At 41.9% G+C, this 138,783-nt stretch overlaps 6 protein-coding genes across 14 annotated transcripts; 2 read left to right on the top strand and 4 right to left on the bottom strand.

Annotated features, from left to right (window-relative positions):
* Nucleotides 1-3,323: 3,323 nt before the first annotated feature.
* Nucleotides 3,324-29,216, bottom strand: prkci (protein kinase C, iota). Its single transcript, XM_035633138.2, has 18 exons — nucleotides 28,654-29,216; nucleotides 21,717-21,838; nucleotides 19,048-19,137; nucleotides 16,964-17,014; nucleotides 16,405-16,490; nucleotides 15,901-16,038; nucleotides 15,690-15,741; nucleotides 14,177-14,232; nucleotides 13,034-13,210; nucleotides 11,900-11,997; nucleotides 10,858-10,944; nucleotides 10,637-10,772; nucleotides 10,406-10,493; nucleotides 8,104-8,229; nucleotides 7,559-7,638; nucleotides 7,071-7,160; nucleotides 5,269-5,384; nucleotides 3,324-5,175 (listed from the first exon to the last, which is right to left on the bottom strand). The coding sequence occupies exons 1-18, from the start codon at nucleotides 28,734-28,736 to the stop codon at nucleotides 5,088-5,090; spliced, it is 1,764 nt and encodes a 587-aa protein (XP_035489031.1). The 5' UTR covers nucleotides 28,737-29,216; the 3' UTR covers nucleotides 3,324-5,087.
* Nucleotides 29,217-30,866: 1,650 nt separating this feature from the next.
* Nucleotides 30,867-40,559, top strand: phc3 (polyhomeotic homolog 3 (Drosophila)). Of its 4 annotated transcripts, none has more exons than XM_035633136.2 (14): nucleotides 30,867-31,349; nucleotides 31,621-31,776; nucleotides 31,919-31,996; nucleotides 32,103-32,261; nucleotides 32,365-32,451; nucleotides 32,709-32,904; nucleotides 33,334-33,980; nucleotides 34,067-34,190; nucleotides 34,391-34,716; nucleotides 35,656-35,815; nucleotides 35,951-36,062; nucleotides 37,162-37,291; nucleotides 37,598-37,892; nucleotides 38,202-40,559. In XM_035633136.2, exons 1-14 carry the CDS (start codon nucleotides 30,990-30,992, stop codon nucleotides 38,354-38,356), a joined length of 2,985 nt encoding a protein of 994 aa, XP_035489029.2. In that variant the 5' UTR covers nucleotides 30,867-30,989; the 3' UTR covers nucleotides 38,357-40,559. The 4 variants fall into 4 exon arrangements, with proteins under 4 accessions (XP_035489029.2, XP_047187999.1, XP_047188000.1 ...); XM_047332043.1 differs by having other exon boundaries at nucleotides 34,394-34,716; XM_047332044.1 differs by having other exon boundaries at nucleotides 32,709-32,880.
* dapk3 (death-associated protein kinase 3) lies at nucleotides 39,961-45,661 on the bottom strand. Its single transcript, XM_035633141.2, has 9 exons — nucleotides 45,542-45,661; nucleotides 44,527-44,623; nucleotides 43,267-43,627; nucleotides 42,823-42,952; nucleotides 42,581-42,629; nucleotides 42,460-42,486; nucleotides 42,198-42,350; nucleotides 42,051-42,096; nucleotides 39,961-41,963 (listed from the first exon to the last, which is right to left on the bottom strand). The coding sequence occupies exons 1-9, from the start codon at nucleotides 45,621-45,623 to the stop codon at nucleotides 41,427-41,429; spliced, it is 1,482 nt and encodes a 493-aa protein (XP_035489034.1). The 5' UTR covers nucleotides 45,624-45,661; the 3' UTR covers nucleotides 39,961-41,426.
* Nucleotides 45,662-48,468: 2,807 nt separating this feature from the next.
* On the top strand, nucleotides 48,469-60,702 carry sppl2 (signal peptide peptidase-like 2). Of its 2 annotated transcripts, none has more exons than XM_035633139.2 (15): nucleotides 48,469-48,621; nucleotides 51,568-51,684; nucleotides 52,264-52,446; nucleotides 52,568-52,657; nucleotides 52,920-53,059; nucleotides 54,571-54,713; nucleotides 54,824-54,920; nucleotides 55,097-55,213; nucleotides 55,478-55,559; nucleotides 55,783-55,857; nucleotides 55,966-56,028; nucleotides 56,204-56,303; nucleotides 56,626-56,703; nucleotides 57,268-57,428; nucleotides 58,208-60,702. In XM_035633139.2, the coding sequence occupies exons 1-15, from the start codon at nucleotides 48,574-48,576 to the stop codon at nucleotides 58,391-58,393; spliced, it is 1,680 nt and encodes a 559-aa protein (XP_035489032.2). In that variant the 5' UTR covers nucleotides 48,469-48,573; the 3' UTR covers nucleotides 58,394-60,702. The 2 variants fall into 2 exon arrangements, with proteins under 2 accessions (XP_035489032.2, XP_035489033.2); XM_035633140.2 differs by lacking the exon at nucleotides 48,469-48,621 and adding an exon at nucleotides 48,726-48,982.
* Nucleotides 60,703-61,804: 1,102 nt separating this feature from the next.
* On the bottom strand, nucleotides 61,805-78,304 carry arhgef18a (rho/rac guanine nucleotide exchange factor (GEF) 18a). Of its 5 annotated transcripts, none has more exons than XM_035633132.2 (20): nucleotides 78,020-78,304; nucleotides 72,676-72,805; nucleotides 71,900-72,012; nucleotides 71,596-71,736; nucleotides 70,857-71,107; nucleotides 69,783-69,908; nucleotides 69,468-69,585; nucleotides 69,081-69,332; nucleotides 67,837-67,913; nucleotides 67,401-67,582; nucleotides 66,758-66,813; nucleotides 66,489-66,668; nucleotides 66,167-66,310; nucleotides 65,177-65,244; nucleotides 65,014-65,079; nucleotides 64,892-64,939; nucleotides 64,311-64,805; nucleotides 63,561-63,882; nucleotides 63,335-63,439; nucleotides 61,805-62,714 (listed from the first exon to the last, which is right to left on the bottom strand). In XM_035633132.2, exons 2-20 carry the CDS (start codon nucleotides 72,738-72,740, stop codon nucleotides 62,548-62,550), a joined length of 2,976 nt encoding a protein of 991 aa, XP_035489025.2. In that variant the 5' UTR covers nucleotides 72,741-72,805; nucleotides 78,020-78,304; the 3' UTR covers nucleotides 61,805-62,547. The 5 variants fall into 5 exon arrangements, with proteins under 5 accessions (XP_035489025.2, XP_035489023.2, XP_035489027.2 ...); XM_035633130.2 differs by having other exon boundaries at nucleotides 77,938-78,304; XM_035633134.2 differs by lacking the exon at nucleotides 78,020-78,304 and adding an exon at nucleotides 77,808-77,940.
* Nucleotides 78,305-80,640: 2,336 nt separating this feature from the next.
* Nucleotides 80,641-134,219, bottom strand: insra (insulin receptor a). The gene is made up of 21 exons (XM_035633129.2): nucleotides 132,536-134,219; nucleotides 122,688-123,236; nucleotides 104,551-104,887; nucleotides 100,356-100,495; nucleotides 99,689-99,833; nucleotides 99,233-99,447; nucleotides 97,393-97,519; nucleotides 95,788-96,041; nucleotides 92,000-92,167; nucleotides 90,468-90,666; nucleotides 89,706-89,992; nucleotides 88,861-89,000; nucleotides 88,065-88,224; nucleotides 87,176-87,275; nucleotides 87,009-87,076; nucleotides 85,915-86,144; nucleotides 85,491-85,601; nucleotides 84,299-84,458; nucleotides 83,389-83,518; nucleotides 82,814-82,948; nucleotides 80,641-82,220 (listed from the first exon to the last, which is right to left on the bottom strand). Exons 1-21 carry the CDS (start codon nucleotides 132,633-132,635, stop codon nucleotides 81,863-81,865), a joined length of 4,113 nt encoding a protein of 1,370 aa, XP_035489022.1. The 5' UTR covers nucleotides 132,636-134,219; the 3' UTR covers nucleotides 80,641-81,862.
* Between the last annotated feature and the right edge of the window lie 4,564 nt (nucleotides 134,220-138,783).

The following is a 138,783-nucleotide window of genomic DNA, read 5'->3' on the forward strand; positions in this document are numbered from 1 at the left end:
TGATGAATTGTGGAAAAACTATGTTGTTGATGTTATATAAATCAAGTGATCACTGGACATTTGGTAGCAACTCTTATGATGTCAACTGTTCTTTGTAGAGCTTTATCCGTCTGGAATATCCTCCCTACTAACATTAGACAAAGACGGCAATTAAACATTTGATTTTTGTCGAGCACATGGTGAAAAAAAAGACACAGCTGCACACAGGCGATCAGAGACCAGGATGAAATACTCTCTTGCTCACGTATACAGTATAGGGATATGAATACCATCTCCCTCAAACATCATATCTTGAATTAGATCAAAATAAGCACACAAAAGGAGAATCACCTGTCAGCTATATCAAGTGTAGTATAATGTAAATGTAATGTGAGCATCAAAGCAGGGAAAGACCAATCCCAATTTCCTCCTCGTATACAGTTTCCCGACACCTCAACTCCGTCTGCCGCTGAAACAATCTGACAGCAGAGCACTTCCCAAATTTACCAGTTGCGTGGCTTAATATGTCATTGGAATCTGTCTTATGCAACATGAAGCACAAGCTGCTGTGAGTCAGGGGCTGAGTGAACGTAACTGATAAGCAGACACGTTGGATTTTCATCTGTACAATGACACGGACAAAGAAACTGTATCCGATGTGGATCGGTCACATCCCAACGCACATACTGCAAAAGTGAACTGTCAAAAGAAAAGCAAAAAAAAAATGGGTTCATATATTTTCATGTCTGTGGTAATACAATATTCACCTGTCCCCCTTGGTATTTTAAAAGGTTAACTGATATCAGGGACAGGAGGGAACGCCGGAGGCAGTGTGGACTTAGCCTTACTTTTCTTCATAATAAGAAGAGATTAATGAAATTATTCTTCAATTGTCATGCACTGTGCACACCACCACCACCACCCCCCTTCTGCAGGACTCCTCCACCAGGTCCGCCCGCCTCCTTTTACGTCTCTCACTGGCCTCCTCCTCCCTCCTCCCCTCCTCTCCTCCTCCCGGGGCACCGTGAGCTCCATCGTGATGCTCCACCTGCTCGGATGTTTCTGAGGTCAGAGTACATTCACCCTACTTAGGTGTAAATTTAAGGTTGAGGATTCCAATTTGATGTCAATTCATATTCCACAACATTCCAGAGGGAAATATTGCGCTACTTTCCTTTGGTCCTTTAGTTTCTTGACGAAAAAAACCTGTGATAAACTTAAAATAAAATATTTTTATACTCTTTAAAAAAACAAGTGTGTTCAAGCAAAAGTTAAAGTAGCCAAAGCTGCAACTGCAAAATGCATTGGTGCATCAGTATTAAGAATCTAATGATGTCTTATATAATATGTATCAGTCACACTGCAGAATTAGCACTTTTGACGCTTTAAATGCATTTTGAAGATAATATTTTCACTAAAGAAAGTACGTTTTACTTATAAATAATGCAATAGAGTATTTTTACTTAAGGATGTGAGTTCTTACTTCTTCCGCTGACGTACTAGGGCTTTAATTTAGATTCTAAACTCCTGGTGTCAGATCTACCTCCCCCTCTTTTCTACTCAATGCAGTTTACTGGAGCAAGTCTCCACTATTACTCCACCCTTTCGTTTACTTAAGTATGTAGGTGTTTCTGGAGTGGCGGTCACGAAGCATCATCTCAAGTGTCTGCTAACGAGACAATATTAATGCAATCACTGGAGTGGCACACACCAATTTGCAGCTCCCTTGCTGTGAGGGTGGAACAAGTATATATGTAAGTACTGGCGCTGGAAAAATCACTCGCAGAACAACTCATTACCTCAGTCCTGCAGCCAAGAGCTCCGGTAAACGCGGTGCGATGGCGCGCAGACCGTGCCAAGTGGAGCACTAGATGATGCACCTTAAATTGCAGTGTGTTTTAATAAGGGATCGCATTTAGCACCAAGTATGATTCTGCTACTGGCTAATTAATCCCTTCAGGGACGGGGTGAAACACTCAACAAGATAACGGCATTTAAAAAGGGATGTTTCTTCAGATCTTCCACCGAATTTCACATCATTAATTATCCAAGGTTAGTCCTCCCCTTGTCTCTTCCACGGGGCAATGTGGAGCCACAGGGCCTGGGGAGACGTACTGTTACCCCCATTCTCTACCGGAGAGGGTACAGGAGGAACAGTGTCAAACATGCCACCATGGGAATACAGAATGAAAGGGAGGAAGGTATTTGTCCTCGTACCTGCATGCGGCAACGCTGTATTCCTCTCATGCAGTCGGACAAGGGGAGTGATTTTTGGCAATATCTAGCTCAACGGAGACAAAGCACAATGGTTTAGAGGAACAGGATGTGACGGGAGCCTCACACAATGGGTTTATATCCACCATTGTGCGAGTCACTGCAGCTCACAAATCAATCCTTTTTGATTATTTTTGATACATCATCATTTCCATGACCCCCCCCCCCCCCCACACACACACATCTCAACGCTCAGCACTGTGTGAGGGCAGAGTTGAGAGCTGCTGTCTCCGTGACCTTTTGACCCCTGGGCGATGCAGCGGGCCTCTTTCTAAAAGCCAGGCCAGAGTCACATGACCAGCGGAGACTAGGGCAGCTGGAGTGGAACAGCCCAAGCTTAACGACTTCCCTCCAGACAGACAGCATTGTGGGTCTGAGAGCTCAGGCCGCTGCAGTAAAACCATCACGGCCTGGAGTTATTACAGACAGGCATGTGGTGGGCTTTATATTTTTAGTAGCACGGACAGGTACAACAGTTCCACTGTGGCATGTGTCCACTTCACTCATGTCACCCCACATTACGTACACAATTTGGTTAGTAATCTTAAAATGTACGATTATTTTTAAATCCAGCTGAGTAGCGCGAGTATCACAGTGTCAGTCTGTAGATAAGTCCAGACAAAAATATCTCAACTACTGTTAGTTTGATTTGGCATTAAAATGTTTATATATATTCATGGTTAAAAAAAGTTTATTTAATCTTTAGTTAGCGGGGCACTCGAGTAACTTAGATTTCAAAGTTCTTTAAGTTTTGGTACTTGAGAGATTGGTAGGCTTTATTTTTACTCTTATAATTATGTTTGTCTATAAGTTTAATTAATATTCTATTTCCACTTTTTACTTTAATGTTTTATTGGCAGAGACATCATAACTTTAAGTTTGAGCTAAAAACAAAACAAAACACTGGATCCTACTCTTACCATAATGCAATTCAGTAACATCTTTCACTTGACACTAAAAACGCTCTTCTTTCAAACTCATCATAATTTTCGTCACATATTAAACGTCTGAAATGTGTTAAATTGGTGATTTCTCCTTTTAAATGAATGACAATCACTTATTACAACAAGGAGAGAAATAAAATGTTTATTTTACTGTCTGTTTTTTTTTCTTCTTATCTTTGCACACTAATAATAAAGTTCAGTTGAGTCCTGTGGGTAGTAAACACCTCCAAAAAACAACAAATACAACAAATTGTGTTTCCATTGGGTTCACCCAGTAACATATTGGAATCAATGTAGTGATACAAAATGAAAATAATAATCAAAATGAAAATCTGATTCACAAAAAAACCAAAACAAAAAATGCAGAAGTAACATGTGTAACAGATGAATGAGTTCCTCCGGTCAACACATGAGCCCAAAAATATTTTCCAAGTAGAGAGACGCTTCGACTGGAGGAGAGTCTGAGGGTTCACGCCCCATCGCTTAGTGTCGGGGGGCAGAGTTCGGCCCTCAAAGCTTTTATATGATTTAAGGTTTTACGCAATCTAATGAACCATGGGTTAGATATGGTAAAAAATTGGAGAACAGCAGACACAGATGACCACAACCGCACCGTGTCATGGCTTTTCTAACTGAGCTCCTTTCAACTATCACTTAGTGTTTTTGATTTACAATAAAAAGACATACATGGAATGGAGTACAAAAAAAGATAACAGACCATAACTTTTCAGAAAGGCATAGTATTAAAAATGAGCAAAAAAAAGAATATATAAATTCTATGACTTTAGGACAGCACATCTTTCATATATATACTGTACCTTCTAATATGTACCAGCAAGACATTTTTCAAAAAAAATTGCTTTTCTTTTGGTCCTGTGTGAATGTATATTTAACGTATGGTCTTGCGCAGGAAAAATTAAACCTGTTCTCCAGCGTTCAGGTATCGTGTGCTTCTCTTCCAGCCCATCTCCTGGTATCGTGAGCTCCGTCATTCACAGTTTTGAGAGTTAAAACTCATTTGTTAGTGTTAGTTGGATACTGCCGTTTAAGTTCCTTCATTCCGGGAGAAGGGGACTTAGAAGCAGACTCCCTCCATTTTTCCAGATGTCGAACATTCATCTATACAGCAAAGCCTGAACCCTTTCATTTTGGTTCTCCTAACACTCAGAACAACACATACAATGGCTGCTATGTTGTTGAATAAAACATGAAAAAAATATATAGATTTTTGTCTTTTTCTTCCTTTTTTTGTTTTTAAATGCTAGTGTTATGATTCTGTTTCCTCTGCAGAAGAGATGTTGGGACAAAGCTGAATCCAAAATGACAATTTTGTTGTCAGTTTTGTCCAACTGTGGCTTGAAGCTAAAAAAAAGAAGAAAAAAAAGGCCTTGTCTAACATTTTTCCTCAATAGTAGTTTTATATATATTTATATATGTACACAAATAAAATGTGCATTGACAACACCCCACCAGCTGGAAGGAGAGGATGCTCAGTTCATCCATCTGGGGCCGGGCCTCCTCCCTCCCGCCCCAGTGTGTACAGCAACCTCGGAAGATCTTTGAGCCTCGTCGGCTCCCGATTAAAGAGGCCCCCGATGAGAAAATGGATATCAGTGCAGATTTATATGATATAAAAAATAATAAAGATAAGAGGGTAGACTTAAGGGCAAGTGGTTACGAATGGCAGAGTGTGAGACTGGTTTTGGCAAATAAGCGTTCTAACTGTGCATGTGCGGCCCTCGAACAGAAGGTTGATGTCGTCCATTTGTCTTGTAACCATGCAGCTTTAAAGACACCGAGACACCACGTAACGTGTGCATGTGTGGGTGTGTGTGTGTGTGAGTGGGTGTGTGGGTGGGTGGGTACGAGCACAGGCGTCACACGTCCCCCTCACACACATTCCTCCGCCGACATCAGGAGCGGGTTGATGTACTCGAAGCCTTCAAATTCAGACTGGTCGATCTTCCGGACCACGTCGCTGCAAAAAGAACAAAAAATAGTAAAATCACAAAGTGTCACATTAAAACCATAATAGAATGAACGAGGGGAGACGATGAAACCGGGAACTCACTCGTCGTCGGGCGTGAGCTGGATGGGTTCGTTGGTGAACTGGGCGTCGAAGTTGTCCAGTCCGAATTCCCCTGAGATGTTGGGCTTGAACGGAGGAACAACCTGCTTCTGCTCCAGCTGAAATAACAACAAGGGCATCAGACGGGAACACAACAGGCTTTTCATTGAGAACATGTGATCCTCCTGAGTATTTACACTGAGAGCTAATAAAGACCTGTGACCATTATTTAGATAATCCAAAGAAAATTGGTCTGCAAGCCGATGGTAGAGGTTACAGTATTGCACACTATAAATTTCCTACATGTCTATGTAGAAGATAGATGTTTTATAAATCTCTATTAGAGCTGCAACAATTAGTAAATCAAATAGTTGATAATTGCTTTGATAAGAGATGAATCATTTCAGCTATTGCCAAAAAAAATTTATTAGGCCGGTCATTCTTTTAAAATGCATTGACACAAGCATAAAGACACTGTAACATTTCTTTGTCCACCCCTCCTTAGATTTATATTGTTTCCTTTTTAAAAAAAAATTTGCTGTAAAAGGATGAAAAATGAAGTGAAGATTTCACAGATATGACCAAACTAGACAATGATACAATCTACAAAGGCAAACGGAGGACAAGGACAAAACAGATACACAATCACTTGCAAACTCACAAAAGGAGACAGAAGGTGAGGTTGGGGGGGAGCAAATGTAGCAACAATAATATTCCATGTTTCCTGTTTGCATAAATAAATACTTGAGCTGAGAGACAGACTCCATCAACCTGTTTTTCTACCTCATACCTCTGAATTACATGTCCACACATTACTCCTCATGCAGGGCCAACATCTGCTCCCCCTGCAGGTCAACAGGTGCAATGCAGGGCAGACTTTTAGGCCAGTGTGTGTGTGTGTGTGTGTGTGTGTGTGTGTGTGGGTGTGTGTTTGGGGAGGGTGGGGGCTGGGGAGGTGTAAGCTGATTCCTCCAGACACTCTGACCTACTGCTGCGTCCCTGCACCAGACCAAACAGGGGAAAGAGTGGTCATGGTGATCCTTGGCAAGAGGCCCAGTCTGTCTTGTCTGTCTGTCTGTCTGTCATGTCACCATTTGTTAAGGTCATGTCTGTCTGCTGGAGATGAAACGTTCCCAGTCAATTAATACATAACTTTATAGGGATTCAACTGAATGTCTGGGTTTCTGCAGGTCCACAAAGTTACATTTAAGCCATGTTATTTATTATTTTCTGACATTAATGTACATTGATTCATTACTTGAATGAATAAATATTTTTCTCTAAACATACGTTACTCAAGCTTTGTGTCATCTACTCCTTTCACAAGGAACTTTAATTCCTTAAATAATGTCTTGGTGACTGTCAGTCAGTAATCTGTCTCCACTCAGTTCCTTTCCATCTCTGACTTCCTGTCTCAGATAGTCTGTTAGTCAGCCTGTCTGTTGCTGTCAGTTGTCAGTCAGTTTGTTTCTGTCCATCTGCTTTGCGCAACATCGCTAATAACCCTCATCTTCGACAGAGCGTCTACCAGCCTCGGGGCTGGAGAGAGAGATTGGGTGACCCCATGCATTTGGATTTGACCTTCTGCTGTCTGGTAGCATTTTTCTGTTTTTCTTTCTCTGCAGGATCGATTTTGCGGATCGATTTTGAACCTATTTGGCAACCGGCAGGCACTTGTTAATATTTCCTTCATTGGAAACCAGGAGGAAAATCATGAGGCAATTCAAGAAAAGGAGAAGGCGGAGAGAGAGAGAGAGAGAGAGAGAGAGAGAGAGAAAGAAAGAGAATCAAAATGAATCACTTACAAGGTCCCAATCGACGTTTCTGAAGAATGGATGGCCCATGATGTCGGCAAAGCCTGTCTGAGGGTGACAGCCTAGACGCTCCTTGGGATCCTGACATAGAGAGAGACGGAGAGAGAGGGTGAGAGGAGGGAGAGAGGTGGTGGGAATTAATGTTGGCGGAGACAGACGTCAGACGATGGGTAATAAAATGTGATGAAGGTGAGAAATTAGAGAATTTGCGAGATGGGTGGAAAAGAGGAGTTTGTTGAGTGGGAAAGTTACGAAAATGTATTAGGATAGGTGAAATGGTGGCAAGAGCCACATTGTGTGTGTGTGTGTGCGTGCGTGCGTGTGTGCGTGCGTGCGTGCGTGCGTGCGTGCGTGCGTGCGTGCGTGCGTGCGTGCGTGCGTGCGTGCGTGCGTGCTGACTCTGACTGAGGCCATAATTGAGGGCCAGCAGGAGCCAACACTGTTTAAGATTGATCCAGGCCCGTCTGACCCCTTCTTACCTTGTTGAGGAATCCCTTGAGGACGCTGGCGGCTTTGACTGACAACGAGCGGGGGATTCTGATCTGTTTTTCCAATATTACTGCAGGAGGAGAGAGGAAAAGGGGAAGAGGAGGGGGCGGCAGAAGAAGAAGAAGAGAGAGTGAGATAGATGGTCCCCTGAGGCTGAACTGACACTGCTGCAGTTATGAGCTCCATCCTGTGGGGTATCCTAACGCTGGACACAACACAGAGGAGCCTTTCAATGAAGTGTCAAAAGTTTTTGATAGGTGTTTTGAAATATGACTTGGTCTCAAAACGTGTCTGTTTTCCTGTATCTGCCTGCAAGTCTTGGATAAATGGCTATTAAGTGTTACCACTTGACAGACTATGTTGTCGACAGACAGAAACACATGTATTCACACATTTTCCCTGTCACAGATGGTACATGCCTGGTACTGAGAGAAGTCACCGTGAGAAAGGTGTCGATACAAAGGTGTCACATGCTTCCACAGAGCTGTTTTTTCCACCATCGGTTATAAATCTCAGCAGTGTATGTGTGCGTTACCTTGAAAGAGGTAGTCTTCTGTGTTCTGGTCCGGGTTGTCGGAGCTCCCAACGATGTCGAAGGGCGATCGGCCCGCCATCATCTCAAACATTAGCACGCCCAACGCCCACCAGTCCACGCTGAACCCTAAAGAGACACACACACAGACATTGTGTTTTAAATATTACATTTCTAAGAAGAAAGCAACACAGATAGACAAAGAAAGTTCAGCAGGATAAACAGCAGCGTTTTCGAAACGTAATTTATCCTGACAAGATGGGAGCGAGTGGTGGAGCGCGAAGTCTCGTGGGCCAAGCTCTGCACAGCCAAAGCAAATGAAATAAACTTGTTAACACAGTCTTGTCTGCTATGGTCTACCAAGCCCATCTAACTTGTTCTGCTGGCAGAGGAAGATGGAGTCACCAGCTCGCTCTGTGTGCCTGAAGAGAGGGACAATGGGGCACTTCCTCAGGGGCTATTCGGAAACCCTGTGAGAATCCGTGGCCAGGTGCATCACAAGAAGATAAATGTTAAATGCATGAAAATGCATCTGCAAACCAGATCCAAAATGAAACCCGTATCTGAACCCATTCTTAATAGCACAAAATATTTTCACTTTGGATGATGTAAAGAGTTTAATGTGATAATCGTCAACACTCAGCTTCAGCCTTCACCTTTCCAGTCAATTTATTGTTTTGTCGTCTTGTTGTTATTATTGAGTTTGTTTGAAATGGTAATCTATCTTAAAGAAATTCTGTAAATTGTGCAAATAAAAAATAAATTAACAATCAACCGGCTTGAATTTACCCAAAATAATTTCCTTTTATTAAAGTGTCTTTCGTGTCCTTCACTTTTTTTTTTAAAGTAAAGTCAAAAATCATAAATTTTGTTGTTGTACACTAAACAAATAAGTCTCAGAGTTAATTAAATCACCATCAGCTGGGCAGGAAGATCCAATGCAAAACTAAATTATGTCCTGTTAATCTTTATAGTAACCTTTAATTATGTGGCACTTTTTTAATGATGGTGACGAAATGTGCTGTACAGACATGATAGCAGATAAAAAGAAGGAAAATGAACACTGATGGCAGCACATAAGAAGAAAAAAAAATCTATAAACTAAAATAAACCCAAAAACTAATTAGAAACTGATCTATAGAAATAAGTCTTGAGTAAGGATTTTTTTTAAAGGGGACACTGAGGTCGATTGTCATTTATGAAATTAAGTGTCTCTTCAAGGTAAAAAAGAACAACTTTTTTTTAGTTTTTATTTTCTGTACAGGGACCATGGTGGCTCTAATTATTAGAGTGCATCAAAAAGGAATAAACGCCTATTGTGCCTTTTTCACGACAGTGAGCCAGCGTCTACAACAGTAGGACCCTGACACTGAAACAGCTGAAAGGAGTTCAGTCATTGTTACATTTTACTATTCACTCCTGTGCATTTTCTCCTGGGACAAGTCAAAATGTGTTGTTTTTTTGTGATGAAAGGCCTGTTGAACTCACATAAAAAAAAAAATGAGCTGAACATTGGTAAAAACACGATCCTTGAACAGTGGCACTGGTTGCTATGATACCAATTTTGGTAACCAGGGAGCTCTATTCTATTTTAATTGTCTTGTTTTTTTTATATGTCTGTGTATGTGCAGCACTCAGTTATGATATTTCAAAGAACATGTAACGACGCCTAAACTCTGAAAGATAAAGAGCTGTGAGATATTACACTGTGACACATACATGTTAGTCATTCAACATCAATTTCTTTGAGTATTATACTCTTTTAATGATAAATATATGAAATTATTTTATTACTTTTTATTGTACCAAGGACATAATGCGATTGGTTTGGTTTGGCTGTTTGTTAGAAGGATTACTTTATTGAGTTATGGATGGATTTGCATGAAATTTTCTCTGTCATAGTAACAGGTGATAACATTTTGGGAGGAGTTTTGGGAGGAGTCGGTCTGCCGCACTCCACCGTCACCAAAAAATGTAGGTCAGATGGAGATGGGAATACAAGATTTGGGTGAAACAGCACATAACAGGATTACTCAGTCTTTTTTTAAATCTTATTTTGGTGCATTTGCTCATTTTTAGCTTGTTTCTCATTTTTTATTCCTGTTTTCCTTTTAGGTTTCACACAATTTTACTCATTCTTTTATAGTATTTACATTTGTTTAAATATAACTTTAAAAAAAGAAAACCCAGGTAATGCCCCACCGTACAAACATAATTGCAAGCAGCGTCTCAGATATTATATTCTGTTTCACAGAAACTCATCAGATAGCATTTCTGGTAAGTGCTTGTGTGTTGCAACTCTCACCGTAATCCTCTCCTCGGAGTATTTCGGGGGCGATGTAATTAGGGGTACCGCAGAAAGTGCTCGTTGTATCGCCTGGTCTCAAGCCCTCCTGCAAAAAAACAAAAAAGATTATCAGATGTGAGTCTTCTCAGAGGACTGTAAACTGACACTTCTGCAGCTTTGCAGGTGCTTTTGTCTAAAGTGCATGATGATATCATGAGAGCCGCCAGTAAAACCCAAAGCAAACCACACCTTGCACATGCCATAGTCTGTAAGTTTGATGTGTCCCTCTGAGTCAAGCAGCACATTGTCCAGTTTCAGATCTCTGTAGATGATTCCCCGCTCGTGGAGGTAGTTGAGAGCAAGACTAATCTCTGCTGAGTAGAATCTGAAATGGAGAATGGAATTTTTTTTTTCATGCGTACAAAAAAGACACCACGATCCATCAGTCTTGTTCTTTTGAATGATTCTACCTGGCGTGTTCCTCTGGTAGTTTCCTTTGTCTCTGCATGTGGAACATGAGATCTCCACCATTCACATATTCAATAACAAAGAAGAGTCTGTGAAAGAAGAAAATGTAAGACTGAGTTCACCTTTTCACTTGAATGCATAATATTTTTTACAAACTCACACAAAACATCTTATGACAGAAGTGTTGATAGTGTAATTTGATTAAGGAGATATGTACAAAATGCTGTCAATCTAATTTCTTTATGTTCAGTTTGGGTTTTCCTTAATCTATATCACATCTTGTATTTTATGGATTCTCTTGAGTTCTTCTCATCAGTTTGAATTTGGAAAAAGGTGATGTCATGTACTTATATCTAGCATTTAGGATTCATCATCATAATCACAATGACAGTTGTGGTTGGTTGCTTTTGCTGCTTGGACTTCCATTTCCCTTAGTAAATCCTAAAAATTAGATCAAGTTTCCAGGGGCTTTCACCACGACTGGTATCTTCCTATAACCTCAAACAAACTCTTCCCCAGACCTCAACAAAATGTGCTGTTAATGTTAACCACCAGAGAAGTGGGTGAGAAACACATACGTCATTTTGTTTTTTTGATGCAGGGATAAACTGAAGTAGCTGTTTTGATATTTGGGAAGGACTTCTCTCAGCAATAAGGTATAGGTAAATGAAAAATACATTTTCTAAGTTTGCCCCTGAGTTAATTGTTCATTTATCTAATGTTACATGACAAATGTATCAAAACCATTCCCTTTAATCTTCCTGTAGAACATTAATTTATGATGGCTCGTCTTGAACTCTATGGTGGTTACATAAACGTATCCAGTCAAATGTGATTTGCGTTGAAGCGCCATCACCTAAAACCACAGCAGACCGATAGCTAGATAGCAGAGCAGTATTGAAGAGTGTAAAAACTTTGTTTACATTTCCAAAGAATTTAGTCGAGTTCTAATTGATTATCTGATTGTTTTCCCACATTCTTGCATTTTTTTTCCAAAGCCTTGTAATAAACCACGTGACTCTCACAGGGGGAAAATGCTATCACCTGCTTTCTGTCTGGAAGCAGGAGTGGAGGCCAACCAGGAAGGGATGATTAGAGGCCTGCTCAAAGACGTGCTTTTCCGTTTGGACCCAGTCGATGTCCTGGAAGAAAAACACACACAAAGACACATTCAAACGTCAATCAGAGACCATACTGACATAGTACCCTTGAAATTATAAAAGCTGAATTAGCACAGAGCTCGATCGACCGCGCCACAAAGCGTGAGGTTTGCTCGTGTACGACGTGTGGCGGCGGCAGCAGAAAAGGGCTGAGCCAGTAGAAGCAGCTGCGGGTCCCTATTGATGGCTGCATGACAAGATGTCTGGACACAGATGCCGCTAACGCTGATAGGGCAGGGACAGCGGCCATTCATCGACAGGCACTTTTGAATTTGTCAATCACGCTAAGTGCATCTAATCAAGGTTAACTACTCCCCATTTGCCGCAGGCTGTGCCTCTGCGGGTGTTCACCTAGATCAATTTTTTTGATGACATGATGGTTTATCTACACCTTCTCAGAAAGACTGACGGCCGCGGAGAGAAGCGACAGCTCAACTCAAAGTGTTTGAGACAAGACTCACAATCATTTGAGACCAATTTTCACCGTGCGATGAATAACAGCTTGCATCGATCGTGCTAACTGCATTAATTATTCAGGGGAGTGACATAAGACTGATGACTACACTGTTAACTAACCTCCTCACATCTCAACAGACGCATCTGTCGTGTTCTTTTCATACAGTAGACTTGCAGTTTCTTATGTGGATAAACATAAAGGAGATGGTTGATCAAACCAAATTATTAAACTGGTATGTACCCAGTCACTTATTTCACTGTACAAGCCGAAATAAGTAAGATAAAAAAATCTAAAGCTGAAGTGATTAGTCGATTTGTTGCTCAACATACATGTGAACTTACTTTAAAAGATAGTGATAATTGAAGCAAGATTTTTAAGAGAAGAGAAACTCATTTTCTTTTTTTCTACCATTATTTTTTATTTGTGTTCTATGTTTAAGACTTTACATTTTGTCTTTACTTGCACAGGGCACCTATGCAAAAGGGGCTGAACTGCTTCCACTGCATTGTTATTATTATTATTATTTTTTTTTTAAAGCTGTTTACTACTATTCTGGTTTACCTCGTCGTCGTTGACCAGCTCCTTCTTGACCACCTTCATGGCGTAGATGCGCTCGGTTTTCTTCAGCTGCACAAGCAGCACCTTGGCGTAGCTGCCTCGGCCGATCACCCTCAGCAGATCGAAATCCGCCAGGCCCAGGCTCGAGGGCGATTTCCCCGTGTCTCTACTGCTCCGCGCCTGGGGGGCAGTTACGGGAGGGAGTTGGCATCATACAAACGGTAAACAACGTAAGGTGATGAACACAAAGTGAACCCAGTGACAGTTTGTCACGCACCATTTAAGTCCGTCAATTTTTCTCGACATAATTTTTTCCGTCGAACAACCAATACAACTGGTGATTTGGTTTGGGCAAGAGGGTGATTTCCTTTGGGTTATTTTGTAAATGAGGTTTAAACTGCTCCCAGCAACACTTCTTGAAAAATAAATCTTCGTAATGACTTTCTTGTCTTTATAAAACACCATTATGCTGCCTCCATTAGACGAGGCACTCGCTGTATTACAATCCTACTTCTCTGTAAACTACCACCTTCACCATTTGCTCATCCATCCTCCGCTCTTACCACCTCTCTTGTAATCTGTTCTGTAGTGAACCGTCTTCTTCTAGCTATCCATCCAACCTCCCTCCACATGACAAACGCCTTCCCCAGAGTCAACCGTGGAACTGCAGATAAGATCATTTGGCCTGCTCTCTTTTATCTCTGTCTATCTGTGTCCGACTCGATCCATTCTTTATCCATCTCCAGCTCTCCTGCTCCGCTCAACAAACCCCCCACCCCAGCCCCCAAACTACATCCTGGGCCATTAATCAGTCTCTGGTGTTAAGAGCTTTGATAAAAGGCTACTTTATTAGCTCCACCAAAGGAAATCAATATCCACAGCACTGCAAAAGTGCCTGAGCCTGTGTGCTCTCTATATCACACGTCCACAGCAGGTGGAAGAACCATCACCCAAATGTACGTCAAAACAAAACAAGCAGACCAAAAAAAAAAATAAACTGCTTCCAATTACAGGTGTTGTTATTCACCTTCTCACACAAACAGCAACATTTCTATAACACACACACACACATGCATATCCATCTAGTCGACATGACAGGTTGACAGATTGTGAGTCATACATCAAGTTTGAAAAGATTTCTCTCACCTCTTTCTCCTCGCCGTCGTAAGTCAAGCTCTCTCTGGAGTCTTTATTAGGGGGGCCTGGGAGACGAAGGGAGAACGTGACAGACAGAGTGACAGACAGAAGGAGAGGGGGAGGCAGGAGAGAGGGGAAAAAAATAGAAGAGATGAGAGAGGAAGGAGAGAAAGTAGGTGAGAGACAGTCAGATGCTTTCTTCACAGCCTCGCAGTGCCAGAGTAATTGCTCTCTACTTGGTTAGACGAGAAAATATCCTTTTCGTATCCAGCCACATAACAAAACCAGAATATTTAAAAATAACAAAAACAACATTACAGTGACTTTTTTGTGATAGATGCAGAGCGGACATACAACTTTGTGGATTGTTATACACGATTAGTCTCCTCACACAACCACCAAATTAAGTTTATGCATTGTTTAAGTCGATTTTAGCCTAAATTCATTTAAAAACAAGCTTTTGCAAAAGATATTTGCACACCGGTGGTTCCATGATTGGATCTACGCAGGTGGCCCCTGAGCATCGAGAGGAAGCTTCACCCTCCTCAACAACAACAGCAACAATGATCCTAATCTCTCTCTTTCATTCCAGTCAGACTCTCGACCGCCTGACTGGACTTAAGTCTGTTGCAGCAGGTGAAACCAAACTCAGCTGACCAACGTGTAGTCTGGGCGGAACAAAGCTAACCCCAGAAGCCAACTTTCTTGGGCTTAAGTTGATTTATTTTTTAAAGATAAGAGGGATAATCTATTTTTCACTTCAAAAGGGGGAAATTAACAATAAATACGTTCGACTAACAAGTTTTATCTGTGTAGCAAAAGTCAGATATTTCTCTGTGCCCGTGCTCCATTGTTGTTAAAAAATGATTGAAAACACATCAGTGAGTAGAACCTTTGGGTGACATGATCCCTAATTGGGGCACTTATTTCCTTTCCCCCTGGCTTTCCCATAAATCATACCACTGCTGTAAATACTCTACTAGCACTCAACATCACCTGAAATATTTATTTCAGTTTGAATGACATCTGCTGCAAACTATTATGCCTGGCTGTTTTTTGTCCTTTTATTTAGAAAGTATGTTGGTTTCGTGTTTGTAAAAATTTAACAGTTTAAAAAAGGAACAAAGCAGCTTGATTGTTAGAGCAACAGACAAGCTGGAAAAGCTGAAAAGAACAGAGAGATGTAGATGTTGGTCTTTTCGTTGAATTTGTTTACAAAAAACAACATTGCAGGCTTGGTTTTTAGTATCGGTGGTTTAAAGCTGCAGGCAATAAATCAAATTAAAGTCTTCTAATCAAAAAGCATTTGAGAGATTAAAAAATGTGAGAGTAAATAAAAAGTAAAAAATGTGCACTGATGTTTCAGGAGTGCATACATTTGGTGTTTCCAACCCATCTTTACATTTCAATGTGTTTGAGTGATTTAAATTTTTAGAAATAATACTACCAAAGTGCGTGTGTGTGTGTGTGTGTGTGTGTGTGTGTGTGTGTGTGTGTGTGTGTGTGTGTGTGTGTGTGTAACCTGGCTGTTCAGATTGGTCTAACGATTGTTGGCCTCCTGGCATGATTGGCTCCTAGACAACAACAACAACAACAACAACAATCACCATTTAGCGTAATCAACACAGAAACTGAATATAATCTTGTTGAATATTTGTACGAGAGACGAATGGTAACAAGCCACTTTCGCCCCGTCGAGCTAATGAGTAAGACGTTAGTCACACAGGTCTCACCTGGATCATCGGTCTGCCACACTCCACCGTCACCAGTTTATGGCACTTCTTGTGCACCAGCAGTTTGCAATTGATGCATTTGTAGCCTTGTCTACCCAGACCCCAGATTCTGTCTGTGCAGATGGCACAATGTGCTCGCTGCTCAGGGGGAAAGAACGGAGAACAGTCATCATCCCAAACAGGAACATTCAAGGTGACGCTACAGAGACTATTGCCTCAGCAATATTCACTCCTGCTGGTTTACAATAAAAATTCACCACCAATCCATCTTATTCCATAAATCCATACAAGGATAAATTATTACAGGGCAGCGTTTGTCTCATTCTCCTTTGACACAGCAGATATTTTCACCATTACAATAATTCAGCAGTGAAAAATGTAACATATGAAAAATACATAACTTTAAATATAAAGAATTAAAAATATTTAAAGCTAAGAACGCACAAGTGAAGGACCTTTAAGTGCAAAAAAGACTGTGGAACAAAACTAAGAGTCACGTCTCACCCTGTTGAAGCGTTTGGCTTGAAAGGCGTGACCACTGGCATAGTAGAGCTTCCTCCAGCGCCGCGCTCCACGCCGATATATGGACTCTAAAGAGAGGAGAGAGGAAAACCAGAGCTTCACCTGTGTGTATGCATTTGTGTTATTGTTAAAAAATAAAAACTATGTTGGGTGATAAATTCTTTTACACCATCCATGACGTAAATTATTTCATTTAAAATTAAACATTTGACACCAGCACATTTAACACCATTTATTTTTTACTTGTTTCTGTACTTCACTGTTTATTTCTTTATACAACTATAAGTATTAAAAAAAAAAAATTCCCCGCAGGTTTTCAAAGGCTGATATTCAACCCTGGGCTTTGAAATTACTTCTTAAATCATTTCACAAACTCAAAAAAAATTCATTGATTTGAGCCCAAAGATTTCAACCATAGCCATTTTTTAAATTCCCCTGGATAAAGACATTTGTTGAATGGCTAATTATTTTAAAAAAAGTATATTAAATGTAGGTGCAGCTGTAAAAAAATAGGTAAAACTATACAGATAATTGAACTCACTGTCTTCTCCTGGACAGGGCATGCCAGGTTTCTCTGGTATACATGGGAACACTGAGGAAGGAGGAAAAAAAGAAAAGAAATGGGCACTGTGAGATTTAGAAAGTCTGCATTTCTTTAATTCATCTGAGGCCCGGCGAGTCTGACAGAAATCATGTGAGACTGTTTGTATGTAGCCTCTCGTCTTCCTCTCATGACGGCAGTCATGAGAGGAAGACAACATACATCAAAGACAACATACATCAAACCTGTGCCTGGAGGGCTTCATGACGACACGACGATGACACTCATGTTGGTTTTAGGACATTGCAAACATGTTTGCGTGCAAAATACAAATAAATGGGAAAAGAAGCCAGTCGATTATTTGTGTGTGTGTGTGTGTGTGTGTGTGTGTGTGTGTGTGTGTGTGTGCAGAAGAAAGAGACAGTGAGCTAGACTGGGGGCAGGGTGAGTCACAGACGAGGCATGTGCTCCAGCCGACAAGCTCGTTAACGAGCAGACCTAGCGACCCCCCCGCGGCACCATCACACCGTCACATCCTCTCCTCCACCCCCTCCTCCATTCCTCCTCTGCCATCTCCCTGGCATCCAGCATGCACTGTACTCTTGACCCCACAACCTCTGATGTGATTAAAACTTTACATTAACCACACAGCCTCCGTCCGGACAACCCCCAGGTTACACGCTCAGACACACACACACGGCCTGTCAATCAACTGCTTATACACAGCTCCAGATCCCCCCCACCATCAAAGTTCGCCTTGACCTGTAATTCGTGAAGTTGCACAACTATTTGTCAAATGAGCTATGCTCAGACAGGGAAGTGAACTCGCTCAAGGCCAAATTGACAAATGTCAACAGAGGAAATCATGTTGTTTTCACAGGTCAGTGCAGCATTAACCAAATGTTTTGATGCTTCCTCCTCGTTGTGCGCCGCATCTCGTCGTCCGAGTTCACATGTTCATGCAGACAGAGGTGAAAAGGGATAAGAACTTAGAAACAAACAGCAATAACTCATTATTACAAGCAGAGACTTTTTCACTGATGACGAACTGAATCGAAAAATGTAATTTGCATTTTTGTGGCCTGAGATAATGTCAGAAAAAGAGAAGAAAAAATAAGTAATAAACCAACAGACAGAAAACAGTTCCAGACAGAGTAAACAAAATCTAAATGTCTTTTACACTGTCTTGATCAGGCTTCTAGGAACTATACTAGAATTTGTTTATAATTACCAATACTCACTTTCTGCATTGAGGGTAATATAAGGTTTTTTAAATTATTCATAAGCTTAAACTGTTGCAGCCATTCCTTTAAATAAACTATTTCTCTGAGCATTATTAAACTTTTTTAACTAAAACTCAAGTTAAAGCTGGGAATAACTCACAAAATTGATTTTTTAAATCTTTTTTATATCTAAATGTACATTACAAAAAGGAAAAGAAAATTGTAGGTTTTTCACAGAGTCCAAGGAATATAAATCATTTTCCCAAACACTTTTCTAAATACTTGTATTTGTAAAACACATTTACAAAAAAAATATATTTACAAATAGTAAATGTATTTTAGACATTCATTTCTAGCACTGGCAGGCGGTTAACTGATCAGAAGTCAAGCTGTGTCCTAACTGTCTGGATGATCTGTGTTGGAACTGCTCCCAGTTGTGATCCTGGGCCTGAGGAGCACCAGACGAAATATATACGGGTAAAGCAGCAACCGAGCCAAAGTCCTTATAGGTAAGTCCAACATCGGTAGAAACTGTCATGTCATGTCATGTCATCAAATGTGCTATTGTGTCAGTGCAACAACACAACCAGCTCCCTATTTTCCCTGTTGGGCCATCTTTTGCATGGCAGACTTTTCTATACAGGACTCTTAAAGTAGTGTGTCTCCTCCCTCATAACGTCCGAGTAGAGCAAACAGTCACAGATAACAGGCTTCTCATATGGCTTCTCTTACCGTCTAAACACCTGGACTGAATCAACGTCTTACCGGCAACAGTGGGCAAGAACATCCTGTGAGTCACACCCTGAAACTGAACAATATCATGTTATAAATAAAGTCGGCGTGAAAAAGCAGCAGGCTCACCGTGTATAATGAGCTCAGAGTCTTTGTTGATTTCGTAGAGACGCAGCGCTTCCTCCAGCTCCAGCTGAGACGACACTGTACAGGGGTCACCTAGCAGTGGAGAGACAGACTGTGTGTTATTCACCACGTTTAGATAGAAGAAACCAGGTTCCTAGGAGAAATCTGGGAGTTTTTTGTTTTTTTACATTGTTTTTCAAAACCTTAAATCAATCAAATTAGATGTTGTTTTTATGGAGCCAAATCATAGTCATATTTGTACTAGTCATCTGTCAAGTGTACTAGTTAGATATGAGACTATAGCCATAAGACAGTATATTTATTTAGGTTAATCCTTTGCAGTACAATTAGCAACTATTTTGATAATGGTTTAATGTTTATTTATCTTTGTTTTATTAAACAAAAATGTCTGATAATTACTAGTTCAAGCTGCTTAAATGTATTTGATGCTTATATAATAAAATATAATAATCAACAAAATAATTCATAATGAAAAGATTTATCAGTAGTAGAATCCAAGAAGTTTTTTTATTTTGTTTTACCTTAATTTAATCAAGTTGTTTTCAGAATGGCTACTAAACCAAGCCTGTATAACAATATGTTAAAACCCCTGCTAAATGAAAGCAGGCTTCTCATTTACATGACATTTGAGAGATCAAGTTACTGTAGAAAGTTGTAGAAGGTTAATGAAAGCACAGAATGACAAGACTAGCAATAACAAAGGAAAGACAATTAAGAGGTTCCAAAAAACTGTAATTTCCAGCTACCAGGGCAAAAGGTTGCGGGTGTAAACAGTGAGTTATACAGTACGGCAGCATGACATTCAAAAACCCCTCTGTCTAACCACTGCAGGTATGGTATGAATTGCATAACGTGAACTTTAATTAAATACTGAAAGAAAGCGCGTGGGTGTGAGCGAACGCATAGGTGACTGCGGTAGAGGCTGCCATTTGAAACTGTTTTCTTTTAATTGCGCAGCTCTATATTTACATGGCGATCAATCTATAGCGGCATGGAAAGTGAACCTTGTGGAGTTACCCGACGTTTAGGTGGGACATTTTTCTTTTAATATGGTCAGTGGTGAGTTACAGCATGTCCTGACTCCTGCATGCTCTACCCTGATGCCACAGAAGGTTCTGTAATTGTTCTGGTTGGTGTGAATGTGTCTGACTTGGAAAATCTCCTACTGCTTTCATCAAATGTGAAAGGCAAACTCGGCTATTTTCATGTCTGAAAACAGCTTAAGGTAGCCTTGTCTTCTCAGACAAGGCTACCTTAAGAGAGCATCATGATCTGGGGCTGCTTTGCTGCGTCTGGGCCCGCGATCATCATAGGGAAAAAAAATTCCCATGTCAGCGTGGCTGCAGAGCTCAGAAGAAACTGGGTGATGCAGCAGCAGGACAATGAGATAATAAACATGTAGGTAACCGTACTACAGATTAAGCCGGTCAGAGCCCAGATCTTAACTCAGTAAGGATGAAGTTCCTGTGAGAATAATGGTCCAAAATTCTCCTGAATGTACAAAAAGGCTTCAACCAGTTTCAAATCAAAGAGTGCACTTAATTTCTCCACCAGCACCTTGAATGTTTGATGGGCGTGTTCCACAAAGACATGAAAGATTGTAATTGTTTGCGTGTTATCAGCATAGGCACATTGTGCTTGTCTACACTTGCGACTTAGATGAAGATCAGATTACATTTTAGGACCAGTTGGAGCAGAAAACCAAGTGATTGCAAAGTGTACACAAACACATTCTTGCCACTTAAGGGATATAATTTAAAGAAAAAAACAGATTGCAGAGCTGATTATTTCCTCATCATAAAGCGGCAGAAAAAGGTATAGAGTAACCCACGTGGAGAGGCATTGTGTAGATGATGTCGAGATCGAGAAATAGATTGAGAATAGAAACTATGACACAAAGTGAAAGTTTAACATTACGCTGCTGAAGGTTAACATTCTGTACAGATGTTCTATCATAGAAAACACAAACACTTGTTTCCAAAGATCAGTTTTAAACCCAAAGATACTTAGTTTACAATCATATAGAGTTACATTTCTATTCCAAGGCCTAAAACAAGCAAATTCTAGGGTTTTTTTCTTTGAAAGAAATACATTTTTAATTGATTATTAAAATCAATGCCGACAGATTTTCTTTTAATTAACCATCAATTATTCCATTAATTGATAGTCTAAGCTAAGGCTGGTTATTGGCTGGTCATCTGGCCGACAACAAGCACTGGAGTGGAAGCTGTCTCTCATACTCAGACAACTTCATTACACCCATCAAGCAGCTTTTCTTTCTCAGACAGGCTAATGACTACAGTGACTGTATGTGGGTGGCGACCAGTGCGAGCTGATCTGAGTCTAATGAGTTTGGGCAGAATGACCTTATCCTGAGCAGAGCGATGCGACGGCTCCATCTTTCCTATGACACTGTTTCTGCCGCCTGACGAACTGGCTGACAACAAGGAATTGGGTGGGGGGGGTGGGCTCAACAAAATTCAGCCCATGCCTTTAAGTGATGAAGTGGTGAAACTTGGTTTTCGGTTTACCATTTACGTTTTTTTCCTGTCGTCTGCATTTCGTAAGAACACCAGCTGCTCGGGCTGGTCTCTACTGCCTCCCTCTGAAGTACAGGTGGAAAGAAATAGTGAAGCATAAGGGAGTCATACCTTCCTCGTCGATCCACTTCATGGTGAAGAGCTGGTCGTTGTCCATGGAGCACATGTCCCGCACCTCCCCGTACAGACCCTCATATGAGATGGATGGTTCGAAATGGGTGATCATGATGTCCCTGCAAAAACAAACAAATAAGTGTATTTGACTTTCACATAGATATGATTAGTATGATCGATAAAAAACAAAAACTGCAAATATTCACAGTTTTCAGGCTAGAAGTGATTTTTGTTAAAAAAAATAAGGTGAATAACATTGTATCAGTTTTAAAAAATCCTTTTCTGTCATCTCACAAAATTAATGAACTCAAACAATTAAACAAAAATGCATTTTCCATATTTTATTTGAAAATTAAGTCACAATCTTAAAACACCCAAACATACCAATTAAATATTTTTTCTATGACTGAAACTGGTAATTAGAGAGAATAGTGAAAAATGCCCATTATTTTCCCAGATGGCGTCTTCAAAATTGCTCTTTTGTCCAAGCAACTGTCGAAACAAAAGATAGTCAAGTTACAATTTTTTTAACACGGAAAAAAAGCTGGAAAATCCTCACATTTGAGAAGTTGAAAGCTGAAAACAATTGGTATCATAATTTGATGACTGATTAATTTGCTGATTAATAATGCACTAATCATTACTTTTCCAAGTTAAAAAAAAAAACACTCCCTCCTTCCTTCCCTTTTATGGATGTCTTTTAAGAAAAACTCGCCACAATTTTGATTGGAGAGAAGAAAAGAGGTGAGAGAGCATAATTTTCTTTCCTCAAACACTGCTGTGTGAGAGTCACAGTCTCGCAAGTCTGTCACATTTGTGTGCATTCATCTGTACAGCGGGATTGCGGGTGTGAAAAAAAAGGATGGAAAAGAGGGACACACACACACACACACACACACACACACACACACACACACACACACACACACACACACACACACACACACACACACACACACACACACACACACACACACACACACACACACACACACACACACACACACACACACACACACACACACACACACACACACACACACACAAAAAGAGAATGAATCATGGGATATTGTGACCACTGTGGTTAAGGCCCACTGTCCACCACTGCACTCCATTACTTCCCTGAAAAATATAAAAAAAATTCTTAGCACTTGGCTCACCACCCTTAATCAACAGGTATATCACTCACTGCCTCATCAGCTCGCACAGACATGAACACAAACACACTCACATCACGGTGAGACATGGGGATAAGGAGCAAAACGAAGATCATCGAGCCCTGTGGAGGGGATCATCTGTCCTTTCATAGCAGCAGGATTGATGTCGCCTGCTTCCAGCCCTGTGGCCAGCCTTGATGGTGTTTACAACCCCAAGGTGGGGGGGATGGAGATTGTGGACTAGAGCTTTTACAGGTCTACAGGCGACAGGAGTCTGACCTCAGGCGTCAGGATCAAGTGCGGGGAGGCTAAAACGAGGAGAGCACGACAAACAGACAGGAGTTAAATGGAAATAAAGAGGGGGTGATGCATAGTAGCCGCCCCGCCAGCCGGGGATAGACCCACGCAAGGACAAACACCTCTTACTCCCTTTACTGCCATCATCGAAGGTGGACCCCGGTTTTCATCAACTTGAGAGCTTGATGGAAAGATGATAAAATGCCAACACATGGAGTAAACAATACACACCTTCGAGGCCACCTACTCCACAAGTCCAAGGACGGTGCATAGTGTGTAAGGTCACTGTGGGGTTAAGTCCTTGCCAAGGGCAAACACACATAAACATACACTAGGACTGTGATTTATGAATGTTGAGCATCTGAAGAGTGCAGCTTCCTCACGGCTACTTGACATTAAAGCTGTCGGCAACTCAAGAATGAAGAGGGCTTTCTGAGCCAGAATATACGGACACAAAGCTCAGACTGGTGCCTACTCCTCTGTCCCTCCCTCTATTTTCTCACCCCCCATCCTGCTGGTGTTAATCATTGGCTGTGAGAGGAGGAGGATGAGGAGGAGTGGGGGCTGGCAACAACACTCCTACAGTCTGAGCTCTCCTGTAGGACCAACATTGCAGCTCAACTTCCTCCTAAAGCCCTGATAACATCAGAAGTGCATGGCTTGAACACACACACAGACAGACGAACACACACAGTGACTGTCGATGAACCAGGAAGTATATTCATGCCAGCAGGTGACTTTAATGGTGTCACGTGTATCCCGAGCTGTGGGTTTTCATTACACACGGTTTCTATGCTGTAGTTAAAGTTAGGCCACGACTCAGCTGCCTCAAACAACCGTGACACAGATACGGCTCACAGATACAGATGCAGCTAAAATAGAAACAGAGGGAGACTATGTGATATCAACACAGTGAGAGCATGAATGAAAAATACCTTAAAACCATATTTTTTTTTACTGTCTGAAACTGTAGTTTAGAGATTTTTCAAATATAAGAAATTCAATAAAATAAAGATCTGTTAACTTCTGAAGTCACGGGTCATTGTACGGACTAAATTAGTTTGATATAAATCAAAAGAGACATAAAAACATAGTATTCTTAATATTGGCTGAGCTCAAGTGACCTTAAGTGAGTTGAAAACAGTATTTCCCCACCCGGCTTGGTTTGATTAGTCATTACTGCATTTTAAACCCATTTACCCACAATTTGCCAATAAATTCCTCTGAAACATAATTTTAAAAAAACAGTGGCCTGTAGTGACAAATGAAAGCCATCTTTGGGATTCCTCAGGGTGACTAAACCAAAAGGATTGTGCTGCTTATCAATGGTGAGTAACAGGGAGGAAGCGGCATTCCTCACAGACCTGGCATTCCTCCGCTCTGCACCGTCCTACAGTACAGCTAAATTAAAGGAGGAGGAGGAGGAAATGGAGGGGGGTGTAGGCCTGTGCCCCTGGCGTCTTAACTGCTGTGAGTACAACTCTCAAGCCCCATCTGCCCAGCATGAAACCATTCGTCACTGGCGAGCACTCGAGCAGAAAGAAGGGTCAGGGTGCCTCTCTAGGCTTCCATGAGCACCGAGGACCATCCATCTCTCTGACAGTGCTGCCTCGGCTGTGCCCCACGCAAACACCTTCACGCAACCTACGTGCACACACTGAGAGAAGAATCACACGTTAACACAGATGCACACCGATATAAAATCAGAAATGCATATGCTGAAGTTTAAAAAAAGGAAGAAATAAAAACACCCGCAGCTCTACTGGTCCAGACTGCAGGATGCTGCGGTCTCATGCAACTCAGTCCACCTGTCGTGCCGAACAGGAGGGAGCCTCGAGCACAATACGACCAATCAAGCACACCCCCGCTGAGTGTGGGGACAAGGTCACTCATTCAACAACAGACAGACACGTGTGTGTGCACAAACATTTGTGCCGTGTTACACACAATGATGTGTAAAGGCTGCAACGCAGACAATCCAATACATTACATGCATGTTAGCAGCTGCCGAGAGTGAGTGACACGTTAACTATATAATCATGAGTGGAGATGTGTGCTGTTGGACTACGGGCAGAGGGTGTATCACACTGTGGTTCAGTGCCTGAGGGGCTTTCAGAGCAAAAGTAAACTGTAAGAGAAGGAATGCTTCCCGTGCTATAAACAAAGCAAAGCCTTCCAGTCCTGATGTAAATGGCAAAGTCTTTGAAAAAAGCAGAGCAGCTCCTTTTCAAAAAAGACCAAAATAACTGAACTGCTCCATCGAGCCGGTGTAATCCCATTTTCCTGCCAAACAACATGCCTTTACACAGGAATCCTGAAGTCGATCTGGCACACAAGAAGCCCTGTGTTAGTCGGCGTTGGCAAATATGAAAACTTATTTATCTTTTCTAGCCTGACATGGTGACACTCTGGCAGTGACAAACAGAAATGTGTCAGGGGTGTGGGGGGGGGTCCAAGACAAGCTCCAGTGTACACAGCTCAGTTTTGTGTAAGATATAATTTGGGCTGGTAAAGTCGTCTTTAGAAATAGGCTTGCAAAAAAAAAGTTCTACATTTGCATGACAACACTGACAGCAAGGGGCTGCGATAAGCCAAGTGGCAGAAGATTCTTCATAGTGGAAAGATACTTGGTTCAACTCATCAGCAAACACAGAAGATGCACTTAAGGATTAAGCCTCTTGTCCAAGGACACATCGCCCTGTGGACTGGGAGAGGGGGTCGAACCACGGTCGGCGACGTCTCTACCTCCTGACCCACAGCCGCCCTAAACTTCTGTCCAAAGCTGACAGAAACGCTTCATTACGAATATTTCTTAGGTTTTTAAACTATTCATTGGCAAAAATATGTTATCTCAACACATCTTCTGGATCTCTGGGATGGACAACTGTTACTGTGTACTGACATTTTCTAGACTAATTGATTAAATGATAAAATAAAAAAATCTCTCAAAGTGATTGTTAGTTTCAGTCCTACTACACTTTGCTACACACATTACGCTCTACTTTTACGTTTCAGTCCATCTCCTGCCACGGAAAAGTGAGTCAGCATCAAGGTCAAGTGGTCAGTGCATTTTGCAGTCTTCTCTATTGAACGGCAGTCTGAATGAGAACAACGTGAAGACGAGCTAGTGACAGACTGGGGACTGCTACAGGCTGACACCAGTGTGCTGACGCTGGCACAAACTCACAACAGACATGCAAATTGAAGTCTCAATAAGAGTGAACAGAGTGAAGTCATGATTGAAGTCAGTCAAGTCTGATTCAATCTGATATCTGCAGATTGTTCAGGTTGAAATTATGTTGTAAGACACCCAAATAGTTCTCTCACGTCTTGCATCAAGAATCTAAACAACCAAACAAATAATTCCATCAAGTTATTTAACTGATAACCACATTGAAACCCACATGAATGACATGTTAATTAGGGCTGCATTTAACATTTTGTATAATTAAAATTAATTGTGTGATTGAATTGTTAAGCCTGTCAAAACAAATATCCCCCCCAAAAAAATAACAATCACAACTTTGCAGAGCTTAGAGTGACATCTGTGAATGTTTTGTTTCACTTGACGTATTACTTAAACGAATAATCAATTATCAGAATGGTTTCAAATTAGTTTCTGATGATCAACATATTAAATTGGTTAAATTGTTTCAGCTCTAACAATACATTAGTTAGTCACTGTTTGTGGACATGTCTGACGTGCTTTTGAGGCTTTAGAGCGTTGTGAGTGTTTTAGGTTTATTAAAAACATGTATTGTTAAATTATGTAATAACAGTAAGGAAACAAGAGATGACATGAGGCTTCTATCTATTCCTTTAGTACCATACTAATATATTGATTCAGTGCATCACTAACCCATCTTACTCCCACTCCCAAGACGACATTGACGAGATCCGGTCTTGATGCAACACAATAGCCATACGATCGAGACCATTCTTTTCCTTTCACTTTTTTGCCAACATGGCTGAGATTCCTCAGCAGCCACCTCATAAATACTTCACATGCTTTGTTTAGTAGGATGACATCTAACGATCAACACACATTACCCAGTTCCTGAGGTGTGTCACAGAGCCAGTGAGAAATGCAACAGGTATGGGCCGAGGTGACTAGTTGCACTACATGTTTTTCAAGTTGGCTGAGCTCCAATCGCTGGCTCCATCAAACAGAGACAGTGGGACAGGGTGTGCCATTTAGAAACAAGTGGGTGAACAATGATTTCCATCGCCACGTCCAAGTGTGGAACTAAAATAACTCAACTGGCTCTGCCAGGCTGGATGGTAATCGCTGACTCTTATTAGGCACAACAAAGAACTTAAAGCACTGGCAGTTCCATAACAAGTGCCGGGATGGATAGTACCCTGTAATTTATCGTTTATAATAGTCATTGTTTATGATCTCATACAGGTAGTGTGACAAAGTCATTTTCCCCTTCAAATGTGAATGTACACATTACGTCATGGTTATGTGCCGGAGACATTTCAGCTGGAGCTGAAACTACTACTTAATTAATGGATTAGTTGCTCAACAGAAACTAAATCAGAGGCAGCAATTCATTAAACTGATAATTGATTGAAGTGTTTGATGGGGTAAAACCATAAAAAGCCAAATATTTCCAAGATCAAGCTTCTCAAATGTGCTAATTTGATTTCCTCTATTCTATACTGTAGTCGTTTCTGTATGTTTACATTTTGGATTGTTGGTTGAACAAAAAAACGCCGTTTGGACACTTTGAGACTTAGAGAACATGAACATTCTCACACGTACTTTTGAATGCGTTTATCATAGTCATTTCTGTAGATGTAGCATGTGAGATACTTCAGAAAGTAACTGGAAGATTAATAGATAATGAAAAGTAAGGGTTGGTTGCTGCAGTCAAATGTGGTGCACGGGTTTGTTGTGCTAAAGTTAACACTTCAGAATGCTACATTACAATTTCACGTCTTCAGTCACTGAGAAGTTATTGACAACAAGGCTCTGATTGATACTCTTATCTGCCCATCCCCTTTATGACATAACAGCAATCTTTCAGCAAATGTTTACTTGCCAAAACTGGCAGCCTGCAAATCAGTGGTAGTCTTAACGATAAGAGCAGTTGGTCGCATCATCAAACTGAGCTAGTTGTTGACAGATACCCACCATGCTAGCCGCCGCTAGCAACACTGCTAGCTCGCCCAACAACTGCTGTTGACTTGAGTTGAATCCACCTCACGAGTTCGCCAACAAGCTGGCGCGTTTTTTGAAAAAGTAACAAAGATAGTTTGGCTTTAAACTGACCATGTGTGCAGGTGAGTTCCACCTGTCCGACAGTCTGCCTGGTCAAGTTTACCCCAAACATGGTACCCAATGTTAGCATGCCGCTAGCTGACTTTGCTAATGTTAGCCAACTGCTCTGCCACATTCACGAGTGTAAAAAACCGCCACGAACCGGTTCACTAACAGCGCCGACTGGACACCGGACGGGGCGGTGGCTTCTTACCCCTTGTAATAGGCTTTCACCCGGACTTGGTGGGAATTCTCGCCGGGGTGGGACATGGTGCTGTCCCGCAACGTCGGCATCATAAGCTCGGTCGCGGTCGGTCCGACTCGCCGATGCCTTCCTTCCTTCCTCCCCCTTCACTCTTCAGGCAGTGTGCTTGTTGTAACAACGCCCAGATACTTCGGTTTTTATAGTCCGTCGACACCGCGAGCAAACGACGAGGAGAGCGACGCCGAAAACGAAGAGTTTGCCCTTTTTTTTGACAAACAAAAATGACATGTAAAGTAAAGGAAAACTTGCGGGCTCCGCCAAACAACTCCCTACTGCAGAGGCCTAACGACAGACGAGTCCATTGTCGGAATGTCCGGGGTGGCGCATAACTTGCTGTACATATACAAACATGTACACACGTCAAATAAGCATTACTTTAAAACGTTCACATGCGCAGCCTCACATAATTAATAGTTGACAAAGTGCTACAAACCAATATGACACGATTAACGTGTCATTAAAGTTAAATGTTCCCCTCGCCCAGCTTCCCCCGGCCGTACCAACGCAACATTTTAGCGTGTGTAAGTGATGCATTCACGTCCAAACATCTGAGCTCGGACATCCCTAAACCCCCCTGGAGATACGACGCGCATTCAAGTCCTCTGGTTCGTGAATAACAACAACTTTGGCCAGCAACAAAGCAGAACGCATTATTTAATTAATTGCATCATAGCCCTTCAAATTTTTTAATGAGCAGAGAGAGAGAGAGAGAGAGGGAGATTGAAAAAAATACAATATTATTATAGCTAAATGACAAAGTAGTTACAATTCGACCACATCCTCCCCCTAAGCCAGCCTTGATATTAAAATGCTGCTTATGTTAAAGCATCAATAATAATAATAATAATAATAATATTAATCCTACAATATAATATAGACCCAAAAAAGTCGATTGTCTTTTCATTCTCATTTTGGCGCAATCACTATTGCACATGACCAATATTTTGAATGAAAGTCTACCAGTATATTTTGACTGGTATGGCTTCTTTTTTTTCTTAAGCGAACGACTTCCTCCGCCACGTCTTCTTATTTACAGTTGACGTCGATTCCTTTTTCAGAGAAAACAGCCACTGGAATAAATACTATATGGTTGCTGCTGCATTTCAGAGTCGCCAGTGGTTTGAATCTTAACGTTTAAGTCCCCTGTCGCATCCTTTTTGTTTTTGGCAGCCCGACGACTCCCTCTCGACGCGTATCCTTCGAGATTAACATTGACAACCTTACACTTTAATGCACATTGGAAAACACTGTAGAAAAACACATTGTAAGCCGCCAGACCTCTGCGGGACTGTCCGCGCAGCGCATGTGGAAGGTCCTCCCGCACTGCGAGCGGTGCTGTGTCCGGGCTTTTTTTTTCTCTCCATTCATCGTCTGCTGTGCACGATCTGATTTTTTAAATATATATATATATATATATATTTTTTTTTTAAATCTCCATTTTAGACAGCATTGACGCATCAGTGGGCTTCTTGACTGGGACAATGTGCCGGCGTATGGTCAGTTCCTGATGGCCCGAGTCTCTCACCACCAGGCAGGTACCGCCGACAAGAGGTGAATGGTTGTGCATGCATTGAAACGCGACAATTTATTATATCCTAAATAATGGGACAGTCAAGTGAACACCAGGCTGATTTTGTGGTCGTTCGGGGTTTATCGAGGTTGTCACGTCTGCGTTCGATTTGACAGAAAAAGGCTCTGCAGCAAAAAAAAAATGAATCAATATTCAACGTGAGCCATCAGCGTCCATCCTGAAATACGGCGAATATATACATATATATTGTTTCTGTTTTAAGGCTATGGTTCTTGAGGATTATTTGATTATTCTCTTGAAAATATTTCACCCATAATTGGCCGTTGGAAAATAAAACTTCCAGCATTGTAGCATCTTTGTCTCTTAACAGATGAGGCACAAAATAACACAATTATTTGAATTATTTTTCCTATTCATTGTGTCCCACAGCATGATTATCATTTACACGCAACAAATCCGTCTTTGTTTTCTTGTCGTTTGTTTTTCTAATTTGTGTATAGACTCATAATTTGAGTGACCAAGGTAAAAAAAAAAAAAAAAGACGCACAGAAAACCTCTCAGTTTAGTGTTTATATTTGTTTTTTTTTAACTTTCACACTGGTATAAAACCAATGGGGAGAGACTGGGTAAAATTCATATTATAATCATCATATTCAGGTTGTAGCACTGTGCAGCACAGTGTGGATTATCTTGTACGATTTGAACTGAACTGAAATTACATGTAGTATGTCTCCATTTAAAATCAACCAATGAAATGATGAATCAGTTTGATGAAAGTGAGAGAGAAGTGTCACTAAAACATGTCAACCTTTTTCAAAAGTTGCTATTCAACCACCTCCTGTTAATTAATGTTAGTTTCCTTTCCACAGTTTTCCCGTCACTGAATCTGTGTGTGTGTGTGTGTGTGTGTGTGTGTGTGTGTGTGTGTGTGACCTGGGAGATGGAGAGGCAGAGCCCAGGAGAGAGGCAGGCAGACACTGTTAGAGCTGTGGCCACCATCACCACCGCATCAGCTGCCGTAACCATGGCAACAGTCAGCTCCAGCAGCACCACGTGCACCCAGGCGCCCTCAGCTTCCCTCAGCCTCATCCCATCAGACAGACAGGCAGTCCAGGTAATAGACAGCACCTGCATTGAAGCTTTCACTCATCACACGCACACACACACACACACACACACACACAAACACACACACACACACACACACAAACAAACATAAACCCTACTAATTAAAAACCCCTTGTCCATCAAAGTAAGTGTTTTAAGTACTTTTCTACCAATACTACATTCCCAACATCAGATAGGGGTAAAGAAATAATGTGTTCTAAATAAGGGAAAACAATACATTTGAAATTACATGATATTTTTATGATGTCATCCGTCAGGTGATCCAGCATGCCATCCACAGACCTCAGAGCATGGCGGCCCGGTACCTGCATCAGATGTACGCAGCCCAGCAGCAGCACCTCATGCTGCGGACAGCGGCCCTGCAGCAGCACCAGCACACGCCCCAGCTGCAGAGTCTGGCCACCATACAGCAGGTCAGTGTGTAATGCAGTGGTTGTGTGTGTGTGTGTGTGTGTGTGTGTGTCATGTGTTAGTGCAAACATGAAGAGTCATTTCAATGTGAATGAAAGAGTGTGAGAGAAAAGGAAGGTATGATGCGTTCCCAATTCTTTCCAGGCTTCAATCTGTCAAAGGCAGCCTCCGCCTCCGTCCACTGGCTGTTTGGTTCAACCTCCTGTTGTTTCCCAAAGCTCAGTAAGTATCTGTGTTACCGCTATCGTCAACCTGACCACATGTATTAACCCCAGTCTCTGTTTGTTTTTGTTTTTTTACATTCCTCATCATTCCTCCCTGAATCCAGATCACTTTACCAGCATCTCCTGTGACAGCCCAGCTGGTTGGCCGCACACAAGCATCCAACTCCACTTCTGCTGCAGGTACCGTATCTCAGCAGGCCATGCTCCTGGGAAACAGACCGGCCAACTGTAACCAAGCTCAGATGTACCTCCGAACTCAGATGGTACAAAGCCTTTTCAAAAATACCTCCAGCTCCTGGTCGTACTGAAACTGCGTGACTCATCTGCCCTATTTCTATTTTTACTGAATGCGTTTTCTTCTCGCAGCTAATTCTAACTCCTGCTGCTCCAGTGGCTACCGTTCAATCAGACCTCCCAGCTGTCACCTGCTCCTCCTTACCTACCTCCTCTCAGGTACACAAAACTTTGCTAGGCACAGAATTAGAATAAGCCATGCTACAAGACTCTATATCATAGACTTCAGTATGTTACAAACCTTGAGCACAAGGCGTGTTGAAAAATTACAGGCTATCTAGTAAACACATAAGAAAAGGTAAAGTGCAGCTTGGGATTTAAATGAAGTTGCATGAAAGACGAAGGAAACAGGGCCGTCGGCGACACAGCCACTGACTTTGATAAGTGTTAAAGTGACTCTCTTTGCATATGTTCAGGTGCAGAATCTGGCTCTGCGTGCGCACTTGCCTGGAGCTCTGGCATCAGCACACAGTGTCATCCTAAAGCCATCAGCCCAGTCCCCAGCCCCGTCTCCAGCCGCCTCCTTGTCCAAGGCGTCAATCTGCGCTCTGAAGACCAACCAGCTGACTGACGCCTCGACTGAAACAGGTTCGCCCCAGATTATAACCCCGGGTGAGCCATTAATGAGGCTGAAACGAAGGTTTACTTGAGAGACCATGAGTTTCAGATGTCAGATGACAAAAACGCACAGCTAAACTGGAGATTAACCATCCCTAAACATAAGACAGGGGTTAGAGGAAATATTTAATAACACCGTTGAAGGTGAAACCTTTTCTACAGATTTGAACAAATGTAGATATTTACACGATGTAATGCAACTTATTTGATACAAAAAAAGAAAACAGGTTCTCTTTTAAGAAATATCCTCATCTATTTCTTGGCAAAGAAGTGCACTGAAAGAAGTCAGTGTTTCTTGTGACCTGTTAACCAATATGTTGCCTTTGTTAGTACATGTTATGCATCAACAGGTCAATATATTGACCCTTGGTTAGACTGTAACAGGTGCAGTTTTTTTTCTTCTATTCATCACTTTTCCTGCAGCCTTTTCTCCAGTGCAGACCCACGCTCTGGTCAAGCAGCAGCTGTCCTGTCCGTCAGGCCAGCGGGTGGCGCACCACCAGCTCATCCTCCAGCAGGCCACCGCAGGCGCCCTCAACCACAGACAGCTCCAGCCCATCGCCCTCAGAGTAGCCCCCCAGGAAACAAACTCCCACCCTCTTTCTCTGTCAGTTCAAAGACTGACTACTCCCAGCACCCAGTCACAAACCAACAGCGACCACCAAGCCCCCTCCTCCTCCTCTTCCCCTTCTTCCTCCTCTGTCACCAGCGTGTTTGCGTCATCGGCTCAGACCTCGATCCCGGCAGCCACCGTTCAGCCTCAGCCTCCTCCTCTGGTGGCGGCGCCGCAGCGTCGCACCTCGTTCCCACAAGTGCAGAATCAGCCTCCGCCTCCTCCTCCACCGCTGGTTCTCCCCAGGCTGCCCCAGAACCCGCCGGCCTCCCTCCAGAGGCTGTCCCTGCACTCGGTCCGACCTCTGTCCGTCCAGTCGGGGAAGGTGCTGCTGAGGGAGCAGGAGCTGCCTGTAGGGGAGGCCCTCGTCCAGATGCCCTACCAGAACCTTCCTCCTCCGCAGACAGTGGCCGTTGATCTGAAAGTGCATGTGGTGAGACGCAATGAAGCTCCACCGGTGAGCCTCCAATGTCCTATTTGCAGATCTGGTGTTCTCAGTGTGTTTTGGATTTGACTGAGGTTTTGTTGTGGTTTGAATTTCAGTCGGGGCAAACGTGCAAAGTGAACAGACTGAGCTCAGAGGACAGGAAAGATGAATGTTCTCCAAGTCGACAGAGAGACAGGACCCCTAGACCTCTCGTTGTGTCTCCTAAGCAAAATGGTGCAGGTAAAATACGATAATGAAAAATGAAACGAGCAAAATACAATACAACACAATCGCCACAAACTCCACTCACTAGCCAGAGGGAAAATACAGGTTTAAATAATTTTCCCCCACTAAGGAAAGTTATTTAAACCTGAATTAAACTTGAATTATTGAAATAAATCTGGTTTAACTGTCTGAGAAACGCTCTTTTATGCCTCCAGCAGTGATGGGTTCATCCCCCGTCACATCCGGTCACTCAGTGATCAGGTCACCACAGGTGGAGGATCCTTCCCAGCTCACCACCACCATCAGCATCAGCACCACCATCAGCAGCAGCAACCCTCCTCCTCCTCCTCCTCCTCCTCCTCCTCCTCCTCCACCTTCTCCTCTACCTCCTGCCATCCTCCCTGTTGCAGTAAGCGTCCCCAGCCATCCTCCCTCTGCCCCAGCCAGCCTCCCAGGAAGCCCCGACAGGATACACACAACCCACGTCCTCACACACCTCATAGAGGGCTTCGTCATCAGAGAGGGCCTGGAGCCGTTCCCAGTAAGTCCACTGCAAAAAAAAAGGCAGTCACTCAGGCCGCCAGTGAGCCTCAGTCGGTGATGGATGTTGCAGTTAAAGTTAAAACTTGTGCTTGAATCTTATAAAGTGAAAAATAGCTTTCATTTCTGGGGCCGATTTGTGTTTTGCACTTTTCGAGTGTAGGTATGATGAAGAGTGAGTCATAAAACATTTCCAGATATTTAATAGATCAGTAAATCTGGCAGGATTAAAATTGTCGTGTCAGAAGAGAAGAGTAGGGGTTTTCTCTGCATAAACACTCAATCATGACGGAGACATATCTTGCAGATGTGGCTGAGATACTGTTCCAATTCTGCCAGTGGCAACAGCTTCAGTGCAACCACACCACAACTCGACTGGAAAATATAACATGTCTTGTCAAGCGTTTTTTGTTGTTGTCTGGAAAACCAAAAGGAAAATTCAAACACAATCTGCATTTTTCCCACTGTGAAATAATCCTATGACCACAACCAGCCATGTGGCCGTTCATCTCACAGCCCCAGAACCCATTTGTTTTTCTACTGAACACGTCAAGTCGTTGATCGCGGTGGAACAGTGGTCAGCGCCGTCGCCTCACAGCAAGAAGGCTCTGGGTTTGAACCTGACAGGCAGCCAGGTCGGCATGTTCTCCATGAGTCTTTGAGGGGTTCTGTCCCCGGGTTTCCTCCCGCAGTCCGAAAAACATGCGACTTTGGTGAATTGGAAACTCTAAAAATTAGCATTTTTGTCTTCATATGTCGGCCCTGCAAAAACGCTGGCAACCTGTCCAGGGTGATTCACCTTTTCCCCAATGTCAACTGGATATTCAAAAAATACTGAATATCACCAACTACTATTTTCGTATATTCGAGATCAAGACTGTGCCACAGTGTCTAATGTCTTTCCGTATCAGTGTGTAAGGTTTTACTCCCCGCGATGCAGGTGGGTCCTTCCACGCTCTTCGGAGACCAGCAGGCTTCACTTCCAGAGTCACAGGAGATGCACGCCAACGGGAACGCAGCAGCCGAGGACAGTCCTCCGGACGCTGACCAGTCAGATTCAACAGACTCCGAGATGGAAGACGACGGCCCTGCAGCAGATGGTGAGTGGAGAGTGTGTGTGTGTGTGTGTGTGTGTGTGTGTGTGTGTGTGTGTGTGTGTGTGTGTGTGTGTGCGTGCGTGTGTGTGTGTGTGTGTGTGTGCGTGACTAACAGCTGGCCCGCTCTGAATGTTGCAGAGCTGGGGGAGAGTGTGGCAGCGGTGCTGCAGTGTGAATACTGCGGGAGCAGAGGTTATGCTCAGACGTTCCTGCGCTCCAAGCGCTTCTGCTCCATGACGTGTGTCCGAAGGTAAATACATCACAACACACACACATCCAGATGTGAATTATAACATCTCCCTGGCTCTCAGATCGTGCACTTACAACACGCCAACGAGTACAGGTAACATCAAGGACTAGTCTTTTTCTCTGTAATAATGTCAGTCTAGTGCAGAAAATGTACAACTGTGTTAATGATACAGTAAAATTCAACTGACGCCAAATTAAGTAAGGCAAAACTTTATTTCCGTGTCTTGGGCTAGTGTTAGGGTGAGGGGGTTACCTTCTGTACTGTTTCAAAGGATACAACAAATCCCATGAGAACAACAAAACAAACAACTCTTTATTATATATACTATTTAAGTGTAGAGCAGATATATATAGTCTAAAAACCAATAAAAACACACAAATGAGCCACTGTTGCACTCGGTAAAACGCAGAGTTAATGCCACAAACATAATCTTCCTGTCAGAAATAATCACCAAATGTGTATTAGTCCTCTGCTGAAAACAGTTCCCAACAAAGAGACCTTCTGTTTGACTAAAGTCTACTTCAAACGACAGTGCCCGGGTGTGTAGGATATTAAGAAAAGAAATAACTGTATTTATGACACACGCTTTAAAGATTTATGTCCTAAGCAGCGACTAATAGGCTTGAGGCTGAAGGTAAGACACAGAAAAACACAATTTTTGTATCCTTTAAAGTGGTTTATATCAGCCATGATTCAGTGTTATTGTGTTGCCTCAAGTTCACCACACCGTCTGAAGAAAGAATGAGCACCGCCCTCATCCAGCTGCTCCGAGGCAAACATCAAACGTACAACGCAGGGTGTTGCTGTCCTTGTATAAGTAAAGATTGCAAAAAAGATAAGAAGATGTATAAGGTATAAAGTCAAAATGCAGCCTGTTGCTGTGGCGGAGAGATACATGACATCTGGAGTCCATTGAGCTCGGTTGAGCTCATAAGAACAAAGTCTCAAGTGCAAAATCACTCCCAGGTTTTCCCTCCGATTCTCCGTCCAGTCATCAAAGAGAGGACAGCTCCCAGCCCAGACGTAAACCATCAGCTCAGCATCACCCAATAGCTAGTATCTAATGTCTCATACTTCGTGGCTGACTCTCTGTGTTTAGGTTCAGCGTGAGCTGCACCAAGCGCATCACCATGCTGAGAGCAGGCCGCTGGGGTCACAGGCCAATGGGCAGGAGAGGACGACCCCCCGGCAGAGTCAACGGAGCCTCCAGGGAATATTTCCAGACACGGGTCAGTTCGTATCGTCTACCTGTTGTTCCTGCATACAGGAAGAGTACAGAAGTGCTGCAGGGATCACTGGTGCTAAAGGCCGGCTGCTGTCTGAGGAACAGCCACATCTGATGGGTTTTTTAGTTTATTTTTTCCAGGCACCGTGGTCCACCATGCAACATTAAAAACCCCTTCCATGCATTACTTCTTTTAAATGACACATTTATTTTCGAAAAAAAATATCATGAAATCATCGCATCAAATGTGGAAGAACAATTGAAGTAGTCGAACCCTAAAACACACGGATATTGTCTTTGCGCTCCGCAGACTCGTGGGCCATGTGCCTCGGAGCACGACCAGCGGTGCTCACCGAGAGAGGCGGAAGAGGAGGATGAGGAAGAGGAGGCGCAGGAGGCGGAGGAGGACGAGGAGATGGAGGAAGATGAGCCTCCCGTTCCCATGAAGACCAGGCTCAGGAAGCAGGCCGAGAGGCAGAGAGACAGGGAGCGAGAGGAGCAGAGGACGCCGGAGACAATCAGTGTCTCTGACGGAGAGGAAGACGCCGGCCGGCCGGCCCAGTGGAACGTGGAGCAAGTGTTTTCTTTCATCAGCTCCCTGCCAGGTACGCCGGGGTTTTTTTTTTTTCCACAAATTCTGTCCAGCTTCACTATTGAAAAAAAATAAAAGGCATGAATCTAATAATCTAATAATATAAATTATTCTACTAGAGCTGTGGGAAATAATATTGGTTATTTATTCATTTATTTGATACCCCTCAAATTAATTTTTGATCTTGATAATGAAAACAATCAATAGTTGCAGCCCTTCATAAATAGTCACATAAAGGTCAGAGCAAGTCTACAAATATCATCAAAATGACCAGGGGACACTCACTCTGTTCATTCCAGTCTCTGTCTTCTCTCCTCTCCAGGCGGTCAGGGCGTAGCGGGGGAGTTTCGCTCCCAGGAGATCGACGGACAGGCTCTGATGCTGCTCACGGAGGATCACCTGCTGAGCACCATGAACCTCAAACTGGGACCTGCCCTGAAACTCTGTGCCCACATCAACTCTCTGAAGGACGCATGAGCTTTTGACATGAAAAACAACAATAATGTGTTGTTTGTTTTTAAAGTCTCCATTACTCCAGCTTAAACACAGAGCAGATCATGAACTAGACTGAAATCATGAACTCACAGACGTCGTTTTCCTGAGATCACTGCCAAGGACTTCACCCCTGACACCTCCAGCTGTTCCCAGCTGTCAGACTGTCACACTGAAGTCCACTGGATCGTCGCAGCTTTATTTGAACACACAGATGAGCAGTTTTACTCTTTTACCTCTGGTTATTCCATCGTAGTGATTGTAGCAGTTTGGCTCCAGTTATCCATTTGTTTCAAAATGGTTTTTAAAAGTACTTTCTATCATTTTTTTTTTATCAAACAAAGAGGATAACTTAAAATGTTACATTATTACACAAAGGATGCTGTACAATTTCAAGGTTTACAAAGCAGATGGTAGAATTTGATACATTTATCATCAGCATTCAGTTGTTAAAAACTTATGAAAACTAACTGATGAAAAGGTTATTTATTGTTGTTATTATTGTATTATTGCTATAATTAAAATATAAATAAAACTAATTGTAAAAAAAAATGATTAAAGAAACTTTTATGTTGTCAAAAAATGACACTTTGATATGATAATAACTCTTTTGTGAGAAAGATTTAAAAGGCAGAACTTTGACTGGTGAAGAAAAAAAACAACACAGAAATGATCCGAAAGCATTTTCTGCTCTAAGTGGAAACTCATTTCAGGAGCGTTCTGTAAATATATAATAATAATGATTACATTTTACATGGTTTTATTCATTTTAATCAATTAAAGGATCTGATTACTTTCCTCCAGCACTGCAGCTGCAGAGAAATAAAAGAAAAGAAAAACACCTTGTGAGTTTAAGGGGGGAAAAAATTCTCTCACCTCAGTTTTTACATTTATGAGATAAACAGCGATTCTTCCTGCTCTTCATGATGCAGTATTATTGTTATATCACCACCAGAGGGCCTTCTTGATGCTTTTTCTTGGGGGGGGGGGGACTACACACAACGAGAGGTCTAGGGGTCCTGTCTCTCTGTCGACTTGGAGAGCATTCATCTTTCCTGTCCTCTGAGCTCAGTCTGTTCACACATTTTTAGCTAAAAGTCAACTGTGGATGTGACAGTTTGTTGTTACACTTAAATATCTTAACTGGAAAAAAAACAGAACAGTAATAACTTTGGCAGACAATCTCCATAGACCATATGTTGTTGTTTTTTCTAGTGTACAAAAATGTGTCTGACAAATATTACCAACTCTCTGTTAAGCCTGTCACATTTCTCCCCCTTTTTCATATCTTCATATGAAAGATATAAAGACAAATACATAAAAAAATTGTATGGAAAATAATACAGAACAGGAGAAATAAATAAACTACCACCACATAAGTTTACCATTCTGATTACTGAGGACAATATGGGCTGTCAGTAAAAAAACCCTGCAATTTAAATATAATTTTGATTCCTAATCTGTGTAGGTATTTGCATATTTCTATTTTTTGCCCGAATAATAATCTCACTATTCCATAAGTGCAGACATAATTCAGTTCAAGTGATTAGTGCCCATTCACACAATAACAACACATAAGTAAGACATGGTTACAGTTATAGCTTTTTTTTTATTTGACACAAACTGTGACATTTAATTTTCACGCCTTGGAGACAGATTAAAATATATATTTTTGGAACATTGCTATAATTATTTTAAGTGCAAAGGAGTACAGTTCTCTACAAAAAATACTATGGACTATATCATATACGTTCTATCTATGCTATACACACACTGGGGAATGTGTTGTCTGGATGTGAAACTTATCGCTGGAATGTTTCAAAAGTGTGCAGGGATGGGACCTGAATGGAAAACAGTAAGAAAAAAAACTAACATACAGTTTACAGAGAGTTTAAAATTTCCATGCACACTATTTGGTTTACAAGGCTACTGTGCAAAAAGTCGTTGCATTTAAGACATTGAGCGATATCAACGTGATAGAAATGTCATTAACTCAGCCACGGATGAGAGCTCGCTAGAAGCAATGAGGTCGATAAGTTTTACAGGCACCGCTAAGAGGAGTTGGTACATTCTCAAATCTGGTAACGCTTCATTTTACAGGTCCGCGAGTTCTGATTCATTCTCGGATAATTTCCTCAAAGGGTTTCCAGGAAGTAACCATGTAGTCTGGTAATAATTACAGGTGAAATAGACTAAATAAAAATAAAACGTGTCTGCAAACAAACACAATTACGCGAATATAAAAAGGATAACGTTACCAACAATAAAGGAATGATTAATAAAGAGGTTTAAATAGAGCAAAACATTTCATGTTAACACATGACATGACATTCTCGATAATTATTACCACACTGCGCGTTAGTTTCCAGGAAACTTTTTAAGAAATTCATAAATAACGGGACCTGTAAAACAAAGCACTGCCCTAAGACGTTATGTTTATTGCATTTTTTTACAGTCGACACTCTGTCCCGACACACAAGAGAAATTTAATATCAGCTGCAATTCAAATCTGAAATGTATGTAACCGGATAAATAAATACCCCTGAATTCTGTGCAGACTTGACACTATATCAGCTGAATGTTGTGAAGCTTTCTCACATGACAAATAAGCATGTGTCTATGATTTATAAAGCTGGAGAAAATTCAGGTGTAATTTAGTTTCTAGAATGATAACGAGGGGTAATAAACAAAAGAAAAAAAAAGCCTTCTGCATAAGCAAAACCAACAAAGGCAGAAAAAGCAACGGTAGTTTGCAAAATGATTCTGTTAACTGTAATGCAAGACAGCGGAATTACAGTACATGAAACCCCCCAAATAATAAATTATAATATTAATAAAACACAGGAATGAGCCTCTTCGTGTGGGAATGGGTTCAGTTTACTGCCTGTCTGCTTCTTGCTGGTTTTTCTCAAGCGTGACACATAAAGGAGGTGGAACATCTTTCCTGACGGGAAGCAGCAGCGTAGCTTATGGTGACGACTGACCCGAGAAGACGACGGGCAGGAGGATGCTTGAGAATAAAAACGTCATTGTCGGGACACCAGCTCAGCCCAGCTCAGGCCAAGCTGACGGAGCTGAGCCCGTCCTTCTCCGCAGATATGGACTTGACCAGCTCTTCCACCCAGCGGACCTCTGAGGCCACCTGCTCAGCTAGGACCTCGTAGCGGTTCTCCAGGCGGCCAAACTTGCGCTTCAGGATGTTGGCGGTCTGCATGGTGACACGGGTGTCCTCCTGGCACTTCTTGCGCTGCGACTGGGAGCGCTGCAGCTCCTGGCGGATGTGGCTCAGGTCGCTGGAGATGCTCTGGTTCTCCTCCTTGTACCAGCCCTCTTTCTCCTCGTAGATGGACAGCAGCGCTGCCACGTCCTCCTGGCACGAGCGCTGGTTGCGCTCCAGGTCTCTGAGGCCCTCCTCCGCTGCCGCAATCTCCTCCAGCACCTGGGAGAAGCGCTCAAAGTTGACATAGGTGTTGTTTGGCGGCATGCTGGAGTGGGACTTGATGGTGTACTCCTTCAGACGAGTGGTCTTCAGGCGCCGGCGCTCGGGCTTGTGGTCCCTCTCCTCCGGACGCACGTTCCGCCTCTTAATCACCTGGAGAGGAAAAAAATCCAAGGGGTGGAAATAAGAATTGTAATTCTGATAAGATACCCTGACTGATACTGATAATAAACCACCCACCTTAATCCAGGGGTGTTCGAGACTGTCATCAATTGTCATTCTCTTCCTGCAGAGGAGAAAATGTGAGAGTTTAGACTTTCATGCGTTTACAGAGCAGAGATTTCTCTGTCCATTTTCTTTGTGACATCGATGTTAAAATCTTCTCACTTTGGATCCTTGACTAACAGGCGGCGTATGAAGTCTTTGGCCAGCTCGCTGGTGTTGCTGAAATACTCCTCGTCGAAGTCGTAGTTGACCCCTGAGATGTTGGTCAGGGTCTCTTGCTTGGTCTCGCCCAGAAACGGCGACGCTCCACTCAACCTGACGGATATGAGAGAGACTTTGCTTTTGGGCCGCGACCATACGGAGGAGTGAAGTGATTTCTGATTTACACAAATGACAACGAGCCGGTCGTGATTTTACTACTCACAGGATGTACGTGATCACTCCGATGCTCCTGTGGAGAAGAGAGGAAACCACACATGAGTGGAAACTGTGTAGCGTATACAGCTTCAGAGAGAGAAAAAAACAAATACATGTTGACATCTTACCACATGTCCGCCTCCAGTCCAAGTGGCTCATAGTTGACTATTTCTGGCGCTGTGAAGCACAGAGGAATGAACGCTTTAATTCAAACCAGATGTGGAGATCTGAACAACACACTAATCCCACTTGCCAGCGTGGGCACGAACGAGCACAAAGAGCTGCTGATTTGGGATTTTTTTTCCAAAGAGGAACATTTTTTGCGTGTGTGTAAAATGGATATACGCAGGAGGGGGAAACGGGATCTCACCAACAAACTCTGGTGTTCCAAAAATGTTCTTGAACTCGTTTCCTGCTTTGATCTGATGAGCGATCCCGAAGTCGATCAGTTTGATCCTGGGGTTGGGGACATTCTTGTCCAGCAGCATGATGTTCTCGGGCTTAGAAATAAAACCAAGGGGAGGAGGAAATATTCGAAATAAGTACACATGTATAGAGAGTATTACAGTATTAAAGTAGCAGCTGATTAATTTTCTTTTCAGTTTCCGGTTGTACGCGGCCCGTATACTGTGTATATACTTCTTTCCCACAGGCAGCAGGGGAAGCCTCGTGTGTCCTATGCTACCGATGGAAAAACCCTGTCAGAAGTGCCAGACACTGAGAGTACAACAGAAACTTCCTCTAACACCTCAACTGAACTTCTCTCCAACATGCCAATGACGACCGGAGAGTCTTAACCACACAGAGTGCTGACCTTGAGGTCAAAGTGAGCGATTCGCTTGGAGTGAAGATACTGAACGCCGTCCAGAATCTGTTTGAGGAACTGGGTAGCCTCCTCCTCCGTCAGAGACTCCTTCTCGGCCAGGAAGTCGAACAGCTCTCCCCCAGACACCAGCTCCAGGATCAGGATCACGTCCGTCTTGTTCTCGTAGATGTCGTGCAGGGTGATGATGTTGCTGTGCTGGATCTCCCGTAGGATATTGACCTCCCGCTCAATCTCCTCGCGGCTCACCCCCCGCCGGCTGGACGACAGCCTCCGCTTCTTGATGAACTTGGCAGCGTACTCGATGGCCGTGCTCTTCTCCTTGCACTTGCGAACAATTGCAAACTGTCCGCTGTGGCAAGACAAGAACAGAGAGATGTGAAAAGATGTGAGATGACTTGGTGGTAATGACATTTTTGCAGTGATCTTGTGACCCCACAGAAATTAGCGAGGGGTCACAACGTAAGGTCCCGGACCCTGGGTAACACTACACTAAGTGCTGGATTTATGAGACATAATGACTAATAGAATCGTTGGTGATAAAAAATAGTTAGATGTGATGGTAAGGAGAAACAACTATTACTGTAATTAGAAATAATGGAAATAGTGACTTAATAGCAACCAACAAAATGTGGTTTTAAAAGGTAAAGAATAGAAAACACTGCTAACACAAACAATAAACACACACACACACACACACACGCATACACACACGCAAACACACAAACAAAGGCACACACAGACACACACTATGTGTCCTGTCCTTTCCTTTAAAGACACAACACCACAGCAGAGGTGGAAAAGCGCACCGAGAGACAGTGATGTCATTTTCTTTGCTGCATTACTGCAGAAAATAGCCAAGGTACAAGGTTGAGTTCAAGCTACTCACACACAGTGTAAACAGATGATTAAATATGATGCTGACTCAGAAGTTTGGGATGGACTGCAGCTCACATCTGGCATCAACAGAGTACACCTCACGTAACCATGTGTCATTCGATTACACTTTACACCTTTGTTTTTATTCATAGAAAAACTATTTAGATCGTTTTTTTCCCAATTCACAAAACCCTACAGACATCATGTGGGACATATGACTCTCTAATGACCTTCAAACATACAGTACACACTAATGAACAGAACATATAGCATCATTGCTGTCATCCAGCAGTTAAGCACACGTTAAGGCCAAGTATGAGTGTTTCAGACACAAACACGATGAAAGAAGAAGAAGAAGTCAGCACAACATACCTGCCCAGCTCCTCTCCCATCTCATAATGCAACTCGACATCCTCTTGCCTGAAGCCAGCCATGGTGCGACGGGACGGGAGCGATGCCTCCAGATTCACTGGAGGAGAAGAAGAAGCAGAAAAAGATATTAAAATGTTGAACAGGCATCACACAGTGACCAAAAATAAAAGCACGTAACAGGGTCTGGACTGAGTTAAAAGTCTCTGTCAAAAGGTCAGAATAACCATCAGTTCACTTCTTATTACCTGCGATTCTTTTTCCTCCTTATTTGGCCTGAATCAAAACAGCTGGAGTTTTCACAGACTCTCTGGCTGATGTCAGACTTCTTACATACCAGACCTACTGACATCATCACCACCTCCTCCTCCTCCTCCTCCTCCCTGGACCATCCGTCTCTGACTCAGTTAAAGGGACTGGGGGGGGGGGGGGGGGGGTTCAGCTACAGCTCTCATGAATGTGCTTATTCTCTTGTTTAAATCTTTATTTTTGTGACTGAACTAGTTTTTTTTTTATAATTAAAACAAAACAAATCAGCACACGTTTTAAACAGGTCACTTTCTGATCCTGGCTGCTCACACACCGGTGAGCGCTGATAAAGGTTCCGAGCAAGAGTCGCGAATCTGCCGCTTGTGTTACAGGAAGTGAGCCGCGGCAGAGACGTTTCCCCAGTGGAGACGCGTAAGTAAAAGAGCAACATAAGGTTGGAGCTTATTGACACAAACACAATAGGACATGGGAAGTTATAACATGTGAACTTTTCCCCAAAATTAAAAGAAATCGTGGTATTTTCAAGGGGGAGGAAATATGAAGGGACACCCAGCGGCGGAAGACGGCTAACGCTAGCTTCGCTGCCGTAACTAGCAAACGTACAGTAAAAAAAACAACCTCACCGGTTATCGCTTGCTTGACACTTCAGTTGGGGAATATAAACGATTAATAGCCCTGAAATATTGTCAGCGACGTTTATGCTTAATCAAATACAACTTTAAAAAACAAGACCACAGCGGACACTCACCGTTCAGCTCGGCTACGAGAGCTGCATTCCTCTGCCGACTGGTGTGAAGGCTGAGCGGCGTCAAGCAGCCGTTGTGAAACATCGGACTTCCGGTTCTGTGGTTCAAAATAAAAGCATCGTCGGTTAATGGATAATCCTTGCTAGCCTTCCAAGTGACATTGAGCTGTTTAAGGTGAGACCACGTATCTTTGGTGTGCTTCTTCTTCTTTCCTTTTACTTCATACAATCGCGAATAAATGCAGTTTTGTCCACAATCTGTTTTTTGTTTTCTGAAGTAACACAGAAAACATACCTAGATTATTTAAAGTCTCTTCACTCAACATTTGTCTTGCTTAACCTGGATGTTTGCAGAATACTGTATTTATGGGCACCAGATGGTTGTTTTGTTTTCAATTTCATCCTGCTGAATTTATACATTACATGCGTTGGGCAGTGATGCTTAAAGAAAGTTGTGAAAAGTTATAAAAATGTTGTTTTTTTAACATACAATTTAAGCAAAAAATGTGTCTTTTTATTTGGTTAATCTGTTCATTTCAGTGTATGTGTCATGCACAGTTAAAATCAAATATACATACACACATGTGCAGAGTAGCAATCAGATGTAATGTAGGTTCTAATGTAGGTTTATCTGCGTTTCTACGTTGCTTGCTTTTGGGTTTTCATAATCCTGGGATTTTCACCACATTAGATGCCGTGATGCAGAGCACCCAATCACAGTCTTCTTCCAGCAATTGTTCAGTAAGAACAGAAATTTATGATTTTATTTCTTCCCCTAACAAAACCAAAGTACAGCAGGCTAACTGTGAGCCCACACAGGAACCGGCGTTAGTGTTGTGAAGGCAGAAATTGTTCTAGTTCCGGTGCTGCTGTGTCGCTTGCCTGCAGGTAAATGTGCAGCAGAAGGACGGACATATGGAATGACATCATGCCGAGTGAATCATCCCGCTGCAGTACGTCAACGAAAAACAAGATCCAGCATGCTCCAGCCAAGATTACTGAGTTACTGAGGTCATGCAGACATCACTAATCACGAAACACTGGTTGCCCCTGGAGACAAATATTTGATTAAAGAGAATATGCCATGTCGTCTGAGTTTGTTTAAAAAAGTTAGATAAAAGTTAGTCTTGGCAGTGTTGCTGATAAGTGGCTATAAGCTGCTAATAAACAGAATTGCTGTGGTCGTCGTAGTAGTAGTAGTATGTGTGTGTGTGTGTGTGAGAGAGAGAGAGAGAGAGAGAGAGAGAGAGAGAGAGAGAGAGAGAGAACTGGAGGGGAGATAACGTGTCAGAGATATTGAGTTGGGGAGAAAAACTGAGATTAAAGACAGAAGTTTTATTCATATGCTCCAATAAGAATAGGCCTCAGGCAAGCACACACATACTCAAATCAATTGTAATTTATACACATATACCAAGAAATAATTATAATATTATCAAAACCACATCAAGTAGGGTTATGGATCATATATTGTATATGGGTAAATAGCAGCTACAGACAATTGTGCTAAATTATAATATATAAATGTGCCAAAACAGTAGGCCTATACCAGATTTACTGCACAGAATTGTGTATAATGCTCACTGTCTATTAAGATTATTCAATGCCCATCTATTGATTTTTATTTGTTTTGTTTTGGGGTTGTTGTTTTTTTGGTCTGGCTGGCAGCATATCCATATCCATATTTCTATTCATTTTTTAAAATTTGTGTGTACAAACCTTTTGATGTGTACAATGGACTGTTTTAATTATCCTTATATTAATAAAATAATTAAATTATAAAGTACATGACACCAGTAGATCCATGCACGATATAAAATGATTTATCCTGTGCGCACAAGTTTGCTGTTGAAAAAAGCCAAAGGCTGCATCGATTAGAGGTTACACTGGAGTCTGTAGGCTGCAATTACAGTGGAAATAGAGGGTTGTGGATGGAAAGCAGAGCTGTGGCCTTTCTTATTTCCTGGTTGCAGTGATTGAGTATGCTGGGAATAACCTACCACCCTGTGAATTATTGCAAGCAGATATGCAGCACACAGGAGGTTTTATTCAATGAGGAATCTCTTGTCACCTGAAACAAAAATCTGGATCTGTAAAGAGCTTTGACAGAAGTTTATCACTGAAAAAAACACGGAAAGACTGAAATCAACTCAGTGAATAGCAAAAAAAACTAAAAGAAACTAAATGACAGAAAGTAGAATAGATCAAATAAAATAAAAGGCAAAACATATTTATATCCAGTTTACACATCTCTCCATAATTGAATTAGCAATTTTATGTTTTTGTTGTGTTTTGGTACACAACTGTGATTTCCAACAAATTCAATCAAATATGATACAAATCCATTTCCTTTTTGGATCCTATACTTCAGTTAAGTTATTAGTAATACAGTCATGAAATACAACTCAGAATACCAAAACTAATGTCCAAGTTTAGAATGAGTAATTATTATTATTATTATTATTTTGTATTGAATCAGAACATGAAATCAGTCAATCAGTTGAGGAAAGTAACAAAGTATATTGACCCAAGTACTGTACTTAGGTACAGTTTGGCGACTCTTGTAATTTACAGTACTTGAGTGTTTCTAACTTATATTACCGTGTATTTCTACTTCACTAGGTTTCAGTAGCAAATATTTACATTTTGATTGATCTGATTCAGATTTGATCAGTTTATACAAGATCTTAGCTATAGATTAAACTTTCGAACAGTATAGAACATTTACAGTAACTAACTTCCATCTCTAGCAACATTAAACTGCTGGTGGAACTTCTTCACTTTTGTTTTAAAGGGTCAACAACACGCTGTGGCTCAATACCCAGACTTTATTTTGTCGCTGCATTTGACCGACGGTGACTCTAACGAATCAGAGACGCGCTCGCGGCCTCGTCACAATGACAAGCCAATCAAAACACCCCATACACCACAAAAGTGGGCGTCTCCCGTAGGAACAGCTGACGGGTTTTCGTTAGCCTGGGGGATTTTTTTTCTGCTCGGTGGTTGATGGGGGAAACAACAGCGAGCTCGACATCATGAGGGTCCCAGAAACTCTGGTGTGGGCCGCGTTCCTCGTCCACAAGGTGAGAGAGACCGCCCCCGTTTCACCGGAAACGCTTCATCTGTGTGCCTATTGTTGCGTCGCGTGGCTGTTTCTTTTCTTTTTTTCACCCGCTAACCGTTTTCTAACCGTGTTCCGGGGGACTAGTAGCTTGGATGCTAATAGGACCGTGAGCTCGCGGTGATCACACCGCGGGCCCCCGGAAGCCCACACACACACACACACACACATCACTCACCTTCAGATGCGACATACACATGTATCACTGATTCACCTTCATCATCATCATCACCGGTGTCAACAACAACAACAACAACAGACCGTGTCGGTCGACGGGACACGGTGGAGAGATGTTAGCCCGCAGCTACAGTTGGGAAGAAACGGTAACCGGGTCTGAAATGCTGACTGCTGATTATTAATGTCTCTGCCTATAGATATTCAAACCAGCTCTACTTTGATCCGCGGAGAGGACACTGCCAACGTTTCGACTGGTGGTCATTCTTCTTCTTCTTCTTCTTCTTCTTCTTCTTCTGTGGTCTGTTTAATGGTAGAATTAGACTGTTATGAATAGAAAAGGTGTTATTTATTATTCCCTATAACTCCCTAAGATCCCAGTATATGTGTGTAAACGTCTACAAAGCGCAACAAGTAAATTCATCACCTGTAACAGAAAATTAAATTAAAATAGGCCTTTCTTCAATTTTTGGTGGACTGCTCTCCTTTTAGTTCATGAACTTAAAGTACAGAAAGAAAGTCAATAGTAACTGTGCCAACATGTTACCAAGAGTTGGGGTGTACATAAACATATCAGCAGAATCTGGATGCAAAAGTCCTGCAGTCAGTCAGGAAAGTAAAAAACTGAGAAGAGGCCGGCTTCTACAACAGGGCAGTGATCCAAAACATAACTCATAATCCACCATGAACTACATGAAGAACCACAAGCTGCAGCTTTCTTTGCGGCGGCGATCACAGTTCCCCGTGAGATGGAGACTTTAAATCACTTTTTTTTTTAAGTTCATAAAATAAAAAGGTAAAAAGTGTATTAACATTTGATAGAAGGTTGGTTATATTTGTGGGAACCAGAACAAAAGTATGAAGGTGTTTATGGCGTCGTTTTTTAATCAAATACTACTTGAGTCATCAATCTGTTTTTTGTTTTTATTCAAGTTTATTTTTGTGGATATTTATTCTTTGGTATAAACTGATGTAATGTGATTCTTTCCCAAGATTCACGTGTTTAATTAGACATCACATGTTTGTCCGTCTAGTATCTTGAGACTGAAACTATTATCTGATAAATCAATCAGTGGAGCAAGAGACAGAAAAATTAATGAGAAACATTTTTTTGAATCGATTAAATGAATTAAGTAAGTTTTCAAGAAAAAAATGCCAAATGTTTCCGTGATCCAGCTTCTAAAGCTATTGTTTTTTTTCTATCCTTGTTATATCATATAAAAACTTTGAATGTCTTTGGGCCTTGAAGTGTTTGTCAGACAAAACAAGACATTTGAAGACATCACCCTGGACTCAGGTTGAGGAACTGGGGCGGAGAGTTTGGAATGAATTGTTAATCTATAAAATGTGAAAATAAGCATCGGGGGAATTGGTAATGAAAATCATTTTTTGTCTCAGCCACTATGGATAATTTTTCGGTTCTTACTTTGAAATCTTATCCCCTGGTTTGAGGTGTTTTTAAGATTTATTATCAAATGAAAATCAGTCAAATATAAATGTCGTGAAACTCAACTGAACAGTGTTTTTACTCCCACACGTCAGTATTGTTGTCTGTCTGACGTTCCTTTTTCCGCACATTACCTTGTTACCAGACATAAGTTTAAGCAACAACGACAGTTCTAGTGCTTTTGGGAATAATGCGTTATTTCATCCACATGCATCAAGTCAAGTGCAAGAGAAGTCCACGAAGGAAATACAAGAGGATGAAATAGAATATGATAAAATAAAAGGATGAAAAGAGAATAAAAAATAAAATAAAGGGCAGCTGAAAGTGTTTAACCCTACATACGTCTATGGAGAGAAATAACTAAATTGTTCCAAGGCTTTGCAGCAGCTTCATCAAAAGCACAATCCCCTTTAGCCTCGACCAGGGGACGGCCAGGAGCAGCTGGTCAGAGGATCTGAGACAGGAGAGGGGGCAGAGAAGCTCAGATATGTATTCGCGGGGGGTTGCAGGACATTTAAAGCTTGAAAGACAAATAAAAGAATCTTAAACTGAATCCTATACTTGAGCGAGGCCAATGCAAAGATGCGCGAGAGGCTGTCTCTCTCTTCGCGGTACCAGTTTGCAGCCGCATTCTGCACCAGCTGCAAACAAGACAGGGACAACTCGCTAATGCCCCAAATAGAGGGAGCGTTGCGATAATCCTATCCCAGTGAGATTAGCACAGAGAGGAAGGGTTTAATTTTTGCAATATTTCCGAGATGACAGTTTGTCAGAAAAATATGTATTATAACTAGATAAAGAGAACATGCTGATCTTAGGGAGAACGGCCTGCACTTGTATCTCGTATACAGCCGTGATCTTTGTATTTCCTGTTTTCTACTGTGGAGGCAGAAGTACCTCAGGGAATACATGACACTGCAATGTGACTCAGGAAACTCATGATCCTGCAATGTGACTGTCTTTATAGACAACTGTTGTTAGTATGACTTTATCTGTAATCAAGTACCACCCAGATATACGCTGTAAAGGGGAGCCGCCCATCATGCTTCAATATCATTGCATCTCCTGTATTCGAAGTACAACCTCTGTACTCACACACTGGGCTGTTGGATTGACTTGTCCCCTTGCAGCAAGAATATATTAAATATTACTACTTGCCTAAAAGAACGAATTCAACTTTCTGTGTTAATTTTTTCAGCAGATTATTCCAGCACAGTTACAACCTTACACCAACACACCCGCGGTGTGTTTGTCTGAGTGACACTAACGTTGTTTTCTTGTCGGCAGGTGGTGGGAGAGTACGGCATGGCCCATTTCAGTGACAAGGGCGGTAGCAAAGGAAAGGACTACTGCATATTCTTCAACTCGCAGTGGGCTCGTCTACCTCAGGACCTCAACAAGGCGGTAAGTCAACGGTGAACAACGAGAGGGGCAACTTCATTAGCCCATATAAAAAAAAAAAGAACCTTGAAAGTACTTTGCAGTCACACACACAACGATGGAGATAAACAACAGTATATCCACTGATATCCAGGTGATCAATGACATCTTTCTTTAGGAAGCCTCGCACTCGATGCAGCTGCTAGAGATCTTTATGACTCATTAATATGTGATGAGGCACAGAAATCCACTCAAGAGGAAATAAATGCATGAATCACAGGGTCTAGGTCTTTAGAACATATAGTGGGTTTTTATTTTTGGATATCATTTTGTCATTAGGAGGAAAAAAAACCTCCAACAGTCTTGTGCAAGTCTTTAACACAAGGCAGAAACTATTTGTATATTGATTAATATGATTATCCAGCATTTTTCCTACTGATTCAAGAAGCATTTTTCCCTTTTTTAAAGAATAGTTGCATCCATTCTGTTGTAGAAATCAACATCAAACAAGCAGGAATGTTTTGGTTCATACTAAGAGTTGAACCGTAACAGAATGTTCCTCCAGCTCCGTTTAATGCCACAAACCTTTTGTTTGTCCCATAGTCACGTCTCCCGACCTACGACCTGACTCCGTCGGTCCTGTGCTCGCCCTCTGATGTCCCGGAGGGCGGCTTCCCGAATCGCATCCCCATGGTGATGCGGGGCAACTGCACTTTCTACGAAAAGGTCCGACTGGCCCAGATTAACGGCGCCAAGGGTCTGCTCATCGTCAGCAAGGACCGGCTGGTAACCCCAAATATCATTTCTAACATGTTTTCAAAGCTGTCGGCTCTTTCAATTTTAAATTGAGTTGAACGCTCAGAAAACAAAAATCCCATGTTTTTGATTTTTTTTTTTTTTTTTGCAGACACCACCAGCAGGAAACAAGACGCAGTATGAGGAGATTGACATTCCGGTAGCATTGCTCAGCTACTCTGACATGCTGGACATAAGCAAGGTGAGAGGTCGGGTAGTTGACACACTCCTCATGTATTACTTTCTATCTTCCTGCTTTCTTTTTCTTTAACTCCAACCTTTTTACAATCTGTCAAGAGAGACGGGCGGGTTTATATCTTGGTTTATAATGTAGCAGACACACTAAAAAATACAAAACGGATCATTACCAGCAGCTGAGTAATTCCTACTTGATGGCTTATGTTCTGATTTAACAGAATCTGTAGACTCGGCCCGACCTATAGCTGTTTTTCTAACTCCTGCAGACTTTCGGTAAAGGGAGACAGGTCGCCATGTATGCGCCCAACGAGCCGGTGCTGGACTACAACATGGTGATCATCTTCCTGATGGCCGTCGGGACGGTCGCCATCGGAGGCTACTGGGCCGGCAGCAAAGACCGCAAGAAGTAAGTGGACTGGGCACGATGTGGGGGACAAAGTTGGGATCTGACAACCCATGTATTCACAACGTGATTTTGAAGGCTCAGTTCTCTTTAAGTGTTTCACATGTACAGAAATGACTGAACCCAATCTGCACAGAATAATTAGTGATGTCGTAGGAGTTAAACTCAATACATTATCTTTCATATAGTTTATTGTCAAAAAAAGAATTTACAAGCTTTATATGTATACACAAGTTTTTTTAATTTGGATCCATCCAAGTACATAGTAAGTGGTATAAATGTCGTGTTATATAAATAAATCTTAAGGGACAAAAACCACGATAAGTTTGACAAATTAGTTTGCTCATTTTTGATCATCATGTTTACTGGTTTGCCCTTTATATACGTTTTGTTTTCCAATTTGAGCTCATTATTTTCTACTACATAACCAACCAGCCAAGGCCCAACAGTCCCCTTAAACATAATTGAGCTGCGCCACATTGCACACATTCATCGATATCTGTCTCCTAAATATGCCTGATTGTTTTTTGTCATATCTCCCGATGTTGAAGAAAGTAAAAAAATATATATATATCCTGGATCTGCCCCACTGTCCAGATCCACGACAAAATGTAATGGGTTCTTTCTTGTCCCTTCCTTCGACCAAATCTTGGACATCTGTTCTGTTCAGTAGTTTTTGCATAATCCTGCTGACAAAACAGCCAACAAACAAAACAAATTGGACGGACCGGGCAAAAACATAACCTCCTTGGGCGGAGGTAATAAAAATAATTTTTGACATGACAAAGAGTTCCCTCAGCCGGTGCTTTAAGTCCTCAGTGCTGAATTTAAATCACAGTTAATCTTTCAGGGGAGTCAACTCCGGGGAGAATTAGTCAGAGTTTTCTTGGCAAAGTGTATTATTACTCATTGTTTCTCTTAGAGTGTGTGTGTGTGTGTGTGTGTGTGTGTGTGTGTGTGTGTGTGTGTGTGTGTGTGTGTGTGTGTGTGTGTGTGTGTGTGTGTGTGTGTGTGTGTGTGTGTGTGTGTGTGTGTGTGTGTGTGTGTGTGTGTGTGTGTGTGTGTGTGTGTGTGTCTCAAGCAGTATTCATTGTAAAGGGCAGTGTTATGAGTGACTCACTGGCTTAAGCCAATCCGGGTCCTTCCTTCCTGATGGCCATGCCCAGGTGACTAAGGGCACAGTCGGATGGGGTCTCTGACGCACACGACCCGCAGGTAGAAAACATTTAGGAATACGAGAGTGTGTTTTGAACTCGGGAGCAAAGTGAACACAAGCCGGTCGACTTAATGATATTATTATTATATTATTAATGAAATATTGACTGTGGGTAGTTGGATGGTCATCTTCGTCACCAGTCATCAGATAATACTGTTTAATAAAACAAATGAAAGATAAAACCCAATCGGCGAACTGCAAACCCCCCTGGACTATTTGCTTAATAGGTTTGGCACAACAGGTTGAGCGCGACATGCTCCAGACGCACAAACCCCGACTCTCCTTTCCCCCCCTGCAGACGCTACATGAAGCACAAGCGCGACGACGGCGCAGAGAAGCAGGACGAAGAGACGGTCGACGTCACCCCCATCATGATCTGCGTGTTCGTGGTCATGTGCTGCAGCATGCTGGTGCTTCTCTACTTCTTCTACGACTACCTGGGTACGACACAGACACAGTGCATATATCGCTATCACTCATTATTGAGTGGATGTCATGTGATGATGCATGCCAGTCGTCTCATCTCTCTCCCCTGCTTCCTTGCCGTTCAGCCATTTGGGTTATCGCCATCTTCTGTCTGGCGTCCTCTGTCGGCCTCTACAGCTGCCTGTGGCCTTTTGTCAGGAGACTTCCTTTCTCCAAGTGCAGGTGAGACTGTTCACTTCAACTCGGAAATCGAAACAAACCGACCTTTACGATCGGCCCCGTTTAATTAAAAAAAAACCCGTGGACTGTTGGTGGGATTTACGGACAGAGTTTTATTTAAAGAAAATGACTTTTGTTATGATTACATTAATTGATCTGTGGACATCTTGTGACGGCAGGGTCCCAGAAAACAACCTCCCGTACTTGCACAAGCGGCCACAGATCCGCATGCTGCTGCTGTCGGCCTTCTGCATCGGAGTCAGCATCACCTGGGTGGTGTTTCGCAACGAAGACCAGTAAGTGCGAGAGTGCAAATGCACATATTTAGTCACATGCCTAGGGAAAAAAAATTAAACAGCTGGTGGCCGCGTTTAACGAAAGACCCTAGATGGATTTGAATCCAGTCAATGACAAATGTGATGCGTCTGTCCTTGTTTCAAGATGCATCTGTAATCTTAACCACGTCCAGCAGCTAACGTTTCTCTAAACTGACCCGGCAACCAGCCTGTGTCCTGTCTCATGCTCTGCTCACACACTGCTGCTGCGTGTCCGTCCTCCAGGTGGGCGTGGGTGTTGCAGGACGCCCTGGGGATCGCCTTCTGTCTCTACATGCTCAAAACAGTCCGACTGCCCACGTTCAAGGTGGGCTGGTTTCTCTCATACACATAAAACATCATATGTGTAAAAAAAAAAAACAGAACCGACAGCTAACAGACCGTGAGGAAATATTTGCAGATTTTTTTAACAAAACGTGTATTGCTTTAGAATAGCTTACTGCCCCTCTAATGGTGTTGTACTGAACAATAGATGTTTGACTCATGTTCTATGTTTGTTGTAAACTAATTTCCTGTCCTTTTCCCCGCAGGCTTGCACTTTACTACTGTCGGTCCTTTTTGTCTACGACGTTTTCTTCGTATTTATTACGCCCTTATTGACAAAGGTACGTCTGGCCACTTCTCTCTCAAATCTTCAAACCTATTCAGACGTTTTCATTTCTCTGTGTGGCCGTGTCGTGCTTTACGCTACCACTGGCCGTCTCTCTCCACAGAGTGGGGAAAGTATAATGGTGGAGGTAGCGGCTGGTCCCTCGGACTCCTCCACGCATGAAAAGGTGAGCTTGTTTTTTTCTTCTTTTCAAATTCCACAAATCCCCTTTGAGGCGGGATGGGGTTTATAGTGTGTGTGTACAGAAATATAACCACCGCTCCTTCAGCTCTGAAAGCCCCCGTCTCAGCTCCAGAGCAGAAGTGGCCGATGGTAACACTGACGGTTTTGTTTCCCTCCAGCTCCCCATGGTGCTCAAAGTGCCACGGTTGAACTTCTCTCCCCTGGCTCTCTGCGACCGGCCCTTCTCCCTCCTGGGCTTCGGTGACGTCTTGGTACCAGGTAGGCAAACGCATTGTTAAATCACAAGCTTCTCGAACGTCTGAAAAGCTCATCGCGTTGTTTCTTTTGTCACCATAATGAACCACAGTCGCCCTATTTGGTCTTTTCTTTGAGGACAACACATTACAAAACACCAGTTGACACCTATGACTGGTGCAAATGTTAGCCCCCGTAAATAACTGCACAATTATTTTTCACGTAGTTAACTGGTATATTAGGAAATATCCCGTGTTAATATCAGATAATACGATATGCAGCGAGAGACCTGATGTGTTGAGTGTGATGAGATGGACCTATGGTTTTTTTTCCCTCCCCCCGTCAGGTCTGCTGGTGGCTTACTGCCACAGGTTTGACATTCTAACACAGTCCTCCAGGATCTACTTTGTGGCCTGTACGATCGGTACGTAGATGGTGGTGGTGGTGTGCATGGCACGATGAGCGCTGTTCACATGGGATTAACATTTAAGGGGGCGGACGTAGGGAAAAAAATATTCACTGTACTCCTTGTTTAATTCAACTTATTATGCCTGATGACATTTGCAACTGCAGTCGTGATGTTGGTAACTATGTAGAGCTGTACGATGGTCTATCACATTGGGCCATTGTTGGAAAAAAATTAATACGGACCCGAGGGAGGGGGGTAATATTTAGAGAAAAATATGCCGTCCTACATTTTTCACTGAGATGATCAAAATAAAATAAGTGATGAATTCTTCTTTCGGAAAATAAAAAACCGCAGAGATTCACTTTAAAATTCAAGGCAGTACTTTGTGCTGAAGACGATGTGTAATTGCAGCTGAAATTGTATAACGGCGGGCGCGACATTTCTCCTTGAAAGACGCTCTGAACAGGATTCAAATCACTGACCAGCACAGGTAACGTAACACTTTGTCTGCACACGATATGACTATTGGAAATATTGACATGGCAATATTTCTGCCCCCCCCCCTCTTCTCCCGTTCAGCTTACGGCGTCGGCCTGCTCATCACCTTCGTGGCCCTCGCCGTGATGCAGATGGGTCAGCCGGCCCTGCTCTACCTGGTGCCTTGCACGCTGCTCACCAGCCTCGCCGTAGCGCTGTGGCGCAGGGAGTTGCCCCAGTTCTGGACTGGAAGTGGATTTGTGGTGAATACCAGTTTGATATGACCGCCTACTGCCGGAGAACAAAAAGACTTTAAAAAACAAAAAAAGACAACAACCCCCCCGCCCCCCCCCCCCAAACAAAAAAAATCTAGTGTAAAATAACAAGCCGAGTAAAGTGAATTTCAAGTTGAGTAACTCCTTTTAAATAATTCCATTTGTTCCCACTTGCCTCTTTCTGTTTGTGCTGTCGCCTCCTTCCCTCCCATCGCTGCTCGCTGCCCGTCATGTTCCTGTGGGTGTGTGATCGTCTGCTGCTGAGGGCTCAGCCGTCTGTGAATGTCACTGCTGCTTCACACTTCACCATCAGAACTGTCTGATCCCACCTGGGCTTCATTTGTCTTGTTTTATTTTTTCCCCCTTGGAGAGTAGACATGTTTTCTTGTGTGTGTGTGTGTGTGTGTGTGTGTGTGTTTGCACATCTGTGATAGAGCAATCATTCGTGGTGCTGATGGTGATGTAGACGGGTTTGTTCTTTAATAGTATTGGTTAGCAGGTGGTTTCCTGTGGGTGTATCTATATAAAGTTTCCTTCCATGATGCATATCTCAACAATATTAGGCACATGAAATGATTTAATTTGTTAAAGAAAGTGTTGGAAACAAAAATCTACTTGTGGACAGAGGGATGACTGTCTTGATTTCTGGATGTGTGTCTGATCTTCTGCTCCTCTCTCTGTTATTGTCATGACATTTAATAATTTCAGCCTGACTCTTTTCATTCCTCTCACACGGGCTCTGGGTTTTTTTTGTTTGTCCCTTGCAGCCTGCCATAGTGCTCGCACCAATCAATTGCACACAAACTGCAGGGCCGCAGAAAGAAGAAGGGCCCTCGGCTAAATCGGAGCCGCAGACGGCAGAAACCGCCGATCGGAGCGAAGACGCGTCCCCTCGCCCGCCTCAGGAAACGGCCCCGGCCGAGAAGGACGAAGACAAAGACAAATCCAACTGAAAAGGACTTTCTAATGAGGCATTTTCCATTTCATTTCATGTTCTATTTGTTTGTTTTTTTTTTTTTTTTTCTTCTCTGCATTGTGTTTTCAGTCAATGGACATTTTGGGTACGGACGTTTTATTTGAACTTGGTGTGAAGGGAAGAGCGGATAAGAGGAGGTCAGGGGGTGATGGACACACACACACACACACACACACACACACACACACACACACACACACACACACACACACACACACACACACACACACACACACACACACACACACACACACACACACACACACACACACACACACACACACACACACACACACACACGAGGCATTGAAACTGACAAACCAACCAAGTATAAAAACCTGCACCGCAGCACCAACACCTCCCTCTACTCTACATATTGTACAGTCTACACCACTGGAAAGTACATCTACTCAAGTACAGTTGTAATGTTCTCTACTTGAATATTTCCATTTTGTGACGCTTCCTACTTCTACTCTTCTACATTCAAGAGACAGACGCTCAACTTTTGACTCCACCACATTAATTCAGCTGCAGTAGTTTTTGGATTAAGAGATTGTAAAAAGCGTATAAAATCATAAAATGCGAGAAAACACAGAAATGTTCCCTCTAAACGTCAACTTCCTTCAAATAACTGTTTCAAAATGGTTAAACTATATTTAATAGTTGATTAATTCTGTTTTATAGTAAAGGCGTCCATCATTCCCCCAGTTCAATATTGTCATTTGTCACACTGACATTAAATACAGCATTTTTGGGGGGTATTTTGGACAAAATATTGGTTGAACAAAATGTTCAAATTAATGACGTCTCCTTGATCTTCAGGAAACTCCTACAGACAAACACTAAAGGATTCATGTAGAAAATAAGCAGCAGATGAATCGATGGTGGTAACGACCGTCAGCAGCAGCCCGAAAAAACAATCTCCTCAGCAGCAACGACGGTAAAATGGTGTTTACAGATTCACGCATCAGGGAGGGACGTACTTTTTTTTAACTTTCAATAAAGTACAGTTTACTGATAATACCTCTTTTAGTTAAGGATACAAACGAAGGTACGTAGGATTTTGAATGCAGGAGTATCTATATCTATATTTTTGTTTTTACATCGTTATACACTGGAACAGCCTCAGGAATCCGAGTGCTTCTTCCTGGTCACTGGTCTGTTCCACCTAAAAGGGAAAAGAAAAGCCAAATGTGGAACAAGCTACAAGCGTCTGAACACTAAATATTCCCATGACACTCTGCTGAGGCTCCCGACCACGGTACAAGTTATAAAACAACCGTTGGATGCGGCGTGTGGAGAAGCTTTCAAGCACTTCATTAGAAACGTACAAAAGTTTCTAACACCCTTATCTTCTAAATGATTTCATAACCCACAATAGTTGTATTTGTCCTTATTCCTCCGATACAATGACTCCAGTGTCAGAACACAAAGTGCAGCAGCGATGACTGAAGAGTTTCATCACCTTTTTAGACGCGGTGCTATCAAGGTTGTTGACTGAGCCAACGCTTATTATAATTTTTAAACGGAATAATTTCCGTTAATGTTTTCTCATTTTTGCTTTTGGTATATTTTTTTAGTTTTGCATGCTATGATTTTGACCGTTATATTCAAAGACATGGACAACAGACCCATGCATAATCGATAGTTTAGGCTTTGTATATCCATCATTGGTGGCGCAAAAAAGTTAGGCCATCGCTATTTTGTTCCCCTGGTAGTTATTCATATTGTCTTAAGAACTGGTTCTGGCCTTATGGTTTTTTCCATGTGGGGAGATAGTGTGAAAGTTGCTTTATGAAATATTCAAAATGATGACGTGCTGCAGTTTGATGTGCGAACTGAGGATCGAGCGACGGGTCGTGTTACCAATTGTCCCTAGATCAGTTTTAAATGAAGCATTTGCACAATATAACTTTTTCTAATTTGTGTGCTGACATGAGTTGTTGCTAAATGTCTGTATATGATAACGTATATTCATAAAGGTTCAGAGCGATGTAAACCAAGGTATCAGTGTGTACAGTGTCCAGCCTGAGCCCAGCAGTCACCTCACTGTGCACCAGTGGAGACGTGTTTCAGACGCGCGAACAAAGTTCTGTGTAAAAGTTGAGGGTTAAATAAAACATCTGGGTCAGAGGTCAGACGAGAGCGGCTCCGTGGTCTGATTCAACAGAGCAGAACAGTGTTTTTCCAGGACGAGATTATTCATTCACTGGTATAGTTTGTTGTCACCAAGTGGTTTTTATTGCCTCTGTTGAGGAATACATATAATAAACATTGTATTTGAGATTTGGTGTGTTTTTGTTTTTGTTTTGCGCAATATTACACTGAAGAGTGGCAGGTTTTTAAGATGGATCTGATCTGTGTGAAGGGCTAAGAAAGATTTTCAACAGCTTCACCCAGGATGCCGCTCTGCAGCGATTCCCCCCAGAGTCTGAATGAGTCTTTTCATCGTGGCCCTCCGGCTGTGAAAAGGTCCAGTGCTGTTCAGGCTCGGCAGAGCTGAACAGCCGTCTGACAAAGAGCCTCTCGGCTGCTTCGACTCAGTCACTCAAAGTGAAGGGTCGAGTTTCTTTCACTCTGGATCACTTGTGTGATCAACTAACAAGACTGTTTGTTGGATCCGTTTGCACAATCTCCTCTTCTCTATCAAACCTCCTCCTGGTGCCAAGTTGTACCTTGTACAGAGTCCTGCTTGGCTTTCCTGACCTGAAGTCCAGTGGTGCTTAAAGAAGTCCGACCTAAAGGGATTTTCTGCATCATTCACATCGGATCAGCAGCCAGGAGGCGGACTTGTGAAAAAAAACAAACATTGTTATGTCGAAAGCATTTCTGTCCTCATGCAACATCTGTAAATTTAATTTATTTTAAATTCACTATTATTTGTATTTTGCAGATGTCTTCTTCCCCACATTTGCTGCTGCACTTACAGCAAATCTCAGCATCTTCCTTCAACCTTTTGATCAGTGGGATATTGCAGCACAAATGGAGAAAGACCATCAAGAATATTTTCACGCGCATGCTTCACTCAGGAAACCAGTTCCATAGAGCAACTAGAATCCCAACAAATCCACAGGGATCTTCCAAAGTTGTGGCCCTCCTTTTTTGCCCTCTGCAGTGCGGAGGCAGCATCAAAGAGATTTCTTTTTTCTTTCCATACATGATTTGTCACACGAGGGCTGACAAAAACTCACTTTAGAATATGTTTTACACAGTATGTGGGCTGCAGGCCATGATCACATGGGCACCACCGGACTTTTGATTTAATCCAGACTAGAAAACATTGTAAACTGTAAAAGTCCTGAATCTGTGAAAAATAAATTATCTCATCACATTTTTCAGGTTTTCAGCCACACAAAGTCAGTCCCAAGAAAACATACACTCAAGGCCGTTAAGTCAACCATCTTTTTATTCTGTGACCCATTAGTTGGGCTGTGGAATATATTACACATGAAACCATGAAGCGACTGCGTCTCAGTGTCTCGACCAGAGAAAATAATCAACATAAAGTTAATATATTAAATGAGATCGGCACATTTAAGAATTTTCATCACATGAACAAACTATTTCTTTACAGCTCAACTCCAGTTTCTTATACAAGCCCTGATAATTCACCACTGGAACAGGTCCTGATACAAGTGCTTGGCACTTATATCTAAACAGATATGTTCTGATATGTACTTCTTAAGTCTGTAGCTTCCTCACAACGCGTGCAAATTTCGACGAGTGCTAAAAAGGTCACAGACAGCCTGCTTTCATTTAAAATTAAAAAAAGATAAAAAGTTACTTCTAGGGAAAAGGCTTTGGGCCTCACGATTATAGCAACGTCTTAAAAAAAATATCTGAAAATATTATCTTTTCCAAATGTACAAATAGGCCTAGTTTTTTTTTTCTTCTTATAAAATATGCCCATCATTTATCTCTTTTCCAAGTTCAGCTGATTCCAACAGCTGGCGTCCTGTGATAAAGTACTATAATAGTGACTGGCCTGTTAATACTGGACACACACGGACGCTGGGTCCTGGAGCCTTGTGCAGTCTCTTTTCAAAGCTCCATCGGGTTTTTTTGGCTCCATGTGTTCCAAGTCTTTATGCTGCACGAGGCCTTGCTCAAACTCCAGTCTTTGGTTTATGATTAAAGGAACGTCTCCCCCCCTTTGCCCCGTTTGAGAACTTCTTTGGGGAAAGGAGGTGGTGCTGGTGGAGGACCCATGCTGCTGCTGGGGCTGCCGCTCTTCTTTTGTGTGCTGAAGGACTGAGACGTCTTCACATTGTGGACAGATCTGGGTGATCTGAAGGTCTCTGGAGGGAGAATGACAAAAAAAAGTAAATTAATAAATAAAAGGAGCCACACAGTATGTGCCGTGAAATAACTGAAATAACCGATCATGTAAGACTATTCTCTCCTCCGGTCTTTGTCCTGCATGAACAGAATTTAAACTGATCACACTCAGAGTCGTGTGATCAGTTTAGTTTTGGTGCATTAAAAAAAATAAATAATGAAAAACCAAGTACTGTAAGTTAAAGGACAAGAGCAATATGTGAAATAGTATTAAATAAAATGTAAAAAAACTAAACAAAAGGAAAGATATATAACAACATGTACAATATGGGAATATGTGCAATCTGTCGGAGTTACGGCTGTACAGGTAGTGTCAGAGGAAATGTTTTACAGGTATTATAGTGTTCCTTTAAAAATTGTGTTGTATTTCATCAGCAAGGACAGAAAAAGTTGTATAAAGGCTGTAGACCTGTTAGTGTCGCCACCTACTGGCAGAGAAAGTCATAGCTGCTGCAGAATCAATCTCTGTGCCACCTGCAGGGAATGTGTCTTACAGCTGCTGATGTTCCTTGTGGTTTCTTTGCTCGTGTTTGCAAATTATGAAATCTGATTATTTGAATGTGTCAAGTCCTTACTGTACCTGACTGGTAGATCCTTTGAGGGCTGCCGTTCCTCGTGGCTCGCAGACTGCCTCCCTCCTTCCCCGTCACTCGGATGGGCAGCACCTGGTTCACGTCTATAGAGGCTGAATGTAGATAGACAATACTTGGAATCCTGATTTTATATTATTATAATTATATTTTTGAAGTAGTTGGTCTGTGGATGGAGCCAAAGAGAGGTTTAACAGGCCTGTGTCGTGTCCTGACCTGCACTGTGGGTCCTCTGGTGGGACCCTTTGGTCTTGAAGCCTTTGTCCTTGCCCTTGGACAGCGACGCAAGCTTGGTGGGGATCTGCTGCTGCACGACGGGAGGCTTGTGCACCTGGTTGGTGGTGCTGATCAGGTGCATGGGCAGCTCAGGTTTGACTGGCTGGGGGCTGATGCTCTCTTTACGCAGCGGAACCTTGGGTGGAACCTCCATGGAATTGGAGGGGGTGGGCAAGACGTTGGGCCTTGGAGTCGGGGGCAGAGTCCCGCCTCCGTTCACGACGCTCCCCCTGAACGACGGGGAACTGAAAAAATTCTGGCTCTAGGGAGAAAGAGGAAAATGCAAAAGTCACATCTGTTATTTTAAGAAGTTAAACAAACTAATATCACATTTGGCTTCTACTTGTGAAGAGTATCTACTGATTCTGTCTGACTGTGTATTTCATGTCATTCCCAAAATTGAATTGAATTATTCTTAAATGGAATGTCAGTCAACACCGTGGTCAAGTGCCAACGTTTTACCAAGACTTAAGTTAGTTCTGATTATCTTGTTTTAAACCCATTACTGTTACATAGACTTTGCTGACCTGCTGTTCTGACTTATTCTTCTAGATTATATACTAAAAAATAAATGTTGTGGTAAAATGATCAAGGCATTTCCAGTGTTAGAAAGCATAGAAACATAGAAACATGAGGGAAAGATAAATACACAGTAATATTGATAAATATTCAGTGTATCAGATTCCTTACTTGTGCGGGATCATCATAGTTGGAGTGTCCTGGGTTTGGGACGCCCATTAATTTCAACTTCAACTTCTCTTGCAGCTGCTCCAGACGCTCCTTCTCCTGCGTCATACGCTCGCGCTCCTTCTCCACCGACTTCGTCGACTCCCGCAGCCTCTCCAGGTCGTGCTGGTAGTTCTCCCACTGCCTCTCCAGCTCGGCATTCTCCCCGCCGAGCCTCTCCTCCCACTTGCTGCACTCCTCCTCCCTCTGCTGCAGCTGAGCCTCCAGGGTCTCCACCTGGATCCTCTGCCGCTCCCGCTCCTTCTCCCAGCGCTGCTGCTCGTCGCGCTGCTGCGCCTGCAGCTTGTGCAGGTTGGCCAGTTCCTCCTTCTGCTTCTCCAGGTTGCGCTGCTTCTCCCGCTCCAGCAGTACGTTGGTGTAGTGACGAGCGGGCTGCTGAGCGTTCGACTGGAAAGCGCGCTGCAGCTCAATCTGGCTGGTCTGCTGAGCGATTATCGCCTGCATATTGAATATACAAAAAGCATAAGCTTTATGTTTTGTCGTAGAACACTTACAAAAAAACAAGATATTGGCAGTGTATTTACCTGTAAGGTGTGGAGCATCCGTGCGAGTATTATGACCCTGTCACACACCTACAGAGAAAGGTGGCAGATATAAGTATGAATACAGATGGAATAAGAAGAAAACGATAAACAAAATAGGTTACCGCTGCCTGAGGGACTTGACTAGAGGCTGAATCGCAGTTTGGCACTGGGAGTGTGTCGTCATCGGCCTCGATGCAAAATAATACCAAAAAAATTTGAATACTTCATATTTTCTAATCCCCAAATAGAAGTACAGCTGAGATGATTTACAGACGTCACACTCACAGACTGTTCCAGGCCTTCAGAGTAGATTTCCTGGAGCTGAGGATTGTGATTGACGCACACATCTCCACCTGAGGACAGTGAATCACACACACAACCAAAGTCTGTCAACACAATCACAATATCAGTATGATTCCTTTTAATTCTGCTGATAATGGTTTACACCATAATGTATAGATTTCAGCACTGTTATATGGAACAGATACACAACAACAAGATGGCTTGTGTTTCAGCTCAGAGTTATTCAGTGTTTAGGTTGGCCAAATAAGTGAATGAATCGCCTTATTATTCTTCTATCACTATTGGAATACATGTCTAAATAATACACATTACAATACATTCCAGAACGATTTAAAACCAATGGGGGACACTCGTACTGTAAATAGACAAAACATTTTATTGGTCTGTTTCGTTTTAACTGTTATCAGAAAATGATTTCCAAAATCATGACCGGACATTTTGACGTTCGCACATGACAAAGTCAGCTGGGGATTGTCCGAGTCAGACGGTTTCACACCAACAGGAACATTTTCGTGGCTTCTGGGTAGAGCAGCAGGAGGCAGGACATGATGACAATTCCACTGTGTTTTTGTTTACAGTCATCAACACGCCCACACTTTGGGAATTTTACAGAGATTTTTTCCTCCTGTATTCTCACATGGGCTCACCCTGAGCTCATTTTCTGGAAATTTTCCAAGGGGACTGGCAGGAGAAGTTACGGGCAATGTCTGGAGCAACATTTGCTTTTCTCACATACAGCCCCTCTGGAAAATGCCTGGACTTCAGTGTATGTCTGAAATCAGCTTTAGATTCAATTTTTGCTGTCTACACAAGTACACAGTCAATGTACCAGAAAAAGTATGAGCACGATAATGTTATAGTGTTAAGAAGCAAAGCAAAGAGGTTGTCATTACAACCATGTTATCTACAGGACAAGTTTTAGCCTTGTGGCCTGTGTGCAGATGAAAAACAACAGAACACAACGCAACTTACTTTTCATGGTGTTTACATCGGAGTCACTGTCGCCCTCTTCCAAGGTGTCGGCCTGCGCCAGCAAACCCCCGGGCCTCTCGCCCTCGTCCACTGGAAGGTTTGGGTCTTTAATCCTTGAGAAGATCAGGTTCTGCAGGTTCTCCACTGCAAGACAAAAGAAAAAAAGCTCCTTAATCTCCTTCTCAAAAGAAACCATCAGTAATCTCTGAGTCATGACGTGGGAAAACAGACACTTTTGCTTCAGGACAACATTTGTGTTTTTCCCCGCAGCTAGACAATGCCATAATAACCTGATGCTTATTCTTCCAGTCTCTGCTCTTACCCTCATCGATGGCTCCTCTGAGCAGCGCCTCCCCCTGCTGGAGGTCGGTGGCATCGCCTCGGAGCAGCAGCCCTTTGTGCGGCGTCTCCTGCTGCGTCACACTCTCGTACAGAGCTGCAAAGATCTGCTGCTTCTCTGCCAGACTCTGTGTTATCTGCTCATCCCTGTCCTTTAGTGCATCTACAGAGCAACAGCGAATATGTTGAGTTAAGTATAGGTTTTGCACGTTGGCGGAATGTTCTGTGTGACGTAGTGAGTGACTATCTTACCTTGACAATGCTGCAGCTTAGCAATCAGTTCACGGTGCAGCTCCTCTTGTGGATAGCTGGACACAAACATTTGACTCAGAGAAACATATTCATATATTCACAAAATACTGTATCAATTTCCCATACATACATAAACAGTATGGACAAGATCGTCATGAAATGTGGTACAAACTCTCATGTCTGTATTGTCATATGGTGCCAGTGTCAGGCCAAGACTGTTTATCTTTTACCAGGACCTCGGTCATTAGTCAGTGAAATACTTTTCACGGACAAGATTTTTTCTCCGAAAATTTGTAGAAGAAAATGTAAATGTAATTGGAAAAGTGAGTCCTTTTTATTTTGGCAACTCAATGACATTTCAATTTGAACCACTTTCAAGCTAAAACATCAAGTTTTCATACAAGTTATCTCATAATCTAATTTACAGAGAAATTATGATTTTCCTTTTAATGAGCACATGACCATTACTCATAAGGCCAGAGGAATCTCGCTATTTGAAGAGTAAGTGTTGCACCTACTTTATTCTTCTATTATTAAATGTCAGAGGTATCAACTACGACTGCAACTGTTCTATCAAACATTCACAGAGGTGTGATACCCAACTCTGCTCTCCTCCTCCTCCTCCTAGAATCTCTCAGCTTACTGTTCCACAGCTTCGCGTATGAGCGCAATCCAGAAAATGCGTTCGTCTCTGGAGCCCGTGTGGATCTCGTACATCTCCGGCAGACTGGAGGTGCAGGCACATATCAGGAACATGGCTTTGTCATCGTGGGCCACTTCCCGAACTATCAGCCCTTGAAGGGAGATCACCGATGGTTTGTTGTCCTGCATGAGTCACGATGTCAGAGCGGAGAGGTTATTATTCAAACAATTTTGATCTGCCCCCGGGATAGGCCGAGATAATAATATTATCAACAACGAACAATAAGTATCTATCTTTGGAGTATCCTGGTACGTCAGGGATCCTGAAACATTATTAAGTAGCAGAAGCACCTTGCGGTTTAACACCTACGCCAACCAATCAAGTTGCAGGAAAAATAGATTGTCTCTACGCAGAGTACTGTTTCAGCAGAACTCACCACAGCAGCAAAGATGAACTTCTGATCTTTCTCTTGCAGGAGGAGGAGCACGTCTGACAGCAGCACCGCGTGGATTTCTGCAGGGGGAAGATGAATGCTGCTCAGTATCACAACAACACGACCGCTTCATGTTTTGACTCCGGCTGCAGAGAAAGAGCAACTTGAGTGAGTGATGTCGACCTTTTTGCAATTTGTGCGACTGTTGTTCGTCTTCGACACTTAAGTAATTATAATGACATAGAAATATGCTGCTATACTGGTTCTCTGAATCTTTTTCGACTTTCACAAAAGCCATTCACCACATTTAAACACCCCCCCCCCCCCCCACAACAACAAAGGACTTAATTACACCTGACACCTATTATACTGCAGTAATCCAGTCAGTCTCATCAAAACACAGACACACACTCACTTCAGTTATTAGTTTGATCTTTTGTGACCCCATTAGAGTCATTCCTGAAATTAAATTCAAAGAAATTGTAAAGAAATTTTGTGTGATGTAGAAACAGGTGAAAAATGTATGTATAGACTCTCATGAGGAGGTAAAAAATAATGACCGCAGATCTCAGATCGCGTTAACATCAATGGGAGATTTCATATTGAGTTTCTTTAAAGGTTCTAAGTATATTTAATATATAATTTTTGTGCTTTGGCAAGTAAGTTTAAATTTCTAATCACAACTTCTCCAACTTGAACTAATCAAAGTTTTGCAGAAGAGAGAGAGCGACAGACATCCATGAAAGTGGTGGCAATTTTAAAATGTCGCTCTCACAATTGGCACTATGACATAGTTCAAGTTTGAACTGCATGATGTCACATTAACAAGAAGAAACAGAAGCACAAGTTAATCATACAATCAGAGTTAATATTTCTTTGTTTTGCACTTTTGCCTTTACTGGACGGACAGACGTGAAGAGGCAGGTAGGAAACACAGGGAGAGAGAGAGAAGGGTACGGCATAAAGCTCCCTGGTTATCAACTGTGTCTGTGTACGCAACTGTTTCATTTTATCATCTCATGTAGGATGAGAGTTTAAAGAACAAAAAACAGCTTTGAAGGAGATATGTTGCTTGAAAAATTCCAATTACCCTATAAAAACATTTTTGTATTGCTAAATGTTGTCTTTGCAGTCCAGGGGGATAACGTAATAAAACCCCTCAGAATCTTCAGCGACAAAATATTCAACCTACATGAAAGCAATGTCATCCCTGATTGAGCCACGTTGTCAATAAAGTCGTCACAGACCTTTCTGTCTTCCGGAGGACTTCCAGGTGACGGTGCCCTCGTGCAGCAGCGTCCTGTCTCCCTGGAGCAGATCCTCCCTGCGGAACAGCTGGCCGTCCTTCAGCCGCACCTGAGACTTTGTCTCCAGGCGCAGGATGATTTCTCGCAGGCGAGCAGCTTTCTCGTATTCGCTGACCTGCATGTCCACCTGGGAGATGGTGTCTTTGATCCGCACCAAGCCCTGCACCAGAGACTTGTGCTCCTCTGTGTCAGCTGTATGAAATACATGAAATCAACCGGTCATTATTTAAAACAACTAATGTGCAGGATCATTTAAACACGGAGAGGCTGAGCAAAGGCTGTAACAACTACACTGGCTTTTAGAGAGGCAGGAAGGCGATGTTTTACCTTCAGTGTTCTGGATGATTCGCTCCAACAGGACGGGATACTTTGTGATGCGTTGCGTCACCAAGAGAAAACATTCAGGGATTCCCAACCTTCGCACGAGAGGAAGCTGACCTAATTTCTGTTTTTAAAAGAATAAGAAATGTTACTGATGTAGCAGCTAGGACTCTACCTTCTGAGATTGAACACTTTGTATAATCACTGTTTTCTGTGATGAGTCCAGTCTCTGTTGCACAAGACATTCACAGGCCTTACTGTGTCTTGGAGAGAAAAATGTCAATGCACAGACACAGACCAGTGTCAAGGGAAGATTCTTACCCTATTAAGAATCTGCAGCTTCTTGTTGTTCTGCAGCTGCTCTTTGTAGAAGCTGATGGCCTCGTTCTGATGGCTGCAGAAAATACTGTAGCACTCCATCATTCCATCTCCCAGTGTATCTGAAAACTATCAAAAACAAAACAGACTTATATTAATAAAAATGATACAGTTTAATAGTAATTTGGAAGAAAGGGGAGAGGGTCAACAAGATCCAGGGCAGGTTTGGAGACAGGTCGCAGAGCATCAGATCATTTGACGCTCAGCAACTAATGCCCAAACCACACACCTGAAATGAAGTACAGACGGTATCAGTGCTTCAACCAAATGTATTTTACATCCATGTCCGTTCAGATTCATAAAACACAGTCAGGACCAGAAGTACTTGAACACTTTCACATGTTCTTTGAGCTCTGAGCTTCAGTACATAAAAACAAAGGGAAACTACATGTACAAGTCTCAGCTTCTGTCAGATGAAATTAAAATGTTCTCAATGCGTTAACTTCCTCTATTAGGCGATATTGTGTTGATGAGAATGGGACGAACAGACGATCGAAAACATGATGCCTCCAGACACCGCTGTCGCATAAAAAACTGAATCCTCTTCTCACGTGCGGAGTTGAACACAAGACTATAACTCACAAGGGGAAAGCTCTGCTGACTCTGTGCATTCAGGATATTGAACAGAGGTTTAAAAAAAAAAAAAATGTCTCTAGGAATGTGATGCGAGTGACACAGCATCATTCCTGGGCTTATGGACCCAACACACCCACCTGATGTCTCCTAAAGAGTTTAGACATACCCGCCATTCCTTTGGACGCGAAGTCAGAGCATTACAAAGTGAGTGACAAAGCAAATATCTTAAGATAATAATTGGGAAAATTGTCAAACTTGTTCTTTCTATTTGTGCCTGTCACAAAATTAACATTGCTTGTACTGCTGGGTACAAAGCATCGGGTGGCGTTGCTTGTCCCCTCGCCATTGCAACCCATCGATTTAAGAAGATCAACTGAATGTACAGTAATGGTTTACGTGACAATCTTGTCTGGCATGTCGTCGAAAAGAATCCAAACCCACCTGAGAGATGAGGATCTCCCCCAGCTGTGTGATTTGGTAGTTGTGTGAGCCGCCTTCCTCCCGACTTTGGTGTTGCTGTGCTTTGAGGCAATTGAGGAAATGCTGATGGAGGGCGAGGAGGGAGTCCACTCCGGGGAAGAGCCACTCCAGTCTGGCCTCCTCGATCAGGTGAGACTGCCTCAACTCGTGCATGTAGACATGGAGGAGGATTTTTAAGGTGCGAACGTGGTGCATCTCCGTCTGCATCAACTCTAAGGGAATTGATAAAGAAAGGAAACTTTACTATATAACTATTTGCCTGAAAGAGGTCTGAGTTGAGTGCCCGACACAACGACAGGTAAAGAATGGAAAATACACCATCATCCATCTTCTCAGGTGAACTTGTCGTGTTAGACGAGGCAAAATTGCTGTTGCCATTGCGTGTTATCATAGCATAGTTGTTTCCCATCAAACGGCCTGCTGAGGTTGAGAAAACATCCATCATCATGATAATAACAGACACTGTCACATTCGCTTAAATAGGGCAATTACTGTGAACTCTGCAATCAGAGATCAGGGATTCATCCTCTTTAGTGGTTGACTGTCACGAGAAAGTTCCATCTGCCTATTGGCTCATGTTCTGACATGATTACCCAATATTAAATTTCTCTTTTGGATTTGGGAGAGGTATTTTTTTCATACATCATCATCCAGAAAGTTATTTATAGATTTAAGCCGAGACTGAGCTGCTTCATCCTACCATAGATGACGTCCTGTCTTCTGACGGCCTCTTTGCTCAGGGCCTTCATGTAGTTCTGATCCACTGCCACACTCCAGGACTCCGCCTCCAGGTTCTGGGCGTCGATCTCGAGCTCATCTCGCAGCCGAGCATAGTGAATATCTGAATGACACACAGGACGGTCACACAGGGATTAGAATCCCCCAAGGTTTGTGCTTTGTGGTCTACTTACAAAAATTGAAAAAGTTTCAAGTGAACAAGAAGAAAATATAGAGAGTCTAACTATTTTAGCTGCTGTAGATTTAAAATATTAAAAACAGCTGACCTTCTAGGTTGATGGGCTCCGCCAGGGAGGAAGCCAGTGACAGCGAGTCCTCAGAGGAGGTTAAAGGCTTCAAGCGCGGACCGTCGACGTCATCCATCTGCACCGGATCAGATCTGGTTGGTATGTGATGAGATAAGACTCGACAGGTAAATTAACATTTGATGTCAGCGGCAAAACATTTGCACACACACACACTAATGCCTTCAGTATTATTTGTCAATTCAAGATGGGGAGCTCCAATTAGACATGGATGAATTAATGAAGACTATCTGATGCCAAGTGTAAAGGGTTGTCACCGTCACACCAGATTATCAATCATCAGCCTTGTTGATACACGAGTAACATCTTTCTCTGTGCTTTTATAGGTTATCTGATTTTTTCTTTTCTTCTGTTTAATGTCAAACCATCAGACACATTTGTGGTGCAGACTGTAGAATTGACAAAGTTAATGACCAATACAATTTTCACAACTACCAGATTTCACACTATATAACAAGTATTTTTTTTTAAAAAAGCATAAAAAAATATTTTAGCAAAAGTAAAATTAACAGCAAAAACGTCAAACAACAACAAAAAAAAGACATCACATGACTCTGCATCAGATTTCCATCAGGCCCAGAATGAGCCTGGAAAAATATGTGACTATCTTTGAACTTCAGATTCATGTACGAGGAAAGGCTAAATTAAGACGCTTGGCGGCCGTAGTGTTAATGTGGCCTGGACACAAAACGGTGATAATGATGGGAAAAAAAATCCTAAAATACACGTTCACCAACCTGGGTCTTGTGTTGTGAGAAGAGGAAGCAGGCTGAGGACTGGATCTTTTGGGGGTGATAGTCATGCCTGGACTAACGAAGTCGGCAGCGTGGCCATCGGAGGCCGAAGGAGAAATCCCTTTCCCCGGCACTGAGCGAGAGACAGAACAAACGGTGAAGCAAGAAAGAGAGAAATGGTCTGTGAGGGACAGAGGCAGGAATATTAATACTTTGTGAGAGGGTTAGGGGGTTAGGGTTAGGGCTAACCCCTAACCCTAACTGTTGTTACTGGAGAAGCCCCCGATTTGCAGACACACAGGCTCTCAAACAGAGAGGCTTCCTAACAAGAGACAAGGGAGTACAGGTCAACAGTGCGTTGAAGTGGTGCTGAATGCAAACAACAAACTGAACTGGCCCCGTGGAGCCGGGAACTGGTTTGGCAAAGTGCGGCGGGACAGCTCAGATCAGACCAGCTCTCAGGCAAAGACGCAACAAAACAAAAAAAAAGTGCTCGAGCTGCTCCATGGCAACAGCAACAACATGATTCTTTCAGGTTTTTTTTTTTTTTTACAGTTATACAGGTTAAGTAGCTCTTTGCACACATATGGATCAGCATTTTTTTTGTTATCAAAGATATGTCACATTGGATGCATGTTACCAAACTCTACTCAGTATTCTTCCCCTCCGCTCTTGAGATACTCATCTCTGCAGGGTGGTGTGAAAACGTCAACATGCTCCATAATAATCCCATTACTGACAACACCACATCAAATCGAGCAGTTAATTCACAGCATTGCTCATATTCTCTGCTCTTACAATGACTTTAAGCGGCAATCATCTCCTCCGTCGTGACTATAAATGAGTCACCTTGTGTTGACTTCTGCCTTTTTGTTTTTCCATCTTCCACCGTTTCCTCCTGACACATGCAGAGGGGGAAAAAAAGCCTATAGAACCAGCGTATGAAAACAAAAGAGGAAATTGCAGTAATGACAGTGGATGCTCTCCGGTCACAGTCTGATTGATTCCGTTGCCAACTCCGACGGAGAGAAGAGCCTGTCCCAGTTCTAGTGCAGTGGTCCACACTGACGTTTGGTGACTCTGTTTGTTAGTGCCTGTGTGCTGCACATGCTAATGGTCCCTCAAGGGTCAATGAGACTGATCAGCGGTTGTGTACAAAGGCCTCAGCCTGATTCGGCAGCGGCAACAGCTCTGTTATTGTTGGTGGTTACATAAAATCACCCTGAACAAATAAACTTCAAGACAGAAAATAGTCACAACAACAGCTAGAAAAATAGCTGACCGTTTGCACACAGATGGAGGTTGAGAAGAAAGTTGCTTGTTGCTCAAAGTTGGACGGACACGCCTAAAACACACACGACTGTTTGACTACAGAAGAGGTTGTGACACAAACTCTCCCACAGGAGCTCGGCTGCTCGCCTCTGGCTCACCTGTCCGACTCATGACACTCCTGCACAACAACAGAAACATCAGCGTCCGCAACACTTAAGCCTGTGCACCGTTGGCGTTTGTATCCTGAACAATTAAACATGCATTTAGAAAAAAACATTAATAAATACTGTGGTGCACCTGAAAAAAAGGCCTCCAGACTAAATAAAATAAAAATCTGTACACAATGGATGTCATTTGCACGACGCCCTTAACAAGGTTTTCATTGTCAGTGCTTGAAGGACACCTGGGCACCGACTGTTGGAGAACTGACTGTAATCTCTTTTTTTTTATTTTGGACACATTATAAACTTGTGCTCAATAATGTGGGTGTCTGGTCAGGGATCACCAAAGTTGAAACGATTGCTGCTGAGGGGGACATGAACCAAATTCTATGGTAATTATTGCATAGATTCTTTTTCTAGATTCAAAAAAAGTCACCAAAGATTCATCCTCTGGGAGCCACGGAGGTCTGACACTAAAATCTGGTGCCAGTCCGTCCAGTCGACATGATAGTCCACAGGAAAAGTGGAAAAATTGGACCAACTAATGGTGCTGCAAGAAAGTTAAGGGGATCACTACAGTCAGAGGGTTTCATCCTCTGGGGACCATGAATGTCTGTGCAAAAGGTCCGGGCAGTCCATCTATCAGCTGTTGCTGATATTTACAATGATTAAAGTTATTTGTAAAAAAAAAATATTGCTGTTCAAAACTGTCCGGAACACAAAAATTATAGGAGGATATTGTCCCAGTTTGTATGGCAATACTCATTAAAATCATAATAACATTATGTTTTGGAGTTAAATGATCAAATAAAATGATTATCTTTATACATGATTGTTTCTGAGTGAACCATATGCTACATGTAAGACCTACAAGCTTCCCCAGCATGTAGACAAACAACAAAAACCCTTTGGAGTAGCACGTTTCTCCAGGCCTTGGTATCACATTACTCTCTTTAAAGACCCCATGGTATGTTATTAGCCACAGTGCAGTCGTACGGCCCACCGGCTCCTTGTGAGTGGCGGCCACACCCCAAATGATTCACGCTGGGTGGAAAGGGAACTCGGCAGCACGAAATACGGGTCATTCCATGAAGAGACAAAACAAGACCAGCAAGTCTTCCAAGTCTCCTGCGGACGACCGCGAGGTGAGGAGGGGAAAACACACTGCAAAATGCTGCGTTTGTGGAAAGACGCTTCGCTGTCAAAAGACACCAGCCCTCATCACTTTGACGGCAAAACTATTACGCTGATGTCCTGTCATGACGAGACACAGTGAAAAGGGCCCTTCGAAGGTTAACGACCGTGAAACTATACCCATTAGCACTAGGAAGGGCCATGAAAACTGAGACAAAGACACCAGTGATCTGCATTTGTATCTTGTTCCTCATGAACCCCGAGGACTGTTTTCATTTCACGTCATCGCAGATGTATAATCTATCAATAACAGAAAAAATGAGATGACTAACATCAGTCTCTCCTTACTGCAACATGTTGTGCATGGGAACTTCCTACATTGAGGTGACATGCACACACAGGGTTAATAGTGTTATTATAGATTCAAATACTTATTAGCTTCAAGACACTGGATGTGTTCTTATCTCTAATGCCCTGAACGCATGCCAACTCGTCACCAAGTCCTCAGTCTGAAAAATAAAAGTTAAACACCTCAATAGTTCAGTTTATACTTGAAGCCCTGTGAGGCCTCACACCATCCACTGTTCAAACACAACCCACACAACTTTCTTTATCAAATTTCACTCCCGGTTCCACACTTGACCCCAACATTCATTACTTCCAGGACGTCCAACTCCTACTGACACTTCCAGCTCAAATCATCGTTTACACTTCAACTATTTCAATCCCCGTCAGTGTGCTGCACTGAAACTCGCCTCAGAACTGCAACTTCTGCTGTCACATTAACTTCACCCACGGGCAGACGATTAGAAAACGGGTCCCCCGGGCACAGACAGGTTAACGCCCCCTCACCCCTCCTGCTGTATGAACAGTAGGACCCCCCCCCCCCATACATGGGGGTCGTTCAATGTCTCCTCGTGGGTCAAATGTGCAGGTCAGAGGGAGATGGGAATGGAAGTTTTGGGTGAAACAACATACAGGTGGGTGGTGCTGTGGTGTATTCCGTTGTTTTAGGCTACGACAGTAATAAAATAGGTTTGACTACAGCGACATAGAGTCGTTTTTTGTTTTTTTTAATGGGAATGTGAAGAATGTCCTGGTGAGAGTTGACTGACCTGGATTCATTCCCACTGAAATAAGAGACTCTGTAAACCAACAGAGAGAGAGACAGAAAGACACAGAGAGAGAGAGAGAGAGAGACAGACAGACAAAGAGAGAGACAGAGAGAGAGAGACAGTCAGACAGAGAGAGAAAGACAGACAGACAGACAGACAGAGACAGACAGAGAGACAGACAGACAGACAGACAGACAGAGAGAGAGACACAGACAGACACAGAGAGAGACAGAGAGAGAGAGACAGTCAGACAGAGAAAGACAGACAGACAAACAGAGAGAGAGAGAGAGAGAGAGACAGAGACAGACAGAGAGAGACAGTCAGACAGAGAGAGAGCGAGACAGACAGACAAACAGAGAGAGAGAGAGAGAGAGAGACAGACAGACAGACAGACAGATAGAGAGAGAGACAGACAGACAGACAGACAGACAGAGAGAGACAGACAGACAGACAGATAGAGAGAGACAGACAGATAGAGAGAGAGACAGACAGACAGCCAGAGAGACAGACAGACAGACAGCCAGAGAGACAGACAGACAGACAGACAGAGACAGACAGATAGAGAGAGACAGACAGATAGAGAGAGAGAGAGACAGACAGACAGAGAGAGACAGACAGACAGACAGCCAGAGAGACAGACAGACAGACAGCCAGAGAGACAGACAGAGACAGACAGACAGACAGACAGATAGAGGGAGACAGACATAGAGAGAGAGACAGGTGCTGGAGTATCAGTGAATAAACAAACAGGTGTGGAGGAAACAGGAGCGGCTGCAGGTAACAAGCTAAAAGAACAACGACGAAGCGAACTGACGAACTAACTGACGAACTAACTGACTAATTACCTCAATGGACACTGACTAACTGACAAACTAACTGACGAACTGACGAACTAACTGACGAACTGACGAACTGACGAACTAACTGACGAACTGACGAACTAACTGACGAACTGACGAACTAACTGACGAACTAACTGACTAATTACCTCAATGGACACTGACTAACTGACAAACTAACTGACGAACTGACGAACTAACTGACGAACTGACGAACTGACGAACTAACTGACGAACTGACGAACTAACTGACGAACTGACGAACTAACTGACGAACTACCTCAACAGACACTGACTAACTGACGAACTAACTGACTAACTGACGAACTACCTCAACGGACACTGACTAACTGACGAACTAACTGACTAACTGACGAACTACCTCAACGGACACTGACTAACTGACGAACTAACTGACGAACTGACGAACTAACTGACGAACTGACGAACTACCTCAACGGACACTGACTAACTGACGAACTAACTGACGAACTACCTCAACGGACACTGACTAACTGACGAACTAACTGACGAACTACCTCAACGGACACTGACTAACTGACGAACTAACTGACGAACTACCTCAACGGACACTGACTAACTGACGAACTGACCGACGACTGCTTCACCCCCGCAGCTCGAAGAAGAGTCTGTCTCATGTCGAGTTCATACATGATCCAGTATTAGCCGCTGTGGAAACAGCTGTTGTCACAGTCTCTCCATTAGCGAACGCGACACACGTACCAGACATTGTTTGTCACCGCCCTCCTGCGAATGTCCCAACAGGTGAAATTCAACGAGCCAACGGTCGCTTCTTTCCTCTCACCTGTGGTGTTGGAATGACAACGAGCGGCCGGAAACACGCAGCTTCGCCTCCGTGGTGAGGTCCAGGTCCAGGTCCGAGGCCCTCTCTCTTCCTCTGACAGACACTGACGATGCCCCGGCGGGAGGAACAAGTGCACCGAGCGGGTGGAAATGGAGCCGAGGGGAGGGAGAAGTTAAAGACATCCCAGCCTCCTCGGGACGAGCCCTCCTTCCCTCTCCGTGGGAAGCGCTCGATTCGGTGCAACACATTCCGCGAGTACATCCGGCAACACGCGCGCGCGCACACACACACACACACACAGGCGCACGAGGCAGCTGCTGCTGCTGCGAGCTGATGACGTCAAAATCGATATGATTGATTTTTAAAAGGCCCTTCTTTTCTATATGACACAATGAGCCATATATATATATATATATATTTGTATACGGGAGAGTGGTAAAGAGTTTGAGTTGGTGTTAAAACTTGTTGAGTACCTGAGTTGCAGGTAATATTTATTATAGAGCTTTTTTTTTTCTTTTCTTGACATTTATTTTCACCAGGCACGTGTTGCTGTAATATTCCGTTTTATAGCAACTATTTAACAACCGCGTGAGTCCCATGTGAAAATAAAAGTGGTGACAAAAGTTATAAATATACTAATATAAGAGCGTAGAAATACTCTGTAACAAGTAAAAGTCTTGGATTTGAATTTATTCTTTGAGCATTTAAAGGAAAAATTTACTTCAAAAGCAAAAAAGGAAAAATGCTCATCATACACAATAATTCACTAAAGGATCAATGTACTGTATATAATATGATTATTGATGCATGGATTTAAGAATCACTTTCATGTCGCGGCTGGTTAATATGGAAATGATTGCATTTACTTTTTATGATGCTGGGTTTCTTCATTAACAATGTATCATAATCTATCTATGGATCATGTTTTGTGTTAATAATCTGAATCTGTCCTGATATGTTCATATTTATATTTTTGAACAAATTTGACTTTTTTTCCTTCTAATATTGGATAATTTTACCTCCTTGAGCCTCAAACAGTTATTAAACAAAACAATGTGAGAAGTTTACAGAGGAAATAAGACTTTAGTGGAACTGCTTACAACTTATAAACATCTAATATATGTCAACGGGCCGTAAAGTTTGGAAAATGCTGGGTTAATCTGTAAACACATTGTATTTTTGTATGATGATCATTCTTTTAATTTAGTAAGAAACAGTAACAGGTAACTATGTCTATGTGTGAAATAAAAGTTTTAAATAGCACCGAGTACAAGAGATGTAAGTATAACATAGAGCAAAATGGTCAGTTACTCCTTCAAGTGCTCAGAAAAGTGCAAATGAATTCCATAATGGGTGTCTCCATCTGCTGGGCGAGGTTGTGTGATGCAGCCAGAAGCTCCAGAACAGAGTGGACACTGTTTTGTCCAAAACACTCACTATACTTAGAAGATTTAGATTTGTTGGTTCACTTTGGTTTTCTGCAAAAATGACTGGTGTGAATATGAAGTGGTATCGTGGATCAGCAGAATCTATAATGAACAAACTGTTCCATGACCGAGGCTGGTAAATAAGTGAGTTTGTGCTTTTGCAAGATAAAACTCAAGATGTACATGTTTACAAAGGCCTTTGGTTGCTCTTAATATTATAGTATCTTATATTCCTTTTATTTTATAATTTAATTTTACAGGTTTTATTCCGTTATTACATCCTTGAATCTTATTGTTGCTATTCATTTTTTGTCTGTGCCTTTACTCCTGATGTCGTTTTACCTGCTATGCACCACAAAACTACATCCTCCAAAGTTCTCATTAACTTGAATCCACACCTCAAAAACAGTTACGACAAACACTAAACATCATAACCTTCATGAAGGGAGGATTTACTGTCAGACTGTTGTACTAGACTGCAGTGAGTTCCAGCTCGGTGAACCCAGTAAACTGCCATCACAGTGTGATCACGTTCAGGGTGGTTTTCATTCCATTGCTCTACAGTGCCTCTCTTCAGGTTCCAGTAATGAGTCAAACTGAATCCACTTGAGTCTGATCCACGAGGTACATAATCACAATCGATACCCTCATGACCGCAACTTGCATTTAAAATATGTCATGTGACTGCTTTTGATTTCTAACCTGTTATAAATCAGAGGAATGATTTACCACAGATACTGCATATCACTCATCAGTGTATATATTGACAGACATATGTATGGAAAATGGCTGCACATAAACATTTTATAGCCTGAATTCTTTCTTTTGATAGTACTTATTCATAATTTAATTGACTGTCATTATCATAATGGGCAGCTGCAGTGAAGACCCGGCAGAGTATCTGAAGGGAGGAAACTCCGTGGGCTGCAGACTTTTCCGCCACACATTAAAAATAATCCTTGTATATATATATATATATATATATGTTAGATTTCCCAATTACTTTTGAGCCTCTGAAAACAGAGGGACTATGTATAAATATGGCAGTAATTGCTAAACAATTGAAGCAAAATTACAAAAGTCATGTCACCGACCAAATACTTAACAGCATGAACCCGACTTGCGTACACAGAAATCTGAGAAACATCACCATCCAGAAAACAACAACAACAACAGAAGCACAGCCGGAGCCTCTTCATGAATGCACCTTGCTGCATTATTTACAGCACTATTTTTATTTGATCTTGATATGATGGGCAGACATCTTAAGCTGAAGTCCCCAAAAAAACGCCTCTTCTCCCGGGCATCGCATAGCAAGAAGACCAAGTGCTGTTGGTTGATCATGAGTCCAAAAAAAAGAGAAGCTAATTAGTATGATTTTCTGGATTAGAAAAAATAAACATAAGAGACTAACATGTAAAAACATAATCTATGACCGGAAACACCTCAAGAATGACAACATATCAGCTATGTACAAAAACATCAATAATATATTTATATATATATATATATATATATATATATATATATATATATATTTCATCTTCTATACCCACTAAAATATACCAAAGAAGCAGCTATTGGTCAATCTGAGGAACTCGTTCGCCAACATGTTTTTGAAAACAGTTTAAATATCCTTCAGCTGTAAATGTGAAAACTCAAAAAAAAAAAAAAAAAAAAAGGAAAAAAGAAAAATAAAGACAGGTGAATAAATAAAAATAAGTCCTGTGTTTATCCTGTGAGCCATTTTGGAATACTGCAGAGTGTGAGGAGGTAAGCCACTTCAACCAGCTTCTCCAGTGGATGGGAGTTTGTTCGAAGATGTACCCGCCTTCGACCATCCAACATAGAGTTACCAAAGTATTTCATTTTCAGTTCGTCATCCACTCGTGTACAAAGATTCACATACAGTTCCAAGACAACTGATGTAGGCCACAGACAAAAATAGAAGGGCACTTTTTTTCTTTTTTTCCAAGACTTAGCAACCGGGGGTTGAACCCTTTTGTTGAATTCAGAGGGGGAGGGAGGGGAACAGTCTGGTCTGGGGGAGGGACAGTGGGTTTAGCAGCCTTCTTGTTTGTCAAGAGTTTGTTTCACAGTTGAATCCATTTTCCGCCCAGTCTAGCACAAACTTGGCAATATATTTACAGTATATAAACTACAATCATTAACAAGAAAGACAAGGGAGGTTCATCCTTAAATACAAAAAAGTGTCTTCTGTCGTCCGTGCTCGAACTTTTACTGTAGTGTGGGTTTGTGGCATCTGAGGAGAAAAATAAGGTCCTGAGATTTGCACTGAGCGGCTTCTGGATTGAGTGTGATAAAAGTGAGATCTATATAAAAATGACAACAAAAGACAAAAATATATTTAAATCTATAGCATCGATGTGTTTCTGCGTGGGATGTGTAGAGTATGTTAGGAGGGGCTGGACCGCGGTAGGGCCAGTATTCGACCGTTGGTCTTTCCCCCGTTCATGTGTGTGAACGGGATGTGGTGCTCCTCGTAACTGCCCCTCAGGCCCATGGAGGAGGCCTCGTCCCTGTCCAAACACTGCTCCCTCTGGGAGTAGGACGACGGGTCCAGCGGGATGCTCTCCATGTTTTCTATGTCCAGGTCAAAGTCCTCGCTCTCCGGCGGCTTGTTCTCCTCACTGTAGAAGAAGGAGACGTCCTGGAAGGAGGGATGCAGGTCCTCGCGTAGCATCTCGATGATCTCCTGGAAGGTGGGGCGCATCTTGGGGTTGTACTGCCAACTCATCTGCATCAGGTTGTGTCTGGGTGAAGATACGGGGAGAGTGAGATCTCAGTGAAATGTCCAAACCTTGTTCACCGTAGCGTTTTTCCCCCATTATAATGCACTTATTTCTTAAAAACAACAATGGTCTGATCCGACTGATATGTAATGTGTGTAGCAGACAGAGTGATGAGGCTTATTCCTCTGTGTCATAGAGATGAATGATCCCCATCGTTATGGTCATCGTAGTTTATGTCGAGTCAAAAATAGTCCCGGACAACAGCACTTTAAATTTCGACCTATAACAAACATATAATTGAATTTACTTATTTCCAAATATGCTAAATACTACTAAGCTGGAATTCATGGCAGAGCTGTTCGATATAATTACAACAGATTGTACAGATATACCTAACGAAGTTGCCACTGAGCATACGTTTGTACTCTATTTGACAGATATTGTCATATTATTTCCTAATATTATGATTTTATCATTGTTGCGGCTCCTTTTGCAGCTTGTAATTCCCTAATTTTGGTCTAAGTAAAACAAACTGAACTGACACAGGTATTAAGAAATATTACAAATTGTTCTTTCCAGTCGATATCTACTGCAGCCTCATCTCTTGCACTTACAATCTGTCAGCGCAGTTGTCCGGTCGGTCCAGGTAGCCTCCGTCCATGACGAACTTGAGGACCTGCTCGTTGGACAGGCCCTGGTACGGCTGCTCGGCCAGCGTGCTGATCTCCCACAGCACGACCCCAAACGACCTGGCACACAGGCAGAGGAGAGAGAACAACATCGACACAGGGAGAATGAGGACAAGCCAATTAGACACCTGTCAATTAGACAAGAGACGATCTATCGGTAAACACTTGGCGCTGTGAACTATGGGTAGACTGAGGTTGGCTACAACACAAGTGTTCTGCTCTCACAATTAATATTGGTAATGTGTTTACGGTTTGTTCATTAAAGGAAAGTAAAACATGTCTATTTTTAAAGTATGAAGAATGGTATTGTATTAAAAAGAAGAATTGTAACAATGATCTAGGATACGTCATTTAAATTCTGGGCTGCTCCATGCTCACTTTTGCTATAATTTACTTGACACCACCTTAACATTACTCAAAACTATATATATAGATTGTGTGATATGTACAATATCTGTGCCAACACATACAGTAAAGCTAACGTAAGAAGTGCCACTGACCAGCAGTCTGAATGTGCAGTGAAGACTCCGTCCTTCAGGGACTCGGGGGCCATCCACCTGACGGGCAGGAGGCCCTTCCCTCCTTTGCGGTAGTAGTCGGTCTCGTAGATGTCTCTCGTCATCCCAAAGTCTGGGAAGAAAAGATGATGTTTATAAATGATGTTAGTTACAGTCAAACCTAAACAGATTTGTTGTCTTTCTCTTTGAATGTGATTATCAAAGAAACCACGTCCCGGCAGCTTTAGGTGTCAGCTCTATCTAAATATGAAATATCTTCTGTCTTTTTTAATTCTGATTATCTGATGTATAACCTTCTTCTTCTTATTACCTTACCTAGGGACACACTTCACAGCAAAGTGTGTAATGTTAAAGATACTGACAAAAACTCTGATTTCACAGGACAGGAATAAGGATTTGAACCATCAACACTGTGATGGCGGACAACCTGTTTATGTTTTATGTATGACAGCAGCTACATCCAAACCTAAAGCGACCAGTTACATAATTATATAAATCAATACCACATTAATAATTCTTTACCCAAATGTCCAAGGAAATTAATATAAACTAATCCGGAAAACAGATCCATTATAGCAGTGCACAAATTTAACCAAAATGTTTTTTTCCTGACTGCAAATTCAACAACTTTTTTCCCCCATATATCTAAAATCACAACATTAACAAAAATAATTTCACCTCCATCTCAAAAATGGCCTCTTCATGGGTGAATACTTTGAATTCAATCTGCTGTCACGGTGTGTGTGTGTGTGTGTGTGTGTGTGTGTGTGTGTTTTTTTTTAAGTAATACCACTGGAGGGCTCCAAGTCTTTAAAATGTTAAATTCTTCTCACAGTGTTTTTAACCCAATCAAGTCTCGATTGTCGTCTGTTGTGCATGATGGAAGCTTCACCTCCTATTTTGACGGTGAGATCGTGAGCGACCATGCAGTTCCTGGCTGCCAGGTCCCTGTGGACAAACTTCTTGGCGTTGAGGTAAGCCATGCCGTCTGCGATCTCGGCAGCCATTTGGATCATCTCCTTCAGAGTGGGCGGTGGACGCCCGGGGTTGTTCTGAGGGGACACAAGAAGAAACGTGTAAATTTATGACCTGTTAACAGAGCGATTGACGTGTCTTTTCATACCGTGTTTTGATGATTGTTATTTCTTAGATTCCACAGCATAAAGAAAAATAATTAGGTATAATGATACCAAAAGAGTTTTAATAGGAAAGCTTAGCAACAACACTGGCTTACTGGTATTCTGCTCCACACAGGCCTTTGGGAGGCCACTGACTTGTTTTGAGTTGACTTTAGTGCTGACTAAAAAATCCACTGTTAACATCCCACAGCTCAATCTTCCTCCTATTCCAGTCAAAGTGAAATCTGTATATATTATATTTACACACACCAAAAGGTGACAATTAAATAGAACATCACCTTGTCCATACAAGTGTTCTCTACACATATCAACAGCAATCTGTGGTAAATTTTATTAAGAATTCACATTTTGTACATTTGATGCAGTTCAAAGTCCACAACAATCTGGCTGGAGGAAACATCGCTGAAGTCCAGACGTTTTCCCCAACTTTACTGAATTGGCTGTATGTGAGAATGCAAATGTCTGCAAATTTTGTCCACACATTTTCGAAAACTTTTCCTACCAGCCCCCTGGAAAAAATTTCTGGGAAATGTTGAAGTGAGCCCATGTGAGAATACAGAATGGAAATAATCTGGAAAATTCACAGCAAGCAAAATGGGCCCTCTACCCAGACGCCAACCCTCGCCTGAATGTTCTGGAAATGTTCTCGCCGTTGTGAACGCGTCTGACTCGGACAATCTCCTGCTGCCTTCTTCATATGGGAACGGCAAACTCCGGAAAACTTCTTGACCCCATTTTCGGGACATTTTGCGGAGTTCATATGTGAAAACAGCTTTTTGCGTGTGTACCATGTATATGTACACCACCCTGTTCTAAACAGTTTATTGTAAAAATCGTTTCTGATGCAGAGATTAAAAATACAATATTTCCGCTTGCACTGTGAAATGTATAATGTATGTAAACTTCAGATTTCCCTTTGTCATGCATGGTGTTTAAGCTCATTACTTCAGCGTCCGGTCGCAGAGAGCGCAGGAAGCTCTTCAGGTCTCCGTGGGTCATCAGCTCCATTACCACCAGGGATGGCTGGCCCTTGGACACGACACCCAGCAGACGCACCTGGGAAGACAAGGAACGAGGGGTCGTCTATTTCAGTATGGTCTGGTTGTGATCACGTCATGCAACCATGTGAACTGCCACAAGGTGAAGCAGCTGCGCTCAACACTCAGTTGAATGCAGGAGAGGTGTGGTGTTTGCACATGATGTTACATTTTGTACATACTGTTCTAGATCAGGAACGTTGTCTACTTATTGACAGAGGGTTAAAAACATACAGGGGGCGACATTTCTTTTACTGACACTTTCACGCACTGTCCTTAATCAAAATGTCAGATTGCTTTGTGTTTATGCAAAACATGTCGTCTGTCCTCACCACATGGTGGCAGTTGAAGGCCTTCATGACCGAGGCCTCGTTCAGGAACTCAATCCTCTCCCTCAGGCTGGCCGACTCGTTCACCGTCTTCACGGCCACGTGTGTGTCCGATTCGCCCTTTATGATGTCCTTGGCGATGCCCTCGTAGACCATGCCGAAAGTGCCCTGACCCAGCTCCCTCAAAATGTTGATCTTGTCTCTGGCCACCTCCCACTCGTCCTCCTCGTACACTGCAAACACACGGGAATATGTTACAGTTCATGAAGACTGGGTTTACATGCACGAGAAAGCAGGTTAAATAGGAGAAACAGGTCGAGGCGAGAAATTGGATAATCTGTTCATGCAGACAGTCGTCATTCAGGTTTATCACAATTCATCTACATCTTTAAATGTTGAATCATAAGAAACTTTGTCGATGATGTGTTTTTGTATCATCTGAACTGACTGAATGAGCAAGAACAGAGGCGCTGAATCTTTATTTCCAACCAGAACGCCCTCATGTACACATCATGTGCCAAATAAAGTTTCTTTCATGACAAATCTGTCCATCTCAACAACAGTGTATATCTGATTCACTCGACGTCCAAAGAAGAATCTGCCCAAGGTGAAATCCAGGAATAATCTGATTCCTTTAGATTCTAAAGCAGAAAAGTGATAACCCTAACCCCTAAATTAAATTACCAAAATAAAAAATAAAAGTTTTACCAATAAAAATTGTCCAAAAAAATCACTCAAGACAAATGATAAACATTTGAACTAGAGCCCTAACGATATATTGGTGGGCCGATAATATTGGCCGACATATCGGTATTGTCAACATTAACTGTGTTCACGCTCCAATAATCACTTTGTGATATCGATCGACGGTGGAAAGGTTTGCCTCGTCTACTAGTGTGAAATTACATCTCAACGGTGTTTCATTCAATGTGACAGAAAGCGGAGGGAAAAGGCAGCTGGTAACTGATCGTGAAAAGAGGCCGTAATCCCTTAAACAACAACTATAAATCCATTTAAGAAGACAACCCCCCCCCCCCCCCCCCCACACACACATTGTTTACATATTTTTTATCAAAATGCTTAAAAACTTTGCTTACTGTCATTAGCGCTGAGATATTCCGGGTTTGAAGAAGCATAGATGGGACCACTTGGCCCTTGCGTTTGACTAAAAAGGAAAAAGAGAAAAAGCATTTAACAAAAACGTTGACAAAATATGAAATGATAAGAAAAAACAGCTTTTGACAGGATGCGTAAAACTGCTCACTTCTTCTTGAACATGACGAATCCTGCCACGGCGACAAACAGCAGCAGCACAAGGCAGATGATTGGCCCGATGACGATCTTCACGATGTAGAGAGGATCGCCTGTTCAACACATCCGGCCGGACAGTGAGTAACATTTCAGATAAAACACGCGCGTTGAAATCTACAGCTCAGATCAATGTGCAGCTCTGTGAATATGATCTGCTTTAAATAGAGTCAACAGCATCTTTTGATTGTGTGATAGTGGTTAAAAGGACTGAGCCATTCGAGGCGTCTGCATGTTTTTCATGTTAATGTTCTGCTTTTACATGCACTTCCCTGGCCGGATTTAAAGATGTGAAAGCTGATCATCGCATAGGTAAGAAACCTTTTTAAATATTAAGCTTATATATTGGCAGCTATCAGCTTGAGTTTATGTGTTATTATTTCTTGGCTGAAAATATAATATGGTGCATCAGTTCTAGCAGACCCTGCAGGTAGGGCTTTGGTACATGTAATAGATTTAGATATTAGGATTAGTGTTATTCTACATTTTTACATTTGATTTACTGCTCTGGATTAAGTTTGTTTCAATTTGTACATTATGTACAATAATGTACAAATTGAGACAAGGTCTCCAATTTTTAGAGAAATTAGAGGCCATGTCTATTTATTACATTTCCGTGGGCTATTCCTTCATGTGTCAGGTCACTATATCTTGCTGTAAGATTCGGGTGAGTTAACATACCAGATTGTGTGATTATTAATTTGTCTAATGTGACTAATTCTATTACGTTCAAGACCCCTTCACAATTCAGAATTTTTATATTTTCAGAATATCAACGATATCAAATTAGTTTCCTACTGAGCTAAACTTGGCTTTGTTTGCTCCCATGACAGAATGGGACTTACTTGCATCCTGTACGTAGAAATACGTGGGCTCTGTCCAGGATCCGTTCCCAGCCAGTGACGTGGCCCTGATCCTCACAGTGTAGTTCCCAGGATGCATCACTTTCAGCCTGCAACCTCGGGTCACCTTGTACATGTTCCTCGACACGCAGTAATGCAACTCCTGCACAAAAAGCAACACCGAGGTTCAAGCGGTGGACAACAGAGATGAGAGAACGTCGCATGTCACACAGCTGCTTTATAATGCCCCAGTTTTTTAATCTCATGTTTTGAATTTAATTTTGACTTGATTTTATGAGATAAGTTTCGTTTCCACTGTGGAAACATCTGTTTTTTATTGTTTTCCACACAAAATAACCATCTGCAGAATCAGACGGATGTTTTGTAGCCCTGTCTCCATGGCGACTAAAACATGGTGCAATGGCGAAATTACTTGTCCATTTAGATAATCAAACAAAACACATTACTTGGACCACAAGGCCAAATTTCAAAACACAAGACAAATGAGTATCGCCCCTTCTTATTTGTCTGTGTGACTGCACAGCTAATTTCAAAATGGATCCATTTCCATTCTGAGTTAAACTGTCTTTCATTACGAGTCCGAGCAACTGGTATAATGAGGAAGAGAAATATGAAGAGTGCTTTCGGAGGAGGACTGACTTTAAGTGTAGTGGTGAACTTGCAGTGAACCCGCACACTCGGTGACCCAATGACTCACATCACTACATTCGCTAGAGCAATAAAGGCATGACAGATCTGTGTGCAGATGTGTGTGTGTGTGTGTGGTGGGATTCCTTACCTCAGTATCTCCCAGTCTCTTGTAGTTGACCTCGTACAGGATGGTCATACCATTAGGAGCTGCAGGTTCCTGCCATGTGATGTGAACCGAATTTTCTGTCACCTCGTGACTGATTGAACCCACAATGTCGTCAGCTTTGTCTGTGGAGAAGCAAAGTCACATTGTTTCTACTCAAACTCAGGTTTGTGTGGAGTAAACTCAACATGAGCTGCAGAGCTGTCCAGTCGGCCCAATGGCTTCAACAGTGTAGCTGCTTTCAGAGATGCACTGATGTCAGGACATTTTCCCAAAATTTGCTGGAGGGGCAGTATGTGAGAACGCAAATCCGCAAATTTTCAGAAACTATTCTAGCCAGCCCCTGAACAAAATTTCCGGAAAATGTCAGAGTGAGCCCATGTGACAACACAGAAGACGCAAGTGGGCGCTCTACCAAGGTGACACCCTTGGCCTGAATGTTTTGGAAATCTTCCTGCTGTTGTGAACGCATCTGACTCGGAAAATCTCCTGTTGTGTTCTTCATAATGGCAAATTCAGAAGAAAATTTCCGGAAGGACATTTTTTGACATTTTCCAGAGTTCATGTCTGAAAACAGCTTATGTTATGTGGCTGCAATGGGAACTTTGCTGCATGTTTTCTTTATCTCTACATGTTTAGCTGTCAAAAGAAGAAAAAATAATATGAGCTGCACCAGCAATAAAAGTCCCATAAAATTATAAATAATTTCCTTCAAAAATATACGTTGATGCTGAACTTTCAATGACAGTAAGGATTAGAGTGAGGGATACAACTTTAAACCATATCCTTCTAACGTTAACAGAAGAATCAAACTATCGCCGTCCCTTTACCTTCAGGCATTGTGCGGGCACTGACATACGCCGCCATGCTGCAGCGGGCTGGGTTGGTCGGGTGGTTGCAGGCGTGGATCTCGATCTGGTAGCTGGTGAAGTGCCGCAGGTTAGAGATGACAGTGGACTCTTTGGCGTGGACGGTGACCACTGTCTTCAGGCTTTCAAGATGTTCCTCGTCCTCGTCGACGGGGATGCGTGTGCCCTCAGGCGGGCTGGGGACGGTGGTTTGGAACAAGTGTGTTCGGTTGGCGATTCCCATCACAGAGCGTCGCTGTCTCGAGCGTCTAGACAAGGCAAGGCGTGTTTAAAGTTCTCCACAACATGTATAAAAAAATTCCGGTTTGAAAAACAGCACAAGACATTTGGTGAATAAAGAAATTTAAAAGATGAAAACAGAATTAGAAAGCAGGGACTGCCGGGAGCTGTAATTGGAGCCACATTAACATTAATGCATACAGTCAGATGGTCCAATAGCTTCAGAGATTATATGGCAGAATTTGAATTAGTCCTAACGACAGTTCTTTGATTAAAAGACCAAACCTAAGATGATGCAAGGAAAACTAAAGCTGTTGTGTGGGAAGTGAAACTCAAAGCAAAGTTGAACCTGATTGAGTTTGACAACATGAGGGCAAAGAAAAAAAAATCTGCTTTAGTCAAGCTCCACACCCTAAAAAAAATTCATGAATAACAACACACACACACTACGGTTTTCCTAGTGTTTCTTTCTAAAAACGACAAGTATGTCGTCAGATGTCTTACTTGATCTCAAAGACTTCATTGTGCAGGTAATTCTCAAAGGTTTTGCGGTACTCCGAGTCCTCTTTCTCTTTCTTGAGCTCCTTGTCAGTTTTGGGGCAGGCGCAGCATCGCGTCCCCTGGCCCTGCTCCTCTGTGTGGTTCCACTTCTGCTCCTCGTCACTGTCCACCTGAGTGGGCACCCGTGATGGCAACTTCATCCCTGAGGAAAGTCATATATAGCAACGGGATCAAAAAGGGAAAACAATCAGTCGCAAAAAATGGGATGACAGCTGCAATTAATACAAACACACAACACAAAAATACACACTCTCCCACACACACGCCTGAGGGTCATGTCTGTCATTGTCATCCCTCACCTCCTCCTCACCCCTTTCTAGTGGAGATAAATTACATGTGACATGACCTCCCCGCAGACTCTCCATCTCTCTGGATGTGTGGGAGTTATGGGAGTTAAAAAAGACAAAAGTTTGGGCTTGGTTATGTGCTAACATGGAAGGGCAGCGATGGCGAGACATCGACGTAGGTTGGGTTGTGACAGGACTAATTCAACTTGGACAAATGTCTGAACTTTGCCTGAACCCGATCTGGAGTGAGGGGAAGATCCTGATCATCTAAGTACTTGGTTTTTGTGCAGTTTAAGCTACACAATGGACCAGAACAAAAGATTCCGGCACCTGATTTTCTTGCTACGCTGGTGCAGAATAGCACTATTCCTGTTAGGAACAAAAGGTCTCAGTCCCAATACAGGAACACAACCTGTGCTTTGGGTATCGGCCCAAACCGAGGAACTGATGTGACACCAGTTTTAAATCAATAAGCTGTGTCTGATCATTCTCAGCCGTAGAATGTGTCTGCACTGCATGTGCCTGACGTAGTACATGAACGTAGGCACAAATATTAGAATTACAGAATTGAATTGAATAGATCGGACTCATAAATCCCCCTTATTGTCAAAAATACAAGATCCAGCTATCTAAGTGGGTATTGGACCGATATCGGATCAGAGAGCCTGTCTTCAATTGTTCACCGAGCTAAAAATGCACTCAGGATAGAACTGCTGCATAAACCATGTCATGTCTGTGCCTTTGACATTTTGAAGTTGTCATGTGGACTTGTTTGACTCCAATTTTGGTGAGAATAACATTTTTCATTTTATTACATGCCCCTCTGTGGGTTGAGAAGATTTTGTTTCTGGAGAGGATTAATTCAAAGAGTTCAGATTTTCATGGTGGACTTCTTTAAATGTGTTCTTGTTGTGTAGATTTATAAATGATGTGCATTGATATGTATTTGATGAATCTAGATCATATCCTGATATGAATTACCTGTCAAGGAGAATGAGAGTAAGAAGTCATCGCAGAGCATTGTATGGGACAGGAGCAAGCTGACATAGTGACTAGCTTTCGAGTGAGAAAAGGTGGAAAAAGACATTCTTTCGTTCTTACTTTCTCTCACTCACACAATCAAACGCACAAAACCACAAGTGCAGAGGTAGTCACAACAACAGAACAACCACAAACGATGTAACTTACCCTTCTGACAGTAGTCAAACTTGTAGAGCTCGCTGGCTTCAGGTTGACGCTGGCAGAAGACCAGGTAGTGAGTGATGTTGCCGTTGGGGTCATTGGGAGATTTCCACTTGAGGATGATTTGGGACGAAGAGTTGGATGAGGAAATAGGGTCCAGTGGGACTGACGGTTCTGTGGAGACATCACGGGGGGGGGGGGGGGGGGGGGGGGGGGGGGGGGGGGGGGCGTAAAAAAAAAAAAATGAATGGAAGCAAATGAAACTAAAACTAAAACAGCTATACTTTTTGAAACATATGTTTATTTATCAAACCATATGGCTCATAACTTTCCCTAAAATTTGTGTGTGCATCACTGAAACAGAAACACAAAACACATCTTATATTTTCAAATCAGAAATGTGAATAACAGTTGTTAAAATTATTTAAAGGAAAATGACGAATAAAAATATAAAGCCTGAAATATCAAAAATAATGATGGGTATATGTGCTAATGTCAAATAAAATCCATTCAAGGTCAAAATTTGCATGAATCAAATGTCAGCGGAGGTACGTAGGTGACCTGCGATAACACAGAACTGTCAGAGGCCGGCTGCCTGAAGATAAAATTAAGTAAATAAAGTTATAAGCCTGAGAAACTTTCATTACAAGCAGTGCCAATATATAAAACCATGAGCTGATTGTATAGCAAAGCAGATCAGAATACTGTATGTATTTCTTCTGATCTTGATATAGAAGAAGAATGAATTTATCTGTTTTTTTAAAAATATGTTTCTGACATGTAAAAGGGATTCTTATTGTGATTTCACAGAAGAAAAACAAAGGCCTCTCTGACAGACATCAAATAAAATGTATTAAATGCTCAAGATTATGAAGAATGTTATTTTTTTCCGATGTAAAAATATTGATATATATTGACGTAACAGTTAACAGATATTTACAAATGAATCACAGGGATTTATCCAAAAAAGTAAAGATGAAACGCTGTTTCAATCTTATTTGCATTTCATGTCATACTTGCTGGCAGGGTGTTGCTCTGTGTAGAGCAGCTGCCGACTCTGGGTTTCCCCCTTCTGTTTTCAGCTCAGTATTTACATTACTTAATGTTTATGTTCATCTCATAATAGATCATGTCACGTGTGATTAATACACAGTCCATAGTAGGTAAAGACCAAATGAACAAAAGATCAACTTTTGTAGTATTTCCAGCACTATGGACATCACAACAAACACCCTATGCTATAGAATTTGTAATTTACATATAAGTAGTATATTCAGTTATTTTTTTGTATTTAGCTGTGGTTTTCAGTTTCAGTTCCAGTTTTGGCAGGAGAGATAATTTGTATATTTCTACATTTTACAAAGAAAATATCAAATTTAAATAATTTCTCTTTATTTTTTAATATGCCTTCATTCAAAGTTTCAAATGACGAATTATACGGTTTTGTTGTCTTTTATTTCTCTCATATAAGAAGAATCAATTTTGAAAAATGTGTCGTTTATTTTTTTTGTAGTTTTTATTAATTTATTTAGCTTTAGTTCAGATTAATGCTTTAAAAAAATCAGTTGTGGAACCTGGTGGTGATGTTAAAGAAACATCTTGCTTTGGTTCTAGTTTACTATAAAAATCACTGACAAATCACTTACTTGTATTCTCAAGTTGCAAAACAAAGTACGACTTCGTGGCCACAAATACGTGGCGGTAACGCATGAGTCATAATTAACTTGAGTCAATGTGTGATTTGCAAAAGCAGAACGGACACTGGCACCAGCCACAAGTGCTTGTTGTTTAAATCAAACTATACATCTATAAGTGATTTTGATAAGCATATTTTTTTTTTTAAGTGGAAAATTAGGTTACATGTGATCTGAGCACTGATGCGAGGAGACAGATTGAACCATGAGGAGACACTGAGATCCAGAGCTCCATTGTCAGTGTGATTATGTTGTGCCTGTTTCGTGAGGGCGCAACGAACTGGTCCGACTGCATTGTCAGACTAAGTTTCACCGGCAACAGTTTATTTGTAATGACAGCTTTGCCCTTCTGACGCGGTATGTTGGTTAGACATGACACAGACCAGGAACCCGGAGACGGGTAGAAAACAAACCCTCCCCTTGGCCGACAGTGATGCGTCTCCGCTGGAAGCCCGTTTCATGTGAGTGAGCGTTGTCATGTTTGATGTTGTTTATATGGAAGGAAATGCACATTGTGTGAAAGGAAGCCAGTGAGGCGGGCCTTCGTGACAACGGCGAACCCAAACTGCACACGACACACTTGGTGGGTGGCAGAGCACAATTAGGTTCAGGGAAATAGGTTTAAGATCGCTGCGTGGTGGACTGATGCAGACAACATACACGAGGAGGAGGCACCCTGTAGGTCAGTGGCACCTCAGGCGAATCTGTGCCATCTGTCTTCCTCTTCCCTGTTCTTGTGCCAGGGACATTTTGGCAGCAGCCAGACTGACACACACAACGCAGAATCCACCAGACAATGATAGCAACACCGCAGGAAATGTGGATTCTAGAGGAGCCTGAAAATAATTGAATGAACTCTAGTGCGATCTGAGTGGAATTCAGAGTGACTCAGAATAAACATTCAGCCCTTTTCCACCGCGGGAACTTATCATAATCATAACCTGCACATTTATATATAAAGCAATATCTGTTACATGATCATACTGCCATGGTCTATAATTATATATTACCATTTCACATTTAATTAATGCACTATGATCTAGATCCAGTTAAGCAGCAGAAAATTAATTAACGGATTAACGAGATAAAAATGATTAACTAGTTAAGATCTAGATCAGGCAAGAAAAAATACTTAAGACTTTTGTCGATGAACTTAAAAACTTTTGACCTTCTTAGATCTTTTTATGAAGAGCTTTAATTCAGAGCTTTTTTAACGTTTCCCGACTTGCACATACCCTGTTGAAATCCTGTATGCCTTTGGTTTCCTGTTCCGACTTGCATTTCTACTGTGTTTTAAAAAACCAGAACATTTTTGGTACACGTCACTGAAAAGGCAACACCGCTTCAGGTGAAATGTCGTCATGTTCAATGTGCTGTTTGGTAACCGAGTGCTGATTGTGGGGGAAAATAAAATTGTGGCTGTAAGTTTATATAACAAAACATTAGTATCATTAACGTGGTGGAAAGTTACATCTAGCCTGATGCACAAGCCCGAACAATGTGTTGTTGAGATTGAGAAGGCGTGTGAGTTGACTCCTTTGCGACTCTTCCTTTTTCCCCTCTTTCTGCACAGAGTCAATGATGTGCATCTTTGCAGAACCATGTTTCCAGCTTTTGCAATAAAAAAAGAAAAAACTACACAGCTCAGTGATGGAAAAGTTACATGATTTTGAATAAGTCTATGGTGCCTTAACATCACTGGAAAATGTCAGATATTCTGATATTCTATCCTTTTACGGGTTTTGGGGACTCATGTCCAATAGACTAGTGTTGCTGAGTTCACTGCCAGCAAGGGTATTTGTTCCTTTTCCTACATTTGAATAAGTAGTAAAAACTTGAGAAACTTGAAAATGTAAGATCAACAACTTTAATGTTTTGTTGATTTTGATGTTAAATATATATTTTTGTGTAAATTAAATGGTACCTTGACTCCTGCGTGATTGTAGTTCTTACTCATAGACAACAATGGAAATAAAAGACTATTGTGCTGGAACTTGTCCTCCAGGAAGGGTGTGGGGTGAGGTGTTGTGTATTACACTTGAGATTATAACAAGGTTGAATTGTTTTCGTGTGAACAACACAAAACAGAATCAGTCCTACTGGTGGCGTTGGTGCGAACATAGATGATCTCGCTCTTGGCTCCGTGGACCTGGTGCTCATCAGAGGCCGACAGCTGGGTTTTGACCATTATGGCGTACTGTGTCCAGGGCTTCAGCGGCAGGATGAGTTGACCCGGTTCAAACTGCTCTCTTTCCCCCTCTATGGCGCGACGTGGAGGGTCCACGTCAGCAATCACCCAGCTGTTGGAGCCGCAGGCGTCCTGCCCGTCAAACTCGGTTACGTTCTGAAAAGGTCTATGAGGAGAAAAAAACAAAAAAACAATAACAGTATCCAAATGAAAAGTGGGTTAAATGTAGGCCTGAATTGCATTTCACTTTTGAAAGGATCTCAGGTTTCAGTTTGATGTTTTCTGGCAATTCATCATTGTGTTTATCGCACCAGTCGGTGGAGGAGAGGAGGAGCTGTGTAAACATCACTGGGGCCAGAGAGACCTTCACAAAGATGCTGCTTCAGAAGGACTCCAGGATATTTTGTGATGGTTTTACTCAAGCATGGGGCTTTTCACTGAGATCAAAAATTAATATTACAATTAACAAATTATTTATTCAAATGAATTCAACGCAAACCACAGAACCTAGTTGTAAAATACACTGCAGCATTGTAGAGGTGACCTCGTATTTGTGTGGTGATATTACTGCAGGCACTTTTGTTTTTCAAAAAGTCAGCAAATGGCCTCATTTTTATGCATGATTTTTCCATCTGTGGTGTTGAATCCTAAATACTTCCTCATGTTACTTATCAGTCGGCTCGGTGTCCTGATTATTCAATCAGCACAGTTCTCTAGTCTCATTTTCTCTCCATATTGGTGACTCAAAAGAAAATGAGTGACGGTGCATTTTATCGACTCCCCCCATCATAAATGACACAACTTGTTGTGCTAATACACTGATTTTTGAATTTGATCAAATCATAAAAAAGATCTAACTTGTTTTCAGACCACAATCAGGCAGTAGTTTGAAGGTTGTTTACAAGGTGCCAGACCTGATGCCTTTGAGATGTTACGTCACTACACATTTTAAGATGCAAAAATAAAATTTGCAGTTCAACCGAACTGTCAATGCTCGAGTTGCACTGTGGGTATTTAAGTGCCAGGTTTTCAGAAAGAAAAATACTAAATTTCTTATTTTGCTGCATTGAATTTGACACGTTAAAAAACAACTGTTCATCATGAGCCTGGTAGTGTTACAGAAATGCAGAGTACGTGTGAACTACTCCTTAAATGGTGTTAATCATTTATTAGCTGAGACACAGCTTAAGGGAAATGACACCAAAAACTTTTTCCCAGTTGTAGGTGAGAACAAAACAACGCAAAACACCAAGTTTTATGTTCTCCATAAATTTATCTTATCAGTTACAGGAGGCATAGTTTTCAGATGTATATATGTTGTCACGCTTTCTCTGCATGCATTTTACATGAGTCAGTGAAGCCGGATATGACATTATCACTTTGTACCAGATCGAAGTGATCTATATGTTTCTATTCAGCTTATTCTTATCTAGTAAGTGCTTAAGCAATATTTCTCTGGCAGGGAACCAAGTCTGAGTTTGACTGTGGCTGAATAATGACATGAAAAATTAACTTACGCTTCTTTGTAAAGCACCATGAATCCCAGCAGGTCCCTGAAGTCTGGAGGCCAGAAGGCTTCCCACTTGATCATGATTTTATCACTCGTGGTCCGGATCTGGGTGAACTTCAACACGTGGTTCTCGCCTGAAGAGGAGACACACGCATGGATCAATTTAGAAGCAATAAACAGCAGAAAAGCCGATAAGGAGGCTTTACTGAGCAAACTGCTTTGGTTGAACTAGTGTGAAAAACAACCCGTGGTTCTGGAGCAGCCGCCTACCTCCACCTACTCAGTCACTTTAAGAAGATTAGGTTTAGATATTAAAACTGTTAGTCACCTTCCTATAGTAAGATGAAAAAGAGATTTAATGCACAAATATAGCTGATAAGCAAACAATGTTTCATTTACCTTGTGTGTACATGTGAAAATCTACCTTTGCATTGAGTAGGTTTGGACAGAATTACATAAATATAGTGTATAATAACTGTTCAAGGGCCAGAGCGGAACAATACAGCTGAGTAAAGTTACTATCCTTGAACACAAACAGGGGTTATAATCTCGACTCTGTATACAACCACCTGGACCACACAATAAGGCCATGAGATGACAAATGAGCCAGTTCAATGTGTTCATGTAGACGGTGAGATGCTGTTGAGAGCTCAGAAAAGTCAAAATAAGTGTGTCACACATGCTTTGATCATTTAAAACTCTTGACACCCTGAGTAATCTTTACCAAAAAACATTATGCGAGGGTAAGAAGGAGCACACACACAAATGTGAGGCACCAAGTGAATCATATCTGACAAGAAAGATTTTACACATCAATTTACTCAGACACAGACCATGTAGCCGCGGTGTCCTGAGCTTTTGGTCCATACAATCTTATTGATTACAAAACATAAAAGGCCCAAGTTTTCCCATAACTACCTAGACTATGGGGGCCCCGCCACGGTCTAATTTGTCCCGGCACAGTTTTCATAATGAACGGAAATAATTTTTTACACCTCTTATGATAACATAATAGATCTCTAACATAGTGTCTTGCGCTGTCGCTTCCTCATAGAGCCGTGCGCAGCGAATCGATTGGCTCAGCCCCGACGTGCCCTGCCGGTGCATTACTCACAAACACAGTCACAATGGACCCATCTGTAATAGTCGGACTGGGTATCTGGAGCACCGGGAGAATTCCCAGCATGTCGTTGGACCATCAAAAATCCATCAATTTTTTACTGTCCTGGCAGAAAGGACAAGTCAAACAACTGTCGCTTCTGCTTTAGCTGTGTCTGTTCCCATGGCAGACATATATACTATAGTATGTATATACTAAGTATATAGTGCCTATATAGTGTGTATAGCTGACAGTATATCAAACAAGGAATTAAGGTTATTACAAACAAGTAAATAATTTTTTTTTAAATTCATTGTAAAATTATTGTTGGGATGGGAAGACTGTAAATTAAAAATTAACCTGTCAATCTAACAATCTTCACATTCCTTTGGATTATATCTATATTCTTGCAATTGTAAGATTATTAATACTTAGTAATGTTAATACTAAACTTTGATAATGACAGATTATAGTTATAGGCCCTGAAATTAAATATTGGTGTAAAAACAGCACAAATCCTGTCATCACCATGTTAAAACAGTTGGCTGTGCTTTTCTCTGTTGGTTGTTCCTACTGAACTATATCAGTAAAACGTCTGTAGTAAGACATCTGCAAACACAAAAGGACAGGAAATGACCATCATGACAATAACTATGACTATGTTTGCGCCTGTTCTAGGGTCCACTATCACCTGTTGCCCTAGCAACTCCTGCAACTATTAACATGTCTCCGGGGAAGAGGTTCTTACATGAGGCCTGGTCCCCGTTGGTCTTGGAGGCGATGTCGATCTTCAACTGCCGCTCTTTGGTTCCCGTGACCTCCTCCATCTTGCGGATCTCAGACATGCAGAGTTTGGAGTTGTAGTGGAAAAACATGCGCCCTTGCAGGATGGCGAGCTTGTGTTTGGACCAATCCCAGAGCTGCCGCAGGTTCTGATTGTCTAGCGCATAAAAAGAGTAATTCCTGGAAAAGAAAACACGAGATTGCACGAACATTTTTTTAAAAGTGCAGTCCATTGTGCTACAACGGTCTTCCACCTCGTCTGAATGAAACCTCATATATGATTTGGGATAGTCTAACCCAAAAACAGCCACCACAGTGAGACATTTTGAAAAGGTCAGTCCTTCCGCTTTTAACTCTTAATTACAGGAGGAGGCTCTGACATGGCGAGGGTTGAGATGGGCGCAGAAGATGGGAGTCTCACCCGATTTCCTGTTCCTCCCCACGAATAACACGGAGTTTGCGGAAAAACGAGAGGGACACAAGGGCGTAGGAACGTCGCACTGTCAGGTAGCCAGTGATCTCCTCCAGCTGACCCAGACTGGCCTCCAGTTCAGCTGCTATGTTGTCTACAGAAAACCAAAAGTCACAAGGTTTTAGAGTGACTTCTGTAGCATGCTTGGTACACAGCTTCCAGACAGCTGTTCTTTGGCAACAAACTGTCTACTGTCTGCGTTTTCAAATTTGTGTTCCAACAGTTTTTTCCTCCTTTTATGTGCAAAATCTGAACAATATGATTTACCTAGTTAGCCTGTTCTGACACCAAAAAGATGAATGTTTTTGGTAAATTTACTTAAATTTTCATGGTGAAATTCAGTGGGAAAGTGTTATTTCAAAATCATTTGTGAATTATAAAAGTATATATTTGAACTTATACACTTACATACATACATACATATTTATCCATTCTGCTTATGGGAATGTGTCTATTTGCAAAGGTACAAAGTGTCATCATTAAGAAATAATGTTATCCAATTTGACTCTAATGGTGTTGTTTGGTCATCTGACATGCTCGTAATGTGAAGCTCTAATTGCTGTGACCTGTTCTCCTCTGAGGTTTGATTATAAACAAACAGATCACAGATACTCACTTCCTCCACGCAGGTTAATGACCAGGCTTCCATTGAGAACAGTGCAGCCTCTCAAAGCCTGGGCAGCAGTGACAGAGTCCACAGTTTTCAGACCCATACACACCTTAGGACAGAGCCCTGCACAGGGAGTGCAGATGAGCCTATGGAACAAGGAGAGAGAAAAAACACTGATTAGAAAAACTGTTCCAAGAAAATGTGTGTGCTGGAGTCACAATATACACCTTGGAGATGAAGTGCATTTCAACCTTGTTACAGATAATCTTTGACACAGAAATACTTGAACCTTAAATGTGCAATACCTGATATATCTTTGCCAGCACAGGGCAGCAGAACCCTGACATATCATCACATTTGCAAACAGTAATCTGTTTATCACATCTGGCAGACACAGGGCAACGTTAACAGTTGGAATCATATTTGTGTCCACCTGATGAATGTTGAATTTAATGTTCAACCTCTTCTATCTTATTTTGGTCTCCACCGACTGCAGAGGGAAATATCAGACTCTTTAGCAGATAAATGCTACACTGTTGTCACCAGTTAGTTGCCGTTTGGTGAGAGCAGCTGATTGAGGCCAAAACCAAGGGATGAGAACCAAAACAGTTAAGTTGTCGACCATAAAGGCAAAACAATGATCTGAAAGATGCTCCGAAACTCTTTACAGCTAAAGAGGAACTACAGAGTCGGCTGATTACATAACCACGAGTGACACGTTTCACAAACAAGTAGTCATGTGATCCATTGTTTTATGAAAATATTGATTGTGGCCTGTTTTGAATAAGCTCTCAGCTGCTCTGCATGCATAAAAAAGCTAAAACGTGGCAATTAAACTTTACTCACTACCGTGCATGCAGGCTTGAACTTTTTGTTTTGTTTGAACTAAAAATGAACCAACCCCAAACCTTGACCTTGACAACCAAGCTAAATAACCTGACTTACATAATGTTTTCATAACAAGTCTCTTCTCATAACAAGTATATGGTCGCGCCTTTGTATGCCAACCATATTAACCTATTTCCTGAAAGGCCATCTGCATAATCCTCACTCTCATAATGTGGTAAGTGCAAACTTGGATGAGGGGAAATCCAGAGTACACAGCAGCATCTGCGATTCACCCAGCAGCCTGAACAGACATGTTTTAGAGAAGTCACAGTTTCTTCTTTTTTTTTGATGGTTTCAAATAAAGGGAATTAAGGCAAAGATTAGACAATGATGGGCTGTTTGCTCGGGGTCATTGACCCAAGTACCGCATGTGTTAAAAGTACTTTTGCTGCTGGCTGGTTTATGATGCGAGATTGCCTTTGTTCAGCAAACTATTGGGTATGTTGGCAGGGCAATTACAGAAGCATGAGGTATTTCTTTTGTGAATGCTAAACAGAGGGCAGCTCATGTGCTAGAGTTTTTATCACCTTGTCTCATATAAACACACAATGAATATAAATCAGAAGTATTTCTTGTTGTGGACATGTCATACTTGTAAATGAGCTTGTTGAAAACGTCCAACAGCAAAACAAATGACCCATGTGATATAATGACAAACAGTCACTCAGTCAAACACAAAAGAAGAAAAAAAAAAATAGCTGAAAAAGTGTCATCTGGTTATCTGGTTCACTTTCATTTCCACAGCTTAATTTAAAGTCAACAGCGTGAGGGAGATTCCAGGGGGAAGGGAAAAAATTAGCACAGCTGGTTTTACCAGAAGTCAATAGTAAGTTTGAGATGAGCAGGACTACTGATTTAAACCCCTGGCGAGGGGATGATCACATCTGCAGATCAGCTTTTGAGGCTACTGTACATCCACACTTCTACATTTTAGTTTTAAGACGCATCACTGCTGCTACATTTACGCCTGCCGTCCACACTACTCCGGAGTTTCCGGGTGCCTAAAACGGAGAAGTTTGGAAATCCTGCTCGCCCCGTTTTAGTTCAGAAAGTCCGGCGCTGCATTGAAAAAAGAAAATCCTACTCTTACTTTTCACCATTGTTGTTTCTCACCCAGATTTTTTGTAACTAAGTAACCAACTGCAGAGTAAACAATCTGCTTCCTGTTTACACCAGAGAGCAAATGCCCAGTGTAGGTGAATGGTCGCATGATATGCGTTTTCACTCAGGTGCGTGGAAGGAGGAGATTATTTCTGATAGGGATCCAATATGCTCATCTGGACAGAGATCCTTTTTGGCTCAATTCTAATTTATCTATTTTTATTTGGTTATTTACATAAAATCTCTTGTGGCCCTAGTCTGCAACGTTGTGAGTGCTGAATGAAAAGAACATCGTCTGTCTCAGCAAAAGAAAATCAGAAGCACTCTTTCCTTCTCATTAATCACTGGGGTGCACTTGAGCAAGGCACTCTACTCTTATCTGGTCCAGTGGAGCATTAGGAACCTCTCGGGTGTAAATGTACAGTATGTACCTCCACGAATGTGAAGCCGAATGTTGCTCAAATGGAGATTATGTGCTCAGCAAACCCTCTGTGGGTAAATAAAGGTTGAGAACACACAAAAAACAGCAGCAGTAGCACAACCACTTTTCCTTGTCATCCCTGTTGTCAGTGGGAGAGTGCCGAGACTACAGTACGCTGCTGCAGAACCTTGCCAGACAAGACGCCGTATCTCTTTGCAGCCAGCCACGGGGAGTCACGAGCACAGCACCCTGAGGAACTGACAGTCTGTCCTGAATGTATCTCTCACTCCCCAGGTGTTAAACTGCGAGCCAGTCCACCAGCAATGCTCAAAACAAAGTCTAGAAAGATCCAGCTGTGGTTTTTAGCCTCTGCCTGAGCAAGATGATTAGGGCTGCGTGGAGTGTCTTTGCTTGCGGGCACGCCCACACTAATCAACAGGGCCGTCATGGTCAATGACGGTGTCAAGGCGATGAAGGTTATTGGCATGTCAAAACATGTACAACACCCTTTTCTTTGGAGAGGCAAGACTGTTGAACGCAGCTACAAAGATGTATGCACAACAGGCGGTAAATTACAGATTTACAGAGAAGGGAACACTTGCACATTTGCCTAAAGCTTGCACGCTGCAACGCAGACACCAGTGGTTGGTAAACAACCGGCAATTTTGTGAACAAGTAGGCGACTTAAAGGAAGAAGAAAAAAACAAACATGTAACAGATGGATACCAAGTCAAAATCTGAGAGACAGATGTGCCAGCCTCCCTACTGTGCTGCACTAATTTGACCTAGCTGTCTGCACTCTCACACACAAAAGGTGTATGTGCACATTCAAAAAGTACCGTCTGATCCTCAGCACCAGCAAAGTCATTCTGTGCTGCAAAAAAAAACAACCAAAGTAGTGACAAGAGCAAAAGCGAGGCAGAGATCCATTTCTAAATGTTCTATTGTTAAATAGTCTACTGATTAGTTTTCTTTCATGCATTAAAGTTCTTGTCTTTTCTCTTTTCAACAATATGGCTGAGTTGTGGCATCTGTTTTTATTTCTAAAGCAACAACAAAAAATCTGATTCAGTATCAACCTGCTGCCATTTTCTTGATTAATCCGTGGGTCTATGCAATGTTAAAACAATGGTGAAAAATACCACGTGTATTTAAATATCTTGTTCTCCAACAGTCCAACACGAGGGAAAAACATCACATCTTAAATATTTGAGAAGCTGAAAAATTCTAGAAACTTTTAATCGGCAAGTTACGTAATTGCTGATTATTTTTCTGTAAATCTCTGTATCATTTGTTCTTAATGAACTGCTAAATTGTTTGTTCCAAGATAAAAATAAAATTGAAATAAAAAGCTACCAAAAATAAAGACTATCGTTTATTTGTTGCATTTTCGTTTTAGCGTCCTCCGGTTTGTGTTGGCGACTACAGCCCAATAATTTACTTTTCCCCATTCCCCACAGTCTCCGGCTCAAATACATCAATCAAATGATTACTGCATAATACCTGGGTGTCTTTTTTTTTAACAATAATCAGTCTGTAGTAAGTCAAATGCTTCTATAAATTAAAACACTGTTTTTATTTTTGGCACCCTCAACTGGTGCTCTTTATGGAAATTGAACAAAGAGGATAACCAACAAGTTGACAGGCTCCTCCAGTATGTAAAGGCGGTGGATGTTTTTTCTGGTGTTTGTGTGTTTTGAGTGAGCGTATGAATATCTATCCAGATTCACTGATCAAACTGTTCCTCCAGGCCATTACGTGCCCGTCAGCCCGGCATGAGTGTCCACTTACGAGGAGGAGTTGACGGTGGTGTAGCCAGAGGGACACTCTGGGATGCAGGCACCGTTGTGGATTACATATTCATGGCAGTCAGGACTCTTTGTGTGCTCTTTCTCCCGCTTGCATTGGTTGTGGAGATTCTGGCAGAAGGCGAAGTTGACGCAGCGCCAGCCCCTGAAGGTGAAGTGGTTTTCGGGGCATCGCTCCACACAGTTATCCCCATGCTGGAGGCCGCGGCAGGCCACACAGTGATTGGCTGAGTTGGGCTTGAGGCAGCCGCCCAGGCACTGGTCGTGGCAGCACTGGTCGTCCTTGGTGCAGGCCTGGTGTTTGCACTGAACAGGACACACTGCAGGTAGGAAAAGAAGAAACAAGGTCAGGTTAGGGAGGGAATCAGTCACATGGAATCAAAGTGTGTCATGAGAAAGAAAGGGTCGCTGCAAGAGGAGAAACACAGGAAACAGGAGCTTACCACCACTCAAACGTGAACATATTGTTTCAGTTCCCCAGATGTCATAGGTGATTTTAATCAGTCCCCAATGACTGCATACCGTATCTCTACATCTTAAACGCCACAGAAATTTCACATGGTCTTATCTCTCTGTCAGCGGGAGAGATATCCGTCCTCGCTGCCCAGAGGACCATCTGCCAATGGCCAACAAGCATACTGAAGACAAACAGCAGGGATCCAACACTAGCTGACTACAGACAGGCACGTTTTGGTTAAAGTGAGACATTGGGAAAAGAAAAATAAATTGCATTTGAAGAACACTGTAATTTGCAAGTGAGAAACAAGCAAGATTGGCTTTGCTTGGTGCTCTTCTTGTTCTTATGGGGGCTTTGTAGATTTGAAGCTTATTTAATGAACTGGTACTGTACATTGGGCAAGAACTAATACACAAGAGCTGGGAAACATGGAGGGAAAAAAATTATAGGAAGACCTTTCTTCTGGTAAGTATCACAACATCTGTTTGGATCTTGAAAATCCAACATCAAAGTTTCTAGTTGTTGAATCAACAGAAAATAAATTGTTTTGTATTTATTTATTCATAATAGGTAAAAGATTTGCAACGAAATAACTGAAAAATAAATTCTCTTTAAAAAAAAAAAAATATATATATATATATATATATATCATCCCTGTGGTCCATGTTGATTCGTTTAGGTGTTTCCCAATTTTGAGTCAATATTTCTATTTAGACCTTCCTTTGTAAGCGGCACTACCTTCCCCAATTCCTTGTGTGTGTGTGAGTGAGAGTGAAATTATTGTAATGAAAAGTGCTTTGCAACACAGCACTGTGTTGTAATCATATTGTCAAAAATAATAATCCAAGTAACATTATTACACGTCACAAGACACTGATATACCGCAATACAAACAAACAAACTCCAAACGGTCTAACTTAGCTGAAGGACCTCTTACTGGCAACATGGACTTGAGCGCCTTCTGAACACACGGAAGAAATAAAAACTGATAGGAAGATACCAAGTTCTGATAGTGACAGAAACATATAAGGTTCCACTGATTTGTCCCGGGCGTAAACATGATCAGCTAAGGACAAAGACACAAGTCAGTAGGCTGCCTGTTCATGCATATGTCCATACGAATGTGTGTCCGTCTGTAAATAAACAAGTTACATAACAGACTCACAGGACTGGCAAGTGTGTGTGTGTGTGTGTGTGTGTGTGTGTGTGTGTGCACCACAGTTCATGTGCGTGTTGTCGTCGCCTCACTATAGGTGTGAGGACAAGTGTGCAAGGGTACACTGAGGCTTCTCAGAGGTAAATACGGGAGACCGACCTACCTGATGAGATTAGTTTCTCATCCACGAAAGCCAGATTAGGATTCAGTTCAGCAGCACAGGAGATAATGAGTGGCTGAGGTTAGGGGCAGGTTACAGGTCAGATCGTAAAAATGTGAGTGTGTATGTGTTTGATTGGCCTGAACAAACATTTAGCCACATAAAGCAGAACCGCATTTCACAGTCGGTTGCTGTATTTTTTCAACTACGAGAAACGACGAATCTCCATAATCTGATATTCTTTGCGTCTCTCTTGGCTCTGTGTTGTTGAGCATGACTCAGTGGGTATGTGTCCAAAACTGCACGGCTTCATTAGTGTCATGAGGTCAGACCTTAAACGAACAAAACAACATGCCCCCACCCCCCCACCCCCGTCCTCTCACATTAATGGAGGTAAGCTCCTGAAGCACATGAAGAGTGTATGTTTGGGGAGGGGAAGCAGCAATACGAGAATGGCAGAGAAATGGGGAAGCTTAAGGGGGGGCACAGTGCTAGAAAAACAAATGACATAACCAGCTTTTATCTGCGTCAGTCTGCAAGGTCCAAATAATCTACCCCACAATGGGATTTACAAAGAGTGCTGGAGATAATGTCCACGCTTAAATAATACAAAATATGAAATTTAATCTCATTTTCCTTCCACCTCCAAAGTTCGTTTCACAAGCTGCCCTTCAACTTCTCTTTCAAAACGCATGTTACTCCCACGTGTGCACACACGTACACACAAAAGCTTTGCTGTCTGGCTCCCGCTGACTCCTGATCCTGCAGCGGGGCTCCATGCCGCAGCACAGGCCCAGCAGCAGATCCACCCTCAGCCTTAGCCAATGTGTTGGCTAGCTGTAGGAGCTAGCCATTCAAATGGCCTCTCCCATCTCCAAGGAAGACAGGCACATGGTTTAACCCTTTGTGTCCTCCGCTCTTTTTCTTCCCCCGCAGCCAGTCAGACAGCAGCAGCGGGAGCAGCAATTGGAGGTATGCAAAGAAGAGAAAGAAAAAAAAGAGACAAAAAACATGAGAGCCACATAGTAACAGGCTGGGGCTGAACTAAAGGGAGTTGCATTGCACTACTTTTCTCCCTACCAAAAAATCGGTTGTTTATATAGTAATCTAAAGTTGTTTTTGTCAAATCCTTTAGTTTTTTTTCTTGTCATGCATATAAATATCTGGCGGACAGTTGGAATAAACACAGACCTCGAGTCCTTTTTGAGAAAAACATGCTCTTCTGCAGTAAACAGTTCAGACTCCTGCTGCGATAACGGTGTAATGTCAGCTGAACGGCTTCATACCTCCAGCGATGGATCATGCCTCATCTTGTCTACAACTCATTAGGAGTTTTTTTAGAGACTTCAACGCCCCCAGAGCAACAGGGGGAAAAAGAAATTCCACCCAGATCGAGATGTGTTTGAACAACTGACGTGTCCTCTTACAAACTGACAGAAATTAGTTTGACATTTAAGTTTCAGTTTTGTTCAGTGTCCAATATACTTTTTGAATAATGTCTTCTATTCTAAATTGATGTTTATTATTTTGGAATGAGATTGATTTCTAATAAAAATGAATGCAGTGGGCCATTTAATTTTTATTCAAAGAACAATGATGACTACATGTTTATGGGTTAGTACCAATAAGAAATAAAACACATCATTAGCGCTATAACCGAAAGTTTGATTAATCAATTAATTAACTCAGAAAATGAATAAGAAGCAATTTGGATGATTTAATGTAGACAGAATTACAAATATATTTGTAATATATATACACATATATATATATATATATATATGTATATATATATCTTTTTTTGATTTTCTGTATTACATCATTTGAAATGAAATATTTTAGACTATTTTATAATGGAATTTCTTTGGTGTTGGTCTGTTTTTCAGACAAAAAAAAGAAGTTGAATGACCATGTGTTACAGATTGGTGTTGCGATGTGATTGGTGGTGTGTGTGTGTGTGTGTGTGTGTGTGTGTGTGTGTGTGTGTGTGTGTGTGTGTGTGTGTGTGTGGTGGTGGTGGTGGGGGGGAAGTGTCTACAGTGGTAATGCAAATTTAGCACCTTTGACATTGGATATACCGGACTTCCAGATCCTCTCGGTGAGTCTTCAGCCATTGTGTCAACTTGTGTATGGTGATCTTGTCAGGCAACATCATGGTTATGATATCAGGATTTTAGCATGGGCCACGTTGCGGTCACTATTGCACACTTGTTCCTGTTGTGAATGAGAACAGCTTTATTGAGAATTCAGCTGCGTTATTATACTGTATGTGGGAGCACGGAGAGTAGGAGAGAAGCAAAGAGATAAAAGGGCTGAAACCAGCTGACGCAAGGACCAATACAAACACAACCCCATGACGTCAGTTGTTTACAGCCATCAACTATGTCCTCAATTTCAAAGAGTGACCACACACGGTCCAGCCACGTACTAGGATTTGACCTGGTATCTGCCCTGTTGACATTTCGTAGACTATATTCGAGGAGTAACCGGCAGCATACTTGATAATGGAAATAATTGTTAGTTCTTCATTGCATTGCAAGTTAAAATCTCATATATTCACTGTTTTAACAGAGGCACCAGTGGGTGTAGAGGTTAATGTGGGTCAATCCACTTCTGTCAGTGACTGATGTCAAGCCTCAGACATGCACCTGAGAGAACAGACGGGCGACCTTTTTCATGACGCACCAAAACAAACCACCCGCCAGTTGAAAAGATTTGTTCAGTTCACTTTGCCAGTAGCTCACTTAGCCAAGTCTGCTGAGCTGAAGTGGAAAACAATCCTACATTAGCCGTATTATTTACTGTATTAGACATCACAGAGGATTTTGATATGCAAACAAGAGTGGCCACAGTGAAGTGACCACACTGCAGGAGTTGTTTCTTGTGTGCTTGTCAAAAATGTTTTCAAGGTTGGGACCCTGAGGACCTTTGAGTGTGGGGCCACCCCAAGCCATCTCCCAGAGTAAGGGGGACGCTGAGGAGGCCATTTAGAAGAATTTCTCTTTCTTTCTTTAAAAACATGCAAATCTCTAAAAACAGACCTAGTGTCTTGTCATTATTATGATGATTATTATTATAACTGACCATGCAACTAATAGAGTTCACGAAGAGCAGAGGTCTTCTCTCTGTTTGCTTTGTGTCAAATATTTAGGTATTGTCAGCACCTCCAATATTTATCTTTTATTTGTGCAGAGTAAAAATCACATGACAACAATAAATCAATGAGGAGGCGAGCAAGAGGTCACCAATTGGACTTAGGTTTATTTATGACTGGATACAACTTTGTAAAAAAAAAAAAAAGAACATTATGTCTGGATGTGTGTCTCGAACCGTTTATCCTTATTTCACTGGTTTCTCTGGCACCCTGGTTGAGGCCTGTCTGATCTTATGTCATGCGGTTTGAAAAAAGTGAAGCAGGATCACATGGAGGCTGAGGAATAATGCTGCAGAAATGCGTCGCTCTTTATCTCATTAGCAGGGTTTTCACTTGGACGAGGGGGGCAGAGGCACACAATGAGGCGCTCGATCCCCAAAGGCCGAAACGGACGACAACAACAACAACAACAACTCCGAGCCCCAGTGTGACAGAGATGAATACACTCTGTCAGGGTGATGCCAGATTGAAAAAGGGAAGGTGAAGAAATAACAGATCTGTTCAGACTGCCAGCCAACGGCAAGCTTGGACAACGTGGGGTGTCGAAAAAGCAGAAGGAATCCACATCACTTGCAAGGAACAACTCACGCGGTCCACAACAGTTCCTTGTCCGCTGCTCAGGATTGTTCAGCAAATAATAAACAAGTTGTACTAAGCGTTTCCTATTTTTGTTGTTTCGAGTTGACCAACATTAAAATGCACACCAGTAAGCAATTAGTAAGCATACAAGCAAAGAGGATCATACCAAACTTCACTGTACCCTTCGGATTTCTGCCTAAAATTAAGAGCTTCTTTGCTTTTCATTAACCGCAATCCTCCCTAAAATCATTTTGTGGCGAGTTTTTCCAGGTTCCTTTTAAGGCAGTGATGAAACAACAGCATATTGAGGCGTTTCGTGTTGAGATCATATTAGACCCCAGAAAATGCCAAACGGGACTGTGGCGGTGTGCTGGTTGGTAATTAAAATTCCACGGCCATGACAAGGGTAGTATTTAGTTTCTTATGAAAGACAATTTTTTGCTGAAGGCCCAGAAGAGAAGCGTCTGAGTAGGACCAAATGAAGTGCTTTTGAAAATGGTGATCTGTCAATGTTTCTACACTTTGGATTTTTTTTTAAAACAAACTGACACAATAGCAAAGGAGTAACATGAGTACAATAATAACCTCCCAGAGTTGAACTGTGGAGTTTGATATACGTTTTAAATGTGACATGGATTGCTTGGCCCTCGCAGCTTCGTACAGCACAACAGCTGACCAGATAATTGTGGATGATGATGTCATGCAACAAATATAGAAAAGGCAAAAGTGTAGTTGATGCAGTTTAGGAGTGCAAGTAATGACGGTCATTTTGAAATCATTTCAAAAATAATGATTGTATTCTATCAAATGTCAAAAAGGAAAATAAAAACATTAATCATAAGTTCCCAGAGACCAAGGGAACATCTTCAAATTGCTTGTAAAACCCAAAAGATATTAAAGTTTCCAATAAAACAGAGGAAAACAACTTGTTCCAACTAAGTAAGCAAGTAAACTCAAAGAATACCAACCAGTGGATATTGCTCATTATGGGTTAATGAGTAGTCACTCTGCATACAACTGGTTTCCCCACGTGTGGAAATCTTATTTTAAACAAGAAACATATGCTAATTCAAGCTTCTACCATAACTCATTTTTTGATGTTGGTGCTTTCCAATGGTTGTTGAAATCATCTACTTAATTTGTTTCTACAACAGACTTGCTGGTCCATTTCACCCAAATGTATGCGGGGCGGAACTTGTGCTTCTTCAACTCCAACAATGTTTTATTTAAGGCACTCAGTCAACCATCAGACGTAATGATACAAAAACCTTGATTCTGCTTGGTAGAATCTTCAATCTTCCACACTGTATTTTTTTTCCTGGTAGGTTTGGAAGTTTAAGTAAACAGAAACCGAAACAAAATACAGAAAATACCCCGTGTAACATTAAACTGATCCTACACTGAACAATGCATAGTGATATCTCTGATTGCATGGTACAGTCTCAAAACTCCTCTACACTGTGCCATGTCGGATTACCCTAATGTTTCGTTTTTATTCCTTTCATCGGGCTGGTTTGTTGTTACTGTCAGGTCCACAACTAATAGATCTTGAGAAAACACAATGTTATGATTTCTATTGTGCAAGAAGGGAAGAAAATGTGCTTAAAACTAGGGCTGTGACTTACTGTACATCTGCTTATACATGGCCACAATTTCAATGGTCAAGAAATGGAAGGAGTAACGGGTTACAAGTAATGATATCCACTTATGTGGATATGAAAATGACCTCTATTGGGATATGAGACTTTCATCATATTTCACAGCTCTGCCTAAAAGCGATGCAAACAAAAGCCAGACATCAGAGCCCTTTTTCCTTTGTGTAATTTAAATATAACAAATAACATCAGTCGACGCCGTTTTTCTCCATTAACATACAAAGCTCCGACAGTGCTCTTTTCTTTTACTAATCCTCACTACGTGTCCATCTACTGCAGCTCCCCTCTATTCCTTTAATAAGAATTAGTTTGCGGCAACTGACGATGGATGGATGGACAAAATCAACAATGAATCAATTCATCGTGTGCGTGACATTTGAGTCGAGATGTTGACTCCTGGATAGACAGGAGCATTCGGACAAATTACACAATTTTGTCCGTTAAATTCCCAATGAGAGCAAATGACCAGGCATTAGCCCAAGGAAATTTAGATATACAAATACAGTAATTCATTACATTGTTATGGCTCAAACGGCCCCTGGCTAGTAAACCAATATCTTTGGGTTTTGGACAGATGGGCAGACTAAATAAGACATTATATTTTATGTTATTTTTACCTCTGGGAAAAGTTAGTTGCAGCATCACATCGATGTAAATGAAAAGTATCTTTGGGCTTTGGACTGTTGGTCGAAAACAACAAGCTTTTGAAGATGTCACCTTGGTCTCTGTGAAATTGGGAAGGCCACTCATGACTGGTTTTAACATTAAAAATACTCAAATGACTAATCGATAAAAAATAAGTGACATATTAATTGATAATGAACATAAATTAGTTTAATAAGACATTAACATGAGCTGAGATTCACTCTTGCGGTCACGTCACTTTATTGTTTTAAAAGAAAGAAAGACTGCGTGGTCATGAGAAAAAGCATGAACTTCATTGATTTTGTCTTGTTGAACAGATTAACGTTATGATGTCAAAATATTCAGTCCTGCATGAAAAACACAACTGAGTCACTTTTAAGGCACATAAACAATGATTGCTCATAAACAACAAAGTGTTTAGAATAAAAGATGAATATTGTGGGTAATGACCAGGAACTATTTGTCAAATTTTTTTTCTCAGTGTGCCCTCGTCGACTGGTCTGATCCAGCAGCAGCAGCGAGGCTCGGATGAGGCGACTCAGGTAACAACAGCCGTAAACAATTTCATTAACCAGGCCCGGCCTCCATTAATAGGACAAAAACACACAAACAACATGGGAAGGCACTTTTTGTAACGTCGCCCTACCAGCGCTATCGTCTGAAGGCAGGATATCCAGTTTGTCCGTGACTGGAATAGAAATGATAAACATCGTGCAATCATTGATGGGCAATTATACTGCCTGTTTGACAGGCAAATGACGCACACCGCGGCCTTGAATCTTCATTTCCTTTCAGGTCCCAATGTCAGGCTGAAACAATGACTACCTCCGTGTTATGACACCAAAACCATTTATGTCATTAATGCAGCATCACACCGCCCTTTGTCTCGTTTAGAATTAAAATTTTCAACCGACGCTATTAATTTTCTCACTTAAGAGTGCACAGAAATAAATAATTAATGTAAGCGGGCACAAAGTGATCGCTATAACAGAATCACATAGGCAGGCCCGCGTAATCCAGCTCTATAGGAAAATTGAGTTTCTTCGATGAAGCAAACAAGTGCCAGAGAGCAAATTAAGTTTATTTTTATTCTCTGTCATTACCTTTCCTGATTCTAGTACATTTATTTATTGCAGGACGGTAGAAAAGCAACAGTTGTCTGCCCTCGATGAAAAATGGTGTGTATTCCTGATCTTTGAAGTGGATGTTTTTTTTATATATATATCCACAGTACTTCCAACATCAGGTAAGGTGGAAATCTTTTACCTCATCAAAACTGGTGTCAACATTACCCACAATGCAATGAGCCACTGACAGTTTGGTTGGAGGTTCAGGTGTGTTGTTCTAGTCGCAGGTAATGGAGCCTGAAGGTTTTCGCCAAGCAGATATAGAAAACTTATCAGTTTCTATGTAGCTCATGCTGGCATTACAAAACTGACTGCAGTTATTTCATCTATTTCATTCTACTGAATTATTATGAATATATTATTGGTAAAAACGTCCAAATCCCAAATATTTTCTGTTGACTAATTAATCGGCTTTTGTTTACATTCGCAACCAACTTGTTTGTAGAATTCTATCGCCATTTCCTGCCTCAACATTCAACAATAAATTTTTTTCTTCTGTTTTGCTTTCCTTGGAGCAAAAACACTCTCTCTCAGCATTTAAGGCCCCCAAATGCCGTCAATTACATCTGTTTTTTCCTTGAATAGACTCCCTTCCTCAAAATACTCCTTTCAAGAGCACTATTACATCATGTTTTTCAATTTTTCATTCATTTGCAGCCTTGAAGACAAGCAACCCATCAATTCCTTTTTGTGGAAATAGTGATATTTTGCACAGAGGCACACAGACACACATATCAGTGGCAAACAGACTCACAGGAAAAAAATCTTCACAGGCAAAACAGATTGTCATAACATCTTATTTAAAAGAAAAACTACAAAACAAAATGATAAAAACATCTGGATCAATGTTGCGTGTAACTTAACATAACACATAACCCTACGTAAAAGACCTTTCCCTGTTGGTCTGATAAAACCAGGAGCAAAACGGTAGCGAGATGTTGTAGATCGACTGTCTACGGTAAGTTTGAGCGCGTACAGTGGTGAAGAAACGCCTGTTCGCCCAGCTTTAACAAATGCCTGAAATGTCTGGGATTCCACGGGAATGGCTCCAGTAGCTGAACGTCGAGGGTTCGCAGGGTGCAGCTCCATAAGACTGAGTGCCAGAGCTGTTAAGTCAGCTCAAAGGAAAGGACTCATGGTGTGTGTGTGTGTGTGTGTGTGTGTGTGTGTGTGTGTGTGTGTGTGTGTGTGTGTGTGTGTGTGTGTGTGTGTGTGTGTGTGTTTGTGTGTGTGTAGGGAGGGCTGTATTAGGATAGTAACATAGCGCTCTACATACTGAACCATGAAGAGAGTACACTGTTGAGGTTAGAAAAGGGGCATTCTTGAAGCACTCAAGAACTTTTATGATAGAAATTAAGTCAATCATGCCACAATTTATTATACAAAGTAAGTTCTTCTAATTGGGTTATATAGTATATATGCAGGAGATCATCAGAAGTGTTTTCTGCCATTTTTGTTTCATGCATTGTAATATATACTGCCTAACAGTAACCGAGGAACTGTTCTGATTTGTCCTTATAGTTATTATACTACATGACAGTGTTTTAGTTTAAAACATAAAAAATTAAAGAACGCTAACCAGTTAGCCTCGGCCCGTCCTGTCTCGTAATACCACTTTGTACCTGAAGGGGCGATAGTGTGTCAGTTTTTGCTTTCCAAAGCTGTAGACGGCTTCTGGCGAGATGGATGCTGAACTCGCAACGCTTCTTCTAGGTTCGTCTTGTAAGTAAACAGCTGTTAAGATTGGCTTTATAATTATGGCAAATTTTTGCATATAGCACCCCTGATATTTTCTGCTCATCTTAGAGAAATATTCATCTACCTTTCTGGGTCTGTGTAACAGTGAAGCTCTTCGTAACCCTGGATCTGAAAAGTGCTCCACAAGTTTTACTGACTATTTTCCGCACCAGATGTAAAAAAAAAAAAAAAAAAAAAAAGAAGAAGCCCATGTCCGAGGCAAGCAAAGGAACCAGAAGTGAAAGATAAATGGCTCACAGATGAGTTCAATATTCGTCCAGAAGCGTTTGCACAGAGGAAACAAAAGGAAGGACAGGAATTCAAACATGTTGCTGGGAATATAATAACTTCTTTCAGAAAAACTACAATCTGATATAAAAAATATATGTCCCATTCCTCGTAGTATACACAATGGCCATATGTGCATGTACAGTATTTATTGTATTTGGACGACGTCTGATCTAACAACCCGTGAGATCTCTGAATAGATGTTGCAGTGCAGTAATAAAATCACGGCAGTCAGTATTGGAAGATGTGCGACAGCAAATTAATTTTGCACAAAACCGTAAAGTAAGTTTGCCTCGCCTGGGGGATTGAGGACATTTTCATTCAGCGGAACAGCTGGTAACGCTCAACAAGGAGGAAAATGTCGTTCACAAGCTCAACAAGTCTCCATTTTCTAGCACCTCTTGCTTTAGTTTGAACACAATTTCATTCGCTTCTCGCTTCTGCGATGGACAAGACACCATGTGGACAGCTTTACGGTTTAATATTATATTGAGGGTGCGAAAGAATGGGGGCCATGACGAAAATAGAAACAGCATGGAATGATGCATGTGATGGGAGATGGACACGGCTGGCGTGGCATTAAAACACAGATAATGTTTTACAGCTAGTACTACAGGCAATGGATACATGGAAGTTGAAATTGACTTGCACTAGGCCTCAACGTGTCGGAGACACCAAAGAGCAGCGTCCTTAATAGAGCCCGACCAACATATCGGTTGGCCAATATGAGCCCTTCACAGACACATCGTTTTTTTAATTAAAAAAAGTCATTTTCTTCTGAAGTGATATATTTGGTTGTATTTTTGTTCTCTTTTTATTCATAGTTATTTATAATTAAGTGTATGGTTTTCACTCCCTCATATCTGTATTGGCCCCAAAAATCCATATCTAGTCTTTACCCCACTTACTGTACATGTAAAAAAAAAAAAACTGACTTAGTCATAGTTTTCAGAATAAAAGTGCCATGACGTCAGTGAAGACGTCAGTGAAGAATAGAGCTGTAGTTTTGTCATGACAGCGTTCACTTCCATCCCAAAATAATAAAGCGCAGTAACAATATCCTCCCATTTCCCCACAGACAACTTTACTAGCAGCTAAGTTAGTCCTTCTTCCTGCCTCGCTGACCTCCACGGGTCACCCATCAGTATTTTGGTCTCATAAAAGTGTCTGCTGCGATCTCGGAGTCCATTCATAAGCTCGGAGAGGAAACAGACCAACAAAGATGGGAAACAATTGGGAAGAACGTTCGGTGAATTTCCACGACAGCCATTGTTCGAAGTGGAAAAGGATCGCGGAGGCACCAGCGATGACCGTGGCGTGTGGAAGCAGCAACAAAAGACAACAGGAGGGGAGAGCTGAGGTCAACGGTGAGGCGGGACCCCTCCTCTCACCCCTCCTCACCTCCGTTATGGCTGGTGACCTCGCTTTTCCTTCCGATTCTAGCCTGGGCGATTGACTGATGTGTTCATATCCATGATTACACCACAGTGTTACCCTCGTGTTTCCTAGCAGCAAGATTAAACAATAGCTGCAAACACACGCACACATAAGGGATATGTCCCCTGTGTGATTTATAGTCCATTTCTGTGTCGCCCTTACACACCCACACACACTGACCCTGACACGTCTCCGACTCCAGTCCTATGATTGGTGGACAGTTACGTGTGATGTGAGCCAAGAGTAAATTTAGGATCTTCCTATCAAAACGTTCCGGCGCTGGGTCCTCACCTGACCTGGCTCAAATGTGATTCATAGCAATAACTCCACCATCCTCCCTTTGCCCGCAGGCCAGAGATGCACACATGCAATAAGTGTGGAGGGTACGAACCCAGTCAGAGGTGCAGGTGCATTTTTTCTACCTTATGGGAGCTTATTAAATATGTAACACATCTAAACACTGGCGAAAGCTGCCGCTGTGGCAAAGGATGGTCCCCCTCGGGTGTCTCATCATCATCATCATCATCTCTGGCGGATGTAGATAATTAAGATCAATTTTAATAATGTGTGTAAAATACTAGCCACCTGGGAAATATGCTCATTTACCGTCTACAGCCCTGAACAGAAACAGCTCCACAGAGAACAAACACACCGAGTTAAAGTTCAGACTTTTTAAAGAGCTTTTGAAATGTATTATCTTTCAAAAACATACCAGCTTTAGCACAAAAGTATGACAGAAAAACATGACGGACAATATGGCCCATTATCATATTTCATATTTTGTCACTGCTTTCCTGACACTGGACTAACAAAGACCTGCTGCTCCAGTCCACGCAAGAGATTGAACAGAATAAGAATAATAAAGATAACACCATTGAATTTAGTTAAATCCAACTTAATGCACTTCCACTGGCATTTTTCTTCAAATTTGCCCAAGAGGGTGACCCTCCGTGTGCAAGATGAGGCGCACCCTCTAAGAAGCCTTGCTGTTTAATGGTGTGAGTGGCCGTGACCATGAACCACAACATCCGCAATTTGGGTCTGGGTCAGGCACCATTGTACCATTTCATCTCTCTCTCTCTCTCCCCTCATTTTCATTTCCTTTAATCCAACTACTGTCACTCTCTAAGAAATAAAACGAAATGCCCCACTAATACTTCAAAGAAAAAAGGACACCAAATTTAGGGTGGGGGGGCGGGTTTGTTAGTGCAGTTTAGCAGTCATGACACAACGTCTCAAATGGAAGCCCCTGATTTCTTATTTAGTCACAGCTGACAGTCTGTTTCAGGGCTCAGGCTAAGCTGACATCCTAACAGCCCAAAGAGCTGTCCCACATAACAGCCTTTACCAAAACATAATCAAATGCACATTATCTTTAAATGAGCGATGGCAAGAAAAAAAAGTAGTTCATTAAAAGACTAAACAGTAATATTTCCCTTCAGACCGGCTCATAATTTTAACTCAATTTTAAAAAAGGAAATAAGGGCCTGCTTTGTTTTGCAACCAATTTACGAAGCCTGTGTTTACGACAGACTTGCGATATTTAACAACATGGTCACAGAATTAGGAATCTCACGACAACTGATTATTGCCAGTAAAAAGGGATTTCAAAGAAGAAATCCTTGATTCCCTGCACACAAGACGCCTACCAAGATGTTCGTGCGGACACTTGTGGGCATGGATTGATGCCATAAATCTTTGAGAAAACGTATAAATTGAGGAGAGAGAGACTTAACAGGGTTTCCCCCACATTATTTCATAGTGGAAGCTCCTTGTCTCGCCTGAAATAACGAGCAGCTCAGGTAACTTCTAATACTAAATAATGCATTTTTGTAGAATATTAGCGCTCCCCACACATTTCCACTACATCACAGGCCAATAGACAACAACAACTGCTTAGAAGATGATCTTGTAATTAAATTGATTATATGCATCTGGATCTGTCAGATTAAACTCTGCAGGTGATTAACTATTCATTCACTCCATAATAATAAATCTGTCTGATCATTCTGGCTAAAGTCATATTTTCCGGGACCTGTTTTAGTAATTACTAGACAGTGTCAACTCGTGAAATAAATGGTCAAAACTCTGATATACAAGAACGTGGAATAATGTCTAATGAATAGTGTGTGACATGACAAAAGAAACAGCCTCTAAAAAGTGCATTAATGTGTAGTAAATATTTTGAAGCTCTGTTAGGAAAGCTTTGTCCATGGTTGTCTGATGTGCTTGCCATTTATCAATAATAACATTTGAACAAATCAAGCCTCCTTTAGGCTGATTTTGAACAAATTTTCAAAGATTAAATTGCAAAAATGACAAATATGCTACACAGGATGATGCCTTGTATTTCCCCCTATTACAGCAGTTGACATGGTGTGTGTTTGTGGCCCAAATCTAATCAGGTCTGATAATGAGCATCTCCTGCAACCTTGCTTTGCCACTTTACTGAACGGACGCACCCAATTTGGTATAAAAAAGGAGGGTGAAATTAGTAGTGGCTGCTCTGGGAGAAGCTCAAATTACCCCCGTTAGAGGAGCAGGGAAGGGAAATGGGTTGTGACTCCAAACATGGGAGCTTCGCCAAGCCAAGCAAGTGGTTCTGCAGCTTTGTTTTCTCCTGGTGGACAGACAACACAAGGTGCGTGCGACCTGCAGTCACCTCTGTCACTTACGGCATGTAAACCTCGGCCTTCTCTCTGCAATACACAAGTTTTCAAGCGTTATAACATCGCCAATGTTCAGTTGTTCGTTTTTCGGTTCTTTATTTGAAGACGTCCATTGTGCATGAAAAGAAGAAGGTGACTTTCATGTAAATGTTTTGTATCAGATCCTGAATCTATGAATAAACATGAACATTCTTGTGTAAAATAGGATTAATACACATTGCGAATGAATAGGTGCCACTCACTAACATCATGGGTCACATTAAATTGTTAAAAAAGGGAGAGAGTTTGGGTGAATCCGACTTACAGCAACAACACAGCGTGTGCTCAGTTTTCTAAGAGTTATTGCAGATTGACTGAAAAAGAAGAGCAGGGAAAATATAAAAAGATTCCACTCATCCGTCCTTCATGATTGATGGTTGATGAGGATTGAAGTCCAGCATGCGAATGCTGGTATGTTAATTATAGTATCAGGCTTTGGAACTAACGTTTTATAAAGAAAAGAAAAAAGAGAGCAGCAGTGGAAGAACCAGTCGGATCCTTAAATAAAACGACTAATACCAACTACTTTGAACCACAGAGAGAAAATCCTTTTTGTCCTCAACCCAGGCTTATTGAAAATGAAAGAAACATTTAACACAGTAACATCGCAAAATCAGGTTAGACACGTGACTGAACGTTACATTGCGATTCCAGATAATATTTTTCATTTTTATTGTTAAAAAACAAAAGTCTAGGGCAACTAGCTTGAAGGTTTGATGCTGAGGAGGCTACACAGATGAGTTTCTGTCAGGGTTAAAGGGCTCGAATGCCCAACTTCCGGCGCCGGCCTTCAGAGATTCCTAGAATCTCAGGGGGATGTACCCTAAATCGAGGGGAGAGGAGAGGAGATACTGTACAAGAGGGAGTGTCCTCTTTACTTGTTTTGTTGTGCTGTAGTGACAGTACTGACCACATCCCTTGTGTTTACATTTGGAAATTTAAAAAAGCCCTAATGATTTTTTGCCCCCATCTTAAACCACTTTACTACTTTGTGAAGTTTTTACTTAAAGTGGCCCTCCTTAATTTTGTGACGGTGCTCCAAAGTTCTCAGCCGGAAGCACCTGTGTAACTACTGGAAAAAGTTACTCTGGAATCCTGTCATGAAAATCATTACAGGTAGCTGCAAGAGCAGCAGATTAACAGAGAGCAAAAAATGCAAGTGCCTTGCTTTAAGAACTACAGGTCTATAATCAGCACAAAGTAAAAAAAAAGCACATCTGAAGAAAACACCGAATGCCTTGCACTCTGTCCTGTGGTTCAAGCTGGGGCTTGACGGGTCTTTTCATGCTTCAGTGAAAGTAGGCAAAAAACCGCAGGTCCCAGACCACAAAACCACGAGCCCTGCCCGTGCCGAATGCAGGCCCGTGGCTGCAGACCAGTGCTCGCTAGTCAGCATCTGGTGTTGATTCATCAACAGAATATGACACACAATTAGGAAATCATACAACGCTTCCGCCTCGACGTTCACCACATCGCCACAATTTGACAATAGGCCTTCTGGGCCCATTCTACGAATGTCTTTGGGGATTCAAAAGGACTGAAGAGAAATCACCTCAAGCACAGACATTAGTGGAAAAACTATAAAAACACTCTTCATTGGCAAGAGGACTGAAGAGCATAATAATCGGGCCTTGCTCAGCTCTGCAGAAAGTACATGTAGTCGCCCGCACCAAACAAACTTTAATGAGAGCTTGAAAAGGCAGACATGTGCAGAGAAACTCCTTCAAAAGAACTGCTAAACTAATGTACGCAGTGTTGCGTAACGGTGCGAGCCAAGGTGTTCACACATCACCCATGCGCAAAATTCTTCCCAGTGCTCGAACTTGAACCTTTTTTTGGCAGTGTGAAATGGGCGGGTTCATCTTTTTGCAGTAAAAGCCAGATCATAGAGGCAACACGTCGCAGTGAGACAAGGGACAATGAGAAACACGCCACGGTGTCCTTCATCTTCTCTACCTCCTCCACACACACAACATGAGCAATGACAGCACTACAGTCTGTAGAGAGTAAACATTCATGCACTAGCTGCAGAGGCGTTGCGTCAAATTAGAGTACAGTTCAAGCTGCGTTGACACAGCACTTGGCCTACTTCACTAAACCTGAACACATGACACAGCTCTGACATTTCTCCAGTGTGGGCCCTCAGGGAAGGCCCTTCATGCTTGTACCCGAGTCAAAAAGCGATGATTGTAAGTCGCTTTGGCCAAAGTGTCAGCAAAATGAATGGAATTTCAATACTACAAAAGAGACACAAGTAACTTTTGTCAAAAACAACTTCAAAGCAGCGAATTCATCATTCAGGATTCCGCTTGCGAACAAATAACTATTTTGGTGTGAACAAAGGGGACCCCCATCAGCTTTTATTTGGACCAAACGGAAAGTTGAATTCTGTCAATGTTAGACTGGTTAGACGTGAAGTTAGAGCAAAGGGGAATGAAAATAATGATGTATTGATGGAAAGTAGCTGAAAAAGAGTCGCACAAGGAGCTGCAACTAGTCACTGGCAAGAAAAAGTTATCATATGACAATAATGTGATAGCAGGAAATTGATTAGAATGGTGAATCTAATTAGTGTAAGATGCGGTTTCTCCTTAAAATAAATTGAGTTTTTAAGCATCTTTTTAGCTTCAAATTGAACATAATTAAAAACTACACTGACAAACATGAGACATAACTGAATGAACCCCTTCTGCTGATGACACAGAGCATAAGATGCAGTTCAAAGTGTTTCTCATTAATTACCGGGGGTGTGGTGGCCTACCATCGAGTCAAATAATGAACCAATTTTTTTTAACACTTATCTTAATAACATAAACGATCCCTAACGTAGTGTACTGCACGCTCTCGCTCTTTCTCCCTCTATCATAAACAAATTAAAAACAGACCCGTGTGTCATAGTCGGACTAGCCATACACCAGGTTTTCACCAGTACTGGGAGAAATCCCACCGCAGTTGTGGGTGTTTAAGGCCAAACATATTGCACGAGTGTTAGAGAATCATAACATAAGTTTTCTTACTTCTTTGACAGTGGGCCTGCGTCCAGCAGCGTTCACTGAAGTGTCCGTTGATGGTCGTCGTCTGACAGGTGGTCTTCCCGATGGCCGCCCCCGGGCACACGTCTCCACACTCTCGGTCGTTCTTGTTGGCCATGATGTAGTTGTCCTCCACTGAGTCCAGGATCTTGGACCAGTCCAGGGTGGAGAGATAGCAGAGATCGGGGTTCTTCTCGATTCTCACGGCACCTCGGGTGATGTTCATCAAGCTGTGGAGGCCGATCTCTCGCAGCTGAAGCATTTCGAACATCACTAGAGCATAGTTGAAGAACAGGTTGTTGCCTCGGATGACGGTGAGGTTGGGGAAGAGGTCACTGAGACTCTCCAGGCCGTAAACCCTGAAGAGCAACAGATAGTCCGTGACCACCCTCAGCTTTGGAAAACTGAGGCCTCGGAAATCCTCTGGCTTGGTCTTGAACATGAGCAAGATCTTCAGGTGGCCTTCGATCACAGTGCAGTTCTCCAGCGTCTGCAGGTTGGTCACATTGTTGCGGATGTCCTTACTTGGACAAACTGTAAAGACAAGAAAGGAAAAAGAAACAGGTGCTTTAGAAACTAGACCCCATGATGTGTGATTCAGTTAACACAAGGCTCAAACACTCATGTGAGAGAAAGGATGAAATTGCACAGTAAAGTCTTAAGTAAATAAACAGTATTGTATTATGAATAGGTAGTATTATGGCTTTTGAATGTGAAGAACCAAAAACAAATCCCTAAGACAATTTATCTGGTGCAGTTGACAGTAGATTACAACTGCTGAACCTGACTGATGAGTGAGGCAGGACGCCTGCTCTGTAAACTGGAAAAACAGGGTTGAAGAAGTAAGACAGACTCACGGAGGAGAAAAAAATATAGATCTTTTTGCAATTAGAGGGGAATATTTTACTGAAAAGTATGTGGTCATGTCTCTGCCTTTGATGAAGACCAGGCCATCTTCGCTGACATTTTGTTTAGCAACCACATATCTGGCAGCGAGCCACCGTCAAATATGGAGCGCTGTCATCAGAGTGAGACTGTGCTCATCCGTGGGTACGCTGCGTTGATTTGTGGGGCTGCTTCGGTAACTCAAGTCCATAAAAAACATTAGCTAATGCAGTAAAAATATTTGTCTGCGAGAGGGATTGAAGCAGTAATGGTCGTTTATTGCAGGAGTAGTAGGTTTGGGGCTTTGTCACTCCTCACCCAAACACACGATCTGGTTCGATGGGAAATTCCTTCACTATGCTGACGGGTTATATTTTCACCACAAATTCTATTGTATCACAATGACGGTAAGGTGGATGAATGTGGGGCTGTGACTTGAGATAACTTGCCTCCCTATTATATTTTCAATTTATCTTTATTTCTAAAGAAGATAGTACAGTAGTGAAAAAACCTTGCAGTAGTTGTCAGAGCCCCTGGTGATGCCGGCAAACGACTTTTGTTCAACTAACTGTAACCAAACGTCAGTAATATTCAGTTTACAAAAATATAGAACAGATATAAGCAACAAATATTTGAGAAGTTGGAATAAACCCTTTTTTGCAAAATAGTTCATTATTTTTCTCTCAACTTTCTTTCCTTCTTTTCTTTGCGTTAATTGATCAATCAAATAATCGGTTCCTCTCTAGAAGAACGTCAACAGATCTGCAGCTGAGGATAATAAAGCATAGTGATCTTAAAACATTTTTTTTAAAAATCTAACCATATCAAACTCAGGGGGTTCGGTATCTCTAAATTATTTATTTCTTATAAAAATCAAATGAAGTGACAAAGCTGAGCACTCACTGTACAAAACTAAATAATATTCAGTTTACAATGATATAGAACAGGTAAAGCAACAAATCCTGATATTTGAGAAGTTAGAACGAGCACAATCTTTCTCTTTCCTCAATCTATCTTTCTTTCTTTCTTTAACAAATTGATCACTCAACTAATCGTTTCAGCTGAAGACAATAAACTGCAGTGATCTTGAGACCTTCTGCAAAACATATCAAACTCTATTACACTCGGGGGGTACTGTACGAGGAACATCGACGTTCTATCGACGGTAATGAGGACTTCCTCAGCTCGCTCCTCTGGAAATCTGCCAACCTCTTGAGCATTTTGCCTGTGACATAACACAAGTAATGGTGGTCATAAAGATGTTTTCCTTTGCAGGTGCATCGTGGGACATTCCAGCCACAGTTTTACAGTTCACAAGTCATGGGTGCAGCTGGAGGTGTGCTGCCTGGTGAGAGCACTGTATTTGTCTACCGAGCGGCCCACCGTTGAGATGGGCGCATCGGGCCAACTGGTCAGCGATGTGGGGAAGAGAGTATAACAGCTAGGCGTGCACCTCTTTATGGCAGCGGCTCATTTTACACTTTCTGTTGCATAAGAGATCAAGACAACTGGCATACACACGCACACACTAACACAGTGTCCAATCACTGTGTCCAAACAACAGGCTTTCCACTCAATGACCAGAAAAGCTCACTCACTTTACAGCAATTATCTAGAGTTCCTGTCTACAGCATCGAGGCTTGTTTGAAATACAGGCTAAATGTCCTAACACATGTTTTAACTGCAGCCTATTAAAAGCAGATGGCTCGTTTACAATACGTTTCTCTTTTTAAACTACATTTAGATCCGCAGCTCCCTTTGCTGAGTTGTATGCCACAAACCTGTTCTTCCAACACATCCACCTCCAAACGAAACTTTTCCTAATCATACTGACAGAGGAGTGTGCAGGCAATGTATTCTACTGAAGTTCCCTTTACAACCACAAAGAGCCTCCGCCCCTCTCACACAGGATCCCACACACAGTGCAACAAAACTGTTTAATGGACAAAGACGCTGGCAGTGTACGTCACGAGGGGACGGCGATTCTGTCGGCGCACTGAAGTCAACCATGTGAGTACCGAGTGACCCTGTGGAGAAGGCGACTCATCACAGGGCAGCGAGTCCAGGCTCCTATCAGTGTACACTTTCAGCCAGGCCAGTATTTTTAGCCCCACATTCCCAATAGAGAATCTAATACACTCCGGCCGCACCAATAGTGGCTCACATTAGAAACTGGAACATGGCAGCCCTGGTGTGTAAGTGAGGAATTTTAGAGCGGAGAAAGAACTGGCCGGGGTGACTTCACCATGTGTGAATACTTAGTTTAGGAACGAAACTCTGGCAGAACTGGAAAGAAGAAGAAAAAAAAACGCCTTTTTTTTTTATGAAGTACATGCACAAATGGACATAATGTTTTTTGTTGCTTCCGAGTAGGGCACTGAAACTCAAGCTAAACAAACCAGGTGCATGCCAATATTTAAATGCTCCCTGTTTTGTAGAGAAATAGAAAAAAGAAAAAGAAACCTGGCAGACATCACAAAGGTTACTACGGCAACAGGGCTGGCTCCAGCTCTCCATACATCACCTGCTTTGAGTCAGACAGCCTAACACCGCTATGGTGCTTCGAATTGTCAATTAGGGGCATTAGAGGGACAGATCACTATTGACCGATGCCATTAGATTCTATCTATCTCCATCACTGCCTGCACCTCGGAGACAGATCAACTTTTAAGGTTAATTAAAAAGGAAAAGAATGATACGTTTCCAATTTCAACCACACTGTGAGCAAAATAAAAACGAGGCGAGACGACGAGCAGACAGGATGAAGCTGTAGTCTAAAGGTTAGAGGCTGGTGTGGTCTTGTTTTCATCACGGATTATAGATCGAACGTAACAACCACAACCGACAATTAATGTGTCCTGCTAACAAGATCAGCTAAGTTGATTTGTGCAAAGTTCTTAACGTGAGACACAGAAAACATGTATTAGAGTGATGTTTAAAAACACAAAAATTACATGACAGCAATGAGTTTTATTCTTGACCTCGGAAATAGTAGCTAACCACAACAGTCTAAACTAAAGGTCAATTTCATAGTCGTTTCTGGACCTTTCAACCATGTCTCTTTTTTAATATCTAAAAGTCCTATGAATGAAATCGTAATAGCCACTGGGTTTGCACTGTCAACAGATCCATCTCCATGACCACTGAAATGCAACCCACTGATAAAGGCGGAGTAAAACATTCCAAAGCTCTGGAAAACAGAGGTGAGTCTCGAGGTGGAATGGTTTGTCAAAAATCAATTTAAATAGTATAAAAAACAAATCTACCTAACAAAAATGTAACAAAAGTATTTTAAATCATAACTTGTGTGTACTGCTTGAGACGATTTGTTGATGATCATTTAAAAGATTATTTTCATGTAATTTCCATGTCACAACCCTATGCTACAATAACCAAACAAGACCACATATGGTAATACCAAGCGCACCACCAATGACTACATGTCCTCCTGATATAACAATGAATCCACATAGATACTTTTGGGAATGGCCTCATGCAAATCATGCCTCTGTCACATGATGGTCCTAAATTTAAATCAACGGTGTTCAGTACTGTACATATCTATACTAAAGGGAGTCCGCGCTAGACCAACTTCACCATCTGTCCACTGTGTGCTTATGGGCGTAACGAACAAATCCACAATGCTTTCACTGCAGCTGCAAGCATCAACAGGCAATGACGCTTCTGATCTTGTGAAGGAGGTGGACGTTGTGGGGTGGGGGCGCTCGCAGGGGCTTCGCAGAGAACTGAGGCCTCAATAAGCATGCAAGAACACACACACACACACACTCAGTGATTGCAACACTTCCCTTTTCAGGGTTTCGCTGTTCCGTTGTTTTTCCGACCTAGGCTAAAACTAACCGCAGATCCACAAAATGCCGAGGTCACCGAGATACATCCGCTGTTTCCAAACTGACATGTGATGTAATCCACTTTAAGAAGGGCTGTAAAAACGTAACCATTACACAGTTTTAGGGTAGTCTGCAAACACCGACAACAACTTTTAATAAAGCTCTCTTCTGAATACGGTTACATCACAATCAAATGAAACCGTTTCGTCTCAAGAGGATGTTTAACTTTGAACGGTTCTTTGCTGCAATTAGGAGTTAATTGAGAGAGGGTGTCTTCATCATCTCTTCAACTGCACAGGATTAGATATTACGGCAGTTAGTGACATTACTACAACTCAAGAGACACAACCTTCTTGCATCTCCCTCAACGGTATAAACATATTGTAAGCAGGTGCAGGGGGTAGAGCGGGTTATCAAATGTGGGAGGTGTTTGGTCGGGGTGCCATGGCAAGCACATTAACAACATAACACAATACAACAGGGAATGGAATTAAACCAAAGTATTTCAGGCCCCAGCCTTTAAACAGAGTGCAATTGAGTAAAACAAGGAGCCCATAAAACCACAAAGTTCCCTCTTGGGATTGTATGATGGGTATCGCATTGATAAATGGCTCTGGACCAAGGACCATTTGATGATTCAGTTGCCCAGCAGCTGCCTTTGCTCACAAATGATTCTTTTGCTGGTTAGCGAAACAATCCGTCGTATTGAAAAAATAAATAAAGAATAAGCCTATAATTTTTTTTTTATCTAACATTTAGGGCACCGCTTACTTCGAACGCCCTGTGAGGCATTAGCTCGGCAAGAGTCATGCTGAAACTACCAGTGTAAGACTGCGTCAGAATACATATCGGCCTTTTTTCTAAAACCTTTAGGTTCAACGTGGGCACTAGGGACAGCATTGGCAATGGGCTAATCATTACCTCCGACATTCAAGAGCACAATAACAAGCACACTTCCTTTTCACAGGAGCACGGCGTCAAGGGTAAAGATCTGACAACAAGGCGTCCTTGTCAGACGTCTGTGTGGTCGAGGTGAAAGAGTGCAGGTGTGCCTGATAACTCCTTTTTCAATCTGTATATAATTTTCAAACGTGAACCTGTCAACCAGGAATAGACGGCCCATTGTCGCCGGTGACAAGTGCAAAAATCATTCTATTGTGCTCACGTCTAACGCACTCATGACTCTGGTACTTGAGACGACAGCTTTGGAAGTCTGTGTGTGTGTGTGTGTGTATGCGCACAGTTTTTTTTGAGAGATGGTTGAGAGGTGACAGTTTCATCACCTTACAACTGCTTTTTTTGGGTCAGGGGGTGTAAATCAAGGGCGCCAGAGGAACGACCCGTTGCACACATGCAAGACCTGCTCTGGCCCTGAGTGGTGCTCGACAACAGACAGCCAGTGGCTTCATAGCGAGCCCCTGCTGTTTGACACTCTTGGTAAAGCGGATGCGTTATTATGGCACAACAATACACAACAGTCTGACGACAAAACCCCCCGGAGACCTCAGCACACAACCCGAGGTGAACCAAGCTGGAAGTTAACCACGGTGTTTTGCCTCTGAGGTTTCACCAATACATTCAAGTCACACGGAATATCTTTGGATTTTGTTAATGAACACAACCCAGGTCATTAAAAACACTTAACTGCTGGTTTGAATATGTAATATTAATATTTGTATATTATTAATTCGCAGCTGTTGTCTCTTTCCATTTCTTTTTTTTGCCACACTGTATATATAGAGTCTGGGGATAGTTGTGAGCACTCGACTGTACTACAGCAGCTCTCATCTCTCAGTACTGTTTGACACCCATGAGGAGGTGGGAGGAGGTTAGTGGTGTTTTCAGTCAGATTCTGTTGTGGGGCCAGTTTGTGGCGGAGTTTGCCAAGTACCGTTTTCAGTCTCTTCATACCCAAAACATGTTCCCTGTCCTCAATGTTTGTTTGCGCAGCATTCATGCAAATTTCCCGCCTGCATCTGTGCCGTTGGGAAGGACGCAAAGGTGCTTTTTTTTCGTCATTTTGTCACAGCCCTGGTCCACAGTAGCCTTCGGTGTTGATAGACTATTACTCAATATGTGACATTCCCGATGGTGGCTGCATCAAAGCCAAAGTACATAAAATAATTATATTGCTGAAATCCAAATCCAATAATTCAACAAATTATAGGTTGAGCCCTATAAGGATAGACTAATATATATCAAGTAGCATAAATCTAAGTGACGATCTTAAAATAATATTCCTACAGGTTTGCAATTCAGAAATCAAATGATCTTAACATATTAACATTTGCAAAACACCACAAACAATAATGACGACGACGACGACTAAACTGAAAATAAAATTCACCTTTTTTTGGTGCCAAAGGTTTCCCAATCAAAAGGCCTTAAATATATCGTGGCATAGACAAAAGGTCAGATAACCTTTTACATTTTGCTTATCATTGTACAAACTGAGCACAGATATGTTATTTCCTGCAAAACATATTGGTTAGGAAACTGTGGACTAGATAAAGGCTCGGAAATATTTTCTATCCTGCAGTGACTACATATTTATTCAGCTCGACGGCAAAAAGAGTTGTGAGATGATTAGAATTTCAGTTATTTTTCTGGAGAAACGGATGAATGTAAAGTTACTGGCTACATAAGAGGCCCAAACTGGGCCTAAATACACAAAATGGAAAAAAATTCACGAAAAAACATACACACATGCCGTTTACATTGACGCTTTGGCTCCAACACAACTCCCAGTCAATGCTAAATAAATTAACATAATAGTTAACACGGCCACTTAATACAAGCCTCCATTATTAAGTGTTTTTTTTTCCCATTAAGAGGAGCTGGACAGTGACCAACGAGTTGCCCAGGAGGTTTCCTGACTTCGACACTGGTCAGTCCAGCTTATGAAATCAGCCAGTGTGAGGCCCAGGTTCCACTCTTCCCTTCTGTGGCTCAAGTCTGAGAGGAGTGGGGGGGGGGGGGGGGGGGGGGGGGGGGGGGGGGCTGCCGGGCAATTACACAACTTGCTTTTGATTTATGTCTTAAAGTTCACGTTCTGACTGGTTTACTCACATCGCTCCATTTGCCCCTCACTAAAATCTGATGATAGGTGAGAGAGTCTGCACTTTTGCTATTTTCCCCCTCAGAGCACCTCTTAAAATACAACTACTGCCATGTACTGTGGTTAGTGGGTGAGTTTTAAAGCGACCTGGGGCTACATACCCTGTGTCAATACAGTGGATATACAAAACAGTAAACAATAACTGCGTAAACTGAACAAATATAGGAAGAAGAGCTCATGTCATTCTGTCTCAAGACGAATAACAAGATGTTTGTTTTGTATACGTGCTTCTGTCAAGATTAATGTCAGACAACACAAACTTGCTCTTACGCTTCTTTTGTGAATGTCTAAACACATTAGATAAATTAATGATATATTTACAGCATGATAAAAGTAATAAAAGCATCTGTATTAGTCTATTGTATTTTTGCCATTGTGCCCCAGAAATAATGCAATGCATCTGGACAAGGACTTTCATTTAGGGATAAAGATTTGAAGGAAAATTTAGAGTTATAATATTAAGTATCAATTTCTTTGTTCAATCACACTACACAGCATTAACTAGTATCACATTAAATCTAAAATACCTATAAAAAGGGGCAGAGCTGCAATAGTTAGTCAATCAATCCAGGATTTGTCCTTGTTCAATTAAATGTGCCCAGAAATACATGATAACTGCTTCTCAAATGTGACAATTAATAATGACAAGCCATAAATTATAATAATTCAATATATGTGCATGTTTTGGACAACATTCACTGGTGTCACCTGGAGAATATCATGAGGAGCATCTGTCAATGTTTACTGATGTATTATAAACCAGACAGAATCAAAGAAAGTCATTGTAAAGTTACAGGCCTACTCAGGAGTATTATTTTGGTATTAAGTCTGACACCTATTTGAAGCAATATTTGGGAGTGTAACACTCAAAACAAAGTCGGACAGATCTGTCATTGAAGAGCTTTTTTACATATAGATAGATAAATAATACCAATAAATCACAATTGAACTACATTTCCTGAATTATGGGGAAAATACATGAGCCCCTATTGTTGTCATCTGTAGCAAGTCGTCCCACATATTTGCTTTAAATCTCCTCACGAGTATTTAACCAAAGTTTGCTTAAAGTGAGAAAAAAAAGAAGAAAGATTCCAACAATGTAAATCTGTGGGTGCGTGTGCAGCCTCTGTGGATGTTTGAGAAACAGTGAAAATGTCTCCGGGTGATTGCAAATGTGTCCATTCATTGTTATCGCCCGGGCTTGTTGGCCGCAGAATATAAAGGGGATTGTCGGGAGCTTTAAAGAGGGCTTATTGTCCCATTCCTGCACTGACCACAGCCACAAGTCAAGGCTCTCTCTCCGGTCGACATGCTCCGGTCCAATTGATGCATTATTCTAAATTCTCAGACTGTTGTTTACTGATTTAGTGTGGGACGAAAACATTTTGTTTACAGTTCCTGCAGACTCACAAAAAAAGAAAAAAGCCTGATAAGTGTTAACCTTTGTCCCTCCAATGCAATGACTGTCTACAACTTGCTTGCCTACATGCCTCAAATAACCATCATCACCAGTGACAAAACAAAACACACAAAAAAGTGACAACATGGCAGCAGGGTTGTCGGCACTGAACTCACCGTTTATCATGTTCTTTTTTGTCATTTTTGTCTATTTAAATCAACTGGAAACTGTATGTAGTTTGGAGTTTGTGTGGTGTCACTCACTCATTATTCCCACAATCATTTTGGGTGATATAAAATATACGAATGGAAATAGAGTATATATAGGATATATAAATATATATATATATATTAATTTTAAAATTCCAGTGTTAATCACCTCACCTGCAAAAGACACAAACATTTATTTTAAATCCAATGCAGTGACATTGATCATCTCTGGCCCCTAAGTACACAGCAGTATTTCTGTTTCATTACCAAGCTGTTGTTGTTGTTGTTATTGTTATTGTGGCAGTTTGTACACAGAATTAAAACGCCTCGTGTCGGCACAGATGCAAAGTGTGTCGATCGGTGTGACTCACCCTCTCCGGCCGCTCGGTGACAGCTCGCCATGAAGCAGACTGCGGTCAAAACTAAACACAAAGTCCGCAGACACATCACTGACTCGGTGTGCGACACCATTCAAGCTCCGGGGTCCGAGGTCCAGACGGTGGTTCGAGCACCGTTCAGAAAATGGATGAGGAGGAGGAGGGGGGGGATATATATATATACCTTCAGGAAACTGGTTTTGTTTTGCGGCGTGGGCCGACAGGTAAACAAAAATAAATAAGAGACATCCCGGAAGATGGGCGGAGGGATCGCGTCCCCACCAACGTGTTCAGTCAAACACACACACAAGCACAAGCTAACGCTTATGCTAACGCGCCGCTAAAGCTAACCACCTCATGGGGGGGAAACAAGCGCTGTCAACACACGCACCAGCACCGACACACGACTCAAGTCCCCCTCAGTGGCTTTCAAACGCGCGTGTCAGGCTCAACTGCCCCCGGTTGAGTTTGTCCGTTTACGGAGACAAAACAAAGAAGAAGAAGAAGAACAACAACAACAACAACAAACCAAAAAAAAAAAAACGACCTGTTAGCCGAGCTAGAAGCTAACGTCTGCGCTAGCCGCTGAGTTAACGTCTGAGCTAGCCGCGGAGCTAACGTCTGAGCTAGCCGCGGAGCTAACGTCTGAGCTAGCCGCGGAGCTAGCTGCAACTAGCCGCCTTAGCCTGGCTCCGCCGCTCCGGTCCAGGCCACAAGTGAAGTTTGCGCTGCTGTTCACCAGTCGTCTCTTTATTAATTATTATAATAATTATTATTGTTATTATTATGATTATTAATTTCTATTATTATTTTTATTTGTTGTTGTTGTTGTTGTTGTCGTCGTCAACTTCGAGCAAATCCCACGCAGCTGACGTGCACATTCCCACAAATTCTCAAGAGAAGCCGAGCGTGTGCACCCGTGCACAGCAGCGGTGGAGAAGGAGACGCGAGTCGGACGCTTCTGTTCGGCGGAGCCGTCGCTCGTGGCATGCGTGGCGTCACGGTCGCGAGCGGAAAACAAATGAATAAATCCTCTCAAGTCCTCCGGCGAGCACACAACACAGCAGCTGACTTTGTTGTTGTTGTTGTTGTTGTTGTTGTTGTGTGGAATAAGAGAGAAGGGCTCTGGTCGTCGAGCCTCTCGCTCACTCCTGCTCAGTCAGTGCAGAGATTTTGTCTTTTTCTTTTTTTTCCGCGAGACTCTGGAAAGCTGACAGACTTCGTCGTGGCTCAGCAGCAGCAGCAGCTCCTCTCCCTCCCTCCCTCCCTCTCTCTCTCTCTCTCTCTCTCTCTCTCTCTCTCTCTCTCTCTCTCCTCCCTCCCTCGATTTAGTTCTGCTCTTTATTTCAGGGGAATAAAAAAAAGTCTCCTCCCAAGTTGCGCTCGCGTGTCCTCGCGGCAGCAGCAGCGTGGATGTGGATGAAGGGAGGAGGTGGGGAGATCAAAGTTTTCTCGTTGCTTGGTTTCTTCTTCTGATCCTGTTCTTCTCCTTCCACGGACAGAGGTAGATTGTACAGTCTCGCAGCTCCTGCGGGATCCCCCTCTTCTCCTTCTCCTTCTCCTTCTTCTCCTCCTCCTTCTTCTTCTTCTTCTTCTTCTTCTTCGCTCCGCCAGGCGACAGACGCTGCCAGTGGAGCCAGATGGGCTTCAGGGTAAAATGCGGACTGGAGCTTATTGGATTACACACAACCAAGTGATCCCGCCGCCGTCAGCTGGGGAGAGGCCACTCGCATGCAGCGGGAACTTGTGGCGTAAAGAGTCAAGTATATCATGTTCAAAACAAACACGCGTGACACCCCCTTTTTCACACACACACACACACACACACACACACACTGATCGACTTGTGTAGGATCATTCGATTGGTGGTTACAGCAACATCAATAAGAGGATCAAATGAATTGTTTTTAAAGGCAGAGGATATCTGGATAGGATCATAACACGGACAGCATTGCAAAAACAAAAACAAAAAGGTATAATCGAATAAAAGCCAGAGAGTGTGGTGAGGAATGACTCAAGGGGCTCAGAGCAAAGAGGTGGGTCTTTGTGGTTTTTACAGATATTAGTTAAATTATTATTTCATTATTATTACTTTTCTTTAAATTATCTTATATATAATTGTATTATTATTATTATTATTATTATTATTATTACTATTGCTGCTACTAAGAGTTGTGGGTTCAGGGTAGAGGGATGTGTGGGGGTTGGCAAATGAGAGACTTTATGTATGTATGTATGTATGTAAATTGTACGTGATTTGTCTGTTGTATTTTGTGTTTCATGTTGGACCCCCTTGAAAACGAGATGATTCATCTCAAGGGGCTATCCTTCAATAAACTTTGATATTAAATGTGTGTCTCAAGTGGCTCAGAGAGGAGTGGGTCCTTATTGTTTTTTTTTGTTTTTTTTACAGATATTAGTTAAATCTAATTGTTAGAGGACAAACTATTCTAAAAAAATTTAGGGCCAACAACTGGAATTCTTCAGTCATCTTTTAGTTTGTAACTAAACAGATCAGAGTGGTCTTATAGGTCCATGCACTGCTTTACAAGAAAATAGAATAGCTCTCAATAGGGCGCATACCGTACCTTTCACCAAGGGTAAAACAATCCAACACGTGTGTGTCTAGTTGTTATTATGGAAATATAAAAGTGGCCAATAACCTAAATAAGTGAAGAAAGTGAAAACAGAAAAAGTTTGGTGGAAATCGGTTAAGTGTTTTTTGCGTAATCCTGCATTCAAATAAACCAACACGCACACACAAACTGTTAGGGGCAGAAGACAAATAAAAGAATCTTAAAATCAATTCTATACTTCAAAACTTCCAAAACTCAGACTCACTCAACTGTCAATATATCAAGCAGAACATCGCAGTTAGTTTCACAAACATTCAACATATGATTGCCAAGAAGTGCAAATATTATAGATCTAATTTACAGAATAGTAAATATATAAAACATGCGGTAAATACACATGCAGTATCTGGAAATATGCAATACAACAGATGTGTTTAAAATAATCAAAACTAGTTTGAGCATGCAGAGATTTAATGCAACAACCGAGTCAAATGTCCATTGTTGGGGTGATTGCACAAAAATTATATCATTATTACAATAACATGAAATAAGACGAAACGAATGAAGCAATTTCATTGCATCATTTTCCTTTTTTTTGTTCTCCACTTACCAACGAGACACAAAAACGTATTTACATTAATACGTTTTTCAAATCACTGATAAGTTTAATTAAATATTAACAACACAGTCAGAAAATACATATAATGTAATTACATTGTCAGAAAAATACTGTAAACACAATTTTTCAGCAGCGCAGGTTCCCATGACAGGGCCCTGAAAAAAAAAACGCCCTGTTAGGTTGCAATGCTTCACTGTGTCTAACAAGACTACACACGCCTGCAAACACACGTCTTATTAACTGAGTGACACTTTTATTCAACAATAAGCATTTAAACACTGACTTGGCTGCATTTTAAAATTCAACATTGAAGGTAGGATTTGTATTTTGTGTTTGAAGGTAAAAATGTATAACGGCAATATGGGTCTTGGATTAAGAGTTTTTAAACTACTGCGAAAACAAAGTCAAAGCAATTGGGAAATATTGTAACACAAGTTATATTTCTCCTTCACCATTTTGCAATCACAAGTTGTATCTTGCATAATCATAAATTCACCTGGAGAGACAGAGAGAGACTAGAGGGAAAATACTATGATGGAGGACTTTTTTCACTTTCACACATATTTTTGGGCCATTATCCAAATGAATCAAGGTCACGTGGTGTTAAGGAAAGTACCCAAACGACCCGTAGTCTAAAAGATCCTTATCGTCTTTGTAAAGAGTGACGAGTGACTGTATCTGGTCGGATCTGGTCCTGTACTCCTCATGTTTCATGTTCAAGATTCCTTGTTATTTGAGGAAACCGAGGGGGAAAAGAATGAGGAAGGAACATCCTTGATTGATTCAACCGCCTTTTAAAAACACAACTTGATTCTCCTCTTTGATCCATACAGCGTCTCACGCTCTCAACTGAAATTAAAGAAATATCTGTTACTTTTCCCGACGTGTTTTTCGGAACAAGTGCAATTGTGCCACAATCCCGACGGCTAATTCACTACCTGCTCACATCCTTCGTGAAAGCAGGCAGCAGCCTTGTTTGGTGCAAGTTAATCATGTCCTGTTGTTTTTTGTTGTTGTACTTCAATAGATGTTACTGGAACACGAAAAAAGCTGCTCTTACGGGATCTCTGTGGCAACTGCATCTCTGACGGGCACTTTCAGTCGTCAATTTGTTGTGAAATATCTTCTGGCTTCGACTTGTCTGCAGAGAGCAGCTCATCAGCGCTCGGTAATCAGAGGACATTTGTGAGAAAACAACTCTGAAATAGTGAGGGGGGAAAAATACTGAAGCGACACGGTCAACGGCAATGCTCCCCAACGCCTTTCAACAGGCGCCGCTTACGGGGGAAACAAGTGGGAGAGAAAGGTAAACAGCCACTGGACCATGATGCCTCGCAGGGGAACATCTTGCATTATGGACGAATCTGAGCTAAATTGCACCGCTGTGAATTCTATATTTTCAAGCATTATCCTGTATTGAGTGTTCAGTATGTCGGAGTGAGCTTGCCCTGATGACATTAGAGCCTGTATAAGCGAGTGACGGGCCAAAGCCACGTCCCACTACTCACTTCACGAGCTGCTTTGCACGCAAACAGTTTTTTATTCATGACGCGCAATGACAAAGGTCATCGGCGTGGGGATTAGGTTTGATCCGATTTTCCAGTTTTCCCAAATACTTTGCCTTTAGATGGATACGTAACAGTAATCCTCCTGTTGGGAGATAAAGGCAAACACTGAGTGTTTAACAATAAGTCACGAAGCAGCGGATGTTCGTGAACAGCACACACGTAGAAGTTATTGTCGGTACATTTTGTCTCTGATATTTACGACCAAAGCAGGCGGCTACATAACAACACGTTTGCTATTCTGTCAGATTAGGATCATTAAGTCCCGGAACTATTGATGTGTTTTTGAGGCTCAGATGAACAAAAAAACAAATGAGTCATAAAACACCCGATCTGAATGCTGACAGTGTGGCCTGTTGCCAAGGACTTCGGAGGATGGTTTTTTTTTTTGGAGCTGTGACCTCTAATCCCGACAATCCCCTTATCCTGACCTCTGCTGGGGGTCAGGGAGGGGTCAGATCGAAACCTGAAGAGTGGAGCCGTCCCATTGTACCATGCACACGCAGCCGCCGAGTCTATTTTTAGGGCTGCAACGAACGATTCTTTTCTCGATTGACCGATTAGTTGTTTGGTCCATAAAATGGTGAAAAATATCCATCGTGTTTCCCCTAACCACCAAGATGATGTTGTGTTTAGTCCACACACCAAAGATATTCAGTTTACTGTCATAGAGGAGCAAAGAAACCAGAACATATTCACATTTAAAAAGCTGAAATCAGAGAGTTTTGACTTTTTTTTCATAAAAACTACTTCAACCGATTATCAAAATAGTTGCAGATTAATTTAGTAATCAATTATATATATCTATATATATATATATATATATATATATATATATATATATATATATATATATATATGTGATTATTACTAAATTAGTAGTTGGTGGAGACTAAACCAAATATATAAATATATATAAACCAAATATATATATGTCAAATCTTTCTTTGTAATCAGATGAGTGATTGTCATTTAAATGTAGTGTGGTTAAAAAAAGTACCATGAAATCTGGTGAAGCAGATTAATAACGAAACATAAGATGGAAATACCCGAGTTAAGTACACGTATGTCTGTGATGTATTTAAGTACAGTACTTGAGAAAATGTCACTGCTGACATCACGGCTAACCAGTTTGCAAAAGCCTGTCATTGATTAGTTTACGTCCAGAGTTGTAGCATCATGTGTCATGTGTTTCAGATTTGAATTATCAATTGTTAATTCAATAGATACTTTAAAAAAAAAGTCTGCGTTAAAATTGCATCACTAACCATAATATGACACTGACAAAAAATTAGACATCAGCTTGTTTAAACTCAGTAATCCAACAGTTCACCAAAAAAAATCAGATACTGAGCACTTTAAATAATTGGTTTACCATTTTCCAAAGCATTGCATATATGTTAAGATGGATTAATTCAAGCAAGAATTGTTAAAATATATATACAGTATTTACTTTTTTTTATGGAAATCACTTGGTGAGAA

This window comes from Scophthalmus maximus, chromosome 5 (genome assembly GCF_022379125.1).
Source record: "Scophthalmus maximus strain ysfricsl-2021 chromosome 5, ASM2237912v1, whole genome shotgun sequence".
Lineage (NCBI taxonomy): Eukaryota > Metazoa > Chordata > Actinopteri > Pleuronectiformes > Scophthalmidae > Scophthalmus > Scophthalmus maximus.

Excerpts from the sequence above, each read along its gene's own strand:
- prkci (XM_035633138.2), bottom strand. The coding sequence starts at position 28,736 with ATGATGCCGACGTTGCGGGACAGCACCATGTCCCACCCCGGCGAGAAT. Across the intron at positions 10,945-11,899 it reads TGCTTCCAGACAGAAAGCAG|ACTCTTCTTTGTTATTGAAT; the intron begins GTGATAGCATTT and ends CTTCTTTCACAG. Across the intron at positions 7,639-8,103 it reads AGAAGACTACCTCTTTCAAG|TAATATTGGAAAAACAGATC; the intron begins GTAACGCACACA and ends CTCCTCCTGCAG.
- phc3 (XM_035633136.2), top strand. The coding sequence starts at position 30,990 with ATGATGAATCAGTTTGATGAAAGTGAGAGAGAAGTGTCACTAAAACAT. Across the intron at positions 33,981-34,066 it reads GACGCAATGAAGCTCCACCG|TCGGGGCAAACGTGCAAAGT; the intron begins GTGAGCCTCCAA and ends TTTGAATTTCAG. Across the intron at positions 34,717-35,655 it reads AGGGCCTGGAGCCGTTCCCA|GTGGGTCCTTCCACGCTCTT; the intron begins GTAAGTCCACTG and ends CCCGCGATGCAG.
- dapk3 (XM_035633141.2), bottom strand. The coding sequence starts at position 45,623 with ATGTTTCACAACGGCTGCTTGACGCCGCTCAGCCTTCACACCAGTCGG. Across the intron at positions 42,953-43,266 it reads TCGCTCACTTTGACCTCAAG|CCCGAGAACATCATGCTGCT; the intron begins GTCAGCACTCTG and ends TTTATTTCTAAG. Across the intron at positions 42,097-42,197 it reads CTGTTAGTCAAGGATCCAAA|GAAGAGAATGACAATTGATG; the intron begins GTGAGAAGATTT and ends TCTCCTCTGCAG.
- sppl2 (XM_035633139.2), top strand. The coding sequence starts at position 48,574 with ATGAGGGTCCCAGAAACTCTGGTGTGGGCCGCGTTCCTCGTCCACAAG. Across the intron at positions 54,714-54,823 it reads CTTCTTCTACGACTACCTGG|CCATTTGGGTTATCGCCATC; the intron begins GTACGACACAGA and ends CTTGCCGTTCAG. Across the intron at positions 55,214-55,477 it reads GTGTTTCGCAACGAAGACCA|GTGGGCGTGGGTGTTGCAGG; the intron begins GTAAGTGCGAGA and ends TCCGTCCTCCAG.
- arhgef18a (XM_035633130.2), bottom strand. Across the intron at positions 67,583-67,836 it reads AGTTCATCTTTGCTGCTGTG|GACAACAAACCATCGGTGAT; the intron begins GTGAGTTCTGCT and ends TGACTCATGCAG. Across the intron at positions 63,883-64,310 it reads ACTATGATGATCCCGCACAA|AGCCAGAATTTTTTCAGTTC; the intron begins GTAAGGAATCTG and ends CTTTCTCCCTAG.
- insra (XM_035633129.2), bottom strand. The coding sequence starts at position 132,635 with ATGGTGTCGCACACCGAGTCAGTGATGTGTCTGCGGACTTTGTGTTTA. Across the intron at positions 97,520-99,232 it reads CAACGGGGACCAGGCCTCAT|GCGAGAACCACGTGTTGAAG; the intron begins GTAAGAACCTCT and ends TCTCCTCTTCAG. Across the intron at positions 85,602-85,914 it reads CCTTCAACTGCCACCATGTG|GTGCGTCTGCTGGGTGTCGT; the intron begins GTGAGGACAGAC and ends TTGTCTTCCCAG.